The sequence below is a fragment of the Bufo bufo genome, chromosome 2, assembly GCF_905171765.1.
Source record: "Bufo bufo chromosome 2, aBufBuf1.1, whole genome shotgun sequence".
Classification (NCBI taxonomy): Eukaryota; Metazoa; Chordata; class Amphibia; order Anura; family Bufonidae; genus Bufo; species Bufo bufo.
In genome coordinates, this window is record NC_053390.1 from 728,281,705 (window position 1) to 728,425,883 (window position 144,179).

The 144,179-nt window shown below is 44.0% G+C and overlaps 1 protein-coding gene across 1 annotated transcript; it reads right to left on the reverse strand.

The window, feature by feature from the left end:
• Positions 1-4,347: 4,347 nt before the first annotated feature.
• Positions 4,348-93,904, reverse strand: LOC120991022. Its single transcript, XM_040419911.1, has 11 exons — positions 93,770-93,904; positions 75,305-75,403; positions 73,395-73,539; positions 59,976-60,081; positions 59,717-59,793; positions 55,957-56,011; positions 51,803-51,860; positions 51,634-51,722; positions 48,215-48,290; positions 15,238-15,330; positions 4,348-4,597 (listed from the first exon to the last, which is right to left on the reverse strand). Exons 1-11 carry the CDS (start codon positions 93,902-93,904, stop codon positions 4,556-4,558), a joined length of 975 nt encoding a protein of 324 aa, XP_040275845.1. The 3' UTR covers positions 4,348-4,555.
• Positions 93,905-144,179: the final 50,275 nt, after the last annotated feature.

Here is a 144,179-nt window from a genome sequence, read left to right on the forward strand (position 1 = left end):
CTCATATTAATGACCTGTAGCAAAATAGAAGCTGAGCGGTGACTGGTTGCTATATGCAACCTGATGAATATCCAGGCTAACTGCCACAACAGCCAACAGACAATGGCTCCTGTAGTTCGGCGGTTAGGTTACTAAGCGTATTTTTTTGCCAAAAAATTGGAAAGTGCGGGATGAAAACTTCCACTTAAACATAGTCAATGACATTCCCTGAGTCACAGGAGGTGGCTGTGCAAAATGTTGTGATTGTAAATGCGACGGTGCGGATTCCTTTAGCGGATATACCGGTACATACACACAGCTTTATACAGGGAGTGCAGAATTATTAGGCAAATGAGTATTTTGACCACATCATCCTCTTTATGCATGTTGTCTTACTCCAAGCTGTATAGGCTCGAAAGCCTACTACCAATTAAGCATATTAGGTGATGTGCATCTCTGTAATGAGAAGGGGTGTGGTCTAATGACATCAACACCCTATATTAGGTGTGCATAATTATTAGGCAACTTCCTTTCCTTTGGCAAAATGGGTCAAAAGAAGGACTTGACAGGCTCAGAAAAGTCAAAAATAGTGAGATATCTTGCAGAGGGATGCAGCACTCTTAAAATTGCAAAGCTTCTGAAGCGTGATCATCGAACAATCAAGCGTTTCATTCAAAATAGTCAACAGAGTCGCAAGAAGCATGTGGAAAAACCAAGGCGCAAAATAACTGCCCATGAACTGAGAAAAGTCAAGCGTGCAGCTGCCAAGATGCCACTTGCCACCAGTTTGGCCATATTTCAGAGTTGCAACATCACTGGAGTGCCCAAAAGCACAAGGTGTGCAATACTCAGAGACATGGCCAAGGTAAGAAAGGCTGAAAGACGACCACCACTGAACAAGACACACAAGCTGAAACGTCAAGACTGGGCCAAGAAATATCTCAAGACTGATTTTTCTAAGGTTTTATGGACTGATGAAATGAGAGTGAGTCTTGATGGGCCAGATGGATGGGCCCGTGGCTGGATTGGTAAAGGGCAGAGAGCTCCAGTCCGACTCAGACGCCAGCAAGGTGGAGGTGGAGTACTGGTTTGGGATGGTATCATCAAAGATGAGCTTGTGGGGCCTTTTCGGGTTGAGGATGGAGTCAAGCTCAACTCCCAGTCCTACTGCCAGTTTCTGGAAGACACCTTCTTCAAGCAGTGGTACAGGAAGAAGTCTGCATCCTTCAAGAAAAACATGATTTTCATGCAGGACAATGCTCCATCACACGCGTCCAAGTACTCCACAGCGTGGCTGGCAAGAAAGGGTATAAAAGAAGAAAATCTAATGACATGGCCTCCTTGTTCACCTGATCTGAACCCCATTGAGAACCTGTGGTCCATCATCAAATGTGAGATTTACAAGGAGGGAAAACAGTACACCTCTCTGAACAGTGTCTGGGAGGCTGTGGTTGCTGCTGCACGCAATGTTGATGGTGAACAGATCAAAACACTGACAGAATCCATGGATGGCAGGCTTTTGAGTGTCCTTGCAAAGAAAGGTGGCTATATTGGTCACTGATTTGTTTTTGTTTTGTTTTTGAATGTCAGAAATGTATATTTGTGAATGTTGAGATGTTATATTGGTTTCACTGGTAAAAATAAATAATTGAAATGGGTATATATTTGTTTTTTGTTAAGTTGCCTAATAATTATGCACAGTAATAGTCACCTGCACACACAGATATCCCCCTAAAATAGCTAAAACTAAAAACAAACTAAAAACTACTTCCAAAAATATTCAGCTTTGATATTAATGAGTTTTTTGGGTTCATTGAGAACATGGTTGTTGTTCAATAATAAAATTAATCCTCAAAAATACAACTTGCCTAATAATTCTGCACTCCCTGTATATTAGATTGTTATCTGGGAGGATTTGTACTGTGAATTATTTGGAACTGTGATTTGATAATGAATTTACTACAACCCCCATTCCTGCACTTTAGTAAAGAGAGACTTGTCTATTTTCTATAACTGGTCTAGTTACAGACTCCAGCACCATTTTACGGCCATAGCACCTACATCTCCTGCCTTGCACGGTACAACACTCATAACACCAAGGCCACCACAACTACCGTCAGGCTGGAGCCCCCTGATGGAAGAAAGGGTTCGCCCTCCTATCACTGCCCTGGTCCTAGGGAGCATCGGTGTGAGGATTGCCACTGTGAATATTTATTGCAGCCACTACCACTCCCCTCTTTCACTCTGCTCCTCCAGGGATTGCGGCATGTATATTTCATGGCATTTTTATAAGCTGCCCTCTTCCCTCTGGAAAATACATTTGATGAAATCCTGGGGATGCCAAACTGATAGTGGCAGTGTGCCAAAGAACCACATGGCACATGGCTTGTGCAGTTGAATCCCATAGTTTTACTGTGATTCACTTGTAAAAGTCACATGGAAAAAAAACACATTACAAAAAAAAAAAGAATTTACTGTAAAGCCACAGATTCCTATGCAATAAAATATAAATGTAACGCACAATGGTGAACAGTCATCACATTAAATCTGCAAGAAAACTGATGAAATAATGGAGGTTTACAAAGCAAATTTTACCATCATGAAACATTTTATAAAGGGTTTGTCTAAAGAATGGTATAACATTTATTATAGTTCATAGTCAGATACTTATCATTGTGGTGTTCTCATTGCATGATGTCCCAAGTAAATTTGTTATATAACATAATTTTATTAGAACTGTATTATATTTAATAAAGAGGATGTTTCCAAAAGTCACGCAACAAGATGTGTCTTCTATTTAGAAGGCTTGGGGGTGAGGGGGACTCTAACGGTCTTGAACAGCATTTTAAAATACCCAATCAAGAGGTTAAAAATGCTGTTTGAAATTACTGTAATTTGCACAAAAAATGTTTGCCCATAAGGCAAACCTAGGACCTTATGCACATGGCTTAATTAAGGTTCTGTATTACATGGATTCTGGATATGGGAATCATAGTCAATGTAAGAGAGAATATATGCTTTTGCACTGCTATGTATGGAACAGATTTTACAAACTTTCAAAATATTTGCAATAAATTTTCCATACCCCAATTTCAAAAAATGACAATCATTTGTAATGCACTTTTCTCATGGGCGACTCCCTGGGAAGTCAGTGGTGCCATATAAGTGCTCAACCCCAACACACAATGCACACTAGGGTCAATTTCATAGGAAGTCAGTTTGACTATTTGTATATTTTTGGAGTGTGGGAGCAAACCATGGACACACAGAGAAAAAAATTCCTTGCGGATGTTGTCCCTGATTAGATTCACACTCAAGACACCAGAGCTGCAAGGCACCAGTGCTAACCACCGAGCCACCATTCTGCTCAAAATGAGCTGCAAATCCTGCCTTATCGAGGGGCTTATTCCCTGTTAGGTCTGACTAGATCCAGCCTGCAGCCACATCAGGATTTGCACACATAATGTGGCCAAATTGGCCAAAAAGGTTTTCTCCAGCTCTGAAGGTACATAGTCTGCATATGCTCAAATAGCTTCATAGAGCAAGGACCAATGGACAAATTTAGTACTGGTATTTTACATTTATATATTGGTATATTTACTTGTAATTTTATTTTCAACAAATACAGTTTTAATGTAAAAGGGGTTGCTACTTTCAACAATCCTGGTGAACTGATTTTGCTTGGATTAACCCATTGTCTACTAATTTGCCTTCAATTGTCTCTCATGGTGAAATAACCTTAGCTCATCTCTGGATTAACCCTTCATCTACAGATTTGGTAGCTACTGACTTTCCTGGCTCTGACTATGCATGCTGACTACTCTTCTGCACCACTTGGTCATTCTGGGAGGTCTGCTACCAGTGAGATTTAACCAGTTTTCTGCTGACTTAATTTGTACATGTAACCTGGGTCCTTAGCAGCCAAGGACATCTGATCTCGTGACGGGCACTGGTAAAAAACCTAGAGGTAGCTTAGTTTATACTAACCGGAGTAGTAAAGGAAGAATGGTAGCAGTTTTTGAGTTTTCCTGGCCGTGGTACCGGACAGTGACCTTTTTCATTACATTGCTGTGCTATGCTGTTTGCATTGTTCCCATTCACTGTTATTGGAGTTACAGAAACAACAAAATATTGACCGCTTGGCCATTTCCATAACTCCATCTCTCCAGGCTGGCACTTACTGTGGGTTACTCCCAACTGGCAATTAAAGGCAGAGATGTGACAACTGCTATCAATTTTCATGACATTGATTTTAGTTTGAAATCACAGTTTACATCCAAAGCATACATTCATTCTGAAGAGGCAACTGTTAGTGATTCTCCCAGTCATTGTAGTGATCATGAGTGCAAATCATATATTGTCCTCAGCCGATGATATGTATCTGCTGTGGATGTATCCGATGATATGTATCTGCTGTTCCACTATTGGATATTTTTAACATTTTCCATTTCCATATCAGCAAGTCGTTTCTTGATGTGTTTTGTTACAAAATTGTGTGTGGACATATTTACAAAAATCGCACTATTATGCAAATTTACAGAAAATATAATGACAAAAATGACAGGCTAATACATAGTTAGTAATTTAAAGGATCGGTGCTCCTTAAGTATTCTTGAACCTAAAACACAAAAGAAAGATATAAATAATTAAAACATTTTAGTAAAACAAATTCCCATGATGGTAAAGCAACAGTTCAATAAACAAGTGAAAAGGCAATATACTAACTCATTTATTAAAGGGGTTGCGCCACTAATATAAAAGTATCCCGTCCTACAGCTATTGCTATCACTTTCCCCAAATGCCTCATTTTAGGCTACCATTGCACACTGTGGCAAATCAGTTTTGATTTTAAGTTGCTGTTAGTTACGCAGTGGAGCCTTGTAATACAGGATGCACATGCTTACGGCGCTTCTTTCCCTTCCCTTTTATGCTTACGGCGCTTCTTTCCCTTCCCTTTAATAACCTCTCCTCTATGTGCAGTGTCAGTTATAGATGGAAGGACGGATAGTAGATAGATAGATAGACATAAAGATCACTTTTTTCTGTAACAAATAATAGACATTAGCATATTGGGGGACATTTATCAATAATGGCGTAATTTGTGTAAAAATAAATACTAACATTATAAAATAAAAGCGGTGATTTGTTTCACCTCATATATCAAAAGGCGCATACCACTTTTAAAATATAAAACCCAATTTATATTATAGGGGATGCTCACTGGCTTCACTGGAGCTCGGCCCGCTGCCCACCCTGCAGTAATTTCTAATCACAAAAATAACAAATTGACTGGCTCACGGTAATGTGCCTCAACAGACAACAGTTACACCAATATATAGAAATTTTCAACCTTTACTAACATACAAAAAGTAAATACAAATCAAATCATGCACATTAATTGTTGAACTGTCCCTTTAAATGCGGAGCTCACGCAAGAATTGTTAAAAACATTTTTAAAAAACTTCAGTTTTGTTATAATTCGTTCTTTCTGGGCATGTGATCTATCATATCAAGTGATAGACTATTTTAGTGATTTTTTCTTATCACTTGTGTTGTGATTAATGTACTCTTTGTTGAATAATTGAATTGTGTCCATTTAGAGTATGGTGTTTTATTGCACGTCTCGTTGGTTTGTTCAGTACTGTCCAGTTAAGATATTGATTAACAGTACGTGCATATATACACTCTACTCCAAGTGTCCAGTTTGATTTGTTACACGCTACCGCGTGTTACTCACAGTTGCCATTGGTCTATATGTCCTCCTGTTCAGTCGCAGCTGATGTCACCGCTGCCGCTGTTACACGCTATGTGTGTTACTCACGCGATCTCTGCCGGCATATGCCTCCGCTCTGATTGTCAGCTCAACCTCTCCCCAGAGAGTATGTCTCACGCGTGCGCAGCTAGATTGTCAGGACGCCAACTTCTTATAAAAACTCTGGTCTTTGTCTATCGCTATGAATCGATGTTCACTGTGGTCTTTGTCTATCGCTATGAATCAATGTTTACACTGCCCGTTATTGCACCAGACGTGTTTCAAAACAATAAAGTTTCTTCCTCAGTGGTATAGCAAACAATGGTTTACCTTTGGGACATGACGTTCATTTATAGGTCTAGTTCTAGTATCATTCAATTCATGGACTGGATCATTATAGGAACGGTCTACTTCATAAGTGTAATTCACTTCATGGACCGGATCATTATAGATGCGGTCTACCTCATTAGTATGCATTCTCATGCGATTTTATGGGTTTCCCCCATTTTATCCAAAAACAATGTTGTTGGACATATGGACATATGCTCCTATTGTATGTGCACAACTTTAGTATGAATTTTTATCATCATAATATATATAAACTGAAATATAGAAATGAGAATAAAATAAAATATACCAATAAAAGAAATTAAAAATTTAAATGAATAACAGTACAAATGGCAGTGTTAACAAGCAGACAAATATATGGATGGGTAGTGAGTTGCTTGGGGTGAAGGGATGATGGGAGGGCTGCAGGGGATGTCGGCGCTCGAGTATATAATGCTGCGCCGACGTCTCGTGCCTGCCCTCCCCCCAGCCTACTCAAAGGAACCCAAAGATCTCCAACTTCGCATTGAGTCCCCTCGGCATCAAGGATCCAAATTCGTATATTTTCTTAGACATCTGAGCTATATGATCTCCTCCTCTCCAATTTTCTTCTACTGTCTCAATGGCCATAACCTTCATTCCCATTGGGTTACTGGCATGATGCTTCCTAAAATGGTTAGATAATGTGTGTTTATCACATCCCTTTTTTATATTATTTATATGCTCAGTGATTCTCATTTTCAGGGTCCTCTTTGTCCTCACTATGTACTGTTTTTGGCATGGATATTCTATCTAGTATATAACTGATTTACAGTTACATCAGCAGCTCCTTTATTCCCATTTATAGTCATTAACAGTAGACTTTATTATATTAATTCACCTCTGAAAATTGGTCTGCTTGCAATTCTGACAGCGACCACACCTAAAAAAAAAACATTTAAGGTCATCCAGTTGTTTTTTTGTGTCTTACTGTCATTTCTCACTGTTAGTGCTATTTTTAAAGATAGGCTTGGTGCCCTGGTATAAATTATTGGAGGTTGTATAGGGATCTCAGGTCCCAGTATTTTATCCTCTTTCAATAGGTGCCAATGTTTTTGAATTATTCTTGATACTTTCTTGTATTTTGTGTTAAATGGTAATATTATCTTGGATAGATCCTTGGTTTCTTGTTTTGTCCCTGTTTGTTTGGGAACAAAGAATGCCACCATTTATCAAAACTGCCTCATTTTAGGCTACCTGTGGCAAATCATTTTTGATTTTCAGTTGCTGTTAGTTACGCAGTGGAGCCTTGTAATACAGGATGCACACCACTCCTCTATGTGCAGGATGCACACCACTCCTCTATGTGCAGTGTCAGTTACGTGTCAGTTATAGATGGAAGGACGGATAGTAGATAGATAGATAGATAGATAGATAGATAGATAGATAGACATAAGGATCAATTTTGCTGTAACAAATAATAGACATTAGCATATTGGGGGACATTTATCAATAATGGCGTAATTTGTGCAAAAAAAAATTACTAACATTACAAAATAAAAGTGGTGATTTGTTTCACCTCATATATCAAAAGGCGCATACCACTTTTAAAATATGACTTTTTTAAATATAAACGTAAATATCCGCCTATATCTCTTGATTTCCGACATTTTAACGCCAATGGCACTAAAATGCAACTTTTTTAAACAGAAATGCGCCATTTCAGCCAACCCTGCCTGACCACACTTGCAACTTTTGAAACATATTTGCGACTTTTGAAGCTTATTTTCAACATTTCCAGTGCTAAATTGCGACTTTTGTCTCATACTTGGGACGTTTTTGTTGAATATCACTTTACTGACAAAACCCTGCTGTTTAACTCCTTTCTATTAGATAAAAATAAATGCATCCTGTTTTATTACTTACCTATCACTTGTTCACTCGACGAGTTTGTTTTCTTTTCATAAATGCAACTTTTTGACAAAAAGTCGCATCTTTCTACCATAATTGTGACTTTTTACACAAAAGACCACCACATAAGCTGGCTTAATTGTCCGAAACAATTTGAGCCATTTCTGCCAATAAGAGGATGATAAATGAGGCGTAATATGCGCCAATTTGATAGCCCCACCCAGTTAGACATTTCTAACTCATTTCTGGCATGATACATTCTTTATGGTGAAAAGTCTGGAGAAAACAGTTGATATATTTGGCGCAAATGAAAACGCCATTCTTTTTGGCGCATTTTACGCCATAATTCTGGTGCAACATGCTTAGTAAATGTTCCTCATTGAGTCTGTGTTACATGGTAACTATGTGTAACGGGCGCCGAAGGCGCACTCCGTCTCCCATCAGCCGCAGACCTGCTGCTTAGCTTCAGGAGCGAGGATCTGTGTTCAGCCTCGTTCCCAGGGCGGCTTTTGCTAGCTGGGAGGCTCCCTGCTCCTAGGTCTGTCTTGAGCGCCGAGCTGATCAATCGGTGCTCGGTCATGTGACGCTGGCCACGTCACATGACGCTCACTCCCCACTATAAATACAGGCAACCTGCTGGCTACAGGTTGCCTGTGATTTTGGTCGCTTAGGCTGTGTATTATTATTGTTATTTAGCTTACCTTTGGATTTGACCCTTGATCTGCTTCCTGACACCTCTTCTGCCTGCTCCCTGAACCTTGACGCTACCTCTCGGATTTTGACCTCGGCTTGCTTTTGGATTTTGTCTTTGCCTCTTCTCTTGTACTGACGTGACCTCCTGGACTGACCCCGGCTAGTTGACCCGCCTTGCCCTTCCATTTTTGGTTGTACCTTGCTTGTTTCATCTCTCTGTCCGCTCTAGTGCTACCTCTCATTGGCTGTCCGCTTCCCTGCTATCTCTATCTCTGCTTGCACTTACTCAGGTCAGGGACTGTCGCCCAGTAGTGCCCCGTCACCTAGGGCGGGTGGTGCAAGTAGGCAGGGACAGGGGACCGGGTGGCAGCTCAGGGGGTGCACCTCCGCTCTATCTTTATACCCGCGACTCTACCCCGTGACACTTTGGCTTGACACATGTCACACCACCAAAGATTGCAGTGTAGTTGTGCTTACATCACGCCTACATTGCTACTAATATAGGTGAATGAGGTCATGTTACGACCTGCGAGCTGCCACAACTGCAGGGAATTCACCAGGGTTGAATTTCTTGCACCTATGGTGTTGCGATCACAACAAACATTTGAAACATTTTAGTGGGAAAATTCCAGCCAAATATACTAACAATGAGGCATTCACATGACATGACTAAAATCTAGCCCAGAATCCCCCATTCTTTGTAATGCTGTGTGGATTACTTGCCAACAATCTCAATTTCACACTAACTGAATGCAGAAAGGAGCAGGTTTATGATAAATTGGTTTGACAGAAGGCTCATTTTTTTGTAGCTTTGGGGGCCTTTTCAGGTGGAATCAGACTGAGGAGTAAAATATGCCAAAAAATGAAAAAAGATAGCAACCTATCACGGCCTACTGGTCTATTTCTCCAACACACCAATTTTTATAAATTTCTCTAAAAATATGTATGATTGCAAGTAGCTCAGTAGTTAGTTTGCATGAATTGCCCTCAGCTTTTTTTTATGCCTATAGAGATGGATGAAGTGGTATCCTAGTGATATGCCCCCATTGTCTCAGGTGGGAATACCCATTTAAGTTGTACTCAGTAAAAACGCATTTTATTTATATTTTTCGATCACTTCCTTAGAAGGCAAGTCCCAATGCCTGCCCCCCGTCGGGTCCCCATCACCACTGAATGGGGACCCGATGGGGACGGGGAAGGAGCCCGTACCCTCTGCAAACCCCGTGTATGCCGCGGTCAGCACTGACCAGAGCGTACAAGGGGTTAATGCGCTGGCATCGGTGTATTCACCAATGCCGGCATATAGAGCAGGGGTTCAGCTGTCAGGAACAGCCAGTTCTTTGCTGCTACGCCCGCCCGCCTGATCAGAGTGCCGTACCTGTACAGTGCTGGGACACAATGGTGGTGGTATCCTACGGGTTAAAGGTTCCTCTCCCATTTACTTGAGTGGGAAAAACAGTTGTAATTACACTGCACCACCACTACAATCTAAACAAAGAGCAGGTAAACATTGAAGAGGATGCTTGTACAAGCACCATGGCCCCTTCAAACAGATGATTGGACAACTGAGGATAGGTTATGAATATCTGTAGCTCGGACAGTCCCTTAAATTTGTTTAGTGAAAAAAGAAACTGGTTCTAGTGTATGTGTTTGATAAGAAGATTAGATTATGTCCTAAAGTGCATATAATTATTATTATTGAGCCATGTCAATAAAGAGGGTAGTCCTCTTCTTGTAATTGTCTGTATTTTTGGCCCTATGAGACGCAGTTTGAGGGAAAATGTCAGTATGTCTTATGGGGCGAATACTAATAAGCACTTCCATTATGGAAGCACTCATTAGTACAGGAGGACTGGGGAGTGGTGAATGCAGTGCTCCCTGTGCATGCTCTGTACTCACTGCTTCCTGGTCTTCGCCTGCTGGTGCTGCATGCTGTACTGTGACCTGTGCACAACGTGAGGATGTCGGCACGCTCTGTGACCTCACACTGTGCGACGTTACAGAGTCACAGAACAGCGCGGCACAAAGAGCGCTGGATCTCAGGAGCAATGGTGGCGTCCAGAACAGGAGAGGTGAGTTGATTTATTTATTTTTTGTCTGATTTGAGACTGATTAACTTGGGGGCCTTATTAACATTGGGGGTCTGAGCTGAGATCTGATTGGGGATATTAACATTAAGGGTTTGATCTGATGTCTGATTGGGGGTCTTATTAATATTGGGGGTCTTATCTGAGATCTGATTAACATTTGAGTTCTAATTGGGGCACTGAGCTGAGATTTTATTAGCATTGGGGGTCTAATATGAAAAATAGATTTTTTCCCTCATTTTCCTCCTCTAAAACCTAGGTGGGTCTTATGGGCAGGTGCATCTTATAGGATAAAAAATACAGTACATTGCTTATGTTTCTCCCAAGATAAAATAAATATATGAAAGTAACAGAAACACATTAGTTCTAAATTAGATCTAAAAGGTAATTTTTTTTTTTTTAAATGTTCCATATTTAATAAAATGTACTTATTGGTCCACAGTTACCATAAATGATTAATGCACATGAGAGATGCTGTGACTGTACATTTTAATTATTGGTTTTAAAACAAAAACGGTAAAATCACAGTTGATTTCCATTTATAAACGCAGACATTTTGTTCTGTGTGAAAAATAAATGAGTAATTTATATGAAAACATAAACCACAGAACAATGAACCAGTAGCATTTGCTGTCTTTTAAATTTACAGATTTAATTACAGAGCATGTAAGTTGGTGCTAACAGCTCCGTCCCACTGCCGCTGCCATATATATATAATTTATTCAGTTCTTTTCTTGATCTGGCATGCCTCTTTGTAGAGGAGATACACTAAAATAATGGGATTTTTCTACTGTCTCTAATGCCACTGCTATAATCTGTATTTATAATGTAAAAAACGAATATGGGTTAATAAGCCCTTGGATTTCAGTTACCTATTGGCAAGGTATGTATCCGAAGCAATTATCGATACGATAGAGCGACAAACGAGTCATTTCCGGGTGTAGTGAACGATTCAACAATGACCAAACAATCAGACCAGCGAGAATTCGACCGACTGTCGCTACTCGCTTGCTTGTTCACAGCTTTTACACAGCACGATAATTGTGCGAAAGAACGAGAAATGGAACGATTATCGGATTGTGTAAAGGTACCTTAAGAGAGACCTTTGTGCTCACTTTCATGGCACCTTTCTTACTAAGGTGTGGTAGATGTGGCTTCTTGGTCCCTTTTAAATCAACCAGGAAAGTTAATTTACATTCTTGCATTTGTAGAGTTAGCAGCTACATGGAGATTGTGCAACTGCGTGAGCAGGGAACCAGCTATTAGTGACACATGGGATCCTGATAGAGAAGGTAGGTACAGTTTTTTTTTTTACCATCTCTGCCTTCTCTACTGCTGTATACACTGCACTCAATAATCACTATGAATATGGATCAGGAAGTGGCAATGCCACTTCCTGCAACGGTTCTAGCGGGTAGAAGCATGACTGAGTTACTGGGTCTTAGCAGACCTAGATCATCTCTGTGGTTAGGTACACTAGCCTTGATAAAACATGCAGGGCTGTTTTCCCACTGTACCTTGGAGTTAATATGTCAGCCACAGTTACAGGACAAATCAGCAATAAAAAACATAATGTTAAATGTCCTACAAAAGTCTTATATGACCTTATGAAGGCACAAAGTGTAAAAGACAAAATAAAAATATTCATTAAAAAAAAGAACACCACCACACACCACACTGCAGCCTCTGACCCTGCCCCCAGTGATTATAAAATATGTATCAAACCACCATTATGGAAAGGAGACATAAGTTAAAATTAAGTATTTAGTTGCACTTTTTATTTTAAAAAAAGTGAATAACAGACTTTTTAACTTTTTTACATTTACCTGGGTATAAAAACGCAAAAAAAACCCAGTAGAAATGGCAGAACAATAAATCCCCATATATCACGAAAAAAATGCCAAAAAATAATTTACATAACCTAACCGAAAAAAGTTATGGCTTTAAAAGATGCATGTACAGTAATAAAAAATAAAAATAAAAAAAAACACAGAAAATGCATCTAGTCATGAAGGGGGGCAAATGTTCCGGTCTTAAATTGGTTAAATTTTTGTACAGTTCGTAATTAAAAGCATACTAAGTGTCAGGGTAAGAATTGTTACATGTAGGATATATACAGGACTCCTAGGAGAGACAATGAGAGTCCTGACTGCCAACCTTCTTTGTAGATGAACCGATACAAGGAGAGTTGTCAATAATCTTGTGTAATCAGGGCTCTCATGGTCTCTCCTAGGAGTCCAGTCAGGAGTTACCCTGCTTTTTACTCAGAAATCCTGCACCAAATCATATCAACCTACATGAGCTCAGCTTATCTTCCTCTATCATACCCTGATCTCTAATAGGTGTTTTTTAGGTCTTCTGCCCTAAAAGGTTTGTATTAAAGACCACCACTCATTTATGAATATTCATGAGTTCAAAATAGATAGGTGATATTACTGCTAAGACTCAGACGGACTATGTTATACATTTTTGGACTACAACCTATCAATTTTCTAGTGTAACTGTAACCTATGCTACCCTCTACATTCACACCCCTGTTTCTAAGTCCCCTTCATAGCCAGTTTAGTTGAACCATTAGAAGCGTGAATTTTAGATCATTAGAAGAACAAGAAGGTGAAAGCATTCATAAACTACCACTTATAAATTGTTCAAGAGGAGCAGAGCTGCAAATGTTAAAGCTTCAAGACTAAGAGAGTCGACCATATAACGTTAGAGGCATGTGTTTTTTGCGCTGCTATTTAAAGAGGTCGTCCAGGATTGGAAAAAAAGGTTACTTTCAAAAACAGCCACGCCTATCCATGTGTTGAGTCTGCTTTTGGCCTCTTTCACATGGCCGTAGTGCTCCCGTGGCCGTATTGCTGGCGGCATGCGGCAGTTCCACAATACACGGGGCACCCACTTGAATGGGTCCGCAAATCCGGAGATGCGGTGTGGAACGGAAGCACAGAACGGAACCCCACGGAAGCACTACGGAGTGTTTCTGTGAAGTTCCGATCCGTGCTTCCGTTCCACAAAAAAATAGAACTTGCTCTATATTTTTACGGAACGGACGGATCACTGACCCATTCAAGTTGAATGGGTCTGGATCTGTCCAGCCGCCGCACGGACGTTGCACGTGCATTGGGGAGCGCAAATTGCAGTCCCTAATGCATGGAACGGAACACATACGTTCGTGTGAAAGAGGCCTTTGTAGTAAAAGGGGCAACACTGTACTACATCTGTAAACAGATGTGGTGCTGATTTTGGAAGAAAGCAACCATGTTATTCTAATCCAGAACAACCCCTTTAAGAAAACTTTACTCTCTGTAGCAAAAATTTTTTTTAAAGGAGCAATAATTTGTATAATTGCTCAATTTGCCAGAACTGTCACTGTTAGACTCTGTGTGGCAGTGCCCACAGCAAAATAATAGTCAGTAGCAAGGAGAGGTAAGTCTACCTGTGCATGGACAAACAGAGCTGACATCCAGGCATACATATCCAAAAGCATGTTTGTGTAAGCAGTAACATGTAGATTTTATACTTTTTATGATATATCTCTGAAAATGAAGCTTTCATTTTAACAGAAGGGCTGGAAGTAATTTTGAAAGCAATTAGAGGAATCAGATTTTGGCTGAATTTTGGAATCTGAGGTCAGAATTATGTGATCTGGTATAGGGTCTGAATAATAGGGTCTGGGGTTTACATTATGGGGTCTGGTCTATGGTCTGAATTCTGGGATCTGATCTGGGATCTGAATTTTAGGTTATGAGTATTGGGGTCTGGTCTAGAGTCTGGAATAAATTGCCAGGTCTAGTTTAGATTAAAGGGTTCATTCAGGATAAAAAAATTATAATTAAATTAAACATTAAGTCATTCAAGTTCAATGATATCTGAAATCATGGTTACGGATAATCCCCTCCCTCTATACAGTCTTTACTAAAAAAAAAAAGCTCTCATAGTAAGGACAGCTTACAGGAAATATTTTGGCAAATTCTTTCCCATAGCAAGTTATGCCCTGTCAAACCACACTCACTCCAATCAAAAGCTAGAAAAGCTATTCAAAATGTTGGTCCCTATGAAATAGCATTCAATTGCATACCATAGGGCTCAGAATTAGGGCCCCTCTACACAGGCCAAAGATCTGGCCAATTATCACCAATGAAAGTGCATACAAACACTTGTTCCCGATAATTCGTGTGCACATGTTCCAGCAATCACCTGAAAAAACTAGAAAACGCTTGTTTGTCGGGTGATCACATCTTTCACATAAGACACCATTAATCTTTGTGTGCAGCAAATCTCACTGTGTAGATAAGGATGTGCTGCCGACAAACAATAAAACTGTATGACCAGCTAAAGAGCTGGCAGTGATGGAGATTGAACTTCCTCATTCGACCCATGGTGTCCTTTAACTCAGGGGTAAGGAAAGGGACCACTGTCAACTGCATCTGTGAATTACTACTATGTCATAAAAATGTAAAGAGGAAAATAATAATAAAAAATGCCTTTTGATAAAGAAAACATTGTTACCTGTTCAGACTTAAAGTGAGATTCAAATTCTGAGCTCAACATTGCTCTCTTGAACACATCTGCAGCCACTTGCTTAGCCATGTCAAGTGTCACCTATAAATACATATGGCATTGGTCATTCTTTGTGGCTTTAGGAAGGTTGAAACACATTATGACATTAATCCATGGTTAGTAAATATATCCAGCTAAGGGTTCCTTCACATATCAGGAAAGGTTTATCAGATCTCTACGCCTTTATTTTGCTTCAAAAAGTCACAAAACCAATTTAGTTGTACAGGTTAGTTGTGTTTTATACTGCCCTTGTAATGAAAAAAAGAAAAATGATATGGACCAAAAAAAATGCAAATGAAGAAAAAGGCTACAAGAATAATGCACTGTTTGTTGACTTACAGCTACCATCTGGCCACTAGCTCTCTTTGCAACAAAGACTATTGGTGAACTCAGCCTAAGGCCTCATGCACACTCATGGGTCCGCATCCGAGACGCTTTTTTTTTGTGGCTCGGATGCGGAACCATTCACTTCAATGGGGACGCAAAGGATGCGGACAGCACTCTGTGTGCTATCAGCATCCGTTGCTCCATTCCGTGGCCCCCCCAAAAAAAAAAAAAACGAATATGTCCTATTCTTGTCTGTTTTTTGGATAAGAATAGGCATTTCTATAATGGGCCGCCCGTTCTGTGCCGCAAATTGTGGAACGCACACCTGCGTCATCCGTGTTATGCGGATACGCCATTTTCAGACTGCAAAACACGGCACGGTCATGTGCATGTAGCCTAATTCTGTTTTTAACCCCTTAAGGACCAGGCCAATTTCTGTTTTTGAATTTTCATTTTTGCCTCCTTGCCTTTCAAGACCCATAACTTTTTTACTTTTCTGTTCACACATCCTTATTTTTTTGCAGGACAAGTTGTATTTTTTAATGGAACCATTTAATTCACTATATCTTGTGTTAAAAAGAAAAACAGGAAAAAAAAATCTTTATTATGCGAAGCTTTAAAAAACAAATTTCTGCCATGATTTTTCTTTGTTTTTATGGGTTTCACTATACACTAAAAGTGGCATGACAAGCTCATTCTGCAGTTCAGTACAATTACAGTGATACCAAATTTATAAAGTTTTTATTTTATTTTACTACTTAAAAAAATAAAAACCTTTCACAAAAGTTTTTCCTTTGCATCGCTAAGTTTTTGTCTACAGACCTTTCTGAGAGCTTGTTTTTATGGCACAATTTTGGGGCACATAATTTTTGGGGAGGGGCAAGACGACCAAAATATTGTGAATCGATCTAATTGTTATATATATATATATATATATATATATTTGTGAGACAGTGACATGTCTCACACAGGTTAGAGGCAAGGAAGGGGTGGATAGTGCAGTCCACACCCCTATTCCACCACAGGTGAGACCAGCTGGAGGTACCGTACTCAGGCTGGCATAAAGCACCTCCCAGGGTGTCAGTAAGAGGGGGAGTGTGTTACCTGTGGACAGAGGCCTGGAGGCTCTGTGAGTGTGGTCTCAGCTGGGCAAGGCTAAGGGACCACGAGGCTGGGAGATAGCCTGGAGTTGGGGGACGAAGCGACGCCTGGGAGGGTTGCAGGGCCATAGTCAAACAGACTACTGAGCCCCAACCCCCCACAAGAGACACTGGAATGGAGACAGTGGGCGTACTGTGCTCTGTACAGCCAGGAGGCTGTAGGACATTGGCTGGGAAAGCCGCATGGGTTCATGTGTGTGTGAACGGTGACTTAGGTGAGTCAGGAATACTGTGTTTAGTTAGAGTCTGGACGGGCGAGTGTTTATTGTTTTGTTTGTTTTGCTTTTGCTGGTGTGCTACAATAAATGCACCATTTGGACCTTAAACCTGGTGTCCTGAAGCCGTATGTGTGAGGATGATCCCCTGAAAGAAAGCTACCCCTCACAATATATATAAAGAATCCAGGCAGCACAGTCATAGAAGTAGTATGTGGAGTGCCAGCAGTTCAGATGCCATCAAACATTCAAAGAAATGAAGAGAAAAATATCTGCGGCACATCCATAGATTGGTGAAAGAAGTGTGGTGTCCTTTATTTACCTATACAGAGATCTTTCAGTCCTCTTGCTGGGACTGTTCATGCTTGACAACAGTCCCAGCAAGAGGACTGAAATGTCACTGTATGGGTGAGTAAAGGACACCACACTTCTTTCACCAATTTATGGATATGCTTGCTTGAGATCTCAGATCAGACCCCCAATCTGACCTCAGATCAGACCCCAATGTAATTAAACCCCCATGTTAATCAGACCTCAGATAAGAGAAAAAAAATATCAAATTACCTCTCCTGCTCCGGATGCCGCCCCTGCTTTTCCTGCCGCATTGTGCTGCAACCCAACATTGCACAATGTCCTCACGCTGTATAAACGTCACAGCACAATGTGCGGCCAAGGAAGACCAAGAAGCGGTGAGTACAGAGCCAGCACAGGGGGCACTGCATTCACCGCTCCCTGGTCCTCCTGCACTAATGAGCTCTTCCATATAAAAGACATAAATGGTACAACTGTGTGCTATTAGTTTAGTTAGATTGTCTATAAAGTAGGAAATCAAAGTAATTTCAAAGGGTTCACTTACATTTTCTTTCAACTTTTAGGCTACTTTCACAACGGTAGGGCTCAGCAAAAACGCTTCCGTTACTGATAATACAACCATCTGCATCCGTTATGAATGGATCCGGTTGTATTATCTTTAACATTGGCAAGACGTTTTGCTCCGCATCCCATGAGAGAAAGAAAACTGCAGCTTTTTGGAGCATTCCATTCTGTTCAGTTACGTTTTGTCCCCATTGACAATGAATGGGGACAAAACTGAAGCGTTTTTCCCTGGTATTGCGATCCTATGACGGATCTCAATATCGGAAAACAGAAACGCTAGTGTGAAAGTAGCCTAAGTGTTGATTTAGGATAACCCCTTTCAGTTCAGAGATCTCCATTATTTCTAACAGCTACCAAATATAATTGCATTGTCTGCAAGAAAACAGGACACAAAAAAAGCACATATGCAAAATTCATGACGCAAACAGCAGACACTTAACAGCTACATACACCTTCACGGGAAAAAAAATTATGATTGCATTTTTGTCATTTTGGGCTAAAATTCATTTTTTCAATTGTTTTTTTAAAAATATTTAATTGTTTTGTCATTAAAGGGTTAAATGTTTTTCTAGCTGTGTGAATGGTACATTCCCTTTCACTTAGTGCTGGTCATCTAATAATCCTTATTTCTAAATTACTAAGAGGTCATAAATAGGGATGAGCAAATTCCATTTTTTGAAGTTCGGGTTTGGGACAGAATGCCTCTAAAGGCATTCTGTCCTTGAATTCCGTTATGGTCGTGGTAACAGAATCCATAACGTAATTCAACGTAAATCCAAACACGAACTTCAAAGTTCGCTTATCTCTAGTCATAAATACTTATTACTTATCAGTAAGATAAGAGCTGAGCTATAATGAGTGTTTATAACGTCAGAGATCAGAGGTAAGGAGCCCCTGCCTCACAGAGCAGAGAGAAAGTACAGATCCTGCTAGTAGATAAACTCAAAGCTGTGCAGGGAAACTGGCTCATCATTTTTAATGAAGACCAACTACAAAAATTATTTTAGCTCAAAAGGAGTACAATTAAATAATTTTAAAAAATTGCCACCAAAGGTGTACAGTCGTGGCCAAAAGTTTTGAGAAATACATAAATATTGGAAATTGGAAAAGTTGCTGCTTAAGTTTTTATAATAGCAATTTGCATATACTCCAGAATGTTATGAAGAGTGATCAGATGAATTGCATAGTCCTTCTTTGGCGTGAAAATTAACTTAATCCCAAAAAAAACTTTCTACTGCATTTCATTGCTGTCATTAAAGGACCGGCTGAGATTATTTCAGTAATCGTCTTGTTAACTCAGGTGAGAATGTTGACGAGAACAAGGCTGGAGATCATTATGTCAGGCTGATTGGGTTAAAATGGCAGACTTGACATGTTAAAAGGAGGGTGATGCTTGAAATCATTGTTCTTCCATTGTTAACCATGGTGACCTGCAAAGAAACGCGTGCAGCCATCATTGCGTTGCATAAAAATGGCTTCACAGGCAAGGATATTGTGGCTACTAAGATTGCACCTCAATCAACAATTTATAGGATCATCAAGAACTTCAAGGAAAGAGGTTCAATTCTTGTTAAGAAGGCTTCAGGGCATCCAAGAAAGTCCAGCAAGCGCCAGGATCGTCTCCTAAAGAGGATTCAGCTGAGGGATCGGAGTGCCACCAGTGCAGAGCTTGCTCAGGAATGGCAGCAAGCAGGTGTGAGCGCATCTGCACGCACAGTGAGGCAAAGACTTTTGGAAGATGGCCTGGTGTCAAGAAGGGCAGCAAAGAAGCCACTTCTCTCCAAAAAAACATCAGGGACAGATTGATCTTCTGCAGAAAGTTTAGTGAATGGACTGCTGAGGACTGGGCAAAGTCATATTCTCTGATGAAGCCTCTTTCCGATTGTTTGGGGCATCTGGAAAAAGGCTTGTCCGGAGAAGAAAAGGTGAGCGCTACCATCAGTCCTGTGTCATGCCAACAGTAAAGCATCCTGAGACCATTCATTCAGGCTCACTCACAATTTTGCCCAAAAACACAGCCATGAATAAAGAATGGTACCAAAACACCCTCCAACAGCAACATCTTCCAACAATCCAACAACAGTTTGGTGAAGAACAATGCATTTTCCAGCACGATGGAGCACCGTGCCATAAGGCAAAAGTGATAACTAAGTGGCTCGGGGACCAAAACGTTGACATTTTGGGTCCATGGCCTGGAAACTCCCCAGATCTTAATCCCATTGAGAACTTGTGGTCAATCCTCAAGAGGCGGGTGGACAAACAAAAACCCACTAATTCTGACAAACTCCAAGAAGTGATTATGAAAGAATGGGTTGCTATCAGTCAGGAATTGGCCCAGAAGTTGATTGAGAGCATGACCAGTCGAATTGCAGAGGTCCTGAAAAAGAAGGGCCAACACTGCAAATACTGACTCTTTGCATAAATGTCATGTAATTGTCGATAAAGCCTTTGAAACGTATGAAGTGCGTGTAATTATATTTCACTACATCACATAAACAACTGAAACAAAGATCTAAAAGCAGTTTAGCAGCAAACTTTGTAAAAACTAATATTTGTGTCATTTTGGCCACGACTGTACATAGCCTTAAAGATACATAGGTGTAAAAATGTCACAATTGATGGTAACGGCTGCTGTTGCACAAAATGTTGCAACATTTGGCTGCCTGCGACACTTTCAGAAGTGAAATTCAAATTTGGTTCAGTTTTCCTTGTAGATCAATTTTGTGGCATTTATGAAGTGCAACTTTTTAAGAAGTCAAAAAAAAGTCTCAGCTCTGTGCCAGGCAACCCCAGGCATATCGGTGCAACCCCATTGCTCTTGCGGCAAATTTACTATTACTGTGTGCCATATTCATAAATTTGGTGCAGGTGCACATAGCAACTCCAGTCTTAAAACTAACCTCAAATATACCTACAATGATAAATCCCCCCCATAGTTCCTCATGGAAGGTGGCATAACATGTGAGTGCAATGAAATTCAGCGTCCAATGACAAAATTCATAATAAAAATGATGTGACAACGAAAAATAAGAAAAAGGAATGCATCACTAGTTCAATTAAAGGGCTATGGGCTGAACCCCAGGTGTATCGCTGCAAACCAGCTTTCTTAAAGTTTAATTCATGTCATTCACAACATGAATTAGGAGTTATTTAACTACATTGTTTTAGGTTGGATATGAAGGTTTGTCTTTGTCCAGATCACTAATAAAATGTTTGATATTCTGTGTTTTACTCTGTTTTATCTCCAGGACACAAATTTATTTCCATGAGACAGATATATTCTGCATTATTAGGGCACTTTCACACTTGCGGCAGAGGATTGCGGCATTAATGCATTTCATGCTGCGGTATTCTCTCCGGCCAAAAAACGTAAGAGGGACTGAACTGATGCATACTGAACGGAATGTTCTCAATTCAGAATGCATTTGGATAAGGCCTCATGCACACGACAGTTTTTTTTTCACGGTCCGCAAAGCGGGGTTCAGTTGTTCCGTGATCCGTTTCCGTTTTTGTTTCCGTGTGTCTTTGGAGGATCACAAGACATGAAGGAAAGTGAAAAAAAATCTAAGTCAAGTTTGCCTTGCAAATCATAGGAAAAAAACTGACGCAGGCGCGGATGACAATCTTGTGTGCCTCCGTGTTTTTTCACGGAACCATTGACTTGAATGGGTCCGCAAAACGTTGTCCGTGAAAAAAATAGGACAGGTCATATTTTTTTGATGGACTGGAAACACGGATCACGGACGCGGATGACAAACGGTGCATTATCCGAGTTTTCAACGGACCCATTGGAAGTCAATGGGTCCGCAGAAAATCACGGAAAACGGAACAACGGACACGGAACACAACAACGGTCGTGTGCATGAGGCCTAAAACTGATCAGTTTTTTTCCGGTATTGAGCCCCTTTGATGGAACTCAATACCGGAAAACAAAAACGCTAGTGTGAAAGTACCCTTAGACAGCATTTTAAAATGTAGACATAAAGGATACGTTGGATTAATTTATCTGACATTTTTATTCTCGGTAGCAATATTATTGTATATTATGTTGTTCCTGGTAGTAATTACAGGCATGTTTCAGCTGATTGTTGGAGAAAACAATGTAGAAATACAAAAATTATTTACTATAGTGTTTATACTGGGAAGATTAAGATGTTTCTTTGCTTCTTAAAACTTAATTTATACAACTAGTTTGCTTTGATGGCTATTCCTATTTAACGGAATTGCACATTGAAATTCCAGGAACTCGGATTGAGAATAATGAGAATTATTCATTCGGAGAAAATACTTCAATGGCTTGCCCTGGCTTTCAGAGTAACACATTTCTGCACCATGTAATGTTTGCTACAAGACAAAAACATTTTAATGGAAACTCTGACATTAACCTTTTAGATGCCAATTAAAGACATAATAGGGGAAAAAAGCAGTTGGTACTGAAGTGGCAAGTAATGACATAAATTATGGCAGAAATAACACAGTGTACCTCTAATGGCTAAGGGTGGACCTAGAGAAAGAAGGCCCCTGAGCAAAAATCAAAATGACCTTCCCTTGTGCAGGTTCATGACTACATATCCCAACCCTCTCATTCTGGGGCAGGGGCACTTGATGCCTGTTCACAAACTTCCTCGATCCCTCACTGAGAATGTTCATAATAATATTATTAGAAATGTTAAGACATGATATAAAATGTGTTTAAGCAACAGTCCTTTATAATTAGCATTCTCCCAAGAAGTATAAAACAAAAAACAGATGGTTGCACAGTTGGGCATAGGGAAGTGGCAGATATGTGGGGCCTTCTTCCACCCAACACAGATGATGAAGATCAGTAATTTGTCAATTATTTTAATCTCTCCTGACTAGGGATGAGCGAACCCGAACTGTATAGTTCGGGTTCGTACCGAATTTTGGGGTGTCCGTGACACGGACCCGAACATTTTCGTAAAAGTCCGTGTTCGGGTTCGGTGTTCGGCGCTTTCTTGGCGCTTTTTGAAAGGCTGCAAAGCAGCCAATCAACAAGCGTCATACTACTTGCCCCAAGAGGCCATCACAGCCTTGCCTACTATTGGCATGGCTGTGATTGGCCAGTGCAGCATGTGACCCAGCCTCTATATAAGCTTGGGTCACGTTGCGCTGCACGTCACTCTGCTGATTCAAGCATAGGGAGAGGTTGCAGCTGTGACGTTAGGGCAAGATTAGGCAGTGATTAACTCCTCCAAAAGACTTCATTCTGTGATCGATCTGCAGCTGTGGATCATTGAAGTGCTAGTATTGACTTGCTCACTTTTTTGAGGTTGCCCAGAGCGTTTTTAGATCACTTTTTTTCTGGGGTGATCGGCGGCCATTTTGTGACTTGTGGTGCGCCAGCACAAGCTATCACCAAGTGTATTTAACCATCAATAGTGTGGTTATTTTGTGCTATATCCTACATCAGCTGCAGGCTGAGCCTGTGTCACCGAAGTGCATTTAACCATCAACAGTCTGGTTATTTTTTGGCCATATACTACATCAGCTGCAGGCTGAGCCTGTGTCACCGAAGTGCATTTAACCATCAACAGTCTGATTATTTTTTGGCCATATACTACATCTGGTGCAAGCTGAGCCTGTGTCACCCAAGTGCATTTAACCATCAACAGTGTGGTTATTTTTTGGCCATATACTACATCAGGGGCAAGTTGAGCCTGTCACCCAGCGCCTAAAAAATAGACCTGACATTTCTATTCAACCAAATCTGTACTGTTTTAGCTGGTCAAGTTATTTGCAGTGACCGTAAAAGCACCCTTTTTTATCTGGGTTGAAAAACTATTCCCAAATTTGCCATTCTCAAAATAACTAGTTTCTGGTATTTGAGGCCTACTTGAAATCTATCCCAAAAAGGATATCTTACATTGAAGGTACTGATAGTGTCATTTAGAAAAACCTAAGACACACGCTACCGTGCAGATAGAAGTCTGATTCTGAGATTAAACCTTAACCTGTCACACAGTGCAAAAAAAAACAGGTCTCACATTTCTATTCAAGCAAATCTGTACTATTTTAGCTGCTCAAGTTATTTGTAGTGACCGTAAAAGCACACTTTTTTTTCTGGGTTGAAAAACTATTCCCAAATTTGCCATTCTCAAAATAACTAGTTTCTGGTATTTGAGGCCTACTTGAAATCTATCCCAAAAAGGATATCTTACATTGAAGGTACTGATAGTGTCATTCAGAAAAACCTAAGACACACGCTACTGTGCAGATAGAAGTCTGATTCTGAGATTAAACCTTAACCTGTCACACAGTGCAAAAAAAAACAGGTCTCACATTTCTATTCAAGCAAATATGTACTGTTTTAGCTGCTCAAGTTATTTGTAGCGACCGTAAAAGCCCTTTTTTTTTTCTGGGTTGAAAAACTAATCCCAAATTTGCCATTCTCCAAATAACTAGTTTCTGGTATTTGAGGCCTACTTGAAATCTATCCCAAAAAGGATATCTTACATTGAAGGTATTGATAGTGTCATTCAGAAAAACCTAAGACACACGCTACCGTGCAGATAGAAGTCTGATTCTGAGATTAAACCTTAACCTGTCACACAGTGCAAAAAAAAACAGGTCTCACATTTCTATTCAAGCAAATCTGTACTGTTTTAGCTGGTCAAGTTATTTGTAGTGACCGTAAAAGCACACTTTTTTTTCTGGGTTGAAAAACTATTCCCAAATTTGCCATTCTCAAAATAACTAGTTTCTGGTATTGGAGGCCTACTTGAAATCTATCCCAAAAAGGATATCTTACATTGAAGGTATTGATAGTGTCATTCAGAAAAACCTAAGACACACGCTACCGTGCAGATAGAAGTCTGATTCTGAGATTAAACCTTAACCTGTCACACAGTGCAAAAAAAAACAGGTCTCACATTTCTATTCAAGCAAATCTGTACTGTTTTAGCTGGTCAAGTTATTTGTAGTGACCGTAAAAGCACACTTTTTTTTCTGGGTTGAAAAACTATTCCCAAATTTGCCATTCTCAAAATAACTAGTTTCTGGTATTGGAGGCCTACTTGAAATCTATCCCAAAAAGGATATCTTACATTGAAGGTATTGATAGTGTCATTCAGAAAAACCTAAGACACACGCTACCGTGCAGATAGAAGTCTGATTCTGAGATTAAACCTTAACCTGTCACACAGTGCAAAAAAAAACAGGTCTCACATTTCTATTCAAGCAAATCTGTACTGTTTTAGCTGGTCAAGTTATTTGTAGTGACCGTAAAAGCACACTTTTTTTTCTGGGTTGAAAAACTATTCCCAAATTTGCCATTCTCAAAATAACTAGATTCTGGTATTTGAGGCCTACTTGAAATCTATCCCAAAAAGGATATCTTACATTGAAGGTATTGATAGTGTCATTCAGAAAAACCTAAGACACACGCTACCGTGCAGATAGAAGTCTGATTCTGAGATTAAACCTTAACCTGTCACACAGTGCAAAAAAAAACAGGTCTCACATTTCTATTCAAGCAAATCTGTACTATTTTAGCTGCTCAAGTTATTTGTAGTGACCGTAAAAGCACACTTTTTTTTCTGGGTTGAAAAACTATTCCCAAATTTGCCATTCTCAAAATAACTAGTTTCTGGTATTTGAGGCCTACTTGAAATCTATCCCAAAAAGGATATCTTACATTGAAGGTACTGATAGTGTCATTCAGAAAAACCTAAGACACACGCTACTGTGCAGATAGAAGTCTGATTCTGAGATTAAACCTTAACCTGTCACACAGTGCAAAAAAAAACAGGTCTCACATTTCTATTCAAGCAAATATGTACTGTTTTAGCTGCTCAAGTTATTTGTAGCGACCGTAAAAGCCCTTTTTTTTTTCTGGGTTGAAAAACTAATCCCAAATTTGCCATTCTCCAAATAACTAGTTTCTGGTATTTGAGGCCTACTTGAAATCTATCCCAAAAAGGATATCTTACATTGAAGGTATTGATAGTGTCATTCAGAAAAACCTAAGACACACGCTACCGTGCAGATAGAAGTCTGATTCTGAGATTAAACCTTAACCTGTCACACAGTGCAAAAAAAAACAGGTCTCACATTTCTATTCAAGCAAATCTGTACTGTTTTAGCTGGTCAAGTTATTTGTAGTGACCGTAAAAGCACACTTTTTTTTCTGGGTTGAAAAACTATTCCCAAATTTGCCATTCTCAAAATAACTAGATTCTGGTATTTGAGGCCTACTTGAAATCTATCCCAAAAAGGATATCTTACATTGAAGGTATTGATAGTGTCATTCAGAAAAACCTAAGACACACGCTACCGTGCAGATAGAAGTCTGATTCTGAGATTAAACCTTAACCTGTCCCACAGTGCAAAAAAAAACAGGTCTCACATTTCTATTCAAGCAAATCTGTACTGTTTTAGCTGGTCAAGTTATTTGTAGTGACCGTAAAAGCACACTTTTTTTTCTGGGTTGAAAAACTATTCCCAAATTTGCCATTCTCAAAATAACTAGTTTCTGGTATTTGAGGCCTACTTGAAATCTATCCCAAAAAGGATATCTTACATTGAAGGTATTGATAGTGTCATTCAGAAAAACCTAAGACACACGCTACCGTGCAGATAGAAGTCTGATTCTGAGATTAAACCTTAACCTGTCACACAGTGCAAAAAAAAACAGGTCTCACATTTCTATTCAAGCAAATCTGTACTGTTTTAGCTGCTCAAGTTATTTGTAGCGACCGTAAAAGCCCTTTTTTTTTTTCTGGGTTGAAAAACTAATCCCAAATTTGCCATTCTCCAAATAACTAGTTTCTGGTATTTGAGGCCTACTTGAAATCTATCCCAAAAAGGATATCTTACATTGAAGGTATTGATAGTGTCATTCAGAAAAACCTAAGACACACGCTACCGTGCAGATAGAAGTCTGATTCTGAGATTAAACCTTAACCTGTCACACAGTGCAAAAAAAAACAGGTCTCACATTTCTATTCAAGCAAATCTGTACTGTTTTAGCTGGTCAAGTTATTTGTAGCGACCGTAAAAGCCCTTTTTTTTTCTGGGTTGAAAAACTATTCCCAAATTTGCCATTCTCCAAATAACTAGTTTCTGGTATTTGAGGCCTACTTGAAATCTATCCCAAAAAGGATATCTTACATTGAAGGTATTGATAGTGTCATTCAGAAAAACCTAAGACACACGCTACCGTGCAGATAGAAGTCTGATTCTGAGATTAAACCTTAACCTGTCACACAGTGCAAAAAAAAACAGGTCTCACATTTCTATTCAAGCAAATCTGTACTGTTTTAGCTGGTCAAGTTATTTGTAGTGACCGTAAAAGCACACTTTTTTTTCTGGGTTGAAAAACTATTCCCAAATTTGCCATTCTCAAAATAACTAGTTTCTGGTATTGGAGGCCTACTTGAAATCTATCCCAAAAAGGATATCTTACATTGAAGGTACTGATAGTGTCATTCAGAAAAACCTAAGACACACGCTACCGTGCAGATAGAAGTCTGATTCTGAGATTAAACCTTAACCTGTCACACAGTGCAACAAAAAAAACAGGTCTCACATTTCTATTCAATGGTCTGCCGGGTGTTCACTCCAAGGTCATGGAAGTCACGCCTGCGGCCACCCCGTTCTCCGAGGGAAATGTCCTGAAATCCAGCTGAAAGCTGCAGAACATCAGTCGGAGGTCTCTCCACTACTGGCGGGCCTCTCTGGCGCCCTCTTCCCACAAGCAAAGGCTCGGCTGGTGGCTGCTGGGGTCTTTCAATGCGTCTAGGTTCTTGAGCCTCTTGCTCCTGTCCAGGCTGTCCTTGGCTGGGCTGCCCCCTGGCACCTGCTCTTCCGCGGGCTCTGGCTCGTCCACTCATCTTCTATTCCTGAGAGGATATAAACCGCTAATAAGGTCAATCTGCCGCCTAGCAGCTCCGCCGTGGCACAATCACCTCAGAACTCGCACACTGGTGACTTTAGGTATCTTCACTGGTCACTTTGAGCAGAATGATGACATCCGAGTCACGGCACCAAATGTAACCCTCTTTTCCTTGCACCATCTGCGACACCTCCAGCTTTCACACTTACTCGGTCACCAGCTCCTCCAGGCATAAACTCTAAGTGGACTCTAAGGGACGACACTCAGGTCTTCTGTGGTTTAAAGCTTTATTGAGGTGGAGTGCACTTGGCTGGAGCCTGTAATACAACAGGGAAACACTGCCACTATGTGGTATACAGCCAGGTCACCAGCCCACCTATATCATAACAGGCAGTCATTATATTACATTCCCACATACATGTTACAGGATATAACAAAGCATACAGAAAAATGAACAAGAGAAAATCATTTACAAAGATATTGCAGCAGGGTGACCTGGAATACAGCATGTCTTGCAGCCATTTTAGGAAGAACACATGGCTCTCTAACTGTACATCATCTACTCAGCCTAGCATGTGCTGCAGGGTTTAAAGGCTGCTAAAAAAACATACAGTCACCTCTTTACATTCTACAGAACTATTATGGGTATATATTATAACTTTTTACAATAGATAAATGAACTTTAGCTTTAGAGAACTTAGACAGAGATCCTACCTCCTTCACAGTAAATGTCTGCACTGAGGAGACCAAACCAAGTAGCAGAATACACAGGGGGCTTTCAGGAAGAGTCCACTGTAAAGACTCTGTCTGTTAAAACTTTCCTCAGTTATCTAATAGCACATTTGAAGAGGTTTATTTAGCATGTCCTGACTCTCTGCTAACAGCTTATGAATATATGGAACTATATTTAACAAGTGATCATTGCTGCAGCTCCTGTATATTGGTATGACCCTATTGCAAACCTGCAGACTGGATATTTGGTGAAACTTCATGTGGTTCATATCGACTGTACTACACCACTGACTTGGTGCCTGGGCCTAAATATGTGACAGTGGCCTGTTCCAGTGGTGGGTGACGTGATGCCTGATTCTCTGCTATGACATGAAGACAGATTCTGTGCTGACATAAGGCCAGATTCTCTGTTACGGGACTTCTCTCCTCTGCCTGGGCCTAAATGTGTGACAGTGGCCTGTTCCAGTGGTGGGTGACGTGAAGCCTGATTCTCTGCTATGACATGAAGACTGATTCTGCGCTGACATAAGGCCAGATTCTCTGTTACGGGACCTCTCTCCTCTGCCTGGGTGCCTGGGCCTAAATGTGTGACAGTGGCCTGTTCCAGTGGTGGGTGACGTGATGCCTGATTCTCTGCTATGACATGAAGACAGATTCTGTGCTGACATAAGGCCAGATTCTCTGTTACGGGACCTCTCTCCTCTGCCTGGGCCTAAATGTGTGACAGTGGCCTGTTCCAGTGGTGGGTGACGTGAAGCCTGATTCTCTGCTATGACATGAAGACTGATTCTGCGCTGACATAAGGCCAGATTCTCTGTTACGGGACCTCTCTCCTCTGCCTGGGTGCCTGGGCCTAAATGTGTGACAGTGGCCTGTTCCAGTGGTGGGTGACGTGATGCCTGATTCTCTGCTATGACATGAAGACAGATTCTGTGCTGACATAAGGCCAGATTCTCTGTTACGGGACCTCTCTCCTCTGCCTGGGTGCCTGGGCCTAAATGTGTGACAGTGGCCTGTTCCAGTGGTGGGTGACGTGATGCCTGATTCTCTGCTATGACATGAAGACTGATTCTGTGCTGACATGAAGCCAGATTCTCTGCTATGGCATGAAGAGACTGATTCTGTGCTGACATGAAGCCAGATTCTTTGCTATGGCATGAAGAGACTGATTCTCTGCTGACGTGAAGCCAGATTCTCTGCTATGGGACCTCTGTCCAATTGATATTGGGTCATTTTTATTTTTTTAATTTTTTTTTAAAATTCATTTCCCTATCCACATTTGTTTGCAGGGGATTTACCTACATGTTGCTGCCTTTTGCAGCCCTCTAGCTCTTTCCTGGGCTGTTTTACAGCCTTTTTAGTGCCCAAAAGTTCGGGTCCCCATTGACTTCAATGGGGTTCGGGTTCGGGACGAAGTTCGGTTCGGGTTCGGATCCCGAACCCGAACATTTCCGGGAAGTTCGGCCGAACTTCTCGAACCCGAACATCCAGGTGTTCGCTCAACTCTACTCCTGACCACATTAACCACTTAGTTAATCTTTAAAGCAGTGGTCACCAACCTCTCGTACCACAAGAGCCACAGTCAGCACTGAGAGCTGGTTGAGAGCAACATTCAGCACAACCATTGTGCACATGTCCTAATTAATAGGACCTGCGCACAATACTTGCTGGATGTTGCTTGATTACCTCAGCAACTGTCCCACCCACCGTGCAGTAGAGGATCCCCGTGCCCTAATGTCACGCCTTTTATCTGCGCTTATGCAGTTCATGGATGTGAAGAAAGCTATTGGGGACGCTATGCATTAAAATAGAAGGCACTTATTGATGGGTTGCACCCATGAACCTCCATCAGTGGCCATTTTCAAGAAGATAGTTGACAAAAGGCCTGACTGTGGTCCTCCTCCAATACCACTCATGCATTTACACCTCGCTTTGACCCCCTTCCCCACCAATATTTATTAAGAGCGTTTTCCATGTCTCAAACTAACTGAGCGCTTTTCCCCCACTAAATTGAATGAGGGGACTCAGGGAGGGCTCCATCCCCTGTGCTGGCTTCTCTCATTTAGGAGAGACAAGGTGGTGGCAGTACAAGCTTGCAGGCTACGGGTTGGGGACCACTGCTTGAAAGTGTCTAATACTAGATTGCATCACCAATTCAAAACAATAATCCATATACCTTTCAGTCCATCCGACTACAGATGCTTCTACATGGGTCAAGTATCAGGGTAATTATCGAGAACTGCCTGATCGTTAGTGGACGTAATAACTGCATTAATATGCAGCAATCTTCTCCTCTGTATAGGAACAAACTATTGCTACTGCGATCGCTCATCCCAGGGGCGTAGATAAAGGCTCATGGGCCCTGGTGCAAGAATTCAGTTTGGGCCCCCCGTCCCTCAGTGCTTTGTGGCCAGGGAAGCACATAGCCTTTGTGCTGCCTGGTGCAAAATTTGAAACAGCACCACCCCCAATATCTCAAATTCTTGACCAATCCCCTTCCCTCCAGCGAGAGGTGTAACTTGACCTGCATGAACTTTCTATAATATAAGTGTCTTCTTATGTGGCACAAGGGTTTTTGGGCCCCCTCAGGCTTCTGGGCCTGGTAACGACTGCTACCTCTGTACCCCGTATAGCTACGCCCATGGCTCATCCCCATAAACATTTGTTGTTTGGTGGCAGCACAACTCTGTGTCACATAAAAGATGTGTTCACATAATAATCAAGGGCTTGTGCATTCTTCAGATGATTGGCCACATAGTTACATAGGGAAATTATCAGGAACATGAATTATTGCCAATAATTGCCCCCATATTGGCCCAGGTAAAAGGGCTTTAAAGGCTATGTACACCTTTTTTTTATTATTAGTCCATTGCACTTATTTTGAGCTAATTCCTTTTTTTCTTCAATTGGTCTTTATTAAGAATATATGTTATCCTTTTTTCTGTACATAGCTGAGATGCTCTACTAGGTGCCTGTGGATTTTCTGCCTTTTTTGTCATCTGGGGAGCAGACTGGCACGTTATCTCTTCTCTCTGACGTTATAAACACTCATTATAGCTTAGTTCACATCTTACTGATAAGAATGTGGATTAAAAGTGTTTATGACCTCTTAGAGATAAGGGTTATTAGATGACCAGCACAAAGTGAAAGTACCAGTCACACAGTTAACAAAACTGTTAACCCTTTGTGACAGAATAGCTCAATATTTTTAATAAAGGCCAATTGAAAATATAATTTTTAGCCAAAAACGAGTAAAATGCAATCATAAACAAAAATTGCCTCCTTTGTACATAGCCTTTAAGTCACATAGATTGGTCAGCACTTTTTCCTATTTATTCCAGCTATATTTGTGGTAAGGAAGAGGTATTAACTATAAGAAACTACATACATAACTATCCACACAGAAGCCTCACGAACACTTAGCCCTGCATTCTATAGTCTTTATTTTATAACAATGTAATCTTTTATAATTCAGTGTTAAAATTCCAAAACTACAAGCAAATAAGACTCTCAGTAAACAGGGATTTAATTAGAACAAGCTGCAGATTGCCTATTCTCATCTTTTCTATTAAAAGACTTTGCATATTTTATTTGATGCATCGCTTTTGTTATCTAATTGCTCATTGTATTTCTTCCTTTAGTAGGAATCAATCAACTTTCATGATTCAATGTGCTTTTGCTGTTATAGACTTATTGAGTAAAATTCTGATTGCGAATACATCTAAAATCCATATATAAAAAAAAAATTTGCATGTGCCATATCTTATAAATAAAATCACGTGTAGCAAACTAAGGTTTCTTTCACAATAAACGATTGCACGGTAAGCCGGGTGCGAGAGCTTGTCTCTTGTTCTGTACTGCGTGTATTGGTTTGAAAGCCAAGTCCATAAATTCTGTAATACATGAAGGCTGCTCTCCAATAGACCAGACTAATTTTGGACAGCGTTACAGAATGGATTTATATTTGGCAAAGACTTTTAGCAGAAATTGTTCTGATGCTTGTATCACATGTATAGTGTTATAGTCGATTTAGCTAACAATTTCATACAGTTTACCCATACAGCAACCTAAAGACATGAGAATGAAATAATAATGTGGTGCCAATCGGAAGTTCTGAATCTTGGATAATGAGGCATGGGTCTTTCATTTGCCACTCTTCCGTTTACCAGACATTTTATGAGGCCTATAAATGAACAGTTAGGGGTTTGGTAAACAGATTATTAAAATGGTACTAGCAAAACTTCAAGTGTTTTTTCTGTAATTTAAAGACAGATACACAATTAAATGTCCCTCCCCTTCCACAAACACACTGCACACTAGTATTGACAATTTACAATGCAAAACTGTATCTTGCAGTAATATACAATGCATTCAATAACACAAGTATAACACGCTTAATCATCAAGTGTAATGATCTTTGGTGCAAACACCTCAATCATTGTTGCTTTGCAGCAGATTGTGCTGTGTGAACAGGGATGTGCCGCCCAGAAACAATGGATCTGTATGAGGATGAGCAAAAGCAGCAGCCATCACGCATCCTCATACTGTGGAGGTGATGAATGCTTGTAAATGCAGCTCTTCACTTCCACTGCTGAGCAGGCAGTGTTTGGGAAGAACGCTTTCTTCCCGATAACTGTTTGCTCATCAGTGCAGTGTAAACAAGCCTTAAAGGGGTTGTCCGAGTTATGAAAAAAAAACACTGTAAATCTGATGGGCAGCAATAAATAACTAAGCTAAGCAAGTTTTAGGCAAAAAAAACCCAATATTTCCTTATTTCCCTGGTTCTCTTCTGGCCCTTTGTTTACCTGCAATAACAACAATCTCTGCCCCTCCCCCTGCTCTGCAAAGGGAGTGAATACAAGTGCTGCCCTGAGTGACATGTCTGCCTGCTGGGAGACTTAGCAGCATGTTGTATGTGTAGGACTACAAGTCCCAGCTGTACAATGACACTGCTGTTACACATAAGATCTTCCCCCTACCGGTTCTTGTGCAATGCTCTGCAGAACTCCTCTGTCAACTCCTGTGCCCAGCATGTGTCTTCTCACTGCCTGCAGCTACTCAGTAAAGCCTTTAGCCATGAGTCTGTGCAGCTGAAGGGGTTAATGTTTTTCCTCAAGAATCCAGGGAGAGAGCAATAAGCAGCATCCGGCAGTGCAGGAGGGCGTGGCCAGCACAGTGACGTCTCATGTACAGGCACATATCTGCTCTCTCAGGCTTGTGCACGAAACATCATCAGAGCAGGGAGAGAGGCTGACATCACAGGTCATGTGACCCTCAGTAAAATCTGAGAAAGGAGCAACTGGAGATAAAGTAAGTGAATTGTAAAGTCCTTACGTTTGCCTAGTTAGAAACATACAAAGAACAAAAAAATAACTCAGACAACCACTTTAACAGAGTTAGTATCAGATACCTAGCAGTGTCGAGGTATGCCACACATCTACCCTGATGGAATAGATCACTCATACATCACTTCTGCCATACACATTCTTCAGTCTTGATTTCTATATGTGCTTCCCGTACTAAATGGTACAGGATGAAATAGTAACAACTGAATGCCTGCTTACTGGCTGCTCTAAGAGCAGCTCCTGTTTGTAGAGCGTGATTTAGGGCCATAGAAGAGATGAGTGTGCCACATTAAAGTAGCCTCATGCAGTAAATAATGTGTAAGTGCAGCTACTTAAGTAATCATCATGGCATGTAGAAACTGCCTACACAATATTTCCACTTTAGTCAAAGGAGAAAGATTACAGAAAAAGGCACATCTAAAGCATTTCAAGCTTTAAAGTGTTGGATGCTCCTAAATGCACTTAAAAAAAGCTGTGGGTCCTTACACTGATATCTTTAGTTATAAAATAGGGCTACCTCTTGTGAAAGGGACTGTGTCACCATTCAATGTTATTTTAATATAATTCAACATGACAAACTGGTTACTTTTGTAATTTACGTTCTGTTACAAAAATGTTCCAGATCTGAGATATTCTATTTTCTTGAATATTAAGCCTCCCCTGGTGTTTAATCTGTATAGTAATATGCGCATCCACCTACTGAGGTGGTCACACATGCTCAGTTCCATCCTTCGACTGTCACCAGCCATATCATCTACTGTTAGACGCTGTGAATGTTACAGGGAGAAAGCTGCTGCTGCTGAAAGGACACACCCCCTGAGCTGTGCCTGGGAGACAGCAACAGCAGGTAGGACATGACACCTCAGCTGTGACTGGCATAGAGCTGCAGCAGAAAGGTCATGCCCCAGCTTGAAGTGATTGTAGCAGAGAAATTTGAACAATGAATGGGAAGATCTCTGGATCCATGTGAGGTACAGGGCTGGTTCTAGCTTTATTAGAAAGAGATTGCCATGTACTATATGATTTTCATCAGATCATTACATTTTTTTAAACATCGGTTTTATTATTATAATTTTTTTCAAAACACAGTAATCGGAGAGGGTAATACAATTCACATCCAAAAAGAAAGAACACTAATTTGTATTGAATCTGTATTCAGCGCACTCTGTATGGAGACTGACTGTAGGGTTCCACCCCAGTAGATCCAATAAAAGTAAACAGCAGTCTTAGGTACTGATGCTTAGGTACATTTATTGATGTTAGTTTAAATTTCACATGCGACAATATGTATAACGTTTCGGCATAACAATGCCTTCGTCAGATACTATGCCGCAGGGTGAGGGAGCAGACAGGTAGAAGGACGCTTATAGAAATTAGCATGTGTATAACATGCTCAGGCTAGGAATGACGCCATTCCTAGCCTGAGCATGTTATACACATGCTAATTTCTATAAGCGTCCTTCTACCTGTCTGCTCCCTCACCCTGCGGCATAGTAACTGACGAAGGCATTGTTATGCCGAAACGTTATACATATTGTCGCATGTGAAACTTAAACTAACACTAATTTGTAGACAGTAATATCCTGCGCAAAAAGAAGTTTGTCTAAATAGTCCATATTCTTCCCGTGCACCCCGCTGGGCGAGCTGGTAAGTGCAAACTGTCCACTGTAGTGTACCCTGTTGGAGCTTTAAATACCATGCTCCTTGAGTAAAATACCTCTCAAGCCAAGTTTTTGGGTAGGATCCCCTTTTGGGCCCCTCGGACATGACCTCTCATAGATGTGAAAACCCGGAGAAACCCCAATGAGTGATCCCCCCTTTGCCCCTACCTTTACTAACTCAAACTAACCCATAACAGAGTCCCTTATAAACCTACTGTAGCCTCTCCTCCTAACTAAAAGCCAGTATCCACACGTCCCGTTTATATGCAAGTGAAATATTAGAATACAATCTCTCCAAACAGATAATTTAATTTTAATACAGCAGAACTTGGCCTTGGTCCAGCACCTTAACAATCTAACTGTAATCAAGCGTTGCAGCCCCTTAAAACAGCTAATCAGCCGCGAGTCAGGCCCCCGCTGATCTGATATTGATGATCCATCCTGAGGACAGACCATCAATATTAAACTCCTGGATAACCCCTTTAACTATCGGTGGTAATTTTTTTTTTTCTTTTTTTATCTTAGTGTCAAGTTTCACTAATGCTATGAAATCTCTTTTGTAACTAGCTCACAATAATATTTGCAGTTGCGACAACTAGAAATCGTATTTGCCGTTGCCAACAACTAGGAAGCCACATGTACGGGTCTCTAGAGCCACATATGCCCCCTGGACCACTGGTTAGGGTACAGAATCCTCATTCATTTATCAAATCATTAAAGAAGTTATCTAATTTATAAAGCACATTTTTTATAACAAGCTAGGAATAAGGGCACATGTACAGAACTTGTTTTTTTTCCTTTTAAGTATTATTAATAAGTATAAATTGTTTAGCAAAATCCCACTAGTTTATTTAGTGCACGTGTTTCTACCATTGAGCGTTGCAACTGCCAGCCGCATGAATTGTACTTTAATGACTGGTCAACAAAATCTACATTAGACATGAGCACATGCTCAAAACAAACATTTCCTCCAATTCCAATAGGAGGGTAATTGAATGACATAACTGATTGCAGAAGCTTTGATGCAAGGAGAGATGGAAAGTGTACAGATAAAACTGTCTGTAGAATTAATGATTGGAGCGGGGGTTTTAACTAATAACATTGTATCAGTTGGAGAAATGCGATCCAAAAAGTTGAGGATTTTGAGATGGTGAAGATAAGCTGCGTAAAGTGCAGTTCAAAGACCAGAGAGGAAAACAAAAGTACAAGAACAGACTGTAACATGTATCCGGTACTAGGAGTACAGTGCAGGAATATGGTAAATAGTGAGCTTGATCCAGCCCATAATAAGTAAAGCTTCTTCTGAATACTGTGGTCCCAGAGTGCTATATCACCCACACAATACAGTTATTATCACAGTAAACTTGACTTGGAACACTTGCCTCCTCACATGGAGCTACACTTGTGTTCTTCTTCATGAGAACAATTAAATCTGATACAAATCTAATATTCATACATATTACAGGAGCACACAGGCATAATATTTTACCTTTTATGTACTTGATGAGACATTCTCACAAGTATGGTAAAAACATTACAGACAAGAGACATGATTTTGGCTACTTTCACACTAGCATTAAAACTATCAGTTAGTTCATTGTATCCGGCATAGCCGGAAAGGGCAAGAGCACCGCCAGACCCCATTGACTATAATGGTATTTGGCGGGGATCCGGCCTGTTTCCGGCATGAGTGCCAAGATTTTGCCAGACAAAAATGGTGCTTGCACTCATGCCAGAAACAGGCTGGATCCTCACAGAATTCTATTATAGTCAATGGGTTCTGCCTGGGAAAGGCAGTATCCTGGTTGTAACATTAGTGTGAAATTAGTCTATGTTCAGACAGATGTTTCAGCTGAACTTTATCAGTAGTTTTTGCATTAGTATTTACTGTTATTAATATATCAACATATTCCTTAGAAGCAATTGTTATGTTGTTGATCCGTGCCCACTGCTGCTCCTCTCCTCCCAATGGGCAAGGTTGACAGAGTAGCGCTGCCAGCATCCCTCTAATCCAGCTCAGAGGCTGAGGTCTGCCTCTGCAGTGCTTATGCTCCCTTCAGCTCTTAAAGGGCCAGAGTAGTCACCCTAATGTTCCCTGGCCAATGGCTGCGCACCTTGGGATATTTAAGGCACCTTCCCTTTGTGGGAATGTGCCTCAGCAATAGGTTCTACTTCGCTAGTGTCCTGCAAAGGTGTACTCTTTCTACGTTAGTCTGCATATGTGCCAACTTCTGCCTGATTGCCTTATTTGACCCTTTTGCTACCATAACTTACCTCTGCCTAATCCTAATTTTGATTCAGAACTGCCCACTCTGACCTTGGACTGATTATAAGATTGCACAAACTCTGCTCGTCCTGTCCCTGACTATGGTTATACCTGATCCCTGAGTGCTCTGCAACGGTGTCTCTTGACGCCCGTTGGTGAGCCCTCATTTGAACAGATGTTCGAAGATGTACTCCAAGATGTAGCAGCCTGGTGGTTCTCCTGCAGTGGAGTCCAGATCCCTGTATAAGGATTAAAGGGTGAATACCAGGGGCTTCACTTAGATAACGCCCTTAGGCATGGCGCCAAGCCAAATCTGTTCAAATCTGATACCGTATATAGGGGAAGATTTATCAAAACTGGTCAAAAGGAGAACTGGTTTTGTTGCACATAGCAACCAATCAGATTCCACCTTTCATTTTCCAAAGGAGCTCTAAAAAATTTTTTATGTGGAATCTGATTGGTTGCTATGGACAACTAAGCCAGTTTTCCTTTACACCAGTTTTGATAAATATCCCCCATAGTTTTGTAGGAAAATATTCAATAAAATTTGTAAGGCTAGGCATATGCCAGACACCCCCGATGCACAAAGGATTCCAGGATGTGAACAAAGCCTAATTTATACATTTAAATCTCTGTTTTATCTGACTTCTGTTGTGCACAGGGGAGATGTTTGTACTGATTGACAGCTTTTTCTGCGTGTGTATACAGAAATAGTTGTCAGTCACTGATAGCTGTACACAGGGGAAGTGTTATTAGTGATTGATAGCTTTATCTGTGTAAGTGTGCATACATAGATAGCTGTCATTCACTGATAGTTGTACATGGGGAAGTTTTATCAGTGATTGATAGTATTCTCTGTGTAAGTGTGTATATAGAGATAGCTGTCAGTCATTCATAACTGTACACAGGGGAGGTCTTATCAGTGATTGATAACTTTCTCTGTGTACGTGTGTATACAGAGATAGCTGTCAGTCACTGATAACTGTACACGGGGAGGTGTTATCAGTGATTGATAGCATTCTCTGTGTAAGTGTGTATACAGAGATAGCTGTCAGTCACTGATAGCTGTACACGGGGAGGTGTTATCAGTGATTGATCAGCTATTTGAGAAGGCTCTGGCACTTACAGTAGCACCGCAGCCTTCTTGAGGCTTTGCCTAGACCATATGTCGTTCATTGGTCACATGGCCTAGATGCGGCTCAGCCCAACTGAAGTGAATGGGGCTGAACTGCAATACCAAGCACAGCCGCTATACAATGTACGCCTCCGTGCTGGGTGAGCTGAGAGAAGGCTGCGGCGCTATTGCGAACGCCAGTGCCTTCTCAAACAGCTAAACAGCGGGGGTCCCGGGTGTCAGACCCCAGATACTGATGACCTAGTCCAGAAATATTCCCAATAAGCATATATATTGATAATCTGCCTCAATATTTCTTTCAACAAAGTCCGTGTTATAACTTTAGACATTTCCTTCCTGTAAGTCTGCAGCAATAATGACTATATTTTGTTAAGACATTTTGGCAGCTCTGTTATTTTGATTTGTCCTCTAAATCACAGATGATTTATTACTTGTGACATATCAGGCAGCCAATCAAACCACAGGCGCATAATTAAGTTGCGATTTCAGCAGTAACAGCTTTAGTATAGTCGCAAGGTAACCAACAAAAATGTTATTCTGTAAATCTGTAGAAATAAATGAGAAATAATAAACCCAAGGTCACATTAAAAATAGCTTAACCGAATGATTTATTACTACAGAAGAAAAGAGTGTTTAACAACAGGGAAACAGTGATCTGCTTTTGGTCTTAGCAACCTTCATGTTTTTCATTGCTGTTTTAACAACTAAAACTAGACATCTTTTAAATACTAGTCTAATGTGAATAAAAAGTCAGAAACGGGTTTGAACAATTTACTAAGAAATAGTGTGCTATTCTTAGACAGATAGAGAGCCAGATACTTGCAAAGTATTTTCCCTTACACTTAAGAATAGCACACTGGAATACTTAAAAGGGGTATTCTGTAATTTTACTATTGGTGGCCAGGCCTCCAAAGGCCATCAATTTCTGATCAACAGGGGTCTGACATCCCGCAGCTTCACTAATCACATGCTATCAAGTAGCTCCAGTTCTAAAACTACACAGCTCCATCTATTATGTAATGGATGGATCTGGTTACTGCAGTGCTGCTCCCATACAGTTCAATAGGAGTAGTGCTCCAGTAACTAGCTCCGTTCATAACACAATGGATGGAGCTGTGTAGTTCTAGAACCACCTTCCATTGACTTTGATGCAACCGGCTAAACATTCAATGTGTCTGGTGGGGTCCTTCTTTCAGGATACTGGATTATCTTCTCAAGGGAGATATGCCATCTGGCAAGGGTGTATTCCTCATTGAGAACACATGCGCTATCAGCTGGTCAGATCTTGTATATACATGGGGTTGTCAGGAGTCAAATTTATCTAAGGTAACCATCTTTACTCACCTTAGGGAGAATCAAAAGGAAAGGGAGACTGCAATAAATACTCCTTAGGGAACAGATGCAAATAGCTCTTCTCGAAAATATAAGAAAACAGTTCCAATATGGCATTTACATGGTCACTTTGTGGGTCAGTGTCTAACTCCTTAAGTCTCCTAAGCATTCATGTATTTTCTAGCCAAGTGTTTCCATTTTTGGAGAGATCTGTCTCTCCCTTTTTTTTTTTTTTTTGCCTCCTCTGGATAGTGAAATCTTCGGTAGGCTGCTGATTCCATTTATATTGAAATAGAGGGTAGAGAGACTACAGGCAGTGTAAAGATCCTATTGCAGTCAATTATTGACCCAAAACAGCTCCTTGTGCTGGCGGCCAGTTCCTGCGTAGACATAATGATCTTGCCCCTAAAATGACCACTAATGGAGGTGAACTGTAATGGTAGTTGCTGACCTCCGATGTAACCCTACTCACCGCCGTGTTCACAGGCTCCATGTTCTGGCGAGTACTGTCGTCCTTAGTCACCCTCGTCATTGTTCACATCAGGCTGCATTAAGAGGCAGGAAGCTGCATTGATCTGCTGACAGTGTCTTTCCATTCACTGCTGCAGTCCTGGACTCTGTCCTTGCAGGAGTCATCCTTCCTGGAATCCGCTCCATGGTTTCCTTCCAGCTCTGAACACAGCATGCCTTCTAGACTGTTCGCTCTGGCACCTTGTTAAGGGCTAGGCGTCACTTCCTTTGATTTAAAGATTTTGCACATGTGACCTGTGTGCCCAATCCCAGCCACCCTGCAACTATACAAAGGGTCCAGCCCTGTTCCCAGGTGCCTGAGCGTCAAAGGTCATTGTGTCCTGCAATAGTTGCTGTTGTTTGTGCCTGTGTTCCTGCATTCCTGACCCATGCTTGCATTCTGGACTTCGCTTCCTGTTTGATCCTTTTCTTCCCTGTCTCATCTCTCCTGTTGCTGACCTGGATTGCCTGACCCGTACCTGAGCTGCCAACCCTGACCCATTGCTTGTTCAACTTTGTCTCTGTCTCTTCCTTCGGTCCTGCACTGTTGCTCCTGGTTATGACTCGGCCTGTTGACTACGACTGTACCTCTGGTACCTTGCTCTGGTACCCCCTGGTCTACCTGGACCAGCTGCTGCATGTACCAATCCACCTCAAGAGGTAGTGACCTGGTGTTCCCCTTGCAAAAGTCTATTCCAACTGTGCTGGATACCACGCCTCATGCCCACTTACGTCAACTACGTCGAGCTCACGAGACGCGGTATGGTCCCTGGTTACCAAGACATGGCGTTACGCCCTCCAGAGGAGCAGGTAAGGTCAGCTTGGTACAGTTTACACAGACACCTCCTGTCCACGCGGGCACAAAGAGGCAACAAGCTGAGAGAGCCTTTTCACTGCCGCAGTGAAAACAGCGCTTTCTCAGCCCGGGTAATCTGCCACCAGCTTCTCGTTTGATATAAGCCCGGTCCGCTAACGGGATTATATAGGGTGAGAAACCAACCCGCGGTAGCTTATAACTAGGCCGAAACATGGATTCGTGATCGAGATACAAGACAGCACAAGATTAAATTATATATTTAATCGCCTTAAGGGCACACTAGATATAACACTATACACACAGAATATATACAGTGGTATGAGGTTACAAATACAGGTAATATGGTACACACAGGATTACACAGAGTACAAGTCAGTTACCGGGTAGATGAATGTTCCTTTGGGTTAGGATGGTGTAATAGTCCTTGGCTGCGGTCACGTGGTGGGCAGTGATGTCAGCTGTTTCCAGGTCTCTCCAAACACATGGCATGATGTGACCCTCTTTCAGAAAAAGACATGCCCACTTGCTGGCACAAGCCTTTTAACCTGTAGCCTGCCCCTCCCGGCCTCTGGGAGTGGTCCCCCCCCCTCACTGCTGATCCTGGCAGCTCAATGACCCACAAAACACTTTAGGGTTCATAGCTTCAGACCAGAACATCACAGGGGGATGGTTTTGGGACCAACAGATCCAACTGGGTTCCAGCTACAAGTAAAGTCCAAACATGGTACCATTATTGGGTTTCAGTGGGGAGATATGTATATCTCCCTTCCCTGGCATCCCACCACCAAACTAAGACCATGGGCATGTTCATCGTGGCCACCGGGACACAAATATGTATCTGGTTTGTGCCTGTGATGTCCGGGTGATTCATAATTCCTTATAAATCGCCGATTCCATGCTGTCTGCTAGATTTGATTGAACTAGGGAATGGCTTAGACCCCCTACAGGGAGGTTTTCCTGCAGGATCCGTGCTGTCTGACTGGAGGTGTGAAATGTAACCAAATGTGGCCTGCTAGGAGTTTTCTGCTATCTGGCTGCGGCTTTGAAGCAGGGCCCTTCTGTGGAGTTCACTACCTATGCTATCTTTCAGCAAATGGTGGGTGTGAGGACATGGCTGTGAGTAAATATTAATCCATATTCCTGACACCCACCATCTGGGGTACTGTGAAGAACAAAGGGTTCACTTAGACATGTTCCGTGACAGGAAAATGACTAGATCCATTAATTAGCAGCCTCTTTACATGGCATAGGTAACTAACGCATGAGCACTGTCTTGCACAGTGTTGCTCAATTGAGGCTGCTAAATGGATGGGTTTAGTGGAGTGCCCCTCCATCAATGGCCATGTTTGGGGTAGGATCATTAGGTTTACACAGGAGCTAACTGTCAGGGGCTTGCTCTGCAAGGAAGGGGACAGCAGCGGGAATATTCTTCTTACAGCCTATTAGTAAGCTGATTTGTAGTACAGTTTTCAGCCTATTTCTAAACGTTAGCACACAGTGCTTTCAGAAAGTATTCAGACCCTTTATCTTTTTTCACATTTTGTTATATTGTGGCCTTGTGCTAAAATAAAACAAACAAAAAAAAAAAACACATTTTCCCCATCAATCTGCACTCAATACCAAATAATGAGAAAGTGAAAACAGACTTTTAGAAATGTTTGAAAATTTAATAAAAAGGATTTATTTTCTTGATCATCTTTGAGATGTTTCTACATCTTGATTGGAGTACACCTGTGGTAAATTAAATTTATTGGACATGATTTTGAAATTCACAGCCTTGTCTACATAAGGTCTTACAGTACATCTGACAATCCATATCAGAGCTAAAACCAAGTCATGAGGAAGAAACAACTGCCGGTAGAGCTGAGAGAGGATTGTGTGGAGGCACATATCTGGAGAAAGGTACAAAAAAAATCTGCTGCACTGAGAGTTCCCAAGATCCCGGTGGCCTCTATAACTCTTAAATGGAAAAAGTTTGGAACAACCAGGACTCTTTCTAGAGCTGGTCTCCCCACCAAACTAAGTAATTGGGGGAGAAGGGCTATGGTTAAAGAGGTGACCAACAACCCAATGGTCACTCTGGCTGAGCTCCAAAGATCCTGTGTGCACATGGGAGAAACTTCCAGAAAGTCAACCATCACTGAAGCATTCCTCCAATTTGGGCTTCATGGTAGAGTGGCCAGAAAAAGCCTCTCCTCACGACACATGAAAGATACATGAAAGTCTGCAAAAATGAAAAAGCACCTAAAGGACTCTCAGACTGCGAGAAACTAGATTCTCTGGTCTGATTAAACCAAGATTGAACTTTTTTGCCTGAATTCCAAAAGTTATGTCTGGAGGAAACCAGGCACTGACCAATACCTTCCCTATAGTGAAGCATGGTCGTGGCAGCATCATGCTGTAGGGGCGATTTTCAGAGGCCTGGACAAGGAGACTGGTCAGAATTAAGGGAAAGCTACATGGATCAAAGCACAAAGATATTATTAATAAAAAAAACTCTGGACCTCAGTCTGGGCTGAAGGTTTACCTTCCAACAAGAGTATGACCCTAAGCACACAGCCAAGGTAACACAGGAGTTGCTTAGGGACAACTCTGTGAACGTCCTAGAGTGGCCCAGCCAGAGCCCTGACTTTGACCCAATCGAACATCTCTGGAGATAGCTGAAAATGGCTGTCCAACGTGTAGTTATATAGTAAAGTCCATCAAGTTCGACCAAGGGATAGGTGGGGATGTTGATTTAGAAAAGGGGAGCGAGACCCAAACTTGTACACATTTTCATAAGCATTAATGTTATTTAATTTTAATAATTCATCTAAGCCTTTTTTTTAAGTCCACTGTTCCTGCCATGACCACCTCTTGAGGCAGACTATAGAGACATGTGCCAAAGCATACCAGAACAAAAATTAAGCCATGAGGAAGAAAGAACTCCCTGTAGAGATCAGAGACATGATAGAGCTTGAGAGGACCTGCAGAGAAGAATGGCAAAAGATCCCCAGATCCAAGTGTGCAAACCTCGTGGCATCGTACCCAGGATGACTGAAGGCTGTAATCTCTGCCAAAGATGCTTCAAACTAAGTCCTAAATAAATGGTCTGAATAGTTTTATCAATACAATATTTTAGTTTTTCCTTTTCAATAAATTAGCAAAGATTTTTTACATTTTGTTTTCAATTTGTCATTATGGGGTATTGAGTTCAGAAAGATGGGAAAAATGTGAACTTTTTTTATTTTAGCACAAGGCTGCAACTAGAGAGGACGGTTCGCCGAATTTTTAGAAAAAATTCGGTTTGATATGAATTTATTTGCGGCAAATTTAGTTTAAAAACTGCTATTTCCTGGCTGCAGAGAGTCTTTATAGTGGTGTAGAACCCTGTGCCTTGCAGTAACACGCATAGGGAGTCTGTTGTGGTAGTGAAATAATACTGTGAGTCAGTATGACATGCAGATGACAAGCGTTGCTTTTAGAATCACTGCACACTTCACTTATTTGGGCAGTCACGGGGCTAAAAATGACCAAATAACTCAAGTATGAACTCAGCCTTACAGGTCGATGCTAGCTAGGGCTTTAGCACATATAACTGCACAGCTGAACGTCAAATATATTTTTATTTTTTCCTCTTATACACTCCACAAAAGGGCTTTAGAACATATAACTGCACCACTGAATTGCAAATATATTTTTCTTTTTTTCACTTATACACTCCACAAAAGGGCTTTAGAACATAACTGCACTGCTGAACGGCAAATAGGCCCTTATTTTTTTCCACTTATACACAACACAAAAGGCTTTAGAACATATAACTGCACCACTGAACGGCAAATAGGCCCTTATTTTTTACACTTATACAGGCTGCAAAAGTCATTAGAACATATAACTGCACCGCTGAACAGCAAATAATATATATTTTTTTGCCATTAATACACAACAAAAAGGGCTTTAGAACATATCACTGCACCGCTGAACGGCAAATATATTTTTCTGTCTCCAGTTGCAATTTGCAGAAATCAGCTAAACTTGACATAAAATTCATGCAAATGTTTTACAAGCTTTGTGCTCAACAATCTATAAGAAATAACCTTTAAAAAAATGCTCATCCCTCCTGACATGCCTGTTTTAATAACTACTTGCATTTATCATAAAATAATAAAACCTATCGCAGGCTCCCCACGCAGGCTCATAAAACTCAGGCATGTATTTCCTGTCTAAACAAAGGTATTACAGGATTCAATGTTTCATAGGAAAGCTTAGATCAGAAATGTTTTTAAATATATTAAGCTTATGGCTACAGATTTATTATGTCTCTTCTCTGAGGAACTATTCAAAAACCTTCATGCTGCAAAGTAGCCTCAGAGCTGGTGGCTTAACGGTTCAATTAATACGTATGAAGAAACTAGAAGTGCTGCAGTTCTCATGATGTCACACCTGTGACAGGTGTTAGAAGGTCTGAAAGACTGACTGCACATGAGTGATCTGATAGCCTCTTTTGGTTTCACTTTGTCTGTGTGTTGCTGATATGTCCACATCTCCTGTTCAGGTGTGGATCATGTGACCTTTACCTCTCCCTGTTTAGTCTGACTTTACCCATCACTCCTTGCTCTGGATAGCTTTATTTGGTTTTGGAAGAGCTGGAGTGTGGTTCTTGTTAAAGTCCTGTTCATCCATCATCCTCAGAAGTGTTCCGCTTGTTATGTTTTGAATTCTTCCCCCCTTCCGGATGTTTACTAGGCCTCAGCGAGACGCTGGTTCCTTCACCAGGAAAGGACGGTTTGTCTCTGCCCTGTCATGACCTTTAGGGTCACCAGGATTTTCTAGGTTCCTGTGTATGGGCATCTCTACCATCGAGAGGTGCCCATACGGATAGGAGTTAGGGCCAGGAGCAGGGTTTTATAGGTGGTGACCCTTTTCCTTCCCTAGCGGTGAGGCCTAGTGTCTTTCCCCTTCCTTCTTGTTGTCTTTTGGTGTTCTCCCCTACTACATCGGTGACATTATTCAGAGCCAATACCGCCATTTTTGTTCTGATCTGTGCAGCTATGGATACTATGTCTGCACTGGTCAAACAGCTACAGAATCTGACTTTGGAGGTAGCAGACCTCCGCCCGACGGTCTTGCAGATTCAGAGTCCACAGGCTGCTGGTTCCGGTGGTGGGTCCTAGGCCTGCCCTGAACCGAAGATGGCTCAGGTTTTCCAGGGGTAGTGACAATTTCATCCAGTTCAGGGAGTCATGTAAATTATACTTTAGACTGCGTCCATACTCTTCTGGGGATGAGTGTCAACATGTGGGTATGATTATTTCATTGCTTAAAGAGGACGCTCAATCTTGGGCTTTTTCTCAGCCGACCGGATCACTGTCCCTCTGGTCGGTAGATTAATTCTTTAGAGCCTTGGGTCTTATCTACGATGACCTGGATCGGATCTCTCAGGCCGAGACCAAATTACAGGGTTTGCGGCAGGGAGAACGTTCCGTGGAGACCTATTGCTCTGAATTTAGGAGATGGGCTACCGATACAGAGTGGAACGATCCTGCTCTCCGTAGCATATTACGCGATCATTACCTTGCCGATTTTCGAGTAAAAAAAAAAAGAGAATGTACAATATAATGAATATTTGAATTCGCGAATATTCGATGAATATTCTACAAAATATTTGCAAAATATTGTGAATTCAATATTGCCCCTGCTGCTCATCACTACTTGGCAGTGGAAAGCTGGGAAGGCAGCCAGGTATTATGAGGGGAAGGCTCCCCAGACGTGTGAGGCCAGGGGCCCATAATGGCGCAGCTGAAATGTGCACAACCAATATAGTGGCTGTGCCCGGGAGTCAGGCAGTGAATGTACCTCCTTTCCACGGTGGGTCCGTGCTGCCGGAGTGTTCCTTGGTGCTGGGAATCAAAAGGCGGTGTGCAGGAAGTATGACTTTGAGAGGACGGCGCCTGGGAAATAGCACCGTTCCTGTGTCCCTCGGGACCCACAGTGCGATGAGACAGCTGAAGATTGGCGGAGGGTAGAGGCCGTCGGTGACACTGTGGAGATGGCTAACTGCCGGTCCGGTAGTTACCAGCCCCTGTAGGAGGTTGCTATGTTGCCTTTTGCAGGTGCTGAGGCAGGTCTAAGGTGATGTGACCCGCAGTTTAAGCATCAGTATGTAGGAGAGCTTGGAATCAGGCGGCCATCTTCAACAGCGGCCAAGCTCTGCCCCCCAGAACATGTTTTTTTTTTGCAGTGCGGACGGATCATGGACCCATTCAAGTTGAATGGACCTGGATTCGTCTGCGGCAGCCGCGTGGTTGGTGCCCGTGCATTGGTCACCAATGCATGGAACGGCCAGGCAACAGCCGTGTGGGAGCCTTAGTTAGTTGATGTTAGGCTTTATGTGCCGTGGGTTTACCCAAGTGACCGTTAACTTGGATGCCATGAGTTGTGCTGTGCTAATTAGAAAAATAAAGCGCTACATGGACTTTTAACCCCCGGAGTCTGAGAGTTTGTCATTGCCAACCACAAGTACACAATCCCTTAATATAAACTAAGGTTCTACAAAATCCCAGATTTGGGGAATATGAGATCTCAAAGATATTATTGAAAAAATACATGGATGCTAATACAGTATAAGTTCAGGAATCTTATTATAAGTGGAGTTTTATCAGAGTATATCAGGTTCAAATAATACATTGTCATTTTTGGAACAGGAAGAAATACCGACCTCAAGAATAATTTCCTCTTCTATAAGATGAAGAACATGATCCATGGACGCTTCTAATCTTCTTCTCTGCAATTGTCTTATGCCAGTTTAATTAAAGAAAATGAATGGAAATTATATTTATAATTATTGAAAAGTATCAGTCATAGACATTACAACAACCATCATACAGTGACAACCATCAATGAATACATACTAGGAAAGCAAGATGTGCACTTTAACCCCTTAGTGACAAGCCTGTTTTGGGTCTTAGTGACCAAGCAATTTTTTACTTTTTGATTTTTTTCATTGTTACATTCCTAAAACTTTTTTGTCGATGTACCCATATGAGAGTTTGCTTTTTTGCTAGACAAGTTGTAGTTTTTAATGGCACCATTTTGGGGTTCATATAACTCATGATGAAATTTTATTAATGGGCACCTGTCAGCAGATTTGTACCTATGAAACTGACTAACCTGTTGCATGTGCACTTGGCAGCTGAATCCATCTGTGTCAGTCTCATGTTCATATGTGCCTGCATTGCTGAGAAAAATGACTGTTTAATACATGCAAATGAGCCTCTAGGAGCAATGGGGGCGTCACCATTACACCTAGTGGCCCTGCTTCCTCTGCAACTGCCGCAACCTGTGCACTTTAATTAACAGGGCCAAGCAGTGAAAATGCCATCACAGCTGGCTCTGTGAATCAAAGTGCACAGGTCGCAGCAGTTGCAGAAAAAGCAGGGCCTCTAGGTGTAATGGTGACGCCCCCATTGCTCCTTTGCATATATTAAAACTTTATTTTTCTCTGCAATGTGGCCACATATGAACATAGGCCAACACAAATGCCTTCAGATGACAAGCGTGCAGTTTCATAGGTACAAATAATAATAAAATTTATTTATATAGCGCCACCATATTCCGCAGCGCTTTCCAAATTCATAGGGTTCATATTCCAACCAAAAGTAACCGGCTAATTTGCAACTGAAACACTAGGATTCAGGGCCCTGCTCACAAGAGCTTACAATCTATGAGGAATTGGGGGTGATACATAAGGTAGTTGATTGTGATAAGTAGGATTTGAGCCATTATTGAACTGACAGGAGTGGTGCTGGCTAGTGTTGAGCGAACTTCTGTTTTAAGTTCGGCGTCTAAAGTTCGGCTTCCGGTTAGCGGAGAATCCCGATATGGATTCCGAATTCCGTTGTGGTCCGTGGTAGCGGAATCAATAATGGCCGATTATTGATTCCGCTACCACGGACCACAACGGAATTCGGAATCCATATCGGAATTCTCCGCTAACCGGAAGCCGAACTTTAGACGCCGAACTTAAAACAGAAGTTCGCTCAACACTAGTGCTGGCCAATCTGCTTCGGGTTTGGGACTACTAGAGGATTAAGTTTAGGCCAGAGGAGTTGGTAGGGGAGAGGTTTAGTCTGGGAAAAGTCATTTTAGGTAGCTTGATAAGCCTGTCTGAAAAGATGTGTTTTTAAGGCACGTTAGAAGATGGAGAAGTTGTGAATTGACCTAGCATTCCGAGGCAGAGTATTCCAGAGAGTTGGTGCAGCTCGAGAAAAGTCTTGAAGACGGGAGTGAAAGGTACAAAATATGGTGACAGATGCCCTTTAAGGCTGGTTTCACACGGGCGTTGTTGGAAAAGGTGCGGGTGCGTTGCAGGAACATGCGCGATTTTTCCGAGCGAGTGCAAAACATTGTAATGTGTTTTGCACTCGCGTGAGAAAAATCGCGCATGTTTGGTACCCAAACCCGAACTTCTTCACAGAAGTTCGGGCTTGGGATCGGTGTTCTGTAGATTGTATTATTTTCCCTTATAACATGGTTATAAGGGAAAATAATAGCATTCTGAATACAGAATGCATAGTAAAATAGCGCTGGAGGGGTTAAAAAAATAAAATAAAAATGAAACTCACCTTAATCCACTTGCTCGCGCAGCCCGGCATCTCTTCTGTCTTCATCTATGCTGTGAGCAATAGGACCTTTGATGACGTCACTACGCTCATCACATGATCCATCACCATGGTGATGGATCATGTGATGGACCATGTGATGAACGCAGTGATGTCAAAGGTCCTATTGCTCACAGCACAGATGAAGACAGAAGAGATGCCGGGCTGTGCGAGCAAGTGGATTAAGGCGAGTTTAATTATTTTTTATTTTTTTTAACCCCTCCAGCGCTATTTTACTATTCATTCTGTATTCAGAATGCTATTATTTTCCCTTATAACCATGTTATAAAGGAAAATAATAATGATCGGGTCTCCATCCCGATCGTCTCCTAGCAACCGTGCGTGAAAATCGCACCGCATCCGCACTTGCTTGCAGATGCTTGCGATTTTCACGCAGCCCCATTCACTTCTTTGGGGCCTGCGTTGCGTGAAAAATGCAGAATATAGAACATGCTGCGATTTTCACGCAACGCACAAGTCATGCGCGAAAAATCACCGCTCATGTGCACAGCCCCATAGAAATGAATGGGTCAGGATTCAGTGTGGGTGCAATGCGTTCAACTCACGCATCGCATCCGCACGGAATACTCGCCCGTGTGAAAGGGGCCTAACTCTTTTTTGGAGATATGGGAAAAACATCAATGCCACCATTGAGTTCACTTGCAGCATAAATAACATGATAACTTCATTTTCAGCATCAGTACAATTATAGTGATACCAAATCTGTATAGTTTTTTATGTTTTACTATTTGCACAATAAAAGCCCTTTTAAAAAAAAAAATATGCTTTTGCATTGCTGCATCTCAAAGCCCAAAACTTTTGTTTTTTTCTTTCTACAGAGCTGTGTAATGACTTGCTTTTTGCAGGGCAAGTTGTAGTTTTTATTGGTAAAATTTCTGGGTACATAACACCGGGTCATTGTGTGGTTCATTACAGCAATGTCAAATGTGTGGAGTGAATTTTATTTTTGCAACTTTTTTCATTGAAAAGAAAATTTTCTACAACTTTATTTCACATTTTTTACTACTTATTACTCCCACATGGGGACTTTGACAAGCGATATTCGTTTCTATAATACAGTGTACTACTTGTGAAGTGGGTTGTCTAAGTACAAATATTGATGGCATGTCCCTAGGCTATGCCTTCAGTGGTCAATTATTGAGGGTCCAACAACAGAACATTGTGACAGTGCTTCTAGAAAAACACTGTGCTGCTTTGTGTCCTTCCTTTTGACCACCTCTTGTGACCACCAATTTTATTTTTATTTATTTAATACCTTTAATGCATACTGTACATACTGTATAATGTAAGAAAATACGGTAACAGTATATGTACTGGCAATAATAAAAGGACAAAGACAGTTATTTTTTAGTCCAATGGACACAAAGTCAATCCCAAGTTTCTGAAATGGTGCATAAAAGACCTCACATGGCTGTTGAGTTTATAGAATATACTGTATATATATGTAAAAGGATACCGTATTTTCTCAGGATTCATCTTTTGGGGTTGGAGTGATAAGTTGGGATTCATTATTTCTTCTACTACTTCATACAGGAGAGTATTATCCTGAAGCAATAAAGAAAGAAATACAGAACTTAATGATCAGCCAAATACAGCATTGTGTCATAACACACATGTCAACATACCATAGCTAAACCTTTCAGAAGGTCAGTTCCAGCTGGACCCAACTTCTCATTTCTATTTCTAGAAAGAAACGCAACAATAGTATTGCAGTAAATACAAAAACTGGGGACAGATGTTTGGAAACTGAGAATTAGATCCAGGGATGTTCCTCATTTCTGAGAACAACATGCAAATATCTGTAACGTAAAAAAAGAGCATGGATAATTTTTGCTCTGCAGGGTGGTATACTAGCTATCAGTTCTAATAATACTGAAATATAAAATAAATCATACAGTATTAAATACAGAGATGTCCCACAATTAAATGCAAATGAATCATTGTCTATGTATGTTGCATTGTTACATTGATTATTCATTCACTAATGAGGGCACCAGCTATGACTATCAAGTACACGGACATTTGTATGTTTGTGTATGAAACATATGCATAACATATGCAAAAAGAGAAGAAGAAAAAAAAAACTCTTTGCAGCTTTATTCACATAAAAAGATCAGCGTCATGCGGGTAAAGCACAGCTAGAGGGCAACAGCCTTTTCGCCCTTGTTGCGCTTTTTCAAGCCATGGCTTTTTGCAAATACCACATGTCTTCATGCTGAGCACCACCGTTACTCACATTTGACCAGTGCAGCACCAAATTTAATTCCACACCTACAGCAGTGCCGACCATACTCTCTACACTTTACCATATGCATAACTATGATTGCTTTTCCGTTGCCTTCAAAAAATCTTGAGTATGCACCTAGTGATTTAAAACCAATAAATAAGGTATGATTAAAAGGGGTTAACTGGCTTCAGAGCTGAACCCGGACATATCCCCATTTTCACCGGTCCGTTGCTCTCCCTTGCTCTGCACTGGATCACACAGGGCAAGGGCTTGTTTGTTTAAGTTTTAACGCTGCTAGGCGGAGGCTTCCACCTAGCAGTGTTGCCAGTGACGTCACCGGCACTGATGGGCGGGCTTTAGCACTTCCCTAGCGGTTTTACAGGCTTTGCCTCCGATTCCGCACAGGGCAGAGGAGAGCATCAGAGCATGAAATGCTCCGATACTCATGTCAGTGGGGCTGTCTGGGTGAAAATAGGGGTATGTCCGGGTTCAGCTCTGAACCCGGACAACTCCTTTAATGGCATACATGGCCAGTCCTCCTCCTTAGGCTATGCTCACATGTCTGACATGCTCAATTCAGTAAAAATCCAGCTGCCAGCCGGACACAAACCAGTGTGCGCAGCGGTTTTTGTACGGCTGAAACCTGGCATTTATGCCAGAAAGCGGACGGATCACCGCCAGACACCACTATAGCCAATAGAGCTGCGGCAGATGTGCTCTGAGGGATTTATGTCAGATTCAGAAGCACCAGTAGCTAAGCGAAGGTCTCTCATACATCCTACAAAAGCAAAATAGTAGGATTTTTTTTTAAACTATTTAGAAAGTTGGTAAAAGTTAATTTTGCATTGAGGAAGCAAATCAGCAATGAAAAAAATCAGGGCAAGTGGGTCCATAGCCTTTAAAACAGTTTCCAGATGCAGAAGAATGAAGAACAGGTAAGTGTGACTGTACTCTAATGATGATTTATAGCAGTACTGCAATAATGAAAAGTATGTGCACTCCTCATCTGTAAAAGTTGATGTGGCCGAAAAATTCCATCTTATTTCAAAGTTAAAAATCAAAGTTTTTACTGCAGTTCTTGAATGCGAGGGCAATAATAACAAGACATATAAAGACAGATAATACAGCTAATTTTCCGCATGCTACATATTGAAGGCAAGATGTTCTTCTGTATTCCAGAAGGAAGAAATAAAATCTCATTAACCATATTTGAACCCCCTTCTTTCATCACGAGGATCCTTGTGTTTATTTTGGGTAGGGCCGTACATCTGATAAAGCACATTCAAACACCATTTGACATAAATTAATGACTTCATAAAAGCAAGCTAAAATAAAATGCAGCATGTGAATGCCAAAAAGATTTATAACCTGAGCCCTTGTTTAAATTAATGAGCATCCTTCTGGTATTTTATTAAATGTGTTGAACGGAGCCTAATGGGCCCTGGCACGAGGCCAGAGTTTAACAGACTCCAGCATGTAATTCTTATAAACCAGGCCTATCTTCTCATCTGATTTCCTCTGAATACAATATAAAGTGGCTTATATAAAGCTACGCTAACAACAGACAAGACAGCGGCAACCATTCCATAGCCTTAAAATGTATACTTTATTCCAGATTACTCTAGCGGATAAAGTCCACTTCTTACTCTACTATTTATCTGCCTTTCAGCCCTATCTATCCGTGAACTTTTACATTCATCCACTGGCCTTTTTTACTCCCATCTCACAATCAACACTCTATGACATCTGGATAGTATCGTGAATAATCTGATCCATAAAGTGGGATAAAGCAGGACAGTCAGCTGGATGATACAGTAGCTGTCATGTGATGCATGCTGCAAAATTATACAATTTAGAATATAGAATATATAGAGAGGGACATTTACTAAGCCTGGTGTATTACATGCCGCTCTTAATCTGTCCCCCGCTGGTGTCAGATGAGCCACAATTATTAAGAGCAGCATGCCTCCCATCTGTGCAGCCATGAGTGCCAAAATGGGAATCTACACCAGAAAGGGAGCTAGTGTAGATTTCTGCTATAATCCATGCCAGTTTCCTGACGTAGATTATATAAAATGTAAATGCTGGCTCTGCTGGCCCTGGGCCCCCTGTTCTGTCCACATTTTGGAAAAGTGGCTTAGTGGGGTTCCAAGCCTCCAGTTATGATATACACAAAACGTAATGACTTTTTGATTTCCGGTTTTCTGGTATTTATTTTACTCATTTAACCCTTTCATGACCGGGCCCGAAAAAGGCCTGAATGTCCAGGCAACTTTTTGTGATTTTGTGCATGTGCTGGTTTAGTGACCATAGCTTTTTTATTTGTTTGACTAACAAAATAATTTTTGTGTTTTTTTTATTTTTTTTACTTGAAACTTTTTATTAGAATTTTTTTTGAGATTTTTCCCCCCCTTTTTTTTTAGGTTTAATTTGAAGGAAAACCGTTAATTATTAAAAAGTCATTTTTTATATCTTTTTATTTTATAAATATTAAAAATTACACAAAAATTTATTATTGCAATGTGTTCTCTATTTTGTGATCTTTTTCATATATAACATGTATAGGTTTGAGCGAACGGGGCGACTATGGTGACTGCATTTTACTTTTTTTTAAACTTTTTTTATTTGTATTTTTTTGTTTGTTTTTTTTACTTATATTTTAATTTATTTTTGGCACATAATATGTCCCCCAGGAGGTCATTAAAAGATTTCTGGAGGACACTGCCTTTTTTTACTTTTTTTTTTTCCACAGTTTTCAGTGTAACTGGGGCATCCACAGGATACATAAAATACATTGAAAATGCAGCTTGTACTTTTTAATATATGGTTTTCTTCATCCATAAACGAATCCCCTTTTTATCAATTTCCAATCTACCATCTTATTGTTTGCATAGTCTTCTGGATTCTCAGCATTATTATTGGTTGCACATTCTTGCTTATGAAGGGAGTGATTCATACACATAACACAATATTAAAGGGAACTTGTCACCATGAAATGCAATCTGACCACACCATGTTATAGGGCAGGCAGAGCTGGGCAGATTGATGTATAATTAGCAGGAATAGATTCAGTAAAACTAGCAATTTATACATTTAAAGCAGTAGGAGCTGAGCAGAGTTATATACAGTATAGTTTTATGGGAAACAATAAGTAAAACTTTCCATTTATACATTTATATCTCTTCTCTTTTCATGGTTAGCAGTCATGTGCGCAGTTCTACTTAGTGATTGATAACCTTACTTGTATACATAATCATGCAGCAGTGACCTGGCAGCATCAGTAAGGGAGTAGTGGGGTGTCTGTGAGGTAAGCATACCAGTTTTTTTTTTTTTTTCCAACATGCTGATCCGTTTTAAACCTTTTTTTATTTTTCTCTGGACAACCCCATTAAATAATAAAATTTTGAGCTTTTGCAGCCACCACTAGAGGGAGCATACTGTGTTTTTATAAAGTTACTGGCATGCAATAGGTTCCTTTTTTATTACTTTTTATAATTGTATTGTTGGCAGCTCTTAAATTTTTACAGGACCAGGTAAATACAATAAACCAACCTGAAATTAGGGGAAGGATCCATGGTGAGTGGTGTGGGAGCCTGTGACTTTCCTCCTGTAAAGGAAGACATACAGTAAAATAACAGGTTATATATTAAACAACTCTGTATACGGCTATTAATCTGGTTCCAATGAACCTGTCTGCTGCACTGTTATAGGTTCACGTGCTCTTGTGCTGTTTCATGTTGGAATTCTCAGACTAATTCCCGAGGACAGACTCATGCAAGGGTCATAGTATTCTTAACTTATGTGTGAAAAGTAAGAATCAAAGGGTCTACCTTCTCCCTGCCTGGTGACTCAGCATCTTAAGATAACATTAGACAGCGTCTAAGACATGTCACGGAAGGTAATGAACCCCCTAATCCTGATGTGCTGCATATCTGTCAGATCACTTCTGCATTATGAGTCTGCATGTAGAATAATTCCTATAGATATGGAAACTTTTATATGAATTTCTGTACAGACATTTTTGGCATATCCATAGGATTGACCATAAATGTCAAATAGAGTCCCACCACTGAGACCCACACTTATGTTGACAAAGGGGGGAACTATGACCTTTTCTGCTTAATAAAGTGGCCTTCTTGCATGGCAGTTTCCATAAGTCCTATAGAAGAGAATGGAAATAGTCAAGGACATGCAAAGCCACCTCTCTATTCTTTTTCCATCTGGGTGATTTGGTCTCTTTAACAGCTGGATCAGGGTAGGTGGTCTTCAGTGCTCAACAAAGGTGCAGATCCCAGAGATGGATAGGTAATAAATGAACAAAGATGAGGTAAGGTCATATAGCTCATCACTAAATCACTTTGCAAGGTCCAAATCCCATGAAAATATGACGGTGCACGGAAAAGCAGCTCCAGAAACGGTCCAGTACTGATAAAAGAAATCCAGCACTCCATCTTGATAAAACAATTCTTTATTGGTCACTTCTTAAAAAGATCCATAAAGTGCAAATCCACACTTCATGGATCTTTTCAAAACGTGACCAATAAAGGATTGTTTTATTGAGACGCAGTGCTGGATTTCTCTTAAAGGTAATGAATGTCTGAGATGGGAATACCCCTTTAAATCCTACTGTAAATGACAAGGTAAATTGCATGCAAAGATAATAGACTAAATTTCATATGTAGTATCTCTCCTGTGGTTTCTGGAAGAACTCTAAAAGTAAGTTCAGATATACAATATTTTTTTCTGCATAATTTTTTTTATTGCATTCTGATTTTTATATGAATTTGCAGCAGAGTTACATTGTGTTGCAAACATTCTCAGCAAGATATTAGGTAAACTATGATAAAGGTTTTGCATGCTCTGAAACTCCGTACAGATTTATAAGGTTTTTTTTTAACTGTATTTTGCTGCAGAAATTGTACAGCAAATCTGCATCAGGTCTGTCATATTAAAATGGGGCGTAAAGGAAAGACTTTCCTCATGTTGTCCCAGTTTTGGCTGGACCAAAAACTGCCCTAAAAAGGGAATATGAGGCATAACAGTCTACCAACAAGGGGAGATGTTTATTTTCTCAATGTTTCCAAACCTATTGGAAAACTAATACAAAAGTGGTTTACTATCTTAATACGTTTTCGCTAATCCCTTTTTCCCCTAATCCCTTTTTCCCTAAAAAAAAGTATCCCCTCCCTCCATAAAGTGTGACTAAAAACACATTTGATCTATTTAAATAACTATCAGCAGATTGTCCAAATGGACACCACTTATCTGTCAGAGACATATTTTAAGAGCATCTACAAAATGCTTCTATTTTAAATCTAAACTCCACTAAACTCGTAGTGAGGAAACAGGCCAAGGTCAGGACATGCAGAGTACTGTGAGTTTGTGGGAAAGAAAATCCAAGGTGACGGCAGGCAGCAACGGTAATCAGGCAGTAGTCAGGTCAGGCAGTGGAGAGTCAGAATCAGTAAACAGGCAGAGGTGAGTACAACGGAAGACAAGCAGAACAGCACAACATACGCAGGGACTGGCAATATCGATACACCTATTGCTCAGGCTCCCTCTCCTTGGGGAATGTGCCCTTAGGTGACCATCCATAGGCTGGTGAAGATTAGGGTGCTCGGACGCTGACCCCTTGAAGGGAATCTGTCAAATGCAAAACACCTCTTAAACTAGAATAAGCACATTATATTGTAAGTATTGCTGAGTCCGGTTATGTAATTTTTAACCTCATACTCCCTTGTGTTCCGATAAACCAGCAGTAAAATACATTGAGAGGACCTCCGGGCTCACACACATAATGGAGAAGACTCAAGGAAGAGTCCTGTCAATGTATTTTACTGATGGTTTGTTGGAGCAGAGCGTCAGAATGCAAGAGAGTATGAAGATACAAATTATATAACCAGACTCTGCATCACTTACACTAAACACCATTTAGTCTTGTTTAAGGAGTGTTTTGGAGCCGACAGATTCCCTTTAAGAGGCAGGGAGAGTTTGTGCACGTTATGGGCAAACCAGGAACTCCTTGCTGAGGAGTGCAGGCCGCATCCTGCAGCAGAAGTACTAGACACCCCAACCTGGAGGAGCAGAACAGAGGTGGGCACGGGCTTTCATAGTTACACATGTGTTGGCCAAACTCTTTCATAGTAAGAAAGGTTCTTTGTCATATGTGTTGGCAATACTCTACACATATACAAAGTTCATGTTCCACAGTGAATAGCTTAAGGGCGCCTGTAGCTTGGTATAGAGCCTCCAAGGCTCTTTAAGTTCAACACCGAACATCCTCCATATACAGATGTAGCAGGGTTAACACTCAAACTCTTAACTCAAATTTCTTAACTCATCGTGTTATCTTAAAACAAAAGCCATTGAAAAGCAATTGAAGGTGTTTGCTTAACGCATTTAGTTTAGATAACACGTCTCATAAAACATGAGTGTTAACTGTACTACATCTGTAGGCTCTCTTGGATGGAGAGTGTGTATTCTCCCTTGTAAGCAATGCAATGAAGTCCAATGGCACTGCACCAATTTGATTTGTGGCAGATTGGTATGGCATCTGACATAAAATAAGAGGTATAAAGAGGTAGACGGCGCATGTATCTCTTGTAGCCATGCACAAAATGAAGCCATATACGGCCATGTGCATGAGCCCTTACAGTCAGTAGTCGGCTCTGTCAGTTTGCTGAATAGTAAGCACTTGCTGTATATCTAGAAAACGTAAAATGTTTTCATTTATACTTTGTGTATTTAAAGTAACTGAATATTTTACACTATAAACAATATTATAGTTTGCAGTGTTCCTGTATTAAATCATATCTGTACAATCTCTCTTACCTGACAAACTCTATTATTACTGCTATTTTGCCTTTTGCATCATTAATCAATTTTTGTCCATGAAAAAATGTACATTTCTGTAACTATGTTCACCAAAATTATACATCATGTACAAATATGGTGTTTCACATCTTACATTATTCTATCAATGTCCCTATATTATGACTCAGAGAGATTGAAGACATTGCTTCTTCTGGATATTGAGAAGATGAAGTATCAGATGGAAATACACTAAATGTCAAGCTCTACAATAGTCATACTGTTGTGCTGTGTTAATGGTTACGTTGCAGAAAGTACATTGTCCTGTTAGGGTCTCCAGAAGACAGCCATGTACTAATGAGCATTGTCAGGTTTCCCTCATCTGGTTGCTCTTTTCCTTGGCTTTTGGCCATATTTGGCAATACTAGTCCTGTGTCCATGTTCTCTGATTGAGATGTGAGGAGACGTGCATAGCTGCCTGCTATAATTGGTAAAGACATACCATTTCCAAAGAACTCATTCTGTGCTTCCAAATTCTTAAGCTCTTTCCTCAAATGTTCTTTGGCCGCTTCCAGTTTTCTTAAAAAAAAATAAATAAATTATATTTAGGATACTTAGCAAAACCTCTTTTCAGTCTCGGCATTTAGCAAACTTTCTGTGGGAAATATGTGATGTGATGAAGAACTAAACGGGAGAATTGCAATTAAGGCAATGTACATGATTATTATTATTTACTCAAGGAATATTATGTTTCCAGATACCCGATAGCTTCATCCCGGTACTTCTGCCTATGGGCTTGAGCCATGCTTCTTCTGATCAGAACTTTGTCGAGTACCTTCTGCATCGGTGGGGAGTCAGGCTCTGAGTCTTTAACACAAGGTAGAAAAGACAAAAAGACAGCATTTACACAACTATGCCTTTATATATATTGATGCATTTTATACTATTATGACAGCATATCACGGATGTCACACGAACGTCAACCGTATTTTTTGCAGACCATAAAATACTTACGGTCGTGTGAATGCACCCTAAAGGCAGGGTATGAAACTGCTATGAATCATGGCCTTTAGGGAAGGGGTCTATCAACTTGACTTTGAACCTCTAGGATCATAGGCACCGGATAGAGATTCCCCTGTATAGCAATAGATGAATACTTTGTCTCTTTATTTTTAGCGATGTCTTCACTGCCAAAGTAACTAACAACATTAATACAATCCATTTGTTTCAGTTGTGAGCTGGTGATATAGTTATGGTACATACTGTATGTTCCATAGTATACAGTTTTGCAAGAGAGGGCACATGCTTAATATCACAGAACGATGACAGCGGAGTCCTGTCCAAGAGATATAGTTTATTAATATCTTCAGCCATCAGTTTATACAGTATGTTCCTATTTCTAAATACACATAAAAAAAAATTCAGATAACATCTGAGCAGCCTCTTTCATGTGGCAATGTTACAAATTTGGATTGTATGGATACGTAATATGGATCTGTGGGGCCATACGGTACCTCTCTGTGTGTATACAATTTGATATAGTCATGCAGAGAGTTTTTTTTCATGGGTTGTCATATTCCCACCAAACACTTGACTTCGTACCTGAGTGGCTACAATGTTGAGCACGTCACACATGGCAGATTTTGTTGTAGAAAATTCTGTGATGCCCTTAGGCCTCATGCACACGGCCGTGTTCCGCGGCCGAGAGCGGTCCGTGGTAACCCGGCCGGGATTCGTGCTGACAGCAGGAGCGCACGGCGTCATTGGTTGCTATGACGCCGTGCGCTTCATGCCGCCGCTGCTGTACAGTAATACACTCGTATGATCTATACCAGTGTATTACTGTACAGCAGCGGCGGCATGAAGCGCACGGCGTCATAGCAAATAATGACGCCGTGCGCTCCTGCTGTCAGCACGAATCCCGGCCGGGTTACCACGGACTGCTCTCGGCTGTGTTCACACACATATGCTAAGCTTTCTAGTCCATTTTAATCCCTACTTGTTTGGGCTTCAGTTGTGCTCAGTTTGCATCAGACATCGGTTATTTTTGATGGGATGAAAAGTCCTTCCTGTTGTATTTTTTCTCCCATCAAAAACACGAGACACCATCTGATGCAAACTGAGCACAACTGAAGCTCAAAATAAAAAGATCATTTTATTTTATTTTTTTCTGTTGTTCTGCAGGTTAAGAAGAATGGAAAGCTCAACACATGTGTGAACACAGTTTTAGGGTCCATTCACATGTCAGGATGAATGGGTCCGCATCCGTTCCACAATTTTGCGGAACGGGTGCGGACCCATTCATTTCAATGGTGCCAAAAAAGATGCGGACAGCACAAAGTGTTCCGTAGTTCTGTTCCGCGGCCCCGCAAAAAAGCTAGAGCATGTCCTATTCTTGTCCGCAGCCACGGATAAGAATAGGCATTTCTATCACACAGTCTGCACTTGCAGACGTGTGACTGGAACCTTAGGCCTCTTTCACACAAGTAGGACGTACTGGCTCCGGATGCGTTCAGGGTGCGTTCAGTTAAACTCGCACCATTTTTCAAGCAAGTTCAGTCAGTTTTGTCTGCGATTGCGTTCAGTTATTTATTTTCTTCCGCGCAGGTGCAATGCGTTTTGATGCATTTTTCACGTGCGTGATAAAAAACTGAAGGTTTACAAACAACATCTCTTAGCAACCATCAGTGAAAAACGCATCGCAGCCTAACTTGCTTCCGGATGCAATGCGTTTTTCACTGAAGCCCCATTTACTTCTATGGCTGGGTTCACACGAGCGTGTCCGGATTAGGTCCGGATGCGTCCCGGTGTATTGCGGCAAACCCGCGCGAGTAGGAATGCAAGTTTTGACTGCGATTGCGTTCCGATGTTCAGTTTTTATCGCGCGGGTGCAATGTGTTTTGCACGCGCCTGATAAAAAACCGACTGTGGTACCCAGACCCGAACTTCTTCACAGAAGTTCAGGTTTGGGTTCGGTGTTGTGTAGATGTTATTATTTTCCCTTATAACATGGTTATAAGGGAAAATAATAGCATTCTGAAAACAGAATGCTTAGTAGGTGTTCAATTGAGGGTTAAAAAAAGAATAAATAATTAACTCACTTTCTCCTCTTGTTCGCGTAGTTCCCGGTCTCTTCTTTACTTCTTTAATGATGAGCTGTGGGCTAAAGGACCTTTGGTGACGTCAGATCACATGCTCCAATCACATGGTCCATCACCGTAGTGATGGACCATGTGATTGGAGCATGTGATCTGACGTCAACACAGGTCCTAGCCGATAGTTCATCATTAAAGAAGTAAAGAAGAGACCGGGAACTACGCGAACAAGAGGAGAAGGTGAGTTAATTATTATTATTTTTTTTAACCCTCAATTGATCACCTACTAAGCATTCTGTATTCAGAATGCTATTATTTTCCCTTATAACCATGTTATAAGGGAAAATAATACAGTGAATAGACTGTCACCTAGCAACCATGCGTGAAAATCGCACTGCATCCGCACTTGCTTGCGGATGCTTGCGATTTTCACGCAACCCCATTCACTTCTATGGGGCCTGCGTTGCGTGAAAAACGCAGAATATAGAGCATGCTGCGATTTTCACGCAACGCACAAGTGATGCGTGAAAATCACCGCTCATCTGAACAGCCCCATAGAAATGAATGGGTCGGTATTCAGTGCGGGTGCAATGCGTTCACCTCACGCATCGCATCCGCGCGGAATACTCGCCCGTGTGAAAGGGGCCTATGGGGCCAGGGCTGCGTGAAAAACGGAGAATATAGCACATGCTGCATTTTTTACACAACGCAGAACTGATGCGTGAAAGACAACGCTCATGTACACAGACACATTGAAATGAATGGGTCAGGATTCAGTGCGGGTGCTATGCGTTCACGTCACGCATTGCACCCGCACAGAAAACTCGCTCGTGTGAAAGGGGCCTTAGGCCCCTTTCACACGGGCGAGTATTCCGCGCGGATGCGATGCGGGAGGTGAACGCATTGCACCCGCACTGAATACCGACCCATTCATTTCTATGGGGCTGTGCACACGAGCGGTGATTTTCACGCATCACTTTTGCGTTGCGTGAAAATCGCAGCATGCTCCTCTTTGTGCGTTTTTCACGTAACGCAGGCCCTATAGAAATGAATGGGGTTGCGTGAAAATCGCAAGCATCCGCAAGCAAGTGCAGATGCGGTGCGATTTTCACGCACGGTTGCTAGGAGACGATCGGGATGGAGACCCGATCATTATTATTTTCCCTTATAACATGGTTATAAGGGAAAATAATAGCGATCTGAATACAGAATGCATAGTAAAACAGCACTGGAGGGGTTAAAATAAATAAATAAATAATTTAACTCACCTTAATCCACTTGATCGCGTAGCCCGGCATCTCCGTCTGTCTCTTTTACTGAATAGGACCTGTGGTGAGCATTAATTATAGTTCAAGGACCTGTGATGACGTCACTCCGGTCATCACATGGTACGTCACATGATCTTTTACCATGGTGATTCACCATGGTAAAAGATCATGTGACGTACCATGTGATGACCAGAGTGACGTCATCACAGGTCCTTGAACTATAATTAATGCTCACCACAGGTCCTATTCAGTAAAAGAGACAGACGGAGATGCCGGGCTACGCGATCAAGTGGATTAAGGTGAGTTAAATGATTTTTTATTTTTTTTTAACCCCTCCAGCGCTATTTTACTTTGCATTCTGTATTCAGAATGCTATTATATTCCCTTATAACCATGTTATAAGGGAAAATAATACTATTTACAGAACACCGATCCCAAGCCCGAACTTCTGTGAAGAAGTTCGGGTTTGGGTACCAAACATGTGCGATTTTTCTCACGCGAGTGCAAAACGCATTACAATGTTTTGCACTCGCGCGGAAAAATCGCGGGTGTTCCCGCAACGCACCCGCACATTTTTTCCGCAACGCCCGTGTGAAAGAGGCCTTAGGCCCCTTTCACACGAGCGAGTTTTCCGCGTGGGTGCAATGCGTGACGTGAACGCATAGCACACGCACTGAATCCAGACCCATTCATTTCAATCGGTCTGTGTACATGAGCGTTTTTTTTTCACACATCAGTTCTGCTTTGCGTGAAAAATGCAGCATGTTCTATATTCTGCGTTTTTCACGTAGCCATGGCCCCATAGAAGTGAATGGGGCTTCAGTGAAAAACGCATCGCATCCGGAAGCAAGTGCGGATGCAATGCGTTTTTCACTGATGGTTGCTAGGAGATGTTGTTTGTAAACCTTCCGTTTTTTAAAAACGCATCAAAACGCATTGCAACTGAACACAATCGCAGACAAAACTGACTGAACTTGCTTGCAAAATGGTGCGAGTTTCACTGAATGCACCCTGAACGCATCCGGACCTAATCCGTCATGCTCGTGTGAAAGGGGCCTTACAGTGGTTGTAGGCATGTTTGCCAAAAAGTATTTCTATGTTCCTCTAAGGCCTCTTTCACACAAATGATGCGGACTGTGTCAGGATGCGTTCAGGGTGCGTTCAGTGAAGCTCGCACCATTTTGCAAGCAAGTTCAGTCAGTTTTGTTTGCATTTGCGTTCAGGTGATTCAGTTTTTCCTGCGCGGGTGCAATCAGTTTTGATGCGTTTTTCACTCTTGTGAAAAAAAACTAAAGATTTACAAACAACATCTCCCAGCAACCATCAGTGAAAAACGCATTGCATCCGCATGCAATGTGTTTTTCACTGAAGCCCCATTCACTTCTATGGAGCCGTGGCTGCGTGAAAAACGCAGAATAAAGAACATGCTGCGATTTTTCCTTAATGCAGAAATGATGTGTGAAAAACAACACTCATGTGCACAGACCAATTGAAATGAATGGGTCAAGATTCAGTGCGGGTGCTATGCGTTCACTTCACGCATTGAACCTGTGCAGAAAACTCGCTCGTGTGAAAGAGGCCTAAGGGCGCCTTCACAGGCGGCATATTTTGTGGCAGAAAATTCTGCGACTAAAAATCAGTTCCATTCACCTTAACGGAGCTTGCAGAAATCTACATGCTTGCTGCCCCATTTAGATGAATGGAACTGATATTCAGTCGCAGAATTTTCATCAGTGACTGTGAGCCAAAACCAAGTGTGGGTGCAAAACACAGAACAGGAGCAAATCTTTCCATCATACTTCATGGCCTTAACGGGAAAACTGTCTTAGTTGCCCATAGCAGCCAATCAGAGCTCACCTTTCATTTTTTCAGACATTTCAAGAAATGAAAGGCAAGCTCTGATTGGTTGCTATGGACAGCTAAGTCCGTTTTCCTGTTAGTTTTGATAAATTAAGCCCTATCTCTTTATAGGCTTCACAATGGAAGTCACTGATTAAACAGTTACCAAACACTGACCGTGAAAGCAGCCTCAGGCCTCCTGCACATGACCATATCTCTTTTGCGGTCTGCAAACCATCGATCTGCAAAATATGGATAACGCCATGGATAACAGCCATGTGCACTTTTCTCTGCCTCCGTTCTGGAAATGCCTATTTTTGTCCACAAAATGAACAAGAGCGGGACATGTTCTATATAATTTGCGGCACGGGCGTATGGATGGGACCTGCCCACGGATGACTAAGGGCTCATGCACACAAAAGTGTTCCGGCCATGCCCATGTTGTGGTCCGCAAACATCGGATCCGCAATATATGGGCACCAGCAATCTGCTCACCGTATAACGGATGCGGACCCATTCAGCAATCCAGAAGATACGGAGCAGAGGCACAGAGCAGAAGGCCATGGAAGCAGCACGGTCGCTCAGTGGTTAGCACTGGTGCCTTGCAGCGTTGGGGTCCTAGGTTCAAATCTGACCAAGGACAACATCTGCATGGAGTTTGTATGTTCTCCCTGTGTTTGCATGGGTTTCCTCCCACACTACAAAGACATACTGATAGGGACCTTAGATTGTGAGCCCCATTGGGGACAGTTGGATGCTAATGTCTGTAAAGTGCTGTATAATATAGTAGCTCTATATAAGTGCATAAAATAAATACGGAGCTCTAACGCAGCATTTCAGTCTGTGCCTCTGCACCGCCAAAAAATAGAACATGCTCTCAAGTTGAATGGGTCTACATCCGTCAGCGCAAGCCACACAGATGGTGCATGTGCATTGGGGACTGCAATATGCACGGCAAGGGTGGCACACAATTGTGTGCACGAGGCCTAAAGCAGAAGTTAATGGGGGAGATTTATCAAAACTGGTGTAAAGGAAAAGTGGTTTAGTTGCCCATAGCAACCAATCAGATTCCTCCTTTCATTCTTCAGATCGCCTCTGGAAAATGAAAAGTAGAATCTGATTGGCAACTAAGCCAGTTTTCCTTTGCACCAGTTTGATAAATCTCCCCAGTATATCTTTTTTTATTTTATTATTTACCATAAGCTTTCTATATAATATTGAGTAATTGACAATTTGACTAAATGAATGATGGTGTTGCTCATTTACATAGCCCAGCGTGGTGGCTTTAAAATGAAAAATGCTGTATAGGTTCAATTGTGTTACAAGTGATTCCTGTATTTCAAGAGTGGGTTCTTTTGGGCCTCTTTCAGACGGGCGTCACGTTTTGGCTCCGGATGCGTCCCGGGTGCGTTGCGGCAAACCCGCGCGAGTAGGTACGCGATTGCAGTCAGTTTTGACTGCGATTGCATTCCGTTGTTCAGTTTTTATCGCGCGGGTGCAATGTGTTTTGCACGCGCGTGATAATAAACTGACTGTGGTACCCAGACCAGAACTTCTTCACAGAAACATAGAAACATAGAAACATAGAATGTGTCGGCAGATAAGAACCATTTGGCCCATCTAGTCTTCCCAATATATCTGAATCCTATTAATAGTCCCTGGCCCTATCTTATATGGAGGATGGCCTTATGCCTATCCCATGCATGCTTAAACTCCTTCACTGTATTTGCAGCTACCACTTCTGCAGGAAGGCTATTCCATGCATCCACTACTCTCTCAGTAAAGTAATACTTCCTTATATTACTTTTAAACCTTTGCCCCTCTAATTTAAAACTGTGTCCTCTTGTGGTAGTTTTTCTTCTTTTAAATATTCTCTCCTCCTTTACCGAGTTGATTCCCTTTATGTATTTAAAAGTTTCTATCATATCCCCTCTGTCTCTTCTTTCTTCCAAGCTATACATATTAAGGTCCTTTAACCTTTCCTGGTAAGTTTTATCCTGCAATCCATGTACTAGTTTAGTAGCTCTTCTCTGAACTCTCTCTAGAGTATCTATATCCTTCTGGAGATATGGCCTCCAGTACTGCGCACAATACTCCAAGTGAGGTCTCACCAGTGTTCTGTACAGCGGCATAAGCACTTCACTCTTTCTACTGCTTATACCTCTCCCTATACATCCAAGCATTCTGCTGGCATTTCGTGCTGCTCTATTACATTGTCTTCCCACCTTTAAGTCTTCTGAAATAATTACTCCTAAATCCCTTTCCTCAGATACTGAGGTCAGGACTGTGTCAAATATTCTATATTCTGCCCTTGGGTTTTTACCCCCCAGGTGCATTATCTTGCACTTATCCACATTAAATTTCAGTTGCCAGAGTTCTGACCATTCTTCTAGTTTTCCTAAATCCTTTTCCATTTGGCGTTTCCCTCCAGGAACATCAACCCTGTTACATATCTTTGTGTCATCAGCAAAAAGACAAACCTTACCATCGAGGCCTTTTGCAATATCACTTATGAAGATATTAAACAAAATCGGTCCCAGTACAGATCCCTGTGGAACCCCACTGGTAACATGACCTTGTTTTGAATGTTCTCCATTGACTACAACCCTCTGTTGTCTGTCACTCAGCCACTGCCTAATCCACTCAACAATATGGGAGTCCATGCTCAATGACTGCAGTTTATTGATAAGTCTTCTATGTGGGACAGTGTCAAAAGCCTTACTAAAATCTAGATATGCGATGTCTACTGCACCTCCACCGTCTATTATTTTAGGTTAGTTCAGGTTTGGGTTCAAGGTTGTGTAGATTGTATTATTTTCCCTTATAACATGGTTATAAGGGAAAATAATAGCATTCTGAATACAGAATGCTAAGTAAAATAGGGCTGGAGGGGTTAAAAAAATAAAATAAAATTTAACTCACCTTAATCCACTTGTTCGCGCAGCCGGCATCTCTTCTGTCTTCATCTGTGAGGAAAAGGACCTGCGATGACGCCACTGCGCACATCACATAGTCCATCAAATGATCCATCACCATGGTAATGGATCATGTGATGGATCATGTGATGAGCGTAGTGATATCATCAAAGGTCCTATTGCTCACAGATGAAGACAGAAGAGATGCCGACTGCGCGAACAAGTGGATTAAGGTGAGTTAAATTATTTATTTATTTTTTAACCCCTCCAGCCCTATTGTACTATGCATTCTGTATTAAGAATGCTATTATTTTCCCTTATAACCATGTTGTAAGGGAAAATAAAAATGATCAGGTCCCCATCCCGATCGTCTCCTAGCAACCATGCGTGAAAATCGCACCGCATCCGCACTTGCTTGCGGATGCTTGCGATTATTACGCAGCCCCATTCACTTCTATGGGGCCTGCATTTAGTGGAAAACGCACAAAGAGGAGCATGCTGCGATTTTCACGCAACGCACAAGTGATGCGTGAAAATCACCGCTCATGTGCACAGCCCCATAGAAATAAATGGGTCCGGATTCAGTGCGGGTGCAATGCGTTCAACTCACGCATTGCACCCGCGCGGAAATCTCGCCCGTCTGAAAGGGGCCTTAGGATGATGCCCTATCCTAATAACCTGCAAACACTGGGTAACATGCGGCTGCTCCCGTTTTACATCAAAGTAGGCAGCATTACATAATGGTTCAGTACCAGCTGCACAGTGCCAACTATTCAGAAGGACTTTTCTTTCCTTAATGACATTATAATGAATACTTTTTAAACATTATGTAACGTTTGATTGCGCATTCTGTAATGGTTTCCCAATCCAGATTGGTTGTCTCTAGCTGTGTTATACTCTTTCATAATAACTCATAATTTTGTCTAATTAGCACCTGCCCTGCAGACATATTTCTGTGGAGCACATCAAGTACATGATAGCAGATGGCCTATTTGCTAATGAATGAAAATTTTATGACTTATTTTGTTGCTTTTATGGGAGATTTTCTTTAGAAATATAGAAATGTGCACCTTTTAAAAATAAATATTGGTAAAAAGAAGTCTCCTAAAGAAATTAATTCAATTATTAATAAAATCATAGAAGAATATTATTTTTACCATTAAAATGTAGGGATTAGGATGGGCACAAAAGGCCACAGTTTTTGAAAGCTGTTTATGAGAGCGCAATTTAAGAAATGAAAACTGAGCTATGATTGGTTGCTGTGGACAAAAAGGCAATTTTGAAAAAATGGGGGTCACTGGGGAAGATTTATCAAACTAGTAACTGAATACTGTGGCTGGTCAAGTCCCCAATGTACTTGGAGATCCACACTCTGTAACATAAATCTGTCTCTAATGTGTAATTGGAACAAACATTTTCATATATCTTTCTTGCTACTTTATTTCATATACAAAACATCTCAAATAGCTTTACAATAATAGTAGTAACATAAAAACCTTATTCCGTATAATTTTTCAGATGTCCTTGATCATAAGCCGACATTCTCATGCATTTCTCGAGCACCCGCTATGAAACATTTCAAAGGCAGGCCCTCTTTCTCAAGCGTCAAGCACACCCTGTCTCTCAAGCGTGGATGACACTTGAGAAAGAGGGCATGCCCTCTGAATGTTGCATCGCGGGTGATTGAAGCTCCCTGTTGATGGTTAGAATATGCCCCAAGATGATAGTCCATGGGGAATCATTACTTGGATCAAGGAAGTCTGAAAAATCATACAGACTAAGGCAGGCAGGACAAGATGCGGGTGTGTTGCGGGAAAATGTGCGATTTTTCCACGCAAGTGCAAAGCGTTTTAATGCGTTTTGCACACGCGTGAGAAAAATCGGCATGTTTGGTACCCAGACCAGAACCCGGACTTCTTCACAGACGTCCCCATGGTGATGGATCATGTGATGAGCGCAGTGACGTCACCAAAGGTCCTTTTCTCCTAGGTTCTCAAAGAAGAAGAAAGAAGAGAAGCCAGGCTGCGCGAACAAGTGGATGAGGTGAGTTTAATTTTTATTTAATTTTTTTAACCCCTCCATTCCTAATTTACTTAGCATTCTGTATTAAGAATGCTATTATTTTCCCTTATAACCATGTTATAAGGGAAAATAATAAAGCTCGGGTCTCCATCCCGATCGTCAACTAGCAACCATGCGTGAAAATCGTACCGCATCCGCACTTGCTTGCGGATGCTTGTGATTTTCACGCAGCCCCATTCACTTCTATGGGGCCTGCGTTGCGTGAAAAACGCACAATATAGAGCTTGCTGCGATTTTCACACAACGCACAATTGATGTGTGAAAATCAGCGCTCATGTGCACAGCCCCATAGAAATGAATGGGTCCAGATTCAGTGCGGGTGCAATGCGTTCACCTCACGCATTGCACCCATGCAGAAAACTCGCCAGTGTGAAAGGGGCCTTAGGGCTCTTTCACACGAGTGGATGCCGTGAAGGTAATCTGCTCGTGTGAAAGAGTGCCAAACTCCGCTCCGGACAGCAGAGACACGGAGCAGTAACATGATTGATAATGCTCCGTGCCTCTCTGTGATCTGTTTACTACAAAATCACAGTGAGATAAAGTCACCGTGATTTTGTAGTAAAAAGATCACAGAGAGGCACGGAGCATTATCAATCATGGTAATGCTCTGTGTCTCTGCTGTCCGGAGCGAGGCTTGGCACTCATTCACGCAGCGGATTAACCACACGGCATCCACTAGTGTGAAAGAGCCCTAAGGTTTATGTTACTATTGTTGTAAAGTGACCAGAGATCCTCTTTTCCCCGGACACGACCTATTTTTGGAACTTAAAAAAAAATGTCTGGCAGGGCATTTTTAAATGACCGGGAATGTCCAGGATTCTCAAGGGGGAACCCACTCACAACTTTATTTTAAAGTGTATGTGTTTTTTTTTTTTTTGTTTACTGTATAGGAGGTCGGGGAGTGGTGAGTGCAGCTCTGCTAGCACTGTTATTACTCTTCTGTTCCAGTTGCTGCGCTGTGCTTTACTGTGTCCTGGTACGGTTCAATTTGAGGGGGTAGTGTGCACAGGCGTGCACTGTGACCTCATGCTAGACTACACAGCTGCAAGTGGAGTGCACCGGATCTCCAGAGTGCCGGTGCCTTCCGGAGCAGGAGAGTTTTATTTTTGTCTGATCTGAGGTCTGATTCATGAGATGGATGGAGGGAGAGGGGTGCCATGAATTTGGGGCCTAATCTGTGGTCTGATAGATGGAGGGAGGGAGGTGTTATAGGCGCCATTACTTTGGGATATGATCTGAGATTTGATTGATGGAGGGGGGAGTGTTATAGGGGCCATAATCTTGGGGTCTGCTCTGAGGTCTGATTGATGGAGGGGAGAGTAGTATAGGAACCATGACTTTGGGGTCTGATCTGAGGTCTGATTGATGTAGTCTGATTAAAAAGATGAAGGAGGAGGTGTTATAGGGGCAACAAATTTTGGGTCTGATCTGAGGTGTGATTTAAAGGGGTTCTCTGGGCTTTAAGAAAATGAAAATACTTAAATATTACTTTATTATAAATATATTACCAAACACCTTTCATTAGTTACGTGTAAAATATAAGAAAAAGAACTGGATCGCACATCCTCAATACTATGCTTTTATCTAATAACTGCTTCTCAGCATAATTTACATCGCTTCTCAGCGCAATTTATCGTATACTTACCCCTATGCTGCATGCTATACATCAGGCATTAGTATACAATTTGATCAACAAGCATAGGCCAATTAGATCAAAGCATAGTATTGAGGATGTGCGATCCAGTTCTTTTTCTTATATTTTACACCTTTAGTTATAGCGGCTCTTTTTATCTAGGAAGCAATCATTAGGAGAAAGAAAATGGCTGCCATCCTATCTGTACTCAGAAAACCTGTCCTAACCACACAGCATGACGAGTTACTTCAGAACACTGAGCTAAATAGCTGCCTCATCGTCTATGCTCTACTTGTCAGGGATTATGATCCTGAATACAGTTGATAAGATCTTTAGCTGAATCTCTGTGGGAATGGAGTTCATGAGGAGACATGAAGTACAGAGAGGATAGACAGGACAGCTAGTGAGTCAGAGACTATCATTGGCACTGGTGTATGGCCAGGAAGGGGTTTAAAGATAGAACCAAGTCCCAGGATCAGAACCTGAGAGGTCCACGACTCTGAGCTCCATTAAACAAAAACACTAGTATACAGTAATAGAGCAGCTGAGCTAATGAGCCCACTGCTAATCTCCCCCAGAACATGCCTGCTGCAGGATGCTAAGAATGCTGTAGTGTCACCAGGGGTCGTGGCTTAGATGGCGCCACAGTAGCCCGGACAGGTAAGTATATTACAGTCCTAATGTAAAATCTGTAACAGTACCCCATCTACAGTGTGCCGTTTGTTATTACCAGTGTCTTCTTATATAGCGTGGGCGCCCACGCTGTGTCCTGGCATCGGCCTCACAGAACACATTGCGCATGCGTGCGCTGACTGGTCTTTCCACAGCGCACGCGCGAGATTACGGCGCACCAGGCATATGAGGTCGGCGATGAGGAGTGAATAAATTAGCAGTGGGGCAGTGCTGGGCCCATTGGGCTCCTTATTTAGGTAATTTGCATATTAATAAAAGCAATTCACAGCATGTGAACTGAAAACAGACGCACGGAAAACTCTGTGAACTCAAAATCCACCATTAGCTTATGCTAAAGGTGCATTCATTAGACCGTATGTATTTTGCGGTCCTCAAAACTCAGATCTGCAAAAAATATGATGACATCCGTGTTGCATGCATTTTTTTGGCAGATCTATTTTAACAATGCCTATCCTTTTCTCCGCAAAATAGACAAGAATAGGACATGTTCTATAATTTGCGGAATGGCCACACAGATGTGGAGAGCACACGGATGACATTGGTATGCTGTCAGGATTTTTTCCGGATCCATAGAAACTAACCAAATGGACCGAAACTATGGTCGTGTGCATGAGGACTAATTAAAAGGAAAAGAAGGAAACAATAGTGCTCAAACCTGCAGAATAACTTTCCATCATTGCGTGAAATTCAGACGGTCCACAGTGTTTTAGAACCTCCCTCTGGAGCTCACTTCCAATCATGCGGCGCTGGCCAGACTTAAACATCTTTTTAGAGGTGTCTTCTGGTGTTGGAGAGTTGGACTGTAGTGCGGAGAAAGCAGGAAATGTCAAGTCAGAAACGTTGCCTGGTGTCTGAGCATTTGGAGCAATATAATTTCCCGGGCATAGTGTAATAGTAAATGTAGCATTATCAGCTGTAATTACACGGCATTCCTGTCCTTAATCAGGCCCAGGTCCCTGGCTCTCTCTTCCGGAGCTTATATCACTTGCTAGTAATTTAAGGAATCCCTGCAATGGGCACGCTTGTAGACTTAGTGGCGGGAGGTGAAACACAGTCACAGGCACTATTTATTCCAGCCCTATAATGTTTATGTAACATCTCCAGCTCCACCAATTCACATTAAACATGTTCCTCTCCCACTTTCTGATTCACCAAGTTCACGGCTGTATTTCGGGAGATACAATAAAGTTGTCATTTATCAGAGGTTCTGGCACTGTGTAGGTACCCTTTATGTCCTTTGATTTCTTTTCTGTTTCAGGAAATTGTAAACAGGCAAAAGTAAAATAACACATTTATCTTTAGTGTTAGTATTCAGTTTTCGGTAAGTAAATGGACAGAACTCAATACTCCTACATGTAGTAATTACTTCTGTAATGTGGCCAGTTTCCTTCCTCCCGCCATGCTGATCTTTTTAATTTTCTGTTAAAGGGGTTGTCCCACTAAAAAAATCTTCTACATTTTTTCTACATTTTTCAAAAGAGCATCTGGATCTGAATACTTTTATAGTTGATTGTAATTAAAAATGTATTATAGCTATTGAGTTATTGAATGAAATCCACTTGTGTAGCGCCACCTGCTGTTTGGTCTTTTTCTAATTTCTCTGTCCACCTCAGTGAGTTGGACGCACATGCTCAGTGCCATCCTTTAGCTGCCATCACCTGCAGCAAAAGGACAATTCCACTGAACTGGCAGCTTGAAATAAATCTAGCAGAACAATTGGAGCAATGATGCAGACATCTCTGGATCCATGCGAGGTACAGGGCTGGTTCTTGCTTTGATAGAAAGAGGTTGTGATTTTTTTTTTTTGTTTTACATCAATCGTGGAATAACCCCTTTAATTTCATTGCTGGGATTGATTATAGTCAGAGGTCGTTGGGTGAGTTCCTTGGGATTGATAAAGTGGTACGTGGAGTTGGGGGGTAGGTAAGAACCGTCCGAGAAGCCCACTAGGATGTTGCTTTGCTTCAGTGTCATCAGTTCAGTTGCCGCCTAAAAAGTTTAAAGTGACTATTTAGGCTGATTAAGCCAAGTTATGTAACGTTAAAAGAATTGCACCCTTTTGAAGAGTGAATTCCAGTAAACAACCCATTCCACAGTTAACAGTCTTGTGGACAACGTATTCAATATATAGGTCAAGATTATTGCGCTCTGCCGCAGCTTTACATCTCAACGTATCCAAGGGCCAATGACATTAGGACAGGCTCATCTACAAGATTATCACATGAAATGACGCCCATGAAGTAGTCAACAACAGCAGACATAGCAGCTTATATGAGATCATTAAAAGTTAGTGACAAGAGACGGAATGAGAGACTGAGTGTGCAATGGAAAAATTATGTAGAAAGTAATGGAAAAGGATTCCAATGACCAAGAGATGGTAACTCACCTTCAAATGCTACTGACAGCTGTGGCCAAGTGGGGCCGAAATCCAAAAAGTGTATAGTGTCCCATGTGTGGTCCCTGCAGTCTTACACAATCTGCAGGGACTGTGCCATTAGCCTGTTCATTTAGCCTAATGTGACTCATACGAGAGAGAAGGCATCATTCAGGAATAATTTGAATTACCTTTGATTTTTGCCATGACGGAAGTCCAAGAGACTGCTGCAGGGCCTGTACCTTATTATTGTACCTGGACCAACTCTGAATTAAATCAATTTCATCCATCTATAAAAAAGAAATATAGATTGAATGAAACAATTAACACTGGGAAAACATGATAAATGTATTGATGTATTTTACATAGCTTATGTGATGGAATTTCAAATTTTAATTTTAATGTCCCATTCACCAATTTGTTACAGTGTTATGCAATCTTTAAGCCACACATCCAAATCCTTACCTCCACCTGCCACTTTCAACTCAAGAACATCTCTCGTATTCCCTCCTTCCTCAACCTGGAGTCAAGTCAAGGGCTGGTGCACCCCCTCATAGTCTCCCAACTAGACTACTGCAACATACTTCTCTGTGGCCTCCCATCCAGCACTCTCGCACCCCTCCAATCTATACTCAACTCTGCTGCCCAGTTAATAAACCTCTCCCCTCATTTCTCCTAACTGGCTCCCCACTGCCCAGCAAATTAAGTTTAAAATACTAACAACTACATATAAGGCCGTCCACAACCTGTCCCCTCTGTACATCTGACCTGCTTTCCAGATACATCCCCACAAGTAATCTCCCATCCTTACTCCTCCTTTGTTCTCCTCTCGTCTGTTCCTCACACAGTCGTCCACAAGATTTCTCATATGCATCCCCCATACTAATTCATAAATTTCAACATTATATTACTGATAGCCTGATAGTCTTTAAACCATTAGTTGTGCAGGATAAGAAAAACAGTCCTGTTTCCTTCCAAAATCACCCCACATCGTTCCACAGGTTGTGTGCAGTATTGCAGCTCAACCAAATTTCTTTTTAATGGAGCAGAGTTGTGATTCCAGACACAACCCATGGACTGATGTGCTTCTGTTTCAGGAACCAGTTTTTCTAATCCTGGACGACCCCTTTACCCTCTTAGCGACCAATGAACTTACATGTTTGTTATTGGCTGCTAAGGAATGTATGGAGCAGACTGATTACCAAAGCAAGGTGAAGTGACTATGCGGTCAATCAAGAAGGGTGCTCAGAGTAGCTTGTGTCCTTAGTGCACTTAACTGCTCGTTTGCCTATGGATTAAACTATTACATCTCCAGAATGAAGTAACAGATAAGTGAATGAATTTATGAGGTATTATCTCTCCTTGGGAAGAGCACCTTAGTCGGCATGAGGAGACTTATAGGCGATACAGGCTCCTCTGGAATTCTGGGAAGAAAGGGATGCAAATGAGCTCTTAACAAGCTCTGCCTCTAATACCAGTAGATGTAAGGCAGCTATCCTATAAGTCAATGCTTAACCCTTTAAATAGGCCTTGAGACATGACTCGGTTATTAAATAAGCCAGCATCTCATCTGCAGACAGCTGTTTCTGGTTTACCGGGTGAGAGGCCTAAGTCAGGTTCTGGGGGATACTATCTCTCCTTGGGAAGAATGCCTTAATCGGTGTGAGGAGACTTATAGGCCATACGTGCTCCTCTGGAATTCTGGGAATAAAGGGATGCAAATGAGCTGTTAACAAGCTCTGCCTCTAGTACCAGCAGATATAAGGCAGCTATTCCAAACAGCTGTCTGCAGATGAGATGCTGGCTTATTTATTATCTAAGCCAGGGATGCTTAACCTGCGGCCCTCTAGCTGTTGTAAAACTACAACTCCCATCATACCCTGCTGTAGGCTAATAGGTGTAGGCTGTCCAGGCAAAAAAATAACCTCATATGACTATGTAAATGGAAAAAAAAGAGTTATGATTTTTTTTTTCAAGGCACTGAGGGGAAAAAACAAAAAACGGAATGCCTCTAAAGGAATTCCGTTATGCATTCCGTCATGGAATTGCGTTATGGTCCGTGGTAACAGAATCCATAACGCAATTCTGCTTTTACCAGTAAACAAATCACAAACGAATTTCATAAGCGGAAATTCGCTCATCTCCAATTCCAATACTGTATGGAGCGCTCGCTCCGTACAGTATTGAAAAAAGGTTGTATGCGAATCGACTTCGGATGTTTCATCCGAAGTCGATTCGCTCATCCCTACTCGCTACCATGAAATCATGTCTATCAGTGCCGGCACCTTTTGCTTTTTTTATGCTGTTATATACATATGAGACTTTTTTTTTTTTACTCTGTAAAACTATAGCATAAATGGACATGAGCTTCGAGAAACCATACCGTATTATAGTCCACCAAAGGTTACCTTTGCATGAACTAGGGGGCTGCAGAGGTCTGGGGGCAACTATGCAATAGAAAACCACATGCTCTACTTCTCTAAAGACCTATAATGACCACCCTTATTGACCCATCGGAATCTTTAATTAAAGATGTGTCTGCTATTTCCACCACTTCCTGAATTCCACTTATATATGACAAAGTAGCCTGGGCTCAGACAAGGAAGAATGTTTATAGGGTGCGTTTTAACAAATGCCATTATTATTGATGGAGCTTTCAACAAAATTGCCCATTAAGAGTCAGTAGAGGCTAACTACAGAACTGGGGTGAGATTTACTTATTCATCTATCAATGTGACCTTCTGGTAAAAATGTGTTTTTATTATTATTATTCACTTATTTAAATGGTCTAGCATTGTGATATGTTCTCCTAGTGTTTGGTTTAGTAAAGGGAATTTGGCACCTTATTTTCCATTGATTAAATAGCTGTACTGAACAGAATTTATTTTTAAATGTTTATACTACAACATAATTTGTAAAAGTAACATCATTTGAACATACATGAAAAACTAAATATAGTCATTAAGTAAATGCCAATAGCAGAGTCGCATAATAGTACAGTACAAAACACATAATCACAGTCATTATTTTCTAATATTATGTATATGCCGTACATATTTGTTGTATTCTGTGCACTCAGTGGCCAGCATATTTTTTTTTAACATAACTAACTAAATAACGTCACCAAAAACAGTTAATATAAAAACTTGATACAAACTATAGGTTATTTTATGAGTATAGATTTCCTGCCCATTACATTTTATGTTTTGCGGTACTTGTGTGGCAAATGTATAAACAGCTAAAATATGTATGCAGATTGAAAGGGTTTGCTGAGATTTTACAATTGATGACCTATCCTCAGGATAGGGCATCAGTATCTGATCGGTGGGTGTCTGACACCTGGGACCACCACCAATCATCTGTTTGAGAAGGAACCGACGTTCCTGTGAGCGCCGCAGCCTCCCCATGCTCCCCAAGCACAGCGTCGTCCATTGTATAGCGGCTGTGCTTGGTATCGCAGCTCAGCCCCATTCACTTCTATGGGGCTAAGCTGCTTCTAGGCTGCGTGACTGATGAATGTGACATCACTCGGCCTAGGCAAAGCAGCAAGAGGGCAGTGAGTACGCAGTAGTTCTCGAAAAACTAATTGGCGAGTCTCCCCCCCAGTTTCCCAGCAAGAGTATGTCAAACAATCAAGCAACGTGGAAAGAAAAGCCCCAGTGTTCTGATACATTTAGGGTCCATTCACACGTCCGTGTGTGTTTTGCGGATCCAAGGATCCACAGATCCACAAAACACGGACATCGGCGATGTGCGTTCCTCATTTTGCGGACCGCACATCGCCGGCACTTAATAGAAAATGCCTAATCTTGTCCGCAATTGCGGACAAGAATAGGAGATGTTCTATTTTTTTCGGGAACGGAATTGCGGCCCGAAAGTGCGGGTCCGCAATTCCGGATCCGGGCAGCACATCGTGCTGCCCCATAGAAATGAATGGGTCTGCAATTCCGTTCCGCAAAATTTGAAACGAAATTGGGGACGTGTGAATGGACCCTTACAATTTATTTTATTAAGTGGAAGACATTTTAATTAAAAACAAAACAGTAGTAATAAAATAAAAAAGTTGCCCTCAGCATTAAATACTTTTTCCAACTTCTTTGTTAGGAAAAGTGGAAGAGGTGCTTCAAAAATATGGCGCTCATTCTAGACACCATTTTTCTCAATTTATTTACACCAGACAACTAATATAAATGCACTGATAAATCTTTTCCATTCAACTTTAAATCACTGCTTCTCCTCGTGTAAGATATTACAAAAAAAGCCTGCTTACAGTCACCACTAGGGGGAGCTCAGTGCATCGGAATTTATATAGTTACTATTGTCTGCAGTGGAAACTGTAATAATTTCTTTACACTGAGCTCTCCCTAATGGCAGGTGCATAAAAATGCAGTTTTTTTTTTTCAGGAACAGAAGAAGTTTAGTGATGAGCTCTCCTGTCCCAGGCCTTGTAGCAGCTGCATGGCCTACCTCCATGGAAGGTACAGCACTGAACCCAAAGGCTCAGCTTTGGACTTGCTGTTTGCCGTCAGCAGATCGTGTTTACACGGCACGATCTGCTGTCGGGAAATAAGGATTTTTGTGTTTGCTCAAACGATCCAATTACCCAATGAACGAGCGCTTCACTCGTCCAACGGTTAATCGGCAGTACATTTACACCGCCAGATCTATGCGATTCTTGGCCTGTGTAAAGGGTCCTTTAGTGGCAAATGTGAAAACTGACTTTGGGATCAATAATTAGTTCAGACAGTGACATAAATAATTAGAAAAACACCAACAAAAACGTAAAAAGAATGTTCAAAATGAAAATGCAAACAGGTTATTTTCTGATTATACATTCACTGATGCCTGTGGGTGCACCCCTCCAGATGTGTGATCACTGTCTCATCACAGAAAAGTGCATTGGGGCACATACTATACACCCACCCATCTTGTTTTTGAGACTATTGTCTCCTACACTAAGGTAGCCCACTTCTTTCTACCACCTCTCATCATGCAAGGCTGTAATGTCTCCTTAGTTCTCTTCTTACTCGCTGCTGATAAGATTGTTCTTCTCAGTCACTGCAGCAATATGAGAGAGGAGGTGGCTACAGGATTAAATGGGTTTCTTAACCGCAAGAAGTTTTGACAGACAGTAGAAAATGGTATAAAATAAGAAAAGGAGAAGAGATATTCACCATGCCAATCCTTCCCGAACTGTGTTTACCGGGCTCCAGGGGTGTCAATACCACTGCAGCCAATCACTGGCTGTAGCTTTGATATATTGACATCACCAAGGTAATTGCTGTGGTCAGTGATTGGCTGCAGAGGTCAAATGTCAAGAAAACAAAACCAGAGAAGCTGCGGCATGGAAGAGGCAGAGGATTGGCAAGTTGACCATTACATTATCACTTGTTTGGGAAAAATTTGGTTGAAAAACCATTTTACAGGTAATCTGCCACGTTGAACATGCTGTCCAAGCTGCAGGCAGCATGTTATAGAGCAGGAGGAGCTGAGCAGACTGATACGGTAGTTTTGTGGGAAAAAATTCAGTAAAACTTGTAAATTATACATTTAAACTCCTCCTCATTCCGGGCTTTGAAGTCCAGGGGGCGCGGTCCTATCAGTGATTGACAGCCTGCCCTTTATGACTGTGTATACAGAGAGAGCTGTCAGTCACTGATAGGACCGCCTCCTGGACTTCAAAGCCTGGAATGAGGACGAGTTTAAATGTATAAATTACCAGTTTTACTGAATCTTTTCCCATAAAACTATATATCTGCTCAGCTTCTCCTGCTCTATAACATACTTTAAGCAAGGGAAATATGACTAAATCTGATGACATTGAAGACCCTTTCTAGTGAAAATACAATAGTTAAAAGTTAATAGGTTAGGACTAGTTGCATATAAAATATTTTTAAAAATATATTACTTTATCCCCTTAGTGACCACCCATATACGTGTTTTTACGGCGGTCACTAAGGGGCCTTAGGCTGGGCCACCGTTTTTTTACGGCAGCCAAGTCTAAGAGCTGCACGGGTCCTCACATAAGAGCCGCGGCCCTGCTTTTACAGCCCGGACCGGCAGGAGTGCCGATCCGGGCTGTTTAACACTTTACATGCCGCGGGTAATGGCGCCCGCCTCATGTAAAGTGCTGACAGAGGGAGAAGACTCTCTGGAGCAGCCTGCTGGTCAATGTCAGAATAGCATTGCCATTAAAATGCAACCCACTATAGGGATAGTGCATTGCATTTTAAAAGCAATCAAAATACTGTCTGTTATAGTCCCCTTGTGGGACTATTAAGTGGTAAAAAAATAAAAAAAACACATTTATTAAATAAAAAAATTCCATTAAAAAAATACGCTTTTCAATTAAAGAAATTGCAAAAAAAATCTCCCCCATATGTTTGGTATTACCGTGTAACGACCCGAACTACATAATCAAGTGCCAATCCCCCGTATCAAGTGCCAAATCCCCATGTGCCAGTATCAAGTGCCAAACCCCCCCATGTGCCAGTATCAAGTGCCAACCCCCCATGTGCCAGTATCAAGTGCCAACCCCCATGTGCCAGTATCAAGTGCCAAACCCCCCCATGTGCCAGTATCAAGTGCCAACCCCCCATGTGCCAGTATCAAGTGCCAACCCCCATGTGCCAGTATCAAGTGCCAAACCCCCCCATGTGCCAGTATCAAGTGCCAACCCCCTTCCCCAGTGCCAGTATCAAGTGCCTCCCGCTCCCCCCATGTGGCAGTAAAAGTCCCGTTTAAAAAAAAACAAAAAAAAAACACTTATACTTACCTCCATGGCAGCGATGCGATGCAGGCCTCTTCTGGCCTGTGTCCCACACTCTGCGGCTCAGGCGGCCTCTGATAGGCTGCGGGCCTTGTGCTGGCAGCCTATCAGAAGAACAGGGAAGGGAGACGCCTCCCCCTCCCCTGCCCCACAGCACAGCCATCTGTATCGCTGTCCTGAGGACGGCGATACAGATGACTATGGCGATGAGCGCTTCCACAATGGAAGCGTTCATCTCCCTGTAACCTGCCGGTGTCGAGTGGTGGTTTTGGGGGCCCCTAAGGACTCGAGGGCCGGGGGCAATTGCCCCCCTTGCCTCTATGGAAGCGCCGACTCTGCCTGTTACAAATCTTTGTGTCATCAGCAAAAAGGACGGATAGATGACGGATCGATGACGGATAGATTACCATCGAGGCCTTCTGCAATTTTGTTGATAAATATATTAAACAATATGGGTCCCAGAACAGATCCCTGAGGTACCCCACTGGTAACAAGACCATGGTCTGAATATACTCCATTGACTACAACCCTATGTTGCCTGTCCCTCAGCCACTGCCTAATCCATTCAACAATATGGGAGTCCAAGCCCAAAGACTCAAATTTATTGATAAGCCTTCTATGTGGGACAGTATCAAAAGCCTTACTAAAGTCTAGATAAGCGATGTCTACTGCACCTCTACCATCTATTATTTTAGTCACCCAATCAAAAAAATCAATAAGATTAGTTTGACATGATCTCCCTGAAGTAAACCCATGCTGTTTTCCATCTTTCAATTCAATGGATTTTAGATGTTCAACAATCCTCTCCTTAAGTATGGTTTCCATTAATTTCCCCACTATTGATGTCAGGCTTACTGGCCTATAGTTGCCTGATTCCTCCCTACTACCTTTCTTGTGAATGGGCACAACATTTGCTAATTTCCAATCTTCTGGGACGACTCCTGTTACCAGTGATTGGTTAAACAAATCTGTTAATGGTTTTGCTAGTTCACCGCTGAGCTCTTTTAATAGCTTTGGGTGTATCCCATCAGGCCCCTGTGACTTGTTCGTATTCATTTTAGACAGCTGACTTTGAACCTCTTCCTCTGTAAAGACACATGCATCAAAAGATTCATTAGTCTTCCTTCCTAACTGAGGTCCTTTCCCTTCATTTTCCTTTGTAAAAACTGAACAGAAGTATTCATTGAGGCAGTCAGCTAGATCTTTATCTTCTTCCATATACCTTCCTTCTTTTGTTTTTAATTTGGTAATTCCTTGTTTTAGTTTCCTTTTTTCATTTATGTATCTGAAGAATGTCTTATCGCCTTTTTTCACTGACTGAGCTACGGCCATAGGGACAGCCCCTTGGGCTCCTTATGAAGGTAATTAGCATACGAATAAAAGCGATTTTTATCAAAAATGAAAAGACATGTGGGGGTAAGACTAGTATATTTTTATCTAGATCAAGGGGACTGATATGATGATATGAAAAGCTCTGTAGTGAAAATCTGTCTGACAGAATCCCTTTAAGTGCTGGATGTATTTCCTACATACACAAGAAATAAAGAAGTATAATGACAGGAAAATATAACACCATTATTAATACGCTTTTATTTCTTATACTGTAGATCATTCTGATTCTGTTCCCTGCGATATACTATAATGATCCATTACACTAAAGTCTTTTAATGCTTTTTTGACTTTCCTTCTTCCCCCAGGAGAGCCTGTTATAACCAGCTCTGACTGCTTCGATTGTACATGATAAATCTGGATTTCTTACTGTACACCATTAGTCTTAAGAACAGAGAGTGAGGACTATTCAGGATCATGGACGTTTAGTTGTTAGTATGAATTATGAACTGGAGAGGAGCGGCCTCCGGGTAGGAGCATATGGATGGCTCTGTGTTATGTCCTTTCTAACTGCCTCACTTATTCATCTGTCCTTCACATGTGATACTGTATATATCTTTTCTTAAACATTTAAGGTGAAATAAGTAAATAATTCTACTAACACTTAGCTCAGATCAGGCCAAGATTAACAAATATAGCTCTAGGGAACATCCTGTGTCTATAAATTACTGCGGTCACAAATTCTTAGGATTTAAGTAAGCACCGCTTGTACTGTAGCTATGATAAAAAAGTTCTGCAGATGCAAAATGTAAGCCCTCATGCACACAACCGAGTCCATTTTGCGGTCTGCAAATGAGTCATGGGTCTGTTCGGTAAAAAACTGATGGATTTGCACACAAGTTGAATCCGTTTTTCTGCAATTGCATTTAGCGGCTTCGTTTTTATCATCAGAATTGTGTCAGTTTTTCATGCACATGAAGAAAAACTGAAGAATAAGGCCTCATGCACACGACCGTCGCTTGGATCCGCATCCGAGCCGCCGTTTTGGCGGCTCGGATGCGGACCCATTCACTTCAATGGGACAGCAAAAGATGCGGACAGCACTCCGTGTGCTGTCCGCATCCGTTGCTCCGTTCCGTGGCCCCGCTAAAAAAATATAACATGTCCTATTCTTGTCCGCGCTTTGCGGACAAGAATAGGCATTATATTGACGGCCACCCGTTCCGTTCCGCAAAATGCGGAAGGCACACGGGCGGCTTCCGTTTTTTGCGGATCCACGGTTTGCGGACCGCAAAAAACGGCACGGTCGTGTGCATGAGGCCTAAGGCCCCTTTCACACGAGCGAGTATTCCGCGCGGATGCGATGCGGGAGGTGAACGCATTGCACCCGCACTGAATACTGACCCATTCATTTCTATGGGGCTGTGCACACGAGCGGTGATTTTCACGCATCACTTTTGCGTTGCGTGAAAATCGCAGCATGCTCCTCTTTGTGCGTTTTTCACGTAACGCAGGCCCCATAGAAATGAATGGGGTTGCGTGAAAATCGCAAGCATCCGCAAGCAAGTGCGGATGCGGTGCGATTTTCACGCACGGTTGCTAGGAGACGATCGGGATGGAGACCCGAACCTTATTATTTTCCCTTATAACATGGTTATAAGGGAAAATAATAGCATTCTGAATACAGAATGCTTAGTAAAACAGGGCTGGAGGGGTTAAAAAAAAATAAAAAGTCATTTAACTCACCTTTATCCACTTGCTCGCGTAGCCGGCATCTCCGTCTGACTCTTTTACTGTATAGGACCTGTGGAGAGCATTAACTATAGTTTAAGGACCTGGGATGACGTCACTCTGGTCATCACATGGTACGTCACATGATCTTTTACCATGGTGATTCACCATGGTAAAAGATCATGTGACGTACCATGTGATGACCATATTGACGTCATCCCAGGTCCTTAAACTATAGTTAACGCTCTCCACAGGTCCTATACAGTAAAAGAGTCAGACGGAGATGCCCGGCATCGCGAGCAAGTGGATTAAGGTGAGTTAAATGATTTTTTTTTTTTTAACCCCCTCCAGCCCTGTTTTACTTAGCATTCTGTATTCAGAATGCTATTATTTTCCCTTATAACCATGTTATAAGGGAAAATAATACTATTTACAGAACACCGATCCCAAGCCTGAACTTCTGTGAAGAAGTTCGGGTTTGGGTACCAAACACGCGCGATTTTTCTCACGCGAGTGCAAAACGCATTACAATGTTTTGCACTCGCGCGGAAAAATCGCGGGTGTTCCCGCAACGCACCCGCACATTTTTCCGCAACGCCCGTGTGAAAGAGGCCTAACACTCAACATCAGTGAAAAATGCATTGCATCCGGATGCCAGGGCTGATTAGGTGGTACATGTAGCTGTGTTTGCTCCTCTTTAATTGGTTGCTTGATGCACATGGGGGTGACTAGGAGCAGCACACCATATGTGCAGGGTCTGCTCTCCTGAATGTAGATGCCCACGGAATAGGTAAGTTTAGCGTAGGGCCTACCTGGCTGAGACCACCTTGGTGCGGGCAGGCGGTCACAGATGTGTTTTGATCAAAATATATTGGCTGAAAGTCTCAGATTTTATCATATCAGAGTGAGGGGTTAGTCCATATATAGTGCTTGTATCTATTGTGATAGTGCATTATTTTCTGTGACAGATGCCAGGGCTGCATGAAAGACGCACCATATAGAACATGCTGCGATTTTTCCTAAACACAAATATGATGCGTGAAAAACAACACTCATGTACACAGACCCAATAAAATGAAAGGCTCAGCAGAATGCACTACTCCATCCAGATGCTTCCTGTAAAATATGTGCATTAGGCCTCATGCACACGAACGTATTTTGTTTCTGTGTCCATTCCGTTTTTTTGTGGATAGGATGCGGACCCATTAATTTCAATGGGTCACAAAAAATGCGGATAGCACACCATGTGCTGTCCACATCAGTATGTCCGTTCCGTAGCCCCGCAAAAAAAAACAGAACATGTCTGAAAAACGGACAAAAATAGGCATTGTTACAATGGATCCGCAAAAAAACGGATGACATACGGACGTCATCCGCTTTTTTTTGCGAATCATCAATTTGTGGACCGCAAAACACATATGGTCGTGTGCATGTAGCCTTAGGCCTACATTCCTTAGGCTACATGCACACGACCGTATGTGTTTTGCGGTCCGCAAATTGCAGATCCGCAAAAAAAAAACGGAGCGGACACTGAAACAAAATACATTCGTGTGCATGTAGTCTTAAATGGATACTACTATAGTCTATGGGTGACGGATATCACTGTTAGGGCTCATGCACACGACCGTGTTTTTTTTCCGCATTCGATCCACATTTTCTGCGGATCAGATGCGAATCCATTCCCTTCAATGGGGATGCAAAAGTCTGTTCCGTAGACCCCAAAAAATAGAACATGCCCTATTCTTGTCCATTTTGCAGACAAGGATACTGTAGGACATTTGTGAAGAAGTGCTTTGCGGATGCATGATTTGCAGACCGCAAAAACAGCAATGGCTATGTTCATGAGCCCTTAGGCTAACTACACATGTTGAAGATTACGCCTGGGAAACAGGACACAGGACAAAAAACGCACACGGGAAAAAACGCAGAGTAATGCAGAACCAGCAAAGTGACTGAGATTAGACAAATCTCATACACTCTTAGGCCCCTTTCACATGGGCGAGAATTCCGCACTGTGCAATGCGTGAGGTGAACACATTGCACCCGCACTAAATCCGGACCCATTTACTTCTATGGGGTTGTGCACATGAGCGGTGATTTTCACGCATCACTTGTGCGTTGCGTGAAAATTGCAGCAAGCTCTATATTGTGCGTTTTTCATGCAACGCAGGCCCCATAGAAGTGAATGGGGCTGCGTGAGAATCGCAAGCATCCGCAAGCAAGTTTGGATGCGGTGCGATTTTCACGCGTGGTTTCTAGGTGACTATCGGGATGGGGACCCGATCTTTATTATTTTCCCTTATAACATGGTTATAAGGGAAAATAATAGCATTCTTATTACAGAATGCAAAGTAAATTAGGGATGGAGGGGTTAAAAAAAATAAATTGAAACTCACCTCATCCACTTGTTCGTGCAGATGGTGATGGACCATGTGATGAGCGCAGTGACGTCACCAAAGGTCCTTTTCTCACAGGTCCTCAAAGAAGAAGAAAGAAGACAAGCCAGGCTCCGCGAACAAGTGGATTAGGTGAGTTTACCGTAATTTTAAATATTTTTTTTTTTAACCCCCTCCATCCCTAATTTACTTAGCATTCTGTATTAAGAATGCTATTGTTTTCCCTTATAACCATGTTATAAGGGAAAATATTAAAATCTACAGAATACCTAACCCAAACCCGAACTTCAGTGAAGAAGTCCTGGTTTGGGTCTGGGTATCACATTCAGTTTATTCTCACACGCGTGCAAAATGCATTGCTCTCGCGCGGAAAAAACTGAAGAACGCAACGCAATCGCATACAAAACTCACCCCACTCGCAGGCAAAATAGCACGATTTTCCCGTGACGCACCCGCATCCGCATCCGTAGTGCTTCCGTGGGGTTCCGTTCCTTGCTTCCGTTTTGTTCTGATGCGGAATGCACACGGCTGGTGATCCATGAATTGCGGAATCGCCGTATGCTTCCCACAATACGGCCACGGAACGGATACGTTCGTGTGCAAGAGGCCTAACACAGGGATTAGCAACCTTAGGCACTCCAGCTGTTTGGAAACTACAATTCCCAGCATGCTCCATTCTTTTCTGTGAGAGTTCTGAGAAGAGCAGAGGAAGTACGCATGCTGGGAGTTGTAGTTTCACAACAGCTAGAGTGCAGGAGGATGCCTACCCCTGCTCTAACACAATGTTGTACACTTTGCGTTTTCATCCTTTGCGTAAATTGAAGCGTTTTTTATTTTTTTTTGCAGATTTCATCCTTTTCAATGGACTAAACTAAAAACAACAAGTAACATATAAGTTTTTTGGTGCAGAAATGCACAGAAATCCACACAGAAATTTGTGTGGAATTTCTGCATCACAGCCCGCACCTGTGGGCAGGTAGCCTTAGGCCTCTTTCACACGGGCGTTGCGGGAATAGGTGCGGGTGCGTTGCGGGAACATGCACAATTTTTGTAATGCGTTTTGTAATGCGTTTTGCACTCGCATGAGAAAAATCGCGCATGTTTGGGACCCAAACCCGAACTTCTTCACAGAAGTTCGGGCTTGGGATCGGTGTTCTGTAGATTGTATTATTTTCCCTTATAACATGGTTATAAGGGAAAATAATAGCATTCTGAATACAGAATGCATAGTAAAATAGCGCTGGAGGGGTTAAAAAAAAATATATATAATTTAACTCACCTTAGTCCACTTGATCGCGCAGCCTGGCTTCTCTTCTGTCTCCTTCTTTGCTGATTGCAGGAAAAGGACCTGTGGTGACGTCACTCCGGTCATCACATGGTCCATCACATGATCCATCACCATGGTAAAAGATCATGTGATGGATCATGTGATGACCGGAGTGACGTCACCACAGGTCCTCCTTTTCCTGCACACAGCAAAGAAGACAGAAGAGAAGCCGGGCTGTGCGATCAAGTGGATTAAGGTGAGTTTAATTATTTTTTATTAACCCCTCCAGCGCTCTTGTACTATGCATTCTGTATTCAGAATGCTATTATTTTCCCTTATAACCATGTTATAAGGGGAAATAATAATGATCGGGTCTCCATCCCGATCGTCTCCTAGCAACCGTGCGTGAAAATCGCACCGCATCCGCACTTGCTTGCGGATGCTTGCGATTTTCACGCAACCCCATTCATTTCTATGGGGCCTGCGTTACGTGAAAAACGCACAAAGAGGAGCATGCTGCGATTTTCACGCAGCGCACAAGTGATGCGTGAAAATCACCGCTCGTGTGCACAGCCCTATAAAAAAATGAATGGGTCATGATTCAGTGCGGGTGCAATGCGTTCAACTCACGCATCGCATCCGCGCGGAATACTCGCCCGTGTGAAAGGGGCCTTAGGCCTCTTTCACACGAGCGTGACGGATTGGCTCCGGATGCATTCAGGGTGCGTTCAGTGAAACTCGCACCATTTTGCAAGCAAGTTCAGTCAGTTTGCTCTGCGATTGCGTTCAGTTGCTCAGTTTTTTCTGCGCGGGTGCAATGCGTTTTGATGCGTTTTTCACGCGCGTGATAAAAAACTTAGGCCCCTTTCACACGGGCGAGTATTCCACGCGGATGCGATGCGTGAGGTGAACGCATTGCACCCGCACTGAATACCGACCTATTCATTTCTATGGGGCCGTTCACATGAGCAGTGATTTTCACGCATCACTTGTACGTTGCGTGAAAATCGCAGCATGCTCTATATTCTGCGTTTTTCACGCAACGCAGGCCCCATAGAAGTGAATGGGGTTGCGTGAAAATCGCAAGCATCCGCAAGCAAGTGCGGATGCGGTGCGATTTTCACGCATGGTTGCTAGGAGACAGTCTATTCACTGTATTATTTTCCCTTATAACATGGTTATAAGGGAAAATAATAGCATTCTGAAAACAGAATGCTTAGTAGGTGATCAGATGAGGGTTAAAAAAAAATAAAAAAATTAACTCACCTTCTCCTCTTGTTCGCGTAGTTCCCGGTCTCTTCTTTACTTCTTAAAAGATGAACTATCGGCTAGGACCTGTGGTGACGTCAGATCACATGCTCCAATCACATGGTCCATCACCACGGTAATGGACCATGCATGTGATTGGAGCATGTGATCTGACGTCACCAAAGGTCCTTTAGCCCACAACTCATCATTAAAGAAGTAAAGAAGAGACCGGGAACTACGCGAACAAGAGGAGAAGGTGAGTTAATTTTTTTATTTTTTTTTAACCCTCAATTGATCACCTACTAAGCATTCTGTATTCAGAATGCTAATATTTTCCCTTATAACCATGTTATAAGGGAAAATAATAACATCTACACAACACCTAACCCAAACCTGAACTTCTGTGAAGAAGTTCGGGTTTGGGTACCAAACATGCGTGATTTTTCTCACGCGAGTGCAAAACGCATTACAATGTTTTGCACTCGCGCGGAAAAATCGCGGGTGTTCCCGCAACGCACTCGCACATTTTCCCGCAACGCCCGTGTGAAAGAGGCCTTAAGGTTTTAGCAACCATCAGTGAAAAACACATTGCATCCGCACTTGCTTGCGGATGCAATGCGTTTTTCACTAAAGCCCCATTCCCTTCTATGGGGCCAGGGCTGCCTGAAAAACGCAGAATATAAAACATGCTGCGTTTTTCACGCAACGCAGAACTGATGCGTGAAAAAAAAACGCTTATGTACACTGACCCATTGAAATGAATGGGTCAGGATTCAGTGCGGGTGCTATGCGTTCACTCACACATTGCACACGCGCGGAAAACTCGCTCGTATGAAAGGGGCCTTAGGCCCCTTTCACACGGGTGAGAATTCTGTGCGGGTGCAATGCGTGAGGTGAAAGCATTGCACCCGCACTGAATCCGGACCTATTCACTTCAATGGGGCTGTGCAAATGAGCGGTGAGTTTCACGCATCACTTGTGCGTTGCGTGAAAATCGCAGCATGTTCTATATTTTAAGTTTTTCACGCAACGCAGGCCCCATATGTAACATCCCAGAGTTATGTTACAAAACTCTTTTACCCCACTACAACCTGTTAAGTGTATTTATACTGTCATCTAATGTGATTTTATCTAATTTTCTCACAAATGTGCATTGAAACCCTTGTTACATAAATATTGGTGTAAATTCCATGTTCACCAGCAGGTGGCAGCAATGTGTTTAGCAGGGACTTAGTTCAGTTTAGTGTTCCTGGCACACATTGCCAATACCTGCTGGGACTTCAGACTATTGCTGTATCTCACTTGGATGAAAGCTGCATCAAGTAAAGACTAGTTTGAACTATATTCCAAGTCTGGATCTCAATTATTGCTACTAAATCCCTCAATTACTCCTACTAGCAACACACTCATTTTATTGCAAGTGAGCCAGGATCCAGGATTCCAGCCGTACCCAGGTAGGAGACACTGTTGACACCATTGCTATTACCACACAGAGACATTACACCACTCTGGCATTCCGAACCTGGTACGTGAGTTACAACACCTTAAAGGGCCCTGTGTTAGTATCCTGCGCACGCTGCAATTGGCGTCACAAACAAAAACTATAGACTTCTATACCCATATCCGGACCCACTGCATAATTTGGCGTCCGTGTAAGCGTACCACGGTCCGGCTCGATTGCACATACAAATGAATGGGGCTGCGTGAAAATCGGTGCAATTTTCACACATGATTGCTAGGAGATGATAGGGATGAGCAACCCCAGACCCCATTAAAGTAAATTCACTGTATTATTTTTCCTTATTACATAGTTATAAGGGAAAATAATAGCATTCTTAATACAGAATGCTTACTAAAATGTCAATTGAGGGGTTAAAAAATAAAAAAAATTAACTCACCTTATCCACTTGATCGCCCAGCAGATCGCCCAGTCTTGATCGCCCAGTCTTCTTTCTTCTTCTTTCAGGACCTACAAAAGGACCTTTGATGACGTAATCCGCCTCACCAAAAGTCCTGCTGAATGAAGATAGAAGGATCTTCTATCTTCATTCAGCAGGACCTGCGCTGACATCAAAGGTCCTTTTGCAGGTCCTGAAAGAAGAAGAAGAAAGAAGACGATGCAAGTGGATGAGGTGAGTAAATGTTTTTTATTTTTTTACCCCTCAATCGACATTTTAGTAAGCATTCTGTATTAAGAATGCTATTATTTTCACTTATAACCAGGTTATAAAGGAAAATAATAAAATCTACAGAACACCTAACCCAAACCCGAACTTCGGTGAAGAAGTCCGGGTTCAGGTCTTGGTACCACATTCAGTTTTCTATCACTCGCGTTAAAAACGCATTGCACCCGCGCGATAAAAACTGAACAGCGCAACGCAATCGCAGTCAAAACTGACTGAAATTACGTGCGCACTCGCGCTGGTTTCCCGCTATGCACACGCGACGCATGCAGAGCAAATCCGGGACGCCCGTGTGAAAGAGGCCTTAGAGTACTATCACACGTTCAGGGTTCCTGATACACTTTTGCTGTGGGAAAAAACGCAGTGTAATGCAGAACCAGCAAAGTGACTGAGATTAGAAATAGCTCATACACTCAAACACAAAGTTGTACACTTTAGGTTTCCTGATACACTTTTGCAAACCAAAACCAGGAGTAAATTCTTTAAACAAAATAAAATAATCTGTCTTTTATACTTTTTATGATTCCTGATTTTGGCTTCCAAAACTGCATCAGGACAGCTGACCGTGTGGCTGTACCTGCAGGGTAGCTTCACATTGAGTTTTTTGGAGGAGGCTTTGAGGCAACTTTTCCGGCAGGTTTTTCAGCTGAATCTAGAAGTGGATCCAGAAAGAGGCCTCATGCACACGGCCGTTGCCCGGAAGTGGCCGTATTGCGGCCCTCAAACAGCGGGTCCGCAATATGCGGGCACCGGCCGTGTGCTCCCCGCATCACGGATGGTGACCCATTCACTTAAATGGGTCCGCAATCCGGAGCTGCGGTGCGAAACAGAGGCACGGAACCCCACGGAAGCACTACGGAGTGCTTCCATGGTGTTTCTGTCCGTGCCTCTGCACATGTTCTATTTTTTTTGCGGTGCGGACGGATCACGGACCCATTCAAGCTGAATGGGTCTCGATCCGTCCCGGCCGCCGCACGGACGTTGCCCGTGCATGAGGCTAGAGAGAGAAGTATAATCTCTTCCTTTATATTTCCTTATATTTAGCTTAGGCTGAAAAATCTGCCTCAAAAACTCAGGGTGAACCTACCCTCAGACATCTGTCACAGCCGTTTTACGAATATGTCGGAAGCCTTTCCTGGTGTATACATTTGACAGGAGCCAATCACGCACTGTGAAAAGACCCTACGTTATAAGTATATGCTTGGTATACAATTGTATCCCTATACCTGCAGCATACCGTATGTCCGATCATTCATTCATTGAAGTCCAGGCATGCCCCGATAGTCTGGCTCTGCAGCTTTCATGTCATGCTGGGACTTTTAGTTCCACAATAGCCTGCAGATCACTCCTGTACATAATATATTACCATTTAGTATAAATATTAACATAACTTTTTTCTCTTGACTTCCTTAGTTACCAGTTAACAGCTCAATAAATAAAGTCCCCTCTAGAGAAGGACGATGCTGCTCGGTCTGGAATCTCCTTACATCCTGCGTGTGATACAAGAGAGATAAATCCTAACATTTCAGACGTAAAGTTTCCATGTAACCTAAGGCCTGCACTGAACTTTACATGTCATGACTACAGGCTGCTTCACCCACTGAATGATCTGTGTTGTGTTATACATACACTAATCATACAGTCCATTAATGCATATGGAAATGGATATTTCCTTTCCACTCCATAAATGCGTACAGACAGGATATGAAGAGACGTGCGGGGAGATACCATACCTGGCTGCTGTCAGTGTCTGCTTCATTATGACTGGTTACTATGGAGCTAGTAAACCATGTGCAATGCAGGACAGCCCATTGTCCCCGGACCTCCTCACAGAGGAATGCAGCAAGCCACGCTTCTGCAATACCCATTCTCTACACTTGTAGACAAATTTCAGGTCTTTACTACTTGCCCCCTTGGCAGGTTCATTTGCTACAAAAAATGTCCAGTCCTGCACTGCCTAGAGAGTAGTTAGCTCTAGGCAGCAGTAGATACATGATTTGCAAATTTGCAACTACTTAAAAGGCTTGTGGCATTACCACAACGTATCCCCTATACACAGGATAGCGGGATAAGTGTATGATCAGCGGGGTTGGACAAATGGGGCACCCACTGACTGTTAGTATCAGGGGCTCCCCCACGGGATGGGGGGGGCGGAGTCTGGACCTCCCCCTAGAAGCAGTCCGAGATAAGTGGGGGATGGCGGCGGCGGCGGCAGAGCCGTGGGAAATGAGCACTTCTATTGTGGAAGCGCTCATCTCTCTACATTCATCTGTATTGCCGTCTTCAGAAGCCAGAAGCATGGAGGTAAGTATTAGTGCCTTTTTTTATGGGCGCACTATATAGGGGCATTTTTCCTTGCACATTATAGGGGCACTATGGGGAAAGAAAGGACAGAAGCACTATGGGGGGCATCTACTGGGGGCACTAAGAAGGGTTATTTTATACTGGCACATTATGGGTGACACCATGAGGGCATCTACTGGAGGCATTATATAGGGACATTTTATAGAGGCACATTATGGGAGCCAGTATAGGAATGGGGGGAGGAGTACTATGGGGGAATTTACTGGGCACACTATATAGGGGCATTTTATGCTGGTACACATTATGGGGGGAATTATGGGGAAGGGGAGAGGAGCACTATGTGGGCATTTACTGGGGCACTACATAGGGGCATTTTATATTGGCACATTATAGGGGGGACTATGGGGAAGGGGGGAGAGGAACACTATGGGGGCATTTACTGGGGCCACTATACTGTATAGGGGTATTTTATACTGGCATACATTATAGGGGAACTATGGGGACATTAGATCAACTGGGGACACTGAAAGGAGGTATTTTTTGTACAGGTACACATAATGGGGACATTTTTGTACAAGTTCACATTATTAGGGGCATTTTTCGCACTGGCACGCATTATAAGAGGGCATTTTTTGTTCTCGCACTCATTTTCAGGGGGCTTTTTTTTGTACTGGCACACATTAGTGGGAGTTTTTCTACTGTCACATTATAAGGAGAATTATTACTGCTGGGGGGATTCTGGTGAGCATTATTACTGCTGGGAGACCATGGGGAACACGATTACTAGTATGGGCACTTGGGAGCATTATTGCTTCTGGGGCCCAGTGGGGACATTATTGCTATTGGGGACACTATTACTACTAAGTGCACTCTTGCAGAGAATTATTACTATTGGTGGGACTTAAGGTAGCACTATTATTGTGGGGGGCACAGTATCAGGTTAGCACAATTATTTTTGGGGATGTTATGTTTACACTGTTAGTGCCACTATTTGCTGGGCACAGTTATTATTTAGTGCACTGTGTGCCAATAATTATTGAAGGGGGCACTATCTGTGTGGGACTAGTATTTTCAGAAGGACTGTTTCTGCAGTATAGTATTGAAGAGCACAGCGGGCACAGTATTGGGGGTGGTGGCAGGATGAGGTGGTCAGAAGGTGGGAGGATGATGGAAAAGTAGGAAACTAAGGCCCCTTGCAGACGAGCGTGTCCAGATTAGGTTCGGATGCGTTGCGTCTGCGTTCAGGGAAAATCATGCGAGTAGGTGCGCAATTGCAGTCATCACGGCGGTCTGGTCTGATGGAGAAGGTAAGGAAATAGAACATCTACATCAAAGGAGACATCACTGGATGTAAGAGGTATGTGGCACTGTATTACCCTGTATGTTTTGTAGTGATGTATGTAATGATAGGAGGGAAGGGGTTAGGTTGAGAATTTAGCATGGGGATTGGTGAGGGGAGGGGCGTTTCAATATTCATCTCAGGCAGAAGAAAGGCTAGGTGCAGCCCTGTGCTTTTTACACTGTCAGCGCAGCGCAGGGATCACTATGTGGCAGCCGGGCAACGGGCATGTTCTATGCAGGAGAGGAGACACTGGTGAGGACAACCAATGGGGGGGCAGCAGGCCGCTGACAGGTGTCGGGGGTGGGGGGGATGACAGGCCGTCAGCAGGATCCAGGGGGGGAGGAGATGGGAGGAGCTTCCTGTCTGTAGCCTGCTGTGGTCTACAGTATAATGTATAGCAGGCAGTGCAACCAGGACAGGCATTCCCTCTCTGCATGATGTGTAGAGCCAGGCTCCTCCACCCGGACCTAAACACCTTAAATATTACGTAGCTCTTCCTCCAGTCCTCTTTCGGCACCTTCAGGACTAGGAGGGAGGAAGCAAAGCTGCAACAGCTCCTGCCAGAGCCAGCCATGTGGTGGGCAGTTTGTGAAACAGAACTGGATGGTGATTCCTGTCACAGGGAGGGAAAAAAGAATAGTTTGAGTACAGGAGCTTTATGTTGGGGCCCTGAGTATTAAAGGGGTTGTCTGAGTTATTTTTTTGTTCTTTGTATGTTTCTAACTAGGCAAACGTAAGGACTTTACAATTCACTTACTTTATCTCCAGTTGCTTGTCACTACCAGAGCTTTGAGACGTTCTCACTGCTCTGTTTCTCCGCCCCTGTGATGGAGTCTTTACTTTCTGTTTCCTTCCTCCCAGCTGTTCCTCCTGCGGTTGATTTCCCTGCCTTTAAATCACCCCTCCTCCTATTGTAGGGCGTGGATTATATTTCTCATTTCAGTTGTAGCTCTTGCTTGAGTATCTTCCCTTGTAGCTATCAGTTCACTGGACCTGTGTTCTGCTGCAGCAAGCACTCCGGATATTGCCAGCTGTCCTTGGATCCGTCTTCTCTGCGGCTGCAGCACCTTCAGCTAAGTGTGCAGACATTGTTGTGTACCTGGTTATTTTCTGACTGGATCTGAGGTGGCCACGGTTCCCTCCATATACTGAGCAGGGCACCGGTGGCCGTGCCCCTTCCACTATTGTAGGGGTTACAGTGGTCATTAGTCTTAGGTACGTGGGCATGCCTCGTTCCGCCATTTGGATCCGGGCATGTGCTTTAGCAGCATAGGGAGAGCTTTGAGGGTCTGACAGGGGTCACCCTTTATCCTCCCTAGTTTGGGTCCGGTCAGTAGCTCTTTTTACTGTGTATACTCTTGTTGCTCACATACAGCCGTGACATTATAATCCACCAAAACCTTCCTTTTTTGACATGGATCCGCTTTCTGGCCTGGTTGACCGCATGCAGGGTCTTTCTTTGGAAGTAGCGGATCTCCGTCAATCTATGACTCAGCTTCAAGCATTGGGCTCTGCTCCGGCTCATGGAGTCTGTTGCGAGCCAAAGGTCTCACTTCCGGAAACGTTCTCCGGGGGCAGTGAGAATTTTGTTCGCTTCAGAGAGGCATGCAAACTCCATTTTGCTTGTGTCCCCACACCTCTGGTAAGGAGGAGCAGAGGGTGAGGATTGTCATCTCCCTGCTCAGGGGTAATGCTCAGACTTGGGCTTTTTCGCTGCCATCAGGGGATCCCTCCCTTCGATCCGTGGAAAGATTTTTCGTGGCCCTGGGGCAGATATATGATGACCCGGATCGTGTTGCTCTGGCCGAATCTAACTTACGTGTTTTATGCCAGAACAAACTGTCTGCGGAGCTTTATTGTTCTGAATTTCGGAGATGGGCAGCTGATTCAGGTTGGAATGATGCTGCACTCCGGAGTCAGTTCTGTTATGGTCTCTCAGAGAGATTGAAAGATGCGTTTGCTTTCCATGAGAGACCAACGTCCTTAGAGTCTGCCATGTCATTGGCGGTACGCCTTGACAGGCGTTTAAGAGAAAGAAGACCTCTCTGTCCAGCCATTGTCAGTCTAGGGGCAATGGTGCGGACTCATTCAGTGTGCAGGGGCCTTATCCTGTCTCGCTCTCCTCTGAGGAGGAGTCCATGCAGCTAGGTCGACTTGCCCCTGATAAAAGAGGATTTAGTCCTCAGAGTATGGTGTGTTTTTGTTGTGGGGGCATAGGTCATTTGGCAAATGTTTGTCCGTCTAGGAGATTCTTGAACTGTACTAAGAGCGATAATAAGAGAAAAACCTCAAAAGGTAAATCATCAAATTCTGCTTCATCTGCTACTTTGGGCAAAGTTGATGTAGGAATTGATGCTTTTCCTCTGACCTGCAGTTCCCGTTTTCTCCTGTCTGCCAGGGTGGCGCTAGCGAGCAAAGTAATTTCTTGTGAGATTTTTGTTAATAGTGGAGCGGCCGTCAATCTTATTGACACTCAATTTGTAGCCATGCATGGTTTTCAGGTTTGCACATTAGAAAAGGATATACCTGTTTTTGCTATTGACTCTGCTCCACTCTCACAGAGATCTCTGAAGGGCATTGTTCACAATATCCGGTTAGCTGTAGGTGACACTGTGGAGGATATATCTTGTTTTGTCCTTAACGGATTGCCTTCTCCTCTAGTTTTGGGGTTACCCTGGCTCACTAGACATAACCCCACTATTGATTGGCAAGGAAGGCAAATAAATGAGTGGAGTGACTTTTGTAGAGCGAATTGTCTCACAGCGACTTTTGCAGAGGTGTCTACTAAAACTGTGCCATCATTTCTCTCTGATTTCTCGGACGTGTTTTCCGAGAGCGGTGTTCAGGAGCTACCTCCTCACCGGGAGTTTGACTGTCCCATTAACCTCATTCCCGGCGCCAAGCTGCCAAAAGCACGCCTCTACAATCTCTCACAACCGGAAAGAATCGCAATGCGAACTTATATCTCCGAGAGTCTCGATAAGGGGCATATTCGTCCCTCAAAGTCACCTGTGGCCGCGGGTTTTTTTTTTGTTAAAAAAAAAGATGGCTCTCTGAGACCTTGCCTAGATTTTAGGGAGCTGAACCGTATCACGATTCGCGATCCCTATCCCCTTCCTCTGATCCCGGACCTCTTCAACCAAATTGTTGGGGCCAAGGTGTTTTCCAAATTGGATTTGAGAGGCGCGTACAACCTGGTCAGGGTCAGAGAGGGGGATGAATGGAAAACGGCCTTTAATACCCCTAACGGGCATTTCGAGAATCTCGTTATGCCTTTCGGCCTGATGAATGCTCCGGCCGTCTTTCAGCATTTTGTTAATAGTATTTTCTACCATTTAATGGGGAAATTTGTATTGGTGTATCTTGATGATATTTTGATTTTTTCCCCTGATGTTCAGACCCATCAGGATCATCTTTTTCAGGTTCTGCAGATTCTGCGGGAAAATAAATTGTACGCCAAGCTGGAGAAATGTCTTTTTATGGTATCGGAGATTCAATTTCTGGGTTTTCTCCTCTCTGCTTCTGGTTTTAGCATGGATCCGGAGAAGGTCCGTGCTGTACTTGAGTGGGAGCTTCCTGAGAATCAGAAGGCATTGATGCGCTTTCTGGGTTTTGCGAACTATTACAGAAAGTTCATTTTGAATTATTCCTCTGTTGTCAAACCCCTTACTGACATGACAAAAAAGGGGGCGGATTTTTCCTCTTGGTCGGAGGAGGCGCTTGCAGCCTTTTCTAAGATTAAAGAGAGTTTTGCGTCTGCTCCCGTCTTGGTGCATCCCGATGTTTCCTTACCTTTTATTGTTGAGGTGGATGCTTCCGAGGTGGGTGTGGGTGCAGTTTTGTCCCAGGGCCCTTCTCCTGCCAAATGGCGACCCTGTGCCTTTTTCTCTAAAAAACTCTCCCCGGCAGAGAGAAACTATGATGTGGGAGATAGGGAGTTGTTGGCCATCAAGTTGGCTTTCGAGGAATGGCGCCATTGGTTGGAGGGGGCCAGGCACCCTATCACCGTTTTTACCGACCATAAGAATCTGGCATACTTGGAGTCGGCCAGGCGTATGAATCCGAGACAGGCCAGATGGTCTCTGTTCTTCTCCAGATTCAATTTTGTCGTTACATTCCGACCTGGGATCAAAAATGTGAAGGCTGATGCTCTCTCTCGCTGTTTTCCGGGAGGAGGAAACTCCGAGGACCCGGGTCCCATTTTGGCGGAGGGGGTAGTTGTTTCTGCTCTATATTCCGATTTGGAGGCCGAGGTCCAGGCTGCCCAGACTGAGGCACCTGCCCGTTGTCCTTCTGGGAAGTTGTTCGTGCCTCCTGAGCTACGTCACAAACTCTTCAAGGAGCATCATGATACGGTTCTTGCTGGTCACCCCGGGAGTAGAGCCACGGTAGATCTCATTGCTCGGAGATTTTGGTGGCCGGCTCTTCGTAAGTCGGTGGAGGGTTTTGTGGCTGCTTGTGAGACGTGCGCTCACGCTAAGGTCCCTCGTTCACGGCCTTCAGGTTCCCTTCTCCCGTTACCCATACCTTCCCGTCCTTGGACACACCTGTCCATGGACTTTATCACGGATCTTCCTCGTTCCTCGGGGAAGTCGGTGATCCTGGTGGTGGTGGGCCGTTTTAGCAAGATGGCTCATTTCGTACCTTTCCCTGGTTTACCCAATGCTAAAACGTTGGCGCAAGCTTTTGTCGACCATATTGTTAAATTGCACGGCATTCCCTCTGATATTGTTTCCGATAGAGGCACGCAGTTTGTGTCCAGGTTCTGGAAGGCTTTCTGTTCTCGCCTGGGGGTTCGGCTGTCCTTCTCTTCTGCTTTTCACCCGCAGTCGAATGGTCAGACTGAGCGCCTCAATCAGAATCTGGAGACATATTTGCGCTGTTTTGTGGCAGTGAACCAGGAGGATTGGTGTTCATTTCTCCCTCTTGCCGAGTTTGATCTGAACAACCGTCGTCAGGAATCTTCTGATAAGTCACCATTCTTTGGTGCATATGGGTTTCATCCGCAGTTTGGGACATTCTCGGGAGGGGCTCTTTCTGGTTTACCTGAGGAGGAGAGATTTTCCTCGTCTTTGTCTACCATTTGGCAAAAGATTCAGAGTAATCTTAAAAAGATGAGTGAGAAGTATAAGCGGGTGGCTGATAAGAGACGTGTGCCTGGTCCGGACCTGAATGTGGGTGATCTGGTGTGGTTGTCTACAAGAAATATTAAACTGAAGGTTCCCTCCTGGAAATTGGGTCCCAAGTTTATTGGGCCTTATAAAATCTTGTCAGTCATCAATCCTGTTGCCTTCCGTCTTGATCTTCCACGGGTTTGGAAGATACATAATGTATTTCACAGATCTCTCTTAAAACCATATGTCCAGCCCACGGTACCCTCCTCTTTGCCTCCTCCTCCGATTTTGGTTGATGGCAATCTGGAGTTTGAGGTTTCCAGAATTGTGGACTCTCGCATTGTCCGCGGTTCTCTTCAGTACCTCGTTCATTGGAAGGGTTATGGTCCTGAGGAGAGGATGTGGGTTCCGGTGTCGGACATTAAAGCCACTCGCCTCATCAGGGCATTTCATAGGGCTCATCCTGAGAAGGTGGGTCCTGGGTGTCCGGAGTCCACCCATAGAGGGGGGGGTACTGTCACTACCAGAGCTTTGAGACGTTCTCACAGCTCTGTTTCTCCACCCCTGTGATGATGTCACTACTAGAGTTTGGAGGAGTTCTCACTGCTCTGTTTCTCCGCCCCTGTGATGGAGTCTTTACTTTCTGTTTCCTTCCTCCAGCTGTTCCTCCTGCGGTTGATTTCCCTGCCTTTAAATCACCCCTCCTCCTATTGTAGGGCGTGGATTATATTTCTCATTTCAGTTGTAGCTCTTGCTTGAGTATCTTCACTTGTAGCTATCAGTTCACTGGACCTGTGTTCTGCTGCAGCAAGCACTCCGGATATTGCCAGCTGTCCTTGGATCCGTCTTCTCTGCGGCTGCAGCACCTTCAGCTAAGTGTGCAGACATTGTTGTGCACCTGGTTATTTTCTGACTGGATCTGAGGTGGCCACGGTTCCCTCCATATACTGAGCAGGGCACCGGTGGCCGTGCCCCTTCCACTATTGTAGGGGTTACAGTGGTCATTAGTCTTAGGTACGTGGGCATGCCTCGTTCCGCCATTTGGATCTGGGCATGTGCTTTAGCAGCATAGGGAGAGCTTTGAGGGTCTGACAGGGGTCACCCTTTATCCTCCCTAGTTTGGGTCCGGTCAGTAGCTCTTTTTACTGTGTATACTCTTGTTGCTCACATACAGCCGTGACATTGCTGCTTTCTCAGATTTCACTGAGGGTCACATGACCTGTGATGTCAGCTTCTCTCCCTGTTCTGATGATGTTTCGTGCACAAGCCTGAGAGATCAGATATGTGTCTGTACACGAGACATCACTGGGCTGGCCACGCTCTCCCTTCACTCTCCCTTCACTGCCGTCCGCCTTCTCCCTGGATTCTTAACCCCTTCAGCTGCACAGACTCAGGGCTGAAGTCCTTACGTTTGCCTAGTTAGGAGACAAATGCTGGGCACAGGAGCTGACAGAGGAGTTCTGCAGATCATTGCACAAGAACAGGTAGGGGGAAGATCCTGTGTGTTTCAGCAGTGTCATTATACAGCTGGGACTTGTAGTCCTACACATACAACATGCTGCTGAGTCTCCCAGAAGGCCATGTCACTCAGGGAAGCACATTCACTCCCTTTGCAGAGCAGGGGGAGGGGCAGATATTGTTGTTATTGCAGGTAAACAAAGGGTCAAAAGAGAACCAGGGAAATGAGAAAATAGATATTGTTTTGCCGAAAACTTGCTTAGCTTAGTTATATATTGCTGACCATCAGATCTACAGTGCGTCTATGTAGGATGAGTGTGAGACTATTACCTTCATCCTCAACAATATAATTGTAGCTCTATGGTGTTTGTTGGGAGTGGCCTATTATATGTAGGAGGGGCTTATAATAATGGACAGGACATGAAATTTTGGGCAGAGCGCTACACTCGTCGCCTTTATTCTTCCCAGGCCCCTCCTAAGTGAGATTTCTGCTCCCCTGATTAGTATTATCCCTCCTCCACCAAACTTTGTAGTCAGGCAGGTAACGTTCTCCAATCATTCATAAAAACCCAGACTTAGGGCTCATGCACACAAACGTATTTTCTTTCCGTGTCCGTTCCATTTTTTTTGTGAACCGTATGTGAAACCATTCACTCCAATAGGTCCGCAAAAAAAAACGGAAGTTACTCCGTGTGTATTCCGTTTCCATTTTTCCGTTCCGCAAAAAAACAGAACATGCCCTATTATTGTCTGCATTACGGACAAGGATAGTATAGTTCTATGAAGGGCCAGCTGTCATCCGTATTTTTTGCGGATCGGTTGTTTTGCGGACCGCAAAATACATACGGTCACGTGCATGAGCCCTTAAAGACAGCCAAATACAGAAGCGTGATTGGTCACTCCACAGAAAACATTTCCACTGCTCCAGAGTGCAATGACAGCATCCTTTACACCACTCCATTGGACACTTGGCATTGTGCTAGGTGATGTAAGGTGAGCTGCTTGGCGATGGAAACCCATGTCATGAAGCTACCGGCGCAGCACAGTTTTTGTACTGATTTTAAAGAGATTGTCCAAGACTAGAAAAACATGGCTGCTTTCTTCCAGAAATGGCACCACACCTATCCATGGACTGTGCCTGATGTTACTGCTTAGCTCCACTAAAGTGACTGGGGCTGAGCTGCAATACCTCTAACAACCTGCGGACAGTTGTGGTGCTGTGTTATGGAGGCCATGTTTTTCTAAGCCTGGACAATCTCTCTAACACCAGAAGAGGTCTGCAGTTATTGAGTCAGCAATGTGCTTGTGACTTTTATGCACTATGCACCCCGGGACTCAGGGGCTGATTGGCCATAAATCCTACAGGGAAATTTCCCTGTGGGCCAGTGGCCAGGGTTGGCCTCCCAAACCCTTCTCATGACCGCCAACTGGGCATATAACGATCTGATGCTCTCAGTATTAATGCTAGGAGCATCAGATACTAATGTATCTGACCAGCAGCCACTCTCCTGAATTCACCTGTATCGTCATCCTCAGGACAATGATACAGTTGAATACTATGTTGAGGGTAGCAATTAGAGATGAGCGAATCGAAGTTGATAAAGTGGAATTCGATCCGAATTTCAGGAAAAATTCGATTCGAACCGAATCCAAATTTCTTCACGCTTTGTGGTAACGAATCGCATTTTTTCCTAAAATGGCTGCTGCACGTGTGAGGACATGGAGCAAGGAACTCTGGGAAAGCGGGATCACCCATAATGCCATGCATGCAGCCAATCATCAGCCAGCCCTGTAATGTCACAGCCTTATAAATAGCCTCAGCCCTCTTGGATTCTGCCATTTTCCAGTGTACTTAGTGCAGGGAGAGACGTCAGCAGGCGCTAGGGACAGTGCTAGAAAAAACTCAATTGTGCTAAAAAACTATTTACAAGTTCAGGGAAAGATTATTCAAGGTGTAGGGAAAGGATAGGGAGGAATCATTCCACAGCATTTATGTTGAACAGGGTTCAGTAGGGGTTGGTTACAGCCTGCGTAATAGGAACAATCCTATTACACCTTGCTGCACTGACTGGGGATCCAAATTGCCATTATACAGCTCTGTAATTCCAGCAAACCGTTCTTGTTATTGGGGTGCAAGTGCTGTTTGATACAGCCATTAACAGGGTTTATTACAAGGAAATATTTCCACGTCTTATTTGCCCTTGTGCAGTGCAGTTATATGTTCTAAAGCATTTTTTGGCTTGTATTAGTGGGGGGGAAAAAGGGCTTATTAGCCGTTGTGTGGTGAAGTGCGAAAATGACAGCCCTTTTTGTTGTGTATTAGTGGCAAAAGAAAAATATATTTGCCGTTCAGCGGTGCAGTTATATGTTCTAAAGCCTGTGACGTGTATAAGTTGAATAAAATAAGAGACTATTTGCCGTTCAGCGGTGCAGTTATACAGATGTAGCAGGGGTAACACACACACTCTTAACTCAAATTTCGTAACTCATCGCGTTATCTTGAAACAAAAGCCATTGAAAAGCAATTGCTTAAATTTAGTTGCATTTAGTTTAGATAACATGTCTCATAAACCATGTGTGTTAACCCTGCTACATCTAAATGTTCTAAAGCCTTTTATGGCATGTACATATTAGTGGCAAAATAAAAATATATTTGCCGTTCAGCGGTGCAGTTATATGTTCTAAAGCCCTTTTTGTCGTGCATTAGTGGCAAAAGTAAAATATATTTGCCGTTCAGCGTTTTTTTGGGGGGTTATTGTTCTGACGGATCAGAGGAAGGGCAAAATAATCAGTGACGTGAACCCAAACTTACTCCTGACACCCTCCCCACTCTGTCGGGGGGCTCTGCTTGTATAAGCATTTAATAGAACAGGTTCTGTAGACATCTATGTGGAATCAGCAAAAACAGTGCGCTTCTTGTGTTGCCTTCTGTAAATTTGGACCCGCCTAGGTTTTTTTCCATGGCCACTTTAGGCTCCCAGTCCACCCCTGCCCAGACTCAGAGATCCTGCTCTGTAACTTTACGCGGTCTACACTTCATAGTTGAGTTGCTGTGGTTCCTAAATGCTTCCATAGGTGACCAAGCTGACTTGTGAAATATGGCTTTACATTTAGGCTACTTTCACATTAGCGTTTTTGCGGATCCGGAATGGATCTGCAAAAACGCTTCCGGTACAATAATACCACATGCATCCGTCATGAACGGATCCGGTTGTATTATGTCTTCCATAGCCATGATGGATCCGTCATGAACACAAAGTCAATGAGGGATGGATCCGTTGAATGTCAGGACAGATCTGTCTTGCCCTGCACATCTTGCAGCATTTTTCTGTCCGCAATGGGAGCGCAACCAAACGGAACGGAATGCATTTTGGTACATTCCGTTTCGTTCAGTTCAGTTTTGTCCCTATTGACAATGAATGGGGACAAAACTAAAGTGTTTTCTTCTCAATAGCAGAATTGAAAACGCAGATGTGAAAGTAGCCTAAGTTGGACCAGCTTGTGAATGAAAACAGAAGGCACATTCCTATGTTGAAATATAGAAATGTGCCATAGCAATCTGTTTTGAATCCAGATTTTCTGCATTAATGTGGACTATTTTTTCACTACACCCTTCTAAAATGTAAAATTTTTTGCATTTTGCCTGTCTATAAGAAATGGAAGCCAATGTTGAAGAAGCTGTTAAAGCTAACACTAATCAGATATATAAAGGCATGTGAAGAAAACACACCACATTGCATGCTAAGATAAAATAATCATGATGTCTGCCTAACTATGCAGGAATACAGTTTATCAGATGAGAGGCTACATAGCCTAAAATAAGACTAATTCAGGAGCACAAGTGGTAGGCAATTAAGAGTGCCGCATTTGTGTGAGGGGAGGCGGGGCGTTCACTATTTAAACCTGGCCCTCCTCCCCCCACTTGTCGGTTCGAACGATTTCGAATCGGCTTGTGGGTTGGTGCCAGAGAAGGGCATGCGTCACTGGAGGATCGGGGGATCGGCTGCGTCGAGCTCGTCGCTACGGTGATTAGGTAGGCAGGGTGGCTTGCACACCCGTCTCGCTATGTATAACATGTAGGGCTGCCGAGCGGGCCGCCGGTCCCCAGCTGCGCTGGAGACTGCCCGCACTCCCGATCGCTTCCGGCACCCCGATCCGCTCCAGGCCCTGCGCTAAGCACCCCCGCTCCCACATGCAGCGTCCCCCAGGCAGGCACCCCTCACCTGTGGCTCAGCAGCGACGGGTCACGACGTCCGCTCGCATACCCTGAGCATCGGTCACGCCGGCCATCGGCTCCACGACGCAGCGTTATATATCACTCACTCCCGTATCAGAACGTTCCGCCGTAGAGGAAAACGCCGTCCGCTCACACAGGGATCTATTCATTAGCTGCAATCAGTAAGCGGAGGTCCAGCTGCAGGATCAGGGGACGGAAGCCGAAACCTATAGGCGATTAATACGCCGCGGCTTTCCCTGTACAAATAGTCGATAGCGGTGGGCACGGGATGCAATGTTCCACATGGCGGAGTGCAAATCCCTCACAGCCGATCCTGATGCACGTTCTCCTGGTAATTACAATTAGCGAGGCAGTGAAGGTGGACATGCTTATGTGACTTTCAGTCATGTCTAGGAATCCGCTGCAGAATAAACTCATCTTCTTTACTGCGCCAAACTCAGGCAAGACAAGATAAGCAGATACTCAGACATGTGCACTGTATAACAAGTTAGGATTTCAATGGTTAATTCTAACCTAGAAGGGAATCACTGGCTTGCTGCGCTCCAGCAGGTCCTGGCTTGAGAGATGGCGGGGGATGGTCGACACCTACAGGCCCATACTGGTACTGCAGTCCAGGTGCAGGGCTCCTCTGCTCAGGCACAGTGGCTAGGTACTAAGGCAGGAGTATAAAAAAAAAAAAAAAAAAAAAAAAAAAAAAATTTGGAATATGTTCAAGGATCAAATATAAAGAGGGCTTCAAGGAGGGGGGCTGGCCACGTCACTTTGCGCACGCAGCCGGGCCGCCCGTAAGCCCATACGGTCAGTCAGGGGGTTGGTTCGGGCGCAGTCACAATAATCCGGTGGTTAGCTAGGGAGCGGTGGCATGAGTGAAGTGTCGCCCAGCTGGCGTGCGCTCACTCACACGTCTGTCCTTGGTTGTTCAGGTCCACAGGTGGTGGGCTAACTTACGATACTGTGGGGTTCGTGGCTGTCATGGCCGCCAGGTGAGTCAGGGGTGGTGCATGCGGGGGCCAACCCCCTCTTTTCTCCTGCATAGGCTTGGGGGACGGGGGATGGTGGACTATTATGTCCAGGCCTCTGGCGCATCTCTTACAGGGTGGCGCCTACAGTCGTGGCCTTTGGTGGGGGGGAAAAAAATAAAAATAAAAATAATAATAATAATAATAATAATGGTATAGATAGGAATGTTGCTTTGCCAGGTCTGTCACGACTACAGACTCCTTATAAAGCCCTGCCACGACTGCAGGCATCAGTCTGTCACGACTACAGACCCGCTCTAAAGCCCTGCCACGACTGCAGGCAACAGTCTGTCACGACTACAGACCCGTTATAAAGCCCTGCCACGACTGCAGGCATCAGTCTGTCACGACTACAGACTCGTTATAAAGTCCTGCCACGACTGCAGGCATCAGTCTGTCACGACTACAGACTCGTTATAAAGTCCTGCCACGACTGCAGGCATCAGTCTGTCACGACTACAGACCCGCTCTAAAGCCCTGCCACGACTGCAGGCACAAATCCGTTACGACTACAGACTCATTATTAAGACCGGCCACGACTGCAGGCATTAGTCTCATGTCAACAGACTCATGAGGTAATACTACCACGTCTACAGGCGATGGTCCGTTACCGCTACTCTCGATGCAGGGTCCCCTCACGACTACAGGGGCTAGTCGGTCACATCCACAGACTCTGTCGCACTCCCGTTAACTACAGGCACTGGGTGGGCATCTACGGGTAGTTGCGTCACGACTACGCACGTGGGTCAGCCACGGCCTGGGAGGTCAGCCTTCACGGTCACAGGTAGGTCCAGTTAGGCTTCAGTCTCCCAGCGGGTTCCAGTCACAATAACCAGCCCCTAGGTGAGGGGGGGCACTCCCGCACCGGCGCACAATGCCAGGGAGCTGTGCGGCTCCTCACGCGGCACACGGTTCAAACCAGCGGGGGCCGGGGCCCACGGTAAAGGAAGGGCTCCCTCTGATCCGGTGCACATTGCCAGGGAGTGGCGCTGCTCCCCACGCGGTACGAGTGTCCAGCCGGCGGTGGGTCGGCCCTAGCTGAGGAGGGGGGCTCCCCCGCACTGGTGCATTCTGCCAGGGAGCAGCGTGAGCTCCCCACGCGGCTGGGGGTAAAGGCTCCTCATCTTCAATAAAGTCTGGCACGGGCCGCCGTGCCGTTAGGTAGGCAGGGATCAGGGGAAGGAGTACTTGGCTCGGTCAGAGGGAGCAGATCATAGGCGGTGGCTTCCTGCTGCCGGCCGTACATTAGGTTCCAAGGGGGTTATTTAGGCACAGGATGTTAGTTAGTCCGTGCAGGTGATCTGCGTTATACCATGCTATTCATGCTCGTACTCAGAGCTGTGCCCATACGGGAGCTGCTTAAGTGGTTGATAGTGAAAAAAAAAAATTAAAAAAAATACATTTTTGAGTCTCTCACGCAGAGCTTCTCCGTTTTAGGTTTACACATATGACTCCGCCATCTGAGTCTCTCACGCATGGCTTCTCCGTGTTAGTTTTACACATACGGATCTGCCATTAGAGTCTCTCACGCATGGCTTCTCCGTTTTAGGTTTACACTTATGACTCCGCCATTAGAGTCTCTCACGCATGGCTTCTCCGTTTTAGGTTACACATGTGACTCCGTCATTAGAATCTCTCACGCATGGCTGCTCCGTTTTAGGTTTACACATATGACTCCGCCATTAGAATCTCTCACGCATGGCTGCTCCGTTTTAGGTTTACACATATGTCTCCGCCATTAGAGTCTCACGCATGGCTTCCCCGTTTTAGGTTACACATATGACTCCGCCATCTGAGTCTCACGCATGGCTTCTCCGTTTTAGGTTTACACATATGACTCCGCCATTAGAGTCTCTCACGCATGGCTTCCCCGTTTTAGGTTACACATATGACTCCGCCATTAGAGTCTCTCACGCATGGCTTCTCCGTTTTAGGTTACACATATGACTCCGCCATTAGAGTCTCTCACGCATGGCTTCTCCGTTTTAGGTTTACACTTATGACTCCGCCATTAGAGTCTCTCACGCATGGCTTCTCCGTTTTAGGTTACACATGTGACTCCGTCATTAGAATCTCTCACGCATGGCTGCTCCGTTTTAGCTTTACACATATGACTCCGCCATTAGAATCTCTCACGCATGGCTGCTCCGTTTTAGGTTTACACATATGTCTCCGCCATTAGAGTCTCACGCATGGCTTCCCCGTTTTAGGTTACACATATGACTCCGCCATCTGAGTCTCACGCATGGCTTCTCCGTTTTAGGTTACACATATGACTCCGCCATTAGAGTCTCTCACGCATGGCTTCCCCGTTTTAGGTTACACAAATGACTCCGCCATTAGAGTCTCTCATGCATGGCTTCTCCGTTTTAGGTTACACATATGACTCCGCCATTAGAGTCTCTCACGCATGGCTTCTCTGTTTTAGGTTACACATATGACTCCGCCATTAGAGTCCCTCACGCAGAGCTTCTCCGTTTTAGTTTTACACATATGACTCCGCCATTAGTCTCTCACGCATGGCTCCGCCATTAGTCTCTCACGCATGGCTTCTCCGCTTTAGGTTTACACACAGGACTCCGCCATTAGAGTCTCTCACGCATGGAGATTAAAAAAAAAAAAAAAAAGGGGGGCCTATCACTCACCTATTGGGCTTTGTCGGGGTTTTTGCCACTCTCAATTAAACCTGTCCTATAGCATTGTTAACTATACCTGGCAGGTATTCAGCACCATTGGTACATCCTACATCCGGACCTACCGTCACTCTTCTCCGCCCACCCGATCAAAGCGGCGTTGAAGGGTTTGCGCAAGATGTCTGTTGTGAAACGACATGGGCGTCAGCCATTTACCGGTAGCTTGTTCAGGCCGTGACAGGCAAACTGCAGAGGCAAACCGTTCGGGCCACAGGTTAGCGCTCTGGTAGAAACAGCCTTGTACCTGGCCTTCCATGGATTCCTCAGGTCAGGCGAGCTCATGGGCACCAATACGCTGGCTGGGTGCCTGCGGAAAGGTCAGCTCATCCGGCGTGGGTCCATCTATGTCCTCACCTTGGCCTCGTCCAAGACGTCACGGCCGGGGCAACCAGTGGCGGTCAGATACTTTCCCACGGACAGCAGATGGTGTCCGGTGCAGGCCTTGGAGGCTTGGCTGCGTAGTATTTAGTCCAAGCGGCATGTTCTCCCGTACTCGAACTAGGCAATGCCCGGCTAACCTCCGCGGCCTTTCTTACGTACATTCAGGTTAGTTGACAGGTTCAGGGGTCGGTCCTCGCTGGATCACAGGACATTCCTTCCGCATGGGCGCGGCAGCGGCGGCGTCCATGCATTAGGTGCCAGTACATGTGATCAAACGGTTGGGTCGTCGCAGTTCCGCGTGTTCCATGCGTAATATCCCGGATCCTTATACGAAATATCATTGGCTTTCGAGTTTTGGTCTGTAGTTTCTGTTATCAAGTTTTCTAACTCCTATGCATGGTTCTTTTGGCCCCTTTAGGCTACCCTTCGATAAGCAGTTCCGGCATAACTCTGCTGCTTCTAGGTTGGGGGGGTGGAGTATAGGCTTAGGTAGGGTACCCTCTCAGCATGAGCCGATCCGAGCACAAGTGGTAGGCAATTAAGAGTGCCGCATTTGTGTGAGGGGAGGCGGGGCGTTCACTATTTAAACCTGGCCCTCCTCCCCCCACTTGTCGGTTCGAACGATTTCAACCCACCCAGGAGCCCTCCCTTCTTTCAGGTCTCATCATTGGGGTAGCCCCCTTTAGGCTACCCTTCGATAAGCAGTTCCGGCATAACTCTGCTGCTTCTAGGTTGGGGGGGTGGAGTATAGGCTTAGGTAGGGTACCCTCTCAGCATGAGCCGATCCAAGCACAAACTGAATATATTAATGAATAGTTCTCTGAATATTTTATTGTTAAGGCTCCATTCACACGTCCGCAAATGGGTCCGCATTTGTTCCGCAATTTTGCGGAACGGGTGCGGACCCATTCATTTTCTATCTTTATTTGTAAGGACTCTTTCACACGTCCATGTCAGTGATGGATCTGTCCCCATTGATTTACATTGTGTGCCAGAACAGATCCGTCTTGCTCCGCAGCACATCGTGGACAGAAAAACGCTGCTTGCAGTGTTATTCTGTCTGCGATGGGAGCGCGACCAAACGGAATGGAATACATTTTGGTGCATTCCGTTTCTTTCAGTTCTGTCCCCATTGACAATGAATGGGGACAACACCAAAGTGTTTTCTTCCACTATTGAGATCCTATGACGGTGTGTGTCAGCGTTCTCCTCGTGCTGCTAATACACCAGCCATGCCGCCCGCACCGCTGACAGAAGGTTTTTATTAACGATCACAAAAAAACCTCTGACTTGATAAAGGGGTCAGAAGTACCCCGAAATGCGTTGTCTACCAATAAACCTGAAAATTGCAAAATACCCAGTTGTGATAGTGCTGTCCATATGTTCGACTGAGAAAGTCAAGCGTCCTTTGATTTCATTTCTAGGATCTCAATAGCGGAATTGAAAACACTAATGAGAAAGTAGCTTGATGGAAATCACTGACCCAAACACTGACGTGTGAATAAGGCCTAAACATATCCTTAGCCATCCTTCACACACACTTTTTCCTGCAGCTTAATATACAGTCCTAATCAAAAGTTTAAGACCACTTGAAAAATGGCAAAAAATCTTATTTTACATTATTGGATCTTAACAAGGTTCCAAGTAGAGCTTCAACATGCAACAAGAAGAAATGAGAGTGAGACAAAACATTTTTTGAGCATTCAATTAATTTTAAATAACGATTAAACTGAAACAGGCTGTTTTTCAGCTGATCAAAATTTTAGGACCACATGCCTTTAAAAGGCCAAATCTGTGAAAAGATGTGGATTCATTGTCATTTTCTGTCAGGTAGTCACACGTTGTGATGGCAAAGGCAAAAAAAACTCTCCCTTTTTGAACGTGGTCGGGTTGTTGTTTTTTTTTGGGGTTTTTTTCATGTTTTAATTTAACATCTTTATTATTATACAAACAGTACACAAAAATGTAATTAAAAATTGGTATCCATTTTTCAAACCCCCCTATTCTTTTTCCCTCCCCTTGATACCCCCCCCCCCCCCCCCCGAGCCTGATGCGTGCACCCCCGCCTCCCCATCCAGCCCCCCTTGAATAAATAAGGAGGAGAGAAAAGGGGGCAAAAAATAAATAAATAAAAATTAAAAAAAATTATAAATAAAAAATAATAATAATAATAATTACAGGATAAATTACAGTTGTACAGTCCTATCAGAATTACCAACCGTCCCATATCTTAACCCATTTCTCAATTCCACCCCTCTGCTTATAGAGAATCCGCTCATAATTTTTCACCTTATTCACCAGATTTATCCATTTGTTTACTTCTGGGGCCTGTCGTGCAAACCAACTCCGACTAATCAGGACCCTGGCCAATAGTAATATTCTGCCTATTAGAATCTTTTGGGGTTTATGACTAGTTAGTATCGAGAGATCGTTCAGTAAAAACAATTGTGGCTCAAGAGGAATCTGTGTTTTTAGTTTGTATATAAGAACCTTGTTAATACCACTCCAGTATGCCCCGAGTTCTGGGCATGCCCAGATCATATGTATGTAATCCCCACCGGCAGTATCACATCGAGGACAGTTGGAGGAATCTCTTAATCCACACCTATTAAGCCAAGTAGGGGTAACGTATAATCTATGATAAATATTGAACTGTATTAGGACGTGATTAAAGTTGTGGGATAGTACATCTGGGTTAGTAAAAATACTCCCCCACCCTACACTTTGTATATTTGGGCAATCCCTCACCCAAGCCTTTTGCCCTGGTGATTGTGTCTCGGAAAACCGTGAATTAATTAATAATTTATATATATTTGAAATCTTCATTCTTACTGGTGCCTTCCCAAACCTCTCATTAAGCAAGTGCCGAACGAAGCTGAAAATACCTAAACCATGACAAATTCTCTACACTATGTGATAATTCCACAAACAGCATAATTTCTCCATTATTAACAACCTGTGCCAGGAAAAGAATCCCATTCTTTTGCCAGAATTGATCCTGTGCTATACCATCTAATATCTGTAAGTGAGTGCTGTGCCAAAGAGGCGTGAATGTGAGTGATCCTTTTACTCCCAACCATTCTCTAGTAACAGCCCACATTTTCATTAATAGTTTTATAGTCCCTTTATGCCCCCGGTCCCTATTAGTCAACAACCCCGATTCCAAAAGCGTAAATATATTATTATGTGGAGAGCTTCTTACTAGGCTACTTAAGAAAGTGTTGTTTGGCCACTCACTGCACGTCCATAACTGGGCGGCAATGAAATAGCCTTTGAAACATGGGAGGTTTAGACCCCCATGGTCCAAAGGCTTATAAAAGTATTCCAATTTGAGTCTCACACGTTTTCTTCCCCAAATCAAATCGTTGATTATTCTTTCCATTAATTTGAAATATTTTTCCTCTATCCAGATAGGTAAATTCCTAAGAACATAGAGGAATTGGGGTAGAATTACCATTTTAACCAGTGAAACTCGATCCGCTCTGGATAAGGGAAGTCTTAGCCAAATCCCTATTTTTGCTCTTATTTTGGTTATCAATGGGGTCAGGTTAAGATGAACCGAGTCTTCCACCTTGGGAGATATCGTCATACCCAAGTATTGAAAGTTGTCAACCATATCTAGCTGGGTTATCAAGGATTCCTCTTGAGGCACTGAGTCTATTGGCATCAGAATAGTCTTTGACCAGTTTATATCTAGGCCTGATACCCCAACAAATAGTTTAACATTATGAATAATTCTTGGGACGGTTATCTCTGTGTTATCTGCAAAAAAAAGAACATCGTCTGCATATAAAGAAATGCGATCTTCCTCTCCCAGTATTCCAAAGCATTTAATTTGAGGATCCTGCCTAACAGCCAGAGCCAAGGGCTCAATGTAGATATCGAATAGGAGTGGAGATAGTGGGCAACCCTGACGGGTACCTCTATTTATATCAAAGCTCGAAGTAAGACTCCCATTGAGACTCAGCCTGGCCGTAGGGGACCTATAAAGTGTCTTAATCATATTTATAAATCTCTCCCCGAAGCCCATCCTCGCCAAAACCTTCCAGAGAAACCGCCACTCCACCCTGTCGAAAGCCTTTGCGGCATCTAGAGACAGGATGGAGCGAGCAAACCCACCGGGGGCCTGTATATTGGCAAAAGGCCGGTGGAGATTGTGATGGGTACCTTTGTTTGGAATGAAATCGTTCTGGTCCGGGTGGACAACAGAGGCGATCACCCCAGAAAGCCTTGTGGCCAGAATCCTCGCCAGGAGCTTTACATCGGCATTCAACAGCGAGATCGGTCTGTAGGATCCCATATCTACAGGGTCCTTACCTTTTTTGGGAATTAATATTATTACTGCTTCCATCATTGAACCCGGCAGGTTCCCCTCCTCCACCGACTCAGCAAGGACCTCCAACAATCTAGGAAAAACATCCTCTTTATATCGAACGTAGAATTCGTATGGAAGTCCGTCCGAGCCGGGGGTGGAGTTACCCGCACATAGTTCAATTGCGCCCTCCAGCTCCTGGATAGAGAGATCGGCCTCAAGTACCTTCCTTTGTGCTAAAGTAATAGTGGGAAAAGCTATACCATCAAGATAGGAGTCCATCAATTCATCCGGGATCTCACAATCGGCTCTATAAAGGTCTGAGAAGTAATCGAGGAAGGCCCTCTCTATGGAATCATGTCCCCTAACCATCCTCCCATGGGTCAGTCGTATATTATCTATATTTTTTGGGGATTCCTGACTAGAGATCACCCTAGATAAAAGTTTCCCTGGGCGGCCTGTTTCAGTAAAGTATTTTTGCCCTTTGAAGAATAGGCTCTGTTGTGCCTTATCCAACAAGAGGTCGGAGTATGCTTGTACACTCTTCTGCATATTTTCCCTATTTTCCTCTGTCCTATTTATAAAAAAAGATTGCGTAGCTGAGGACGCTTGTTCTTTTAGTTTTTTATCGTTTTTCCCATACTCCTTTCTCAAATTTGCAATATGACTGACCATTATTACCCTCATATAGGCCTTAAAAGTGTCCCATACCACTTGGATTCTAGCTGACCCATAATTAGCTAGTCAAAATTGGTTTATTTCCTTTTGTATTATTTCATGGTCTTTTATTAATGAAAGCCAATAGGGATTTAGTCTAAAAGGAGACCCCCCTATTTGTTTATCCTGGGCCAGGCAGAATTCAAGGAGTATCGGTAGATGATCCAAGAGTGACCTAGACTCATACTTCATTCGTGTTTACGTGACGTACATATTTTTTATTGATCAGTGCATGGTCTATTCTAGACATAGATCTACCTGATTTACTAATACATGAAAAGACCATTCTCCCTTGGCCCAGACCTTCCCAAACATCCTCAAACCCGGCCTCAAAGCAGAAGCGAGCCAGAGGGGACCCCTGAACCGGGACATCTCCCTCCACGCCCAAAACGACCCTGTCTACTATCGGATTCATAACACAATTGAAATCCCCAATAATCAATGTGGGGCATTCTGGCCATTTGTCAATAAATGTTAACAGAGAGTTCAGCACTGAAAACGAGAATGGAGGTGGAATATAACCAAATACCAAATGCCAGAATGCACATCCTTCCGGCCAACTTGCAGTATAGAAAAACAAATCTTCCCTGGTTGTCAACAGAGGACGCCTCGCAAAGAAATTCAATTGCTTTATGAATAAAAACTGTCACTCCCCTGGAATGACTAGAGAGGGTCGAATGGTACATGTGCGCCGCCCATTCCCTGGTGACCATCCTCGAGGTCTCCCCAGTAAGGTGTGTTTCTATCAAGCATACAATTGCTGGAAGATGTGTACGTGCAGCACGCCAGACCTGCAGGGTGTAGCGAAGCGAGGTCACGGTTATGGGCAATCGAGGGTTGCTCACTGTATTGGAGAACCCTGGGCAGGCATGCGGCAGTGAAGGAGAGGTAGACACAGTTCCTCTGGGGCACACTCGGTATGTAGGGACCAGGCCTGATGGTGGATGAGGTGCCCTGGATGTTACAGGTATTTTGAGTGCCTGGGGCAAGGTCCCTTTTGGATTCGTGACGCCAGTGCCTGTAACGGTGGCACACCGATTTATAGTTGGAATAAGTGAGGTACACAAGTGGTATAGTGAACCAAACGTTGCTTTACTTAACAGTCCAACTTTGTACATGCAGATGGTAATACAGTCCTTTAGATCAAGTACTTCACAAGCAGGCTTTATTCCACAAGATGGCAGGTATTGATTATGCAAGATACTCAGAGGGTAAATCCACAACACACTCAGAATCAGGTTGTACCTTTCCTCAGAAATAGCGTACACTGTTCTTTCTAGAACTCCTGTCTGGTTTCAATCCCAAGGCCCGGATGCCTAAATGGTGGCTTAAATCCTTGGTATATATATATCTTCCTCTCGTATTAAATCCTTGCTTTGCTTTCTAAAGCATCTGCCCATCAGTGTTACTTATCTTTGCTTGTAATATCCTGACTTGTCTGGTCAAGGACTGTGGGTTTCTCCCAGGAGGTTCTGTCAGGGCTGCCATCAGAAATTTTGGGGCCCCTTACACAGCTCAAGGCCTGGGCCCCCCCTCCTACCGCGCCCCTTTAGAATCCGTCCTGACTCCCCCTCTACCCCCAAGGACCCACCCCCAATTTCATATTTTTTTTACAACTACAAAGACAGTAAAAAGTGATAATCTGCGATTTCAGTAAGGAATTATTTTTTGACCAAATACTATGAAGCCTGCTACCACGACAAGGTAGACCCTTTAAAGGGAACCTGTCATGTGGATATTTGATTATAATCGAACTAATTATATACAATCATTAACTACTAAACAGTGCCTTAGATGTATTCACTTACTGGTGTGACAGATGGTTATCTCATAATATACACACAAAGATGCCGCATGCTAATGATCTGATTGGAGTCCGGCGTGATGTCATTGAGTCCAGCGTATATTTAATTCAGAGCTATAGCCACTCCCCTGCCCACCTGCTGCTGGTTCATATGGAAAAAAAACTGTCATTTAGCAGCAGGTGGGCGGGGAGAGTCAGGAGCTCATGAATATTCAGGACTCATCATTATCAGCTGGAGCTTTTCAATACAAGATGTTGGCAGATTGACTGGGTCAATTAAAGAAAGTGACCCAGCATTGTGCTAAGAGAATCAGTCACTTATTTATGTTGCCCTTAGTTAGGACACCATAAAACTGGTGACAGTTTCCCTTTAAGCAGGACCCTACACTAACACTAACTACACTACCTGTTCTAATCTGCCCTAGCAATCTTCCCCTGGCACATTTAAGAAAAAACACCTGAAAAGCACAAGGTTTACTGTTACAGTGTTATGGGGGAGGGGGGGGAATCTGTGGATGAAGCACTGTTATGGGGGGAATCTGTGGATGACACACTGTTATGGGGGATCTGTGGATGACACATTTTTATGGGGGATCTGTGGATGACACATTTTTATGGGGGATCTGTGGATGACACATTTTTATGGGGGATCGGTGGATGACACTCAACCACTCTCAAACCCAACTGGTCAAACTTGTTAAAGGGGTTGTCCGGGTTCCATTTTCACCCCGGCAGCCCCCTTGACATGAGCATTGGAGCAGTTCATGCTCCGATGCTCTCCTTTGCCCTGCGCTAAATTGCGCAGGGCAAAGGCATTTTTAGGAGTTCCGGTGACGTACCGGGGCTCTCCATGGGGCTGACAGGAACCCCGGTGACGTAACCGGCACTGATGGGCGGGATTTAGCTCTGCCTTAGCCAGTAAAACGGCTAGGGCAGAGCTAAAGCACGCCCCTCAGAGCTGGTGACGTCACCGAACACACTGCCGGGCGGAAGTTACCGCCCGGCAGCGTGTTATTGAAAACAAAAGAGCTAAATCGCGCAGGGCACGGGAGCGCATCGGAGCATGAGACGCTCCGATGCTAGCCTGAGGGGGGCTGTCTGGGTGAAAATAAGGGTATGTTCGGGTTCAGCTCTGAACCCGGACAACCCCTTTAAATGGATCCCAAACACAATATGCACATATATAACACCCCCTCCAACACTTAATTAACCCCTTCATGGTCTAAACTTTTTTTTCAAAGCAGAACACACAGCTAAATGGGGCTGGGTGGGCTGGCAAGGGAGGGGTTAATAACAATAAGTGATGGAGTATCATGGCCCTGTGGGATAATTCAGAAAACAGCTTTGCATTTTACCCCCGAGCAAAGACCAGCAAAGACCGAGCAACATTATTCAGGGCCATGATGATCCTCCATGATCCATCACTTATTGTTATTAACCCCTCCCTTGCCAGCCCACCCAGCCCCTTATGAAAACAAGTCAAGTAATAACCTACCCTAATGGACCTTAATGAATCATTAGGTGGGTCCATCCAAGTCCAAGTCCAACAACATGTGTGTGATGGAGGGGCGAGGGCACTAGGGCAGCTGGGCAGGCTTCCACAACCTCCACAATTCTTTCCAGATTTGATTCCAGGGCCAGGCAGTCCGTCCCCCCACTCCCAGCCAGAGGCCAGAAGAGAAGTTCCTGCCGCGCTAATCTGAAGGCCGGCGGCTAACGGCGTGAGGCAGCAGCAGGCAGCGACAGCTTCTGACGTCACCTGCCGCTGCGCAGCTACGTTCCTCTGCGCAGTGGCTCAGAGCCTTTTAAAGGGGAATGCAGCCGGATACCATCCGCAGGTTAGGTTGTTGGTTGGTATAAATGATACAGGAATCAGCGGAGCGGGGGCCCGGGGGGGTCGGGCAACGGGGCAAGGAATAATCAATTGCCCCCCTGCTGACAAATGGAAGGAGAATTTTTTTTTTTTTTTATTGGAACTGGCCGGGCCCCCCCGGGGTCCGGGCCCCTTACTGGGGTATCGGCTGTACCCCCCTGATGGCGGCCCTGGGTTCTGTCCTGCAACTGGGGTGTCTCTACTGAGCTAATCCTAGCCTCAGGAGCTTCAGGTGGACGAAGTAACTCCTCTAGTCCCCTGGAATGAACTAACTTCCCCTGTCTGGGCCTACCTATATATGACCAGGGCTCTCTGGCTCCCTCTAACGTCTGGGAGGCTAAACTGCACCCTGACAGGCCTGCCACCAGTTAACACAGGGAAAATACATACATATGACATTAAATGCAATTCAGACACCTTAACCCCTTTTGTGCAGTGCCCACCTTCACCTAGTGGGACACTACATACGACCACGCTATAACGTTGCCCGTCCTCGGCGCAACATGGAGGGGCCCTGCCCGGCTGGATACTGCAGCCTGAAAGACAAAATGAGAACCGGCATACATGGCAATTATCACAGCAACAGCATAAAAATTAACAAACAATGTAACTGCAAGGAATGGTGAAAAGGGGCATCGTTCTCTTCTCTCAGGATAGTGTAAGGGAACAGGGGCGCTGACCTGGTGCAGCGTATTAATAAACCAGGATAGTCCATGAAAACATAAATAAACATAAGTCCTTGGAGGCTCAAAGGATCAACATGAGTCCGTACCCAGGCTTGCAACAGGGTTAAACAGGGGTTTCCCGTGAGGGGCTACCTGGGCCCATGATGTAGTCCTCAAACCTCACAGGTGGGTGTCCCCTGGTAGAACGTGTAGACCTCCTTAGTGGCAGAGATTCTTCCTGCCTGGACTCAGGAAGGTCAAGGGAGCTCACCGCCTCTGGAACTTCTTCAGGAGCTCTCTGAGGTAAGGTCTCCTGAGACGGGAGACCAACAGGAACAGGAGCAGGAACCAGCAAATTCAGCCAAGGCGTGAGGGCCCAGTGGAGTGGCTCTTTATCGTGGATCAAGTTCTCCACAGCCTGCATAGGGTCCATAGGTGGAGCCGGCAATTCTTCCTCAGAAGGCTCAGGCTCCATCTCCTCCGCTGCTGGTTCTCCTTCTATACAGGACTTGAGACGGTTCCTGTGAACGACTTGGGGACCTTTTCCTTCTCTGGAGACCTGGTAAATGTGGGCTGCAGCATTGGGTATGGCAGTAATAAGGTAGGGAATCCTTTCCCATTTGCTGTCCAACTTGCTGGTCCGGTGGTTGTTTTTCAACCATACCTTGTCTCCCAGAGCCAGGGGTCCCGCATGGGCAGTCTGGTCATAGTCCTTCTGCTGCCTCTCACGAACAATCTCCATCCGTCCCTGGACAATCTCCTTAGCATTGAGGAGACGCCTTTGATGCTCCACTACCCAATCGGTCCTGGGCAGTGGGTTGATTACATCCGGTACTTGGACACCCAGGGAGTGATCCGCAGGCAATCTCCCTTGTCGGCCAAACATCAAATAGAACGGGGTGTAACCGGTGGAACAATGGATGGTGTTGTTGTAAGTGTACATGAGCTGCGGCAACAGAGTAGGCCAATCACCCCTCGTCTCAGGGGGTACTGCTCTCAACATTTCAATGAGAGTCTTATTCATTTTTTCGCAGAGTCCGTTACCTTGCGGATGATAGGCGGTGGTCCGGACTTTCTGGCAGTTGTGCAGTAGACACATCTCCTGGAACAGCTGTGACTCAAACGCAGTCCCTTGGTCGGTGAGGATCCTCTCTGGGCAGCCGTAGGGCAACAGGAAATGCTTCCAGAACGCCTCCGCTGTGGTCTTGGCTGTCAGGTCTTTCACAGGCACTGCTACGACAAACTTGGTGAAGTGATCAATTATAGTCATGGCATAAGTATACCCAGAGCGACTCGGCTCCAACTTCACATGATCAATCGCGACAAGTCCTAAAGGAGCTGTACTTACAATAGGATGGAGAGGCGCCCTCTGGTCATGGCGTTCAGTCCGCCCCACAGCACAGGCAGTGCATTCTCTGCACCATTTTTCGATATCCTCTCTCATCCCAATCCAATAGAATCTTCTCCGTATGGTGGCCTCAGTCTTTTGCACACCGAAGTGTCCGGACTGGTTGTGGTACATGTCCAGTACCAGGCTGGCATCCCGACGTGGCAGGAGAATTTGGTAAACTCTATCACAGGACACTGGATCCAGACTCCTTCTGAGCAACAGGCCTCTTTGAAGGAATAGTTGGTGGCGATGTCTCCACAGTCTCACTAGTTCTGGGTCTGCACTCTTCCTGCGGATTCTCTCAGGGATTTTCCCACTGGTAAGGAAGTCGAGCAGTTCACCGAGGACTCTACTTTCGGACTGGAGCTTAATCCATCTTTCTTGATCGCCTCTGGACTCAGGATCATCTGATAAGGGAGGATCAGCAGCAGGGAGATGTTCAGTACGGATATTATCCTGCTGGGCAAATTTATTGTAGAACGCGGGCATTTCCACTTCTTCCCAGGCATCTTTTAGCTCATCTGGGGCCTCTGTAGTGGGAAGCCGCGACAGGGCATCAGCATTATCATTGGAGCGGCCTGCCCGGTACTTTACAGTAAAGTCATAGTTGGCAAGGCGGGAGGCCCATCTTTGCTCCAGTGCCCCTAACTTGGCTGTGTTCAGATGCGCCAGGGGATTATTGTCCGTGAAGGCAACAAATGGTGTGGCAGCGAGAGAGTCTTTGAACTTTTCAGTCACAGCCCACACTAAGGCAAGAAACTCCAGCTTGAAAGAACTGTAATTCTGGTCATTCTTTTCAGCGCCCTTCAGGGATCTGCTGGCGTAGGCAATTACCCTTTCTTTGTTGTCTTGCACTTGAGCCAACACGGCCCCCAGGCCTCTTTTACTGGCATCCGTGTAGAGGAGGAATGGCTTCTGATAATCTGTGTAACCCAGAACAGGGGGTTCAGTCAACTTCTTCTTTAGGAGTTGAAAGGCAACTTCTCGTTCTTGGTTCCATTCAACAGGAATAGGAGTTTTCGGGCTCTTCTTTGGATGCCCCCTCAACAGTTCCTGGATGGGATCCGCAATTTGTGCGAAATGCGGGATGAAACGCCTGTAGTACCCTGCAAAACTGAGAAAGCTTCTCACCTCTTTCACGGTCGTTAGAGTAGGCCAGTTGCGGACAGCAGCAAGTTTATCAGGATCAGGCTGTATTCCTTCGGCACTGACAACGTGCCCAAGGTATTTGACCGCTGGTTTCAGTAGGTGGCACTTGGATGGCTTGATTTTGAGGCCATATTTAGCAAGAATTTGAAACACCTCACCCAGGTGCTTTAAATGGTCCTTATACGTCTTGGAGTATACAATGACGTCATCCAGATATAAGAGTACAGTCTCAAAATTCCTATGGCCTAAACAACGTTCCATCAGCCTCTGGAACGTTCCTGGAGCGTTACACAGTCCAAACGGCATATAATTGAATTCGTACAGGCCCATAGGTGTAGTGAAAGCAGTCTTTTCTCTATCTTCTGGGGCCATGGGTACTTGCCAGTACCCACTGGTTAAGTCCAAGGTGGAGAAATAGGCTGATGACCCCAGAGCAGTCAAGGACTCTTCAATGCGTGGCAATGGATATGCATCTTTGTGGGTGATTTGATTAATTTTTCTGTAATCCACACAGAACCTTATGCTGCCATCTTTTTTTCGGACAAGAACTAGGGGCGCAGCCCAGGGACTATGGCTGTCCCGGATTATATTAGAGTCTTTCATCTCTTTTATCATCTCTTTCACGGACTGATAGGTAGTAGGTGGTATGGGTCGGTGTCTCTCCTTAATAGGAGGATGAGAGCCAGTGGGTATGGTGTGTTTGATTACACTGACCTCTCCGTAGTCCATGGAGTGTTTGCTGAAGGTCTGGTGGTGCTCCTTCACCAGCTTCAGGACTCCCTCTATTTGCTCTTTTGGGGTGGATTCGTTCCCCACATGTAGTTCTTCCCACCAGGATGTTGTAGGGGTGCTGCTGCTCTGTGTGGTCTGGAACGCCTCCGTGGCAGGCAGATGAATCACATCCTGGAAAGACACTTGAAAAAGCTGAGCAACGGGGCAGTGTTTAAGGAGAGTAACGGGATGATCACCAAAGTTAATTAAACGGACAGGCACTTTACCTTGAGACACGGTCACCAGGCTCTTGGCTGTCCGTACGAAGGGATGATTTTCAAAGGGAATAGGTTCCACTAGGGCTTGATAGTCCTGGCCCTGGATCCCTAACACAGCACGGCACCACAGGATGATCTGGGAATTTGGAGGCAGAAATACCGGCCGGTTACCCCGGATCCGGACAGTGCAAATTTCTCCTTTCTTGTTGGCGAACCTTTGTTGAGCACACAGCACACTAATAGTCTTTTGAATAACTCTTCTGGAAGCAGGTGAGGCTGAAGATATAGTTTGATTCAATGCTTCAAGCACTTCGGAGTAGCAATTTTTTTAGAACGTTAGTCCCTAAGATCACAGGGTGTCCTCCTTTATCTCCTGCTTGTACCACAATTACGCCTTGCTGTGGTAAGGTGGCTTCTCCCACCTGAAGGGTAGGTTCCCAATACCCATGCACTTTCACTGGCTTACCGTTGCTGGCAATAATATCTAGCCAGGACTCTGGTGGCTGGGTGAGGAGACTTGGATCCCAGAACTTGTCAAAGGCAGGCCGTTGAATGGTGGTGACCTGTGACCCAGTGTCCAACAGGGCTTCAAAGGGTATCCCGTTGATACATATATTGACTTTTGGACGGGATCCTACATACTTAGGCATCCAGCTTGGATCCTTTGGACCTACTGTTCTACCTCCCGAGGGGCGGTCCACTGCCTCAGGGGTTGCCCGTTTAACTGCCAGCACATTGATTCAGTATGTCCATATTTCTTGCAGTGGTGGCAGACAGGCTGTTTTCTACTTCTGGGCCGGTACCTTGGTCGCCCATCAGGCTCTTTTGGGTATACGTCTCCATATGCAGGTGGGAGCCTTGGAGGAAAAGGACCTTCATCTTCTAGTAGCAATGGTCTCTCCCATTCCTCTATCTTCTTGCACACCTTCTCTAGACTTAGAGTAAGATGGTTCACTTGCTCCATGAGGGCTGCCACTACATCTGTGACTGGAGCTTGGGTGGCCTGACTGACCCCTGCAGACCCCACATTCACAGTCCTGGGCTGACAAGCCTGGGGTTCATAGGAGGCTGCTGGCCCTGGAGCAGGGTTCTGGCCTAATATACTGATGGCCAATTCCTTAAAGTCCAGAAATGCACAGTGGGGGTGTTGAGCTGACAACATGCGTAGCTGGCCCTTTAAATGCTCATTACTTACGCCCGCAAAGAATTGCTCTCTAAGAGTCCGGTCCTGGTCCTCAGCTTCTTTAGGATCCACTTGGACTACAGCTCTCAGTGTCTCTTGTAAGGACAGGGCAAAATCGCGGAGCGACTCTCCAGGCTGCTGCTTCCTGCTGAAGAAACGCATTTTAACTTCTGACACCGTTCTGGCCTCAAACGTGGTGCCCAAGCGATCAAAAATCTGTTCCAGGCTACTTTTCTCAGAGTGGGGCCACGACATGACTTCCCTGCGGGCGGCCCCTTCCAACTGAGCTAGGAGGATCTCCATTTGCTGTTCAGCAGTTATGGGATAAAGCCGGAACAAGGCCAGTATCTGCTCCCTAAAGTCATTTAACTTATGGGCTTCCCCTGAATAACGTGGGAACCAGGGGGCCCCAAAATAGTACGGCATAGTTAGCGGCATCAGGCTTGGCGGTGCCGCGGCGGCAGGGGCCCTAGGGTCGGCTGGGGATACTCCGGAAGGCACGACTGGGGCCACCTGTCCGATTTCCTCAGGTGTAGACATGGCGTTGCTAGGTGGGTATGGCCCTTTAAATGTAGGAGCGGCAATAATAATAACTTTTTTTTTTTTTTTCCAGAAAAGTCTTTGGCTACTAACGGGAGTCCCTCCAGTGCCCTGGCAGGGGTCGGGAATGTTCCGGTAAGGTGATCGGGGGAGCCAGCAAAAGTTCTAAGTCTGTACTTACTCCGGTGGTGCTCGCTCCAGGTCTCGCGAGATGCGTGGCTACGGGCGTTGAGCGTCCTGCGTACAGCGTCAGCAGGTGGGCGCGGCCTCTCGTAGCTCCGGGACTCAGGTAGGCGGCACCTTTTCCTCCAGACAGGGCGGCGTTCTTCCTCCTCGCCGGCTGGGTGATGGCTCCGCCTGGTTCTTTTCGCGCCAAAGTCCTCTTTTTCGCGCCAAACAGTTCACCGGGCGCACTTGCAATCCACCTCAGGTTTAAGTGGCAAAATGGCTGTCTATTCACTGACAGCAAGCGGTGGCTCAAATAAGCAGCAAACAGTCCAGAAAACACTATCTTCACACCGCTAATTCTTTTCAGTTCTTTGGCCCAGCAATTTTTAATAAAACAATAGGGCTTGGTCACTTTAAGGCAATCTTTAGCACACAGTTGTATATCCGCAATGGCGCAGGAATGTTCATTATCCTGTTCGTGACGCCAATTTATGCAGCACGCCAGACCTGCAGGACCTGATGGACATTGTCAACTATAGTAAGGAAGAAAAAAAAAAAAAAAAGAAGAAAACGCATCAGAGCCCGTCCCATCCCACCCCCCCCATACTAGTAACCCACCAACACAAATTGCAGCAGATTTCTCACCTACGGCCCAACCCTCCCAACCTCCCAACCTCCCCCCCCCCTGTTCGGACCTCCTTACTAGGATAGGAAAGAGAAACTATAAACTAAATCTAATAATTATTATTCATCCCAGCCACTCCCTCTATATTTAGATCACATATTATTATGTTCAAGACAGTCCGCGGCTTTTTCCGAGGTGTCAAAAAACAGAGTGGTGTCTTTAAAAATAATCCGGAGTTTTGCTGGAAAAATAAGTGAATATTTATTGTCCTTTTCTCTTAGCCTCTTTTTAATAGCCATAAACGAACGTCTCTTTTCCTGAATATCCTTTGAGAAATCAGGAAAGAAAGCCAGTCTATTCCCATCATATAGAACGGGCGAGCATTCCCGCGCCCTTCTTAGTACCATATCTCTGTCCCTTGAGACGAGCATCTTAGCAAGGAGTGTTCGCGGTTGTTGCCCAGGGATTGGTTTCCCACCCGGGACGCGATGGGCTCTTTCCACCATAAACATTGGAGAAAAAAAGTATTTTCCAAAGTTCTCCAAAATCAAGGACTGTGTAAATTGGATAGGGTTCTTATTTTCCGCACCTTCTGGGACCCCCAATATTCTCACATTATATCTTCGTGACCGATCTTCAAGATCCACTACCTTACTTTTAAGAAGGTTGAGATCTATCTTCAGGGTGGAAACCTCAGTGTTTATTTTTTGGGATTCATTTTGCATTGTTACCAGAGAGCTCTCCACATTAGTAATTCTATCACAGATTTTTTTCAGATCGTCTCTAATCAGTCCCACCTCGGCATGGATTGACCCGAGTTGAGTTGTAATGCCTTGTATGAAGTCCCCATTCTGTTTCAATGGGATCACTCTTAGGCTACATTCACACGTCAGTATTTTTCTCTATCCCGATTTTCGGTCCGTTTTTTGCGGATCCGTTGTTCCTGAAAATGTTTCCGTATGTCATCCGTATGAAACATGTATAAATTTCAATAAGCAAATAAAGTTGTTTGGATTTCTTTGAAAAAAAAATTGAAATAAAAAAAGTGAATAAAAATCTAGTTATGTGTTACCTCAGGTGCCATTTAATTTCCAGGAACGGAATCCGCATAAAACAGATGACATATGTAATGACATACGAATGTCTTCCGTTTTTTGCGGATCCATTGACTTTGTATTGTACCAAGATCCGATTTTTGCGGAAAAGAATAGGACAAGTTTTATATTTTTTCGGACATGCGGAACGGAACAACGGAAACGGACAGCACACATTGTGCTGTCCAATTTTTTCCAGGACCCATTGAAAATGAATAGGTACAGAACTGGTCCAGATCTGTTCCGCATAAAACGGAACAGATCAGGAAAGAAAAAACGGACGTGTGAATGGACCCTTAATCGTGTCTTCTCCCTCTGCTACCCCTTCCCCTTGGGGGTACCCAGAGGGTTTTTGTGGTTCTGCCTCCATCACCTCAGTGTTGTCAGTCCTTTTTGAACTAATGTCCTTTTGACCACCTCTGGTATTGACCCTTGGGGACTTTAGAAATTGGTCTATTTTTATCCATTCAAAGGGTTTGGTAGCAGATTTCTGAGCAGAGAGGTCTGTCGACCGCCTGCTAGTTTTTGGAGCCATTCCGTATCCCTCCTTTTCTTACCTGCTTCCCCTTCCCTTTTTTTTTTCTTTTTTTTCCCTTTCTCCTTCTCTTTCTTCTCTTTCCCCTTTACTTTCTTCCCCCTCTCCTTTATCTCCTTCCTTCTCTTCTCCCCTTTATTTTTGTTTCTTCTATTTTTTTCTTGCTTTTTATTTATTTTATATATATACAGTACAGACCAAAAGTTTGGACACACCTTCTCATTTAAAGAGTTTTCTTTATTTTCATGACTATGAAAATTGTAGATTCACACTGAAGGCATCAAAACTATGAATTAACACATGTGGAATTATATACATAACAAACAAGTGTGAAACAACTGAAAATATGTCATATTCTAGGTTCTTCAAAGTAGCCACCTTTTGCTTTGATTACTGCGTTGCACACTCTTGGCATTCTCTTGATGAGCTTCAAGAGGTAGTCCCCTGAAATGGTTTTCACTTCACAGGTGTGCCCTGTCAGGTTTAATAAGTGGGATTTATTGCCTTATAAATGGGGTTGGGACCATCAGTTGCGTTGAGGAGAAGTCAGGTGGATACACAGCTGATAGTCCTACTGAATAGGCTGTTAGAATTTGTTTTATGGCAAGAAAAAAGCAGCTAAGTAAAGAAAAACGAGTGGCCATCATTTCTTTAAGAAATGAAGGTCAGTCAGTCAGCCGAAAAATTGGGAAAACTTTGAAAGTAAGGGCTATTTGACCATGAAGGAGAGTGATGGGGTGCTGCGCCAGATGACCTGGCCTCCACAGTCACCGGACCTGAACCCAATCGAGATGGTTTGGGGTGAGCTGGACCACAGAGTGAAGGCAAAAAGGCCAACAAGTGCTAAGCATCTCTGGGAACTCCTTCAAGACTGTTGGAAGACCATTTCAGGTGACTACCTCTTGAAGCTCATCAAGGGAATGCCAAGAGTGTGCAAAGCAGTAATCAAAGCAAAAGGTGGCTACTTTGAAGAACCTAGAATATGACATATGTTTGTTATGTATATAATTCCACATGTGTTAATTCATAGTTCTGATGCCTTCATAGTCATGAAAATAAAGAAAACTCTTTGAATGAGAAGGTGTGTCCCAACTTTTGGTCTGTACTGTATATATATATATTTTTTTTCTTTTCTTTTTCCTTTTTTTTTTTTTTCCCCCTCTCCTTTTTTTTTTTTGGGATCCTTATCTTCCTTTAGTGCTGCTCATATAAGGTGTAACTTGGAAGCACGCTGGTAGCCTTTCGGTTAGCCTTTGATTGCCTTATTCACCTTTTTAGCCAGCATAGGGAAAACCAACCATATACAACGCACAGGGAAAACAGCAACCATCTCACCCGTTTCCACGTGGAGCCACGACGCGAGGGGATTCACCAGGAAGCCAGCCAGCCACTCCGGGAACGCCAGCCAAGAATCTCAGCACAGGAGAATGGAACCGGAGATCCGAAGCACAGCTGTAGCAGACCCCACCACAAACACCAGCAGCGAAGCCTTCAGGCAGCCCTAGCGGAGAGTGCAGAGGGGATCGAGCAGAGGGAGCGCCGAGCCAGCAGGAGAGAGGCAGCCGGAACAAACCAAAGCCGATACCGGAGTCCAGGAGAAGGTCCAGGCAGGGGACAAACTTTCGAGAGGAGGAGGATGGGTAAGTGGAGAGGGAGAGCAGGGAGCAGGCTTGAAGGCAGAAGTAGAGGTACAACAGCAGCGAGGCTCGGGCCACCAAGTGTATAAGCAGCAGCAGCGGGGATCGAACTACGAAGAGGGTTCCCCCAGGGCTGAAAGGGAAGCCGCAGACCGCAGAGACCTCAGGGAGAGCGGAGGAGGCCGAGACCCGGGAGGAGGAGGAGTAAGCCTGACGTCCTACTCCTACATCATCTTGCCCTTTGTGGTCGGGTTGTTGAACTGCATAAGCAGGGTCTCTCACAGCGCGCCATCGCTGCTGAGGTGGGACGCAGTAAGACAGTCATTTGGAATTTCCTAAATGATCCTGAGGGTTATGGAACAAAAAAGTCAAGTGGAAGACCCAAAAAAATTTCATCAGCACTGAGCCGGAGGATCCAATTGGCTGTCCGTCAAGACACTGGACGATCCTCGACCCAAATTAAGGCCCTTACAGTGCTGACTGCAGCCCCATAACCATCAGACGGCATCTGAGACTGAAGGGCTTCAAAAACAAAAAAGTCTTCAAAGACCTCGTCTCCTTGAACGCCACAGAACTGCTCGTTTGGACTTTGCAAGAGAGCATCAAACATGGGACATTCAAAGGTGGAAGAAAGTTTTATTCTCTGATGAGATTTTTTTTTACCTTGATGGTCCTGATGGTTTCCAACGTTACTGGCATGACAAGCAGATCCCACCTGAGATGTTTTCTATGCGCCACAGTAGAGGGGGCGCCATAATGGTCTGGGGTGCTTTTTCCTTCAGTGGAACAATGGAGCTTCAGGAAGTGCAGGGGCGTCAAACGGCCGCTGGCTATGTCCAGATGTTGCAGAGAGCATTCCTCATGACTGAGGGCCCTCGTCTGTGTGGTAACGACTGGGTTTTTCAACAGGACAACGCTATAGTACACAATGCCCGCAGGACAAGGGACTTCTTCCAGGAGAATAACATCACTCTTTTGGACCATCCTGCGTGTTCCCCTGATCTAAATCCAATTGAGAACCTTTGGGGATGGATGGCAAGGGAAGTTTACAAAAATGGACAACAGTTACAGACAGTAGATGGCCTTCGTACGGTCATCTTCACCACTTGAAGAAATGTTCCCACTCACCTCATGGAAACACTTGCATCAAGCATGCCGAAACAAATTTTTTAAGTGATAAAAAATAACGGCAGAGCTACTCATTACTGAGTTCATGTTTGGAAATTGGATTTCTGTTTTGGGGGGTTTAGGGGCTTTTTGGAGGTGTGGTCCTAAACTTTTGATCAGCTGAAAAACAGCCTGTTTCAGTTTATTCGTTGTTTTCATTAAATTGAATGCTCAAAAAATATTTTGTCTCACTCCCATTTCTTCTTGTTGCATGTTGAAGCTCTACTTGGAACCTTGTTAAGATCCAGCCATGCTAAATACGATTTTTTGCAATTTTTCAAGTGGTCTTAAACTTTTGATCAGGACTGTACATATAAGAAAAATACCAAACATTTTAATGTCAGTTTAACCACTTCCCTAATTGTGCAGCTGCCGAGCGGGGGGCCCACTGTCAGTGACAGCAGGGCACCCCAGAAAGAAGACAGGGACCGTTCCTGGGTGTCCCTGCCTTCTAGATCGCTGTATACACAGCGCTCAATGAGCGCTGTGTATACAGCTGAGGAAGCGATGTGCCGGTTCCTGTCCCGGCCTGGTGATCTCGTGATCGTCGGGTCCCGGTGAGTGCAGGAGCTGTCGGGTCTTCCATAGACCACGATCAGCCCTGCACTGAGGCTGTACAGCTCTGTATCATGCTGTACAGCCTCTCTGGGGGGTGTATTTCCCCTGTAACTGGGGCTACTATGTTAGCCCCAGTTACAGAAGAAATCAGTAGTTAAAAAAATATAAAGTTAAATGCCCCCCAGAGGTCTTGGATAGAGATTAACGAATCAAAGCTGACGAAGTGGAATTCGATCTGAAATTCTGGAAAAATTTGATTCGCAACGTATGCGAATTACCTCGCGCTTTGTGGTAACGAATCACAATTTTTCCTAAAATGGCGGCTGCACATGTGAGGACTGAGGACATGGGGCAAGGAACTCTGGGAAGGCGGAATCACCCAGATTGACATGCATGCATGCAGCCAATCAGCAGGTTTTATTCTACTTACAACAGGTCTAAAATCTGCTGATTGCGATAATACCTGGTGGAACTTCACTATTTGTACTAATACTTCCCTCTAGGGTGCAGGTGTACGTGAGTGCACCTAGCCTCTGGTAACCGATTGTTTGGCTACAAGGTGGAACAACCTGAGCATTGGAAAGAAAGGTCTGGGATTGGAACTTTGCACTCAGAAGGCAGCCAATCAACAAATTCTGGACATTTTACTGTGAAGTGATCTATACTCACGTCGCTTGGTGGATCTGCAGCGCCGATAAGTACACCAAAAATTGGAGACGGTTTTCTTTTTTCATTTATCTTCAGAAGATGTCTTAAATAGCAAAAAGAATGAAAAAATTACAAAGGAACTGAGTCAGTGGTATGACCTCAGTTCTTTTGTAATTTTTTCATTCTTTTTGCTATTTAAGACATCTTCTGAGGATACTTGTGTACAGTCTGATGAAAGCACGTTTGAGTGCTGAAACGCGTCACTATGAATTGATATGTGACTGAAATTTAATTCTGCATTAAAAAAATCAAGCGCGAGTGCCGGTCTTTCCTTTACAACCGGTGTCATCTAGCAGTCGTGTCTTGACCAGCAACCCAGCGGTTCTTGATTGGTTAACTCTGTCATCCACTTCATCCCAAGTGACATCAGACACCCCCAGCCAACAATCGGTGGGTTCGTCATACACAACCCTTAGTTGGCATGGCCCGGGAGCAGGCCCTGTACCCTCACCTGTCCTCAACCTGCCTCTGTCCTTTTCTGTTCCCTCACCCAGAGAAGTATTATATGCTGTGGGCTCGCTTCCACTTTTCAGCGAGGACGAGCTACTAGAGTACAGTCAGCAGCTACTGGCCAGCCAAGATGTGGAGGAGACATCCGTTGCTTCCTCCGCTAGGCGGGCAAGTAGTGATGAGGAGAGTGGCGTGGGAGGTGGTGTTGCGAGTGGTCAGGCTCCTGACCCAGGGACTGTTGTGGAGGACATCAGTGATGTGCAGACAGTACTTAATGATGAAGCTGATCGCACTGGGGAACCAGGTGACAAAGGGGCTTGCTTCATCATCATCGGGAGAAGAGAGTGGCAGCTTGCCCGTGAGCCAGCGGCGGAGCCAGCAAGTCAATAGGGTGGCCGGGAGTCACCAGGGTGGCAGTAGTGGGAGGTCGGGAGCCAAACGTGCCTGGGGTAGACCACTTCGCAGCAGCCTACCTGCCCGGGAAGTAGTGGTGCAGGGGTTCACAGAGGCAGCGGCGGTAGCAGTCAGTCAGTGTGGACTGTTGGGGGGAAAATCACCTACTCTGCGGTGTTAAGCCGCCGGAGAAGGTGAACGTGGCCATATGTAGAATATGTGGGCAGAAGATGAAGCGTGGCCAGGGTGCCAATGTTGGCACTACGGCCCTGCATCAACATATGCAGCGTCGCCATACAGTGGCCTGGGAGAACCATGGCTCCGATGTGGTGGTCCAGCCTGCCACAATGGCACGCACCCGGTTTCAGCCAGTCAAGGCTCCACCACCTCACCCGAAGGGAGCTGTCCGTCATTCCCATCTTCTGCTGGTCCAGATGCTCCTCGTCAGTCATTCCGTCAGCAATCGATCACTGAAGCGATTGCCAAGAGTCAGCAGTATGTGTGCACGAATCCAGCGGTGCAGAAGCTGAACGTGCTCCTGTCCAAGTTGCTGGTGCTGCAGTCCCTCCATTTCCAAGTGGTGCACTTTGCACCTTTCAGAGAACTGATTGCTTGTGCTGAGCCGAGGTGGAGAGTCCCAAGCCGTCATTTCTTTGCCAAAAAGCCAGTACCAGCCCTGCACAAATATGTAGAACAGAAGGCAGGCCAGTCCTTGAGCCTGTCGGTGTCTGCCAAAGTGCACGGCAGCACCAATGTGTCGAGCTGTAACTACAGTCAGGGACAGTACATGTTCTTTACGGCCCACTGGGTAAATGTGGTTCCTGCACAGCCACACCAGCAACTTGGCCAGGTCACGCTACTTCCACCTCCACGTTGTCACGCCGTTGGTCCTGCAACAATGTCCGCCTCTGCCTCCTCATCCTCCACCATGTCCTCAGCCTCCACTGCAGGGACAAGTCACCGTGCCCCTCCAGCATACCACATGTGCAGGGCACAGCGGTGTCACGCTGTTCTGCACCTCGTTTCCCTGGGCAAATGGAGTCACACAGGGGAGGAACTGCTCCGTGTCCTTCATCAAGAAATTGAATCCTGGCTTTCTCCCCGACAACTCAAAATCTGAACCATGGTGACCGACCACGGGAAGAACATTGTGTTGGCGCTGCGTCAAGGAGGGCTTAGCCATGCACCCTGCATGGCACACGTGTTCAATCTGGTTGTCAAGCAGTTCCTGAAGTCTTCCACTCATCTGCAAGACATTCTAATAATGGGCAGGAAACTTTGCATGCACGTCAGCCACTTGTACAACGCAAAGCACACCCTCCTTGAGCTGCAGCGGCAGAGCGGCATCCCCCAACATAGGATGATATGTAACGTTTCCACCAGTTGGAATTCCACACTCCATATGTTGGACCTACTATACGAACAGAGAAAGGCCATCAACGATTTCTTGATGATGCAAGCGGATAGGTGTACTCCCCTGTGTAACTTCGATGTTAACCAGTGGCAGCTCATGCGTGACACCTGCCGTTCGCTCTGGCCTTTTGAGGAAGCCACGTTATTTGTCAGTCGCCAGGACTACAGGATGTACGACGTCATTCCACTGCTTCATGTCCTGGAACAGAAGGTGGTAACAATGGCTGGTCAGGGAACTGGAGAGGTGGAGCCTAGATCTCACGGCCACATGAGCCCTATGGGGGCTGAAGAGGAGGAGGGGGAGGAGGACATTGGAGCACAGGCAATGTGTAGCGAAATGGGTGGTTTTTCTACTCAGCTGACAGGAGAGAAGAACCAGGAGCAGCCAGAGGAGCTACAGGGCGATGAGTAAGACGAGACAGATGACCCAGACACACCGTGGCAGTATGCAGTGGAGATGGAGGCGGGGAGTCCCTCCGAGTCACTTGCACGAGTGGCCCAATGCATGCTCACTTGCTTGCGTAGTGACAGCCGAATTGTCACCATTCGGCAGAGGGATGACTTCTGGCTCTCCACCTTGTTGGACCCTTGCTATCAGTTCAGAATGCAGGCATTTTTTACACCCACTGAGAGGGAAGACAAACTTAACTACTACAGATACATTCTATATAGTCAGTTGGCCGCTGCCTATCTGCGCCATCGTCCATCCTCTCGCAGGTATGACCGGGGGAGCCCTCTAAGCTCACGTTCCACTGCCATGGCCGCTGGGGAGGGGTGGGGTAGCAGGAGCAGTACCAGATCCATCAGCAGCAACCTGAGTCTACAGTCACTGATGAGTAGCTTTCTTCACCCGCATACTCGCCAGCAGCAGCAGGTAGACCTGGAGCAGGACCTGATCCAGCAGGTGGTGGCATAATTGGACAGCACCCTGCCAACCCACATTGAAGATCCGCTGGACTACTGGGCAGCCAAACTGGATTTGTGGCCGCAACTAGCAGTTTGCCCTGGAAAAGCTGTCCTGCCCGGCCAGTAGTGTGGCATCAGTGCAGGTGTTTAGTGCGGAGGGGGCCAAAGTTACCCCCAAGGAGAACTCTACTGTCCACCCAAAATGTGGAGAGACTGACCTTTGTCAAGATGAATCAGTCGTGGATCAGACAGGATTTCCAACCACCAATTTCTGATCATCCATGGTGCCCCACCAACACTTTGATAAAAGAGACCGGTTTCTTCTGACTACTTGCCTCAGCTACTACTCTGATGCTGCCACCCGCCTGATGCCACACATCTGATGCCAAGTGCTCCTTCTTTCACCCACTTTCATCAGGAGGTACTGGTATTGCCACCCACCGCCCCAATCTGTCATCGGATCACTTTGTGGTGTCCTGATGCAGCTGCTGCTGCCATCTCCACACTACTGTATGTCATTTTGCCACTCTGTGGTATCCTCCTGCTGCTGCCTTATGCACACTATGTCACCTTGCCACTCTGTGGTAACCTGATGCTGCTGCCATCTCCACACTATGTCACCTTGTCACTGTGTGGTATTCTGCTGCTGCTGCTGGCATCTCCACACTATGTCACCTTGCCACTCTGTGGTATCCTGATGCTGCTGCTGGCATCTCCACACTATGTCACCTTGCCACTCTGTGGTATCCTGATGCTGCTGCAATATTCACACTATGTCACCTTGCCACTCTGTGGTATCCTGCTGCTGCCATATCCACACTATATAACCTTGCCACTCTGTGGTATCCTGATGCTGCTGCCATCTCCACACTATGTCACCTTGTCACTCTGTGGTCTCCTGATGCTGCTGCTGTCATCTCCACACTATGTCACCTTGCCACTCTGTGGTATCCTCCTGCTGACTTATCCACACTAATTCCCCTTGCCACTCTGTGGTATCCTGATGCTGTTGCTATATGCACATTATGTCACCTTGCCACTGTGTGGTATCCTGATGCTGCTGCTGCCATCTCCACACTGTGTCACCTTGCCACTGTGTGGTACCCTGATGCTGCTGCTGCCATCTCCACACTATGTCACCTTGCCACTCTGTGGTATCCTGCTGCTATCTCCACACTATGTCACCTTGCCACTCTGTGGTATCCTCCTGCTGCTAATGCCATATCCACACTGTGTAACCTTGAGACTCTGTGGTATCCTAATGCTGCTGCTGTAATCTCCACACTATGTCACCTTGCCACTCTGTGGTCTCTTGATGCTGCTGCAATCTCCACACTATGTCACCTTGCCACTCTTTATTATCCTGATGCTGCTGCTGTCATATCCACACTATGTAACCTTGCCAATCTGTGGTATCCTGATAAATCTGCTGCTATATCCACACTATGTCACCCTGCCACTCTGTGGTATCCTGCTGCTGCCATATCCACACTACATAACCTTGCCACTCTGTGGTATCCTGATGCTGCTGCCATCTCCACACTATGTCACCTTGTCACTCTGTGGTCTCCCGATGCTGCTGCTGCTGTCATCTCCACACTATGTCACCTTGCCACTCTGTGGTCTCCTGATGCTGCCATCTCCACACTGTCACCTTGCCACTCTGTGGTATCCTGCTGCTATCTCCACACTATGTCACCTTGCCACTGTGTGGTACCCTGATGCTGCTGCTGCCATATCCACACTGTGTAACCTTGACACTCTGTGGTATCCTAATGCTGCTGCCATCTCTGCACTATGTCACCTTGTCACTCTGTGGTCTCCTGATGCTGCTGCCATATCCACACTATGTCACCTTGTCACTCTGTGGTCTCCTGATGCTGCTGCTGCTGTCATCTCCACACTATGTCACCTTGCCACTCTGTGGTATCCTCCTGCTGACTTATCCACACTAATTCCCCTTGCCACTCTGTGGTATCCTGATGCTGTTGCCATATGCACATTATGTCACCTTGCCACTCTGTGGTATCCTGATGCTGCTGCCATCTCCACATTATGTCACCTTGCCACTCTGTGGTCTCCTAATGCTGCTGCCACTGCCATCTCCACACTACGTCACCTTGCCACTCTGTTGTCTCCTGATGCTGCTGCCATATCCACACTATGCCACCTTGCCACTCTGTGGTATCCTGATGATGCTGCTGCTGCCATTTCCACACTATGTCACCTTGCCACTCTGTGGTCTCCTGATGATGCTGCTGCCATCTCCACACTATGTCACCTTGCCACTCTGTGGTATCCTGATGCTGCTGCTGCCATATGCATACTATGTCACCTTAACACTCTGTGGTATCCTGATGCTGCTGCCATATCCACACTATATAACCTTGCCACTGTGTGGTATCTTGCTGCTGCTGCCATCTCCACACTATGTCACCTTGCCCCTCTGTGGTATCCTGATGCTGCTGCCAGTGCCATCTCCACACTATGTCACCTTGCCACCTTGTGGTATCCTCCTTCTGCTGCCTTGTCCACACTATGTCACCTTGCCACTCTGTGGTATCCTCCTGCTGCAACTGCCTTATCCACACTATGCCACCTTGCCACTCTGTGGTATCCTGATGATGCTGCTGCTGCTATCTCCACACTATGTTACCTTGCCACTCTGTGGTATCCTGCTGCTGCCATCTCCACACTATGTCACCTTGCCACTCTGTGGTCTCCTGATGCTGCTGCCATCTCCACACTAGGTCACCTTGCCACTGTGTGGTATCCTGATTCTCCTGCTGCTACTGCCATCTCCACACCATGTCACCTTGCCAAAGAACAAAATCAAAATGAGCAAAGAACAGGGACCATCGAGCTTGGTGTTGATTAAGTCTCTGTGCAGACTGTAGGTAGGTGAGATTCTTGTGGTCAGTATAGATCACTACCGGATGATTGGCTCCTTCCAGAAGGTATCGCCATTTCTCCAATGACATCTTGATGGCCAACAACCCAATTGAGTAGTTGCGCTCAGGAGTGGAGAAGGCCCTGGAGAAGAAGCCACATGTTGTCATCTTACCTGAGGGAGATCTTTGTGAAAGCACCGCCCCAGCTTCAATAGACGATGCATCCACCTCCAAGAAAAATTGCTTACTGGCATTAGGAAGATGGAGTACTGGAGCCAGAAAGAAGGCCTGTTTCAAGGCTTGAAAGGCTGATTCAGCATCAGCAGTCACATTTTTGGGATTCGCCCGTTTATGCGTCAAGGCTGAGATGGGGGCTGTCAAAGAAGAGAAGTGTGGCACAAACTGGCGGTAGTAGTTGGCGAACCACAGGAAACGTTGAATAGTCTTTAAACCAGAAGGACAAAGCCTTTAAAATCGCAGACAGCTTTTCAGGATCCATCTGTAGGCCAGTATCAGATATTATGTACCCCAAAAATGGATAAGAGGTTTGTTTGAAGAGACATTTTTCAAATTTGGCATACAGACGATTTTTTCTTAGCCTTTAAAGGACCAGACGAACCTGCTTCTGGTGAGTAGCCAAATCTGGAGAAAAAACAAGGATATCATCTAGATAAACCCCAACACAAGAGTAAAACAAGTCTCTGAAAATATAATTAACGAATTCTTGGAACACTGCAGGAGCATTGCTTAGTCCAAAGGGCATCACCAGATATTTATAGTGACCATCACGGGTGTTGAAGGCGGTCTTCCACTCGTCCCCTTGACGAATTTGGATCAAGTTGTAGGCCCCACACAGATCTAATTTGGAGAAGATCTTAGCTCCTCTGAGGCGGTCAAACAACTCTGGAATAAGGGGAAGGGGGTATTTGTTCTTGATAGTGATCGATGCATGGCCGGAGAGAACCGTCTTTTTTCTTTACAAAGAAGAAGCCAGCGCCACCCGGAGAAGATAATTTCCGGATAAATTCTCTGTCAAGATTTTCTTTGATATAGTCAGACATGGCTTATGTCTCTGCTGGTGACAGAGGATAAATGCGACCACGGGGAGGTGAAGAACCAGGAACCAGATCAATAGGACAATCATAGGGCTTGTGTGGAGGTAACGTCTCAGTCTCCTTCTTATCAAAGACATCGGCATAGGCATGGTATGCCGCAGGCAGATTTTCAAGATTTGGTGGTACCTGGGGTGACCGAGCAGGCTGAACAGGAGAAAGACACTTTCCAAGGCAGTACTGTCCCCAACGAAGCACCTCTCCAGACTTCCAATCAAGAACCGGTCCATGGACAAAGAGCCATGGTAGCCCCAAAAGGGAAGGATAAGAGAGACTTTGAAGAATCAAGAACAAAATTTCTTCTGTATGAAGAGCTCCTACCTGTAGTTTCACAGGCTCAGTAGAAAATTGTACAGACTCAGATAGAGCCCTTCCATCGACGGATAACACCATCAATGGTTTCTGCAGGTGTCGGACTGGAATACGATATCGATCCACTATGGCTTGCTGCAGGAAGTTTCCTGCCGATCCGGAATCCAGAATAGCCGTCTCCGTGAACCGATTATCTCCAAGCGACAAAGTTGCTGGCAGAGTCAGGGGTCCTTTGGCACGGCGGTGATCACGTTCATGTTCAGTCAACCTAACTTGGTTGACGTGCATGGGTTCAGGAACTGCAGACAGCATGGAAGGCAGAGGGCTAGAGGCTTGCTGAAGAGAAGATGCCAGATGACAAGGCCTCCTCTCACTTGCCACTTCTCTGGAACCATAAATCAATTTGAGTAGCCAGGGAGATAAGGTCATCCAGGGTGGAAGGAACATCCCGTCCAGCGAGCTCATCTTTAATTCTCCCACAGAGGTCCTCCCAAAAGGTGGCCACAAGAGGCTAGCGTACGGAACTGGACTGCATACCGACCCACGGATTGGTTCCCTTGACGCAACTGCAGTAGGGAGGATGTGGCAGAGGCGGTGAGTCCGGGCTCGTCGAACACCTTGCGGAAGGCCTATATATCCATTATGACTGGGTCGTTCCTTTCCCAGAGGGGATTGATCCAGGCCAGTGCCTCGCCAGTAAGGTGTGACATAAGAAAAGCCACTTTGGCTCGGTCCAAGGCAAAAGTTAAACATCAAGGGTGCATTGATTTATGAACCCCCGGCACTGCTTAGGGTCACCGTTGAAATGTGGAGGAGCTGAGAGACGAGGTCCAGCTATGTAGGAAGAGGACGGAGCAGGAGCCAAATTAACCGGGGCAGAGAAGCTTGATGACGCTGGGTTAGCAGATGTCAGATCATTTAGACGCATATTCACATTGCGTAGGTAGGACAGTATTTGATCCTGACGCTCACGCTGCTGGGCCAACTCCTGGTGTAACTCGGTGGTACTGGGAGGGTTCAGATCAGCGGGGTCCATGGCCTGAGCAAACGGTTATGCACGCGGGTGTGGACCCACTGCGCCACTGACTGGGTATACTCTGGAGGGGCGTGACTAAGCCACTAACTGGTCTTCACTAGAGCCTCTGATGGTGAGGATAGGCTTGGGCCGTTAGCGTAGTTGCCAGGGGCTACTCCAGAGCAGTCCCTGAGTCAGTGGAAGCTGACCAGGGGGTCAGAGTACTCGGTGTAAGCACCGAGGGGAATCAATCGGAGTCAGTAAGCAAAGTCCAAGGTCAGAGGCAGGCGGTAAACAAACAAAGTCCATAAACAAGATCTGAGGTCAGGGCAGGAGACAAACAGGCAAAGTTCATAAACAAAGTCCGAGGTCAGAGGCAAGGCGGCAAACAGGCAAAGTCCAGGTGTTCAATAAGCAAGGTTCAGTACACAGCGAAGCAGACAAGAGAGACACCTTAGCACTTGGAGATAGACAAGCTAGAACCATGAGGTTGCTCAGGCATCTTCCTGTAGTAGGAAGCGCCTTTAAATAGCTGCTGAAATCCAGCCATAGGCTGGTGAGACAGAGGGCATATATGTGTTGCCTCATTGGTGAAGAGAGACACACCCACGCAAGTCTCCAGCAGGAAGGAAACTCTGGCATCGAAAACAGATAGTTAAAGGGGTTCTGCACTTTCATTTAACTGATGATCTATCCTCTGGATAGATCATCAGCTTCTGATCGGCGGGGGTCCGACACCCGGGACCCCCGCCGATCAGCTGTTTGAGAAGGGAGCTGCGCTCCAGCAGCGGCGCGGCCTTCTCACTGTTTACCTCCGGGCAGCCGGCCCACTGACGTCACGACTAGTATCAACTAGCGTGGGCAAGGCTAAGCTCCATTCAAGTGAACAGAGCATAGCCGCGCCCACGCTAGTTGATACTAGTCGTGACGTCAGTGGGCCGCCCGCCCGGAGGTAAACTGTGAGAAGGCCGCGCCGCTGCTGGAGCGCCGCTGCCTTCTCAAACAGCTGACCGGCGGGGGTCCCGGGTGTCGGACCCCGCCGATCAGAAGCTGATGATCTATCCAGAGGATAGATCATCAGTTAAATGAAAGTGCAGAACCCCTTTAAGCTACCTGCTGCCCGCGTTTGTCAGCATGGCGGCAGGAGGAAAAAGAGGGAGCCCGGCGCCAGTGCCCATGGATAGGGGCAGCGGCGCCGGCACGGACCGCTGGGCTAACACCCATTGACTTTCAATAGAGTTTATGACAGATCCGTCTTGGCTATGTTAAAGATAATACAACCGGATCCGTTTATAACGGGGCTGAGCTGCAATACCAAGCCCAGACGCTGTACAATGTACTCCGCTGTACTTGGTAAGCTGCAAGAAGACAGCGGCACTAACAGGAGCATTGGTGCCTTCTCAAACAGCTGATCTTGGGGGTCCCGGAAAACCCTGTTAATGTCACTGCTTGCCCTTTATTGTTTTTATCAGTACTATGAATTACCATAAGTTCGATATGACTGATTTGTTCCAACTTATTTATATAATTTTAATGTACTATGAATTTATATAGCTTTGATATAGCATATTTATTTTATTTATATTTTTTTTTAAAACCCGTATTATCTATCAGATTTTATGAAGTTGGCAACAAAGTGTCTACATTTAAATCCAGTTTTCCCAGTCAGATTATTATCTGTATTTATTTTTGCGTCTGTATATCAGGGTATACAGTGGCCTATTTTAAACGACTTTCTAGACTTGAAAAAAGGAGTCCTTGCACTCCAAAATGCATTGTATCTCAGAGGTTAAAGAAACTACCACTTTAGCTGCTTTGGTCTTGTTTTATAGAGATATCACCCTATGGATGGATTTGAAGGTCCACCGATCCTCTACAAGTTCCTTTCCTCCTGAGGGGTGGCCCCCTATGCAGTGGAGACCTAGAAGACAACAACAACACCGACTACCACGACCGATAGGCTTTACATTAGTGTTGTGCCTAATCTAGGCCAACACACGAAGGTAAGCATAATCAACTCACTCTGAAATGTGCAGTCTGTACACACTTTTTCTATGAGCGTCTTTTTCTCCATTTAGCCCTTTTGAGACGGGGAAACAAGTTTCTCTGGTTTGATGAAACTAAGATAGAACTTTTTGGCCTCAATTCTAAGTTTCATGTTTGGAGGAAACCAGGCACTGCCCAATACCATCCCTACAGTGAAGCATGGTGGTGGCAACATCATGCTATGAGGAGATTTTCTCCTGCGGGGACAGGGAGACTGGTCAGGGTTAACGGAAAGCTAAATAGACCAAAGATATTTTTAATGAAAACCTGATCCACAGTACTCTGGACCTCAAACTGGGCTGAAGATTTACCTTCCAACAAGACAGTAATCCTAAGCACACAGCCAAGACAACACAGGATTGGCTTAGGCCTCATGCACACGACCGTTGTTGTATTTCCGTTCCGCAAAATGGGGTTCCATTGTTCCGTGATCCGTTTCCGTTTTTGTTTCCGTGTGTCTTCCTTTATTTTTGGAGGATCACCAGACATAAAGGAAAGTAAAAAAAAATCTAAGACAGGTTTGCCATGCAAATGATAGGAAAAAAACGAACGTGGACGCGGATGACAATCTTGTGTGCCTCCATGTTTTTTAGCGGTCCCATTGACTTGAATGGGTCCGCGAACCGTTTTCCGCGAAAATAATAGGACAGGTTATATTTTTTTGACGGACTGGAACCATGGATCACGGACGCGAATGACAAACTGTGCATTAGCCAAGTTTTTTTAACGGACCCATTGAAAGTCAATGGGTCCACAGAAAATCACGAAAAACGGCACAACGGACACGGAATAAAACAACGGTCGTGTGCATGAGGCCTTAGGGACAACTCTTTGAATGTCCTTGAGAGGCCCAGACAGAGCCCTGACTTGAACCCAATCGAACATCTCTGGAGAGAACTAAAAATGGCTGAACAGTCCACCGACGGTCCCCATCCAACCTGACACAGCTTGAGAGGATCTGCAGAGAAGAATTGCAGAAAATCCCCAAATTCAGTTCTGGAAACCATGTGGAATCATACACAAGAAGACTGGAGGCTGTAATCGCTGCCAAAGGTGTTTCAACTAAGTACTGAGTAAAGGGTCTGAATACTTATTCAATGAAAGATTTTAGCTTTTCCTTTACAATACAATTGTGAAGATTCTGAACATTCTGCTTTTACTCATTATGGGGTAATGAGTTCAGATTGATGGATACAAATTTGAAAATTTAAATTTTAGGGGAAAGCTGCAAAATCTTAAAAACAAAAAAGGGTCTGAAGACTTTCCAAATGCACTGTATGTAGACAACTTATAAGTACCAGAACTTTTAATGTAGAGGCATTCGCCAAGTATATTTCAAACGTGTCCAACCCCATTAAAAGACTATGACTCCTTTGGGTATGGGTTCCAGATCATTTTATGTTGATGCAAGTAATTAAGTCAAAGCCATGATTCACAGACAAATATCGTTTAGCAAAACTAGATTCTCAAAGTTAGTTCTTAAAGTCATCTGAAACACCATCTAAGGCCATGTTCACATCTACGGTGAAAGTTTCTGGCAGGCTGTTCTGGAAGAGAACAGCCCGCCATAATTCACCAGATCCAGCATTGCCGGATTCTACTGATCCTATTGACAATGGCAAGTTTCGGCCGGACAAAAAAACCTTTGTATTCAGCAGTTTTTGGTCCAGCTGACAGCCAGCATTTGTGCAGGATCAGGCAGACGGATCCTGTTGCCGCAGATGCGAACGCAGCCTTACTATATAGAGATCTGGATAAGATTAAAAAAAATTGCTGTGAGAACCCACAGACTGAAATCCAGGTTGCAACACTTTCCAGATTTTACGACCAAGGACATCGCTGACTCTTTGTATACAAAGTACGAAGCATTTCTTCGTACTGGGATCTGGCAATCAAGATTGCGGATAAAGCTTACTATTCTCCACATTGCAATTTTATTGTGG

Bases quoted from the DNA above. Each gene is read 5' to 3' on its own strand.
- LOC120991022 (XM_040419911.1), bottom strand. From the start codon at position 93,904: ATGGGTATTGCAGAAGCGTGGCTTGCTGCATTCCTCTGTGAGGAGGTC. The intron at 75,404-93,769 runs GTATGGTATCTC...TCTTTTTTATAG, and splicing joins CAGACACTGACAGCAGCCAG to ATGGATGAAATTGATTTAAT. The intron at 51,723-51,802 runs GTATGTTGACAT...TTATTGCTTCAG, and splicing joins TTCTGAAAGGTTTAGCTATG to GATAATACTCTCCTGTATGA.